Genomic DNA, 106,725 nt, shown 5'->3' on the forward strand with positions numbered 1-106,725 from the left:
CCTTGTCTGTGAAGCTTGTAGAATAAATCCTGATCTGATCTCTCACTTTTTAGGTTCCTGCCCATAAAACAATGAAATGGGAAGTTTTAAATATATATTTATATAGGAATTGTCGGAACTAGTTCCATGCAAATTTCAAGCACTTTTGAGTTCCTGTCAGCCAACTAACAATTCTTTGTAGCATGAAGTAGAATATCATGTTCCAAGTTCTCAAGAACATAACCTTATTAAAGAACAGTTTTTTTACACTGCACACATTTATGAGTAATTTAAATTTATTACCAAATACAGTTATCCCAGTGGCTAAAATATTTCAAAGGAGGAAAAGGCAAAGCTGATAGAGCTGTTAGACTGGCACAATGGCCAGTCTGGATTGACAGGGGCAGCACAGTGAAGCACTTGATATGCCACTATTAGATTTCCTTTGGAAGCATCCACATTTTAAGTGATTTAAACTGAAAGCAACTATTAAGCTCTGCATTTTCACTTTGACTGTAAGTATAAATATGCAAATAAAATAACTTTATAATCAATGATATTGTTAGTGTTCACTGCCCTGAACTGTATTAAATGACACATCAAACAAACTATCCTTCAGCATTTTGCAAAGACCGTGGTGTGCTAACTCAATCTGTTGCTTCCGTAATCAGAAATTCTGACAGTACCACTTCTGGCATTGTGAATTTGACCAGCATTACTGCACAGTGCCTCCTCACCAGAACACAAGTGTATTACCTGAGGAGGTACTGACTGTGGGTTCCAAGAATAACAGAGCACTTGTCTTACCTCTGCTTTCTGAACTACCTCACTTTCAGCTGTACACACAGTTTTCAAATGACATAAATTCTATCAATATAAAATAATAAGCTAAACTAATTGACAGGGTTTCCTTCAATGCCATTCCTTAAGAATGATTATGCACACAAAAGACACATTTAATATTTGCATGTTTATCTCCATGCTCCTTCAGTCACTGCACATACTTGTTTGTCTCCATCAGCCATCCTCCTGTGGGTTGGAAGCTTAGTCTGGCAACTTATCAGCATCAATAAAAAAAAAAATCAAGCCTGTTGCCATGTGTGACCAGTGGAACAATCCTTGCTACAGCATGCTCAAAGCCAAGTTCTGCAGGAGAGGTGGCAATCACAGACTATCCACATCTGTACAAAACAACCATCTGCAGCACAGCAACATCACTGTTTGATTCCAGAAGGACCCTATGCTGAACAAGCATGAGACTTGGACTTTTTTAGATCTAACACTGCAAGAGCTGAGCCCATAATTATTTGCCTCCAAAAGTAACTGAGCCAAGGTGGCATTTTGTGTTGTAGTAACTCAATTGTATCTACCTTCTAATGCTTTTCCTTTTTATATTTTTAAGGAGAGAGACAAACCAGTATTCATATCATTTTGGCTCCATGTCTTTGTAGGGAAAGTTAAACCAATCTTACTCAAATGAGGTTCAGCCACGTTTTCTGCAAAGTGTTAAACACTAAACCTCACAAAGCAGGTTTTTCTCTCTTCGTATTTAAAAAGCATGAAATAAAAAGCACTGTCAGTGCCTTCACTTGCTAGTAGAAAGATTCAGAGTGACTCCATTCTTTTTTGAAAGTTGAAAGCTAAGACTTCATGAGAAGTAACAGATAAATCCACACCCTCCTTTGACTTTATTACCACATAAAGGATTATGTACCTCTGGAAACACATATTTCATTTTCTGTGCTTTCAGACCATCTATTTTAAGCCACGGGTATTTAACAGAGGTGGAAGTTTTAACTTAAAACTTTATGAAAATACAACTGCAGTTTATAAAGCTATGCAAAAAAATGGTCTTTTACATACATAATTTACACTAGTATGACTGGGGAGTAAGTGTCTCAGTAGGAACAGACAGTGGGATATTATTATTTTTTGAACAATGGCAAGAAAACTACAGAAATTAAGGAAAAAGGAAATATTGAAAAGAAGCTCTTCCCTGTCTGAACTATGCAGACACCAAGAGAGACTGATCCTTTTTCTACTGCTTCCCTCAGACGTGTTTTTTGCAAAGTTCTGTGGATTTCATTAAAGCTCACAAACAATCAGCTCAAAATGTAAAGGGGACTATTAAACTTCAGCAACTGATTTAGGTACTATATACATTTTTTGAAAACTGCAATTCTCTGCCATTCAGAAATGCTTGCAAATGTAACAGCCTTTTCTTTAGGGACAAGTCATCGACTAGAGACCTATAAAAGGGAAAGCTACTGAAATGTTTCATGGCAATGGACTAGAGTGATGGATGAATGGCACACTATTACCTAGAAGGGGTTATTTCAGACCTGGAGAGTCTTTGGTTTAGAACTGAGACGTATTTTAAGCAGCAACCCACGTGACTCGGATTAGAACAGCTTGAAAATTGTATGGAAGTCAAATGGATCCACTCATTTCCCCACAAACACCTCTTTATGTAAATTTAGCAATTGTGTTGGCATATGACAGAATGTGAACATGTAGAAATGTCTATGCCATGAATTTGTGTAACACATAAGCTAACAAACTTGTTCTATTGAGACCAAAACCACTCAAAATCTGTGAAAAGTTGTTATGCACATAATAAATCCATCTGGTAGTTACTAGCAGTCTTTCCTAAGTTCTGGTAAGGTTTATGTCTATACCACTAGAGAATGAGTGGTTTTATTCTGCATTTATTATTCTGCATTTATTAATATTTGCTTTGCTGTAGCACATCTTTTTTCAAACATTACTACCTGCATAAATTCCAGGAGACAGAAACCAATTCATTTGATGTATTGATCCAACTAAGCATAAAATTAACTCTACATGGATTTCAAAGAATTACTATAGTCATAGCTTTAGCATCTCACTTCATTTAAATGTGACTAGATCTATATGATCCATATAGCAATAAATAGTGACTTTTTTTTTTCCTTAGAACTTGCATTATGGGTAAGTTCATGAGAAGCATTGCAATTACAAGCTGTGTGGTGTCTGGGGGCTGCTTACCCTTACTGTGGGTGAGTCCCTAGATAATGATCCTCATGATAGTTTCAGCTTGAGCACAACTAACACTTTACCACCATGGATGCAAGCAGTCACTCTAACCTGGTCAAAATATGGACAAAAAACATGCTCATATGATCTTCATGCAACCATGAGGTACTTTGCTTGAGATCTGAAGTCACATGGCATGCATCAGTTGGCCACTTGTTAACTTTTCCCCAAGCTCTGCTAGGTCACCACAGCTGCCAGGGAATATTCATTTACTCCATGAGTTGTTCTCACCAAGTACCATAGTTAACAGTAAATTGTTCAATTGCTGTAAACCAAGAGTGGCTTAAAGTTCAAATAGAATGTTCCAAAGGCAGGCTGTGCCCTACCTTTAGAGAAGTGGATTTTAAACCATTTTTGCTGAGAGCACATGCATGGTCAGAGCAAAATTAAAGAGTTACAATTTACCTTAACTGTCAAAACCATAAATGACTCCATATTCTCCACCTATTTCAATGATTTCTTACTTAGAGTTTATTTCATCTATGGATGTTCTGGCCAACTTTATTTACCACACCTCTACACAAGATAACTAATTCACACAGGTTTCTGTTGTTATTCTGGGACTAGTCTAGTTAATGTAGTAGCCACAAGCCTGCTCCTGCAAAGACTCCCTTCCATGGGTGGAATCTCCTACCAGAAGCCTGCTCCTGTGGGAGCTTTCCACAGCCCACAGCTTCCCTCAAAGTAGATCCACCTGCACCCTACATGGGGTCCTTCACTGGCTGCAGAGCTGATACCTGTTCCTCTGCAGTCCTCCATGGGCTAGAGGAATGAGCTGAGTTACCATGGTCTTTTCCACAGGTTGCAGGGGAATCTCTGTTCCCACATCTGGGACCTCCTGCCCCTAACCCTTTGTGTCCGCAGGGCTGTTTCTCTCACGTTTTTGTCATTCTTCTCTCACAGCTGCTACATAAGTGTTTTTCACAGTCTCTTAAATGTTCAGTCCCTTCTCACAGAGCTTCCTCCCTTTGGATAGTAAAATTAGCAAATCTGGGATCATTAAAGTTTCACCTGAAGATCAAAAGGACAGTAGAAAAGTCACATTGCCAATCATACAGCTTTTGTAAATGTGTTTTGTTTTGGCTTTGGTTTTCATTAAAAAGAAGCACTTGCTTATCTACATGCAGGAGATTTCATTTGAATGAAATATGGAAACTGAGTTTTCTATTTACTTCCCAGGTTCTCCTAACAACCATTAATCAACACTGTTTATACATTAAAAAAATTATATCACTGAGGATTTTTGCAGTTCTTGGGGTAGGTTTCTTTTTGGTGTGGGGTCTTTTTCTTGGTTGGTTTGGTTCTAACCTTTAATATAAAGACTTCTGTGTATACCCAAGAGGCCATCTGCTGAAAACTATGATTACAACTCCATTTAACTGATGTCAAAGATGCAGATCACTTGGATAGTCTGTTTTATCACAAAATATGGAAGGAATTATTGTTGTATGCAATCCCATCTACTCAGTAGTCTTACTGTATTGTTAATTCAAGAATATCCTACCCATCTGTATATTAAAAAACCCATGCCCAGTGCTGTACCTTATAAACATCTTGCTTGTAAGTAAAGCCACCTTGCTTAGGCAACACAGCATCCAGTCATCCCTTCCTCTTCAAATACACAATGACGTGAGACTCCGGACAGCTGATGCTCATAAACAGCTGTCACAGTTCATAGCACTAGTGCTTTACCTTAACCAAGGTTCAAATCTCTCTAAGCAGCACACTATTTCCTGTTTGCTGCAAAGGCCTCCGGAATCACAGGTGGAACACAACTATAGAATTAAAATACTACAGAGAAAACAATATTCAGAAGATTACACAACACATAACAATCAAACATTAACACTCCTGAACAAAGTCCAGTGTAGGTTCATACCAGGTCATTGATTGTTCATTTGTTAACTAGTCACATAATCAGATTAGTTTTGTCCTGCAGCCTACCCCTGTGCTATGAATACTAATGCCAACCCAACTTTCATTTTGCTAGCACAATTGCCTCCATTTAAATCACAATAAACTTGAAAGTAGCTCTCCTGTTACATACTTGAAAACAGATTAGGTTGAGAAAAAAGTCAAATGTTAAATGAAAAGCATATAGCAATCTATTTTTTCTGTTCCTTTCTTTAACATCTTGTAAAATTCTTTGTTCAATATGACATTATGATATTATGAAACTGAAACAATTTTGTGAAGTCATTTCATCTTTTCCTACTATGGTTTTCCTGCAGCTCGTTCATTTTATGATTTAGATAAATATCTAAATGTCAGCCCAGTTTACGACAAAACTAAGAACCAGAACACTGAAATATCCTCAAGGCAAAAATCACATTTTCCTGATCCACTGTACAAATCTAGCCCTAATGAAATTCTAGCTTTCCTGTATTTTGCAGTAAAACTCTGTATATGTTTTTTTTTCCTACTACTTGAGACTGTTAAGGAGGCTGTATATCTACTGCTGCATGTATCACAGAATTTAGTCTGTCAAAATGGCAGAGGTGTGAATTTTTGCCATCATACTGCATCTAATGATGATTAATAATGTTGTCTTGACCACCAGGTTATTATTAGCAAGATATACTGAATGCCATCAGTCTTACTCCTTGCATTCCCTAACACATTTTAGGTCTCTTTTTCTGGCAAATATCAATAAAAACCAAGTAGATGGATCCTCTGCCTCTGAAGGACCTTACTTCTCTATTATTCTTACCAAATACTGCCTTTGATACCACCAGCATGTAGAATCCACATCAAATACATACCTAGCATTCAGTAGTGAGGACTGCATTCAACTTAGCTAATATTTGATTCAGGAATGCAAGCAGTGCTTGGAGACAGTTTACAACTAAAGCACATTAAAGCACAAGTAGCAGCAGAATAACTCCTGCTGTTGTGGAAAAACTGATAAATGGCCACTGAAACACAGCTGCAGCATGTACAAGTCAAACTCCCAGCATTCTCACACAATCTCTCAGAAGAGTCTGTATATGCTGGGACTCAATGCCCAAGTTATTCTATCTCTTCATTCAGTTTCCCTCTCCAGTTTGGATTATTGCTTAAATATTCACTACATGCCAAAAAGTCACAGTGTGAGACACCCATTCTTCAAGCTCTGCTTTACATGCCATAACTTTTTATTAATCCTATCTGATTACTACTTTTTTCTCCGTGCTGTAAACAAAAAGGTTCTGCTCATCTGAAGATGATCAAAGCTGTATGAACAGACATTCTGATGAAAGAAATTTAAATCTGATATTACAGCAGGCATTGAACTGTCCACTGAACTTAAATCTCATTTTAGAAAATTACACGCAGCACAGAAGTTTAGCAGTAGTAATGTCAGAAAAGCAACCTAAAACATACAGGCAACCACCCTACAATACTTTAAGCATCAAGAAAGTTAAAGAAAAATATTTCTTACACAGCAGAATATCTAATCCAGTTATGGAGAGAGAAAACCAAAATGTGGTTCTGTGTAAAAAGTTAAATAGGCACAAGTTTTTAAGATTGATCTCAGTGCGGTTTGGGTACCATTTTTATTTGCAAGGACTATTAGTATGCCAGTACTAGCAAGTGTCAGGGCAAAACATAAATTTCTGAGTAGTCTTCTATTTTAATGATGTTTTATATTTTGCCATTCCATAAGCATTCTGAAATACAACCATTATCTAAACACCCTAAATTTTGTTTCTGTACTATTCTAACCAACAACTTTCTAGAAGAAGCTTTACTCACAAAACAACATACTGAAAAATGTTCTTTGCAAACCAGCAGTATATCATATTGATCAGATAATCTTTCCACTTTATTCAGAAAAATCAGTTAGAACAAACCTACAAGCTACAATATGTGTCTTCGGTGTTATGTACTCATATCTTTCATTATGGAAGGGAATCTATGCTGCATAATAGACCAAAGCAATAGAAATGGGCAGATAATCTGAAAATTAATGACCAATCTTCATACTGAAATGTGTATAAATATTAATAATTTCAAAATTATGCAATGTTTGAATGTTTGCAAATAGTTTCCCATATGTAACTTTAGTTTTGGAGTACTTACCGGAATCCTATAGGCAGACACTGAGCACCATGCTTGAACACCCAAAGGCTGGGGATGAGCTTTAAAGAAAATACACTCATACTAAAAGAGAAACTCCAAAAGTTTTATTAAGATTTCAACAGACATTGAAAAAAAACATTGCATAATGATTGAAAACATAACATCTTAAACAAAGTAGCAATGTGGTATCAAGTAAAAGAAAGACTGGAACAGCTGTCTATATATGCTGTACACAACATGTACCAGGAAAGGGATATGACATTTTTAAAATTCAAGGGCAAATGTGAACAGGTCACATTTTGATAGACTGACTATACACCATAGATGTTTTACAAACTGCATAGCAGTGTAAAAAAAAGTTTTATCCTAAGTATACTGTATTTCTGCATTTGGAGCAGTTTACAAGGCAGATATGTTGTTTACAACATTGATATTTTAATAGCTCTGGATTCTCATAAAAAATAAACTAATTTAACAAAAAAGCCTGTATCTACATTTGAAAATAAAAGTGCATGTATTGAGAAATAGTGTTATTTCTTAAAAAGAGTACTTTAAAAGTTCATTTTAATAGATCAACAACTGATGATACTTTAAATGCAGTTCTGCACTGTGCTACAAGCGAGGTTCTAACACCAGTTCCTCTAACTCCTCTCCAAAAGCACCAAGACATGTGCCTGCCTACTGTACTTATCAGGGCTCTGGAGAGTTACAAAGAATGCAGAGTACCAAAACCACCACATTGCTCACTAAAAAATACCAGTAACCCAAGACAGATGTTTTGAAGTAGATTTAGCCATAAATGCGAGCATTATCTCCTCAACTTTCAGGATCCTTCCAGTCACACAACTACTTTTAAACACTGGAGAGCAGCAGCAAGGAGCCATTAGAGCTGAAAGACAAGAACTGATGAAAGTCATCTCCTGCCTTGTACTGAAGAATCTGTGGGTAATGAGCATTTCAACGTATTCAAGGAACCAGGCTGGGGGTGTAAGATTCCTACCTAAAACCCAGTTGGTATAGTCAGATCTCTACTTGAATCTAGATTCTCCTTTCCAGATAACTGTGGTAACAGCTAAGAATTACTACAAATGTTGCTAACTTCTGTAGAGGGTTTACTCCTTTCTTCTCTTTACACAACAAAGAAGAGAAGTTGTGGAATGAGAACATGCAGTTTGAAGATCCAGGCAAAGCTTCTATTTGAGTTCTTATAATTTCAACTCATGGCACTGTTTTTTGGGGTTTTTTTCTGAGCACCTGTAGCACTCTGAACAGAAAAAAAGGCAGTGAATGTTTAGCTGGACTGAATCCAGAATGGGAAATGCAGAGATCCCAAAGCTGTGAACTGCAGCCAGATTAGCCATAAACAAGTGTCCGGTACAGAAATTGCAAGTAATAAATTTAGCCATTTTTGTAAACATCTCCTCCTTACTAATCTCTTTTTTTTTTCCTATAATGGAAATACACACTGTATTTCATTGTTTCGAGCTCTGGTCTGTTTCTGTTTTAGTTTTGTGGCACAGTTGCTAAGTGCAACAGGCTAGAGACACCGACAGTAATACAAACAAGTTGGAAAGTCAGTTCAAGTTATTAAAGTTTTGCTATACCAGGCCATTTTTCATAGCATGTATTCTCTGTTCACAAACACTTCGTAAGATCTTTCCTTATGGAAGACTGGAAGCAAATTGGAGTTATTGGTTTAACAAATGTGGATTAACATAACATTTCTGATATGCCTTATACAATTAACAAATTATGTCTCATCTTATGAAGATGATACATTTGCTATACATACCAGTAATTTAAAATGCTCCTTATAAAAGCAGCATTTTTATAGACAAATTAACAGAAAAGGAGACAATACATGTCACAATACCACAGAACAAGTAAAGCCCTTTCATTAGCTGCTCTATAAATTCATAACTGTTCATCACATACTTTGAGTTTCTGACTGCTCAAGCAATTTAACCCTCAGCCAACTGCAGGACAAGGAAAAATTTTCTGAACATTTGACATTGATATCATTGTAGGTGTGAGAGTAAAAACTAGTATTCCATGGTTTTAGCTCTAAAAGTTTTGCTCCCAGAAGTAAAACAACTTGTTAAGAGTTCAGAAGAAGAATAGCAATTGTTGACATGTCAAAACAAAGTTGTACTAAAAATTAAGCTGCTGTAAATCTGAGTTCACTTATATCATTCCTAAAAAAACCTTTCTTTTAAAAAAAAAGCTGATCCTAGATCACCTGTTAACTAGGAAGAGCATTAGAACACCAATTTAATGAGAAAATATGTGCTTAAAAGCTGTGTTTGAGACTTCTATTATAAAGTTTTGAATTCTTCCTTATCTTTCAAATATTTGGATTATAATTTGTTTAAAAAAAAAAAAAGACCAGACACTGAAGGTACAGGATTTGGACAGGACTTTTCTCTCACTACAATTCAGTGTTTCCTATCCAAATGTGGATACCATTTAGAGGCCATTTTTGAAATGTTATCAGTCAACAGCTACATGGGCACCAGTGAATCAGAAAACACACCTTAGCATTTTGTTCTTAAATTACATAAGTTAGATAAAACTACCCTGTCCAGCAAGTTCCGAATTTTTCAAACGTTAAGGCAACTTTCATTACTTTCCAGCTAAACAGTATTATAAAAAATAAATGTCACTTCAAACCTTATATACACAGTGACAGAGTAGATTTAGCTAGAAAGTATCTTTAGTACATTAATAAAGTGTCTCGTAATATTACCGAGGTTATATCAGGTGCTTGAGTGTATGTGCAATTGGAGTGGCTGCAGTACTTAAAGTACTGGCTTCAAAACGGAGCGCAGCGAGCGTCCCTCCTTGGTGAGCTCTCGCGTCACACACATGCATGGCAGCGGCACAGCCTCCTCTCTTCTCTCCACGGCGTTGTAGCTACACTTCTTCAAGTGGTCAGCCATGCTCACAATGTCAGCAAACTTCCACTCATTCACAGTACAAAAGGCTGTACTGAAGCGCCAGACCTAGGAAATAAGCTGCACTTAGGCTCACAGTGTTTCAAGATACCTGAACTCAGAGCAGGAAATCACATGCTTGTGCTATAGAACTTTCAGGTAACGTTAATAACTCATACTAAAAATCAACATGACAAAAATACACTATACAGAACTTAGTACTGTTTGTCCGAGGCTGATCCAGACTCCAAGACAACTCTGAACACTGGGAAGAAACAAAGGCAATATTTTTTGTGTCCACAAAAAATAGATACAATTGGAAGTTAAATTACAAGGTATTTTAAGACCAGCCACAATAGTTTGTTTCTTATCAACTTGTGCAACTCCAAATGAGTGCTGCAAATACTTTGCAGTTTAGAGTGGGGAGAATGGTAAAAACTGCATTACACAAAGGTCATCCAAAGGTTTTAAATTATTTCAATATTTAAGGCATTTGGTACCAAGGCAATAGATATGATCTCAACAGGCTTGAAAATAAAAATTGCTGTAAACACTACACAGGCAAGAAAAGCAAACTTTTGTAGGCAGCTTTCCCACTTCTATGAAATACTGATCTTAAAGCACATCATGAAGTAATCTTTCAACATCAACATTTTAAAATATTGGAAAAAACAGAAGCTAATTTACTTACATCCAGCACAAACTATACAGATGCTATTTCTATTTCTCCAAGTGTGGAAAAGACTGAGACAACCCGCAGCAATTTTCACTTTTTCTATACAACAATCTCTTTCTCAAAAGGTTATTACACCATAATGCAGTAGTAACAGATATAATATTAAGAAAAAAAAACAGAAACAGGACCAATATAATACTTTCCCTTTCACCTTCAAAATAAAAAAAATAGTAACTTACCTTTTCTTTTACCTGCCAAGAACTTCCTTCTGGGCACTTTCTCTTCTCCCAAAGCAGTATCACCATTCCACGTGCTTGAAGCAAGCTTCCACACACGTCTCTCATTAAACGTGACACTCTTGAAAGCTGACATAAACTAAAGCCATCTAGAAAACTAGCAATGTGCTGCAGCACCTCAAAAGGTAGACTACTCAGATGGTCGTTGTGTAGTCCAATTAAACAGCTTTTTGCTGGTTCTACTAATACTGTGGATATACAAGGCTGAACTCCAAATGACCTTAAATGGCGGTCATGAATAATTTTTGCCCCTTGTGTTGAAGGGCAAAACCTTCGTTGAGAATATGTGCACCCATAATATGCCAAAGGGCACCTCTGCTCCATCCAGCCATTGAGGCCAGCATGAATGTCTCCATGCACATTCTTAAAATGCGACGAAAATTCGTTCCTTCTAAACAACTGTCCACAAACAAATGTAAACATTGAACGCTGTTTTGTTTGGTATCTAGCCACATATTCCAATACCAAATCCAATCCAAGGGTCTGGAATGGACTTGGATTTGAGAGCTGTGGGTTGGCATGATCACATGCAGAAGCTGAAGCTATTTCCCCCACCATTGTATTTGTGGCCAATATAGCAGATGGGAGAGAAAACGTCTGGGTCCCAAAGTCAACGTGATACACATCGACAGCGCGACTTTCTGATATCCCCCTACCTCCGGGAGAATCTCCTAGGCAAAACAACAGAGCTGCAGTGATTAGATCAATTCCCTGAAGACCCATAGGATCTTCTGTTATCTCCAAATCTGATGTATCAACAGCTTTGTCTTCTTTGGGTGTTGACCAATAATGGTTAACAAGGAATCTGTACGATCGATGCCGTAAAAGTGAAAATGCATCTATGTTTCTCAATCTTTCTTGCTCCACTTGCCTCTCTAACATTTCTTCTTCATTAGCATTATGGGGAAGTAGCACATGATTAGCATTGCCATTAACTAAGTGATCAGCTGGTATTACTTCAACTTGTGCTGTTATAGGGCAGGAGCTGCAAGACTCTAATGCTTCATCATCATGAGATGCAGTACATTCACCATTTGCTACACTGGACGGTTTTGAGTTAGATACACCAAGATCTTCACTGTGGTCCAACACCTTTGAACATTCATTTTCTACATTTTCTACATGAAAACCATTACACAAAAGTGAGGAGTTACTGAGGTTTAGATTTAAGTCATGGTTTTGCACTACATCATAACAAATATCACAAGAACCATTTTGCTCCATTTGTGAATTTTGACTCAGGCTATCAAAGTTAATTCCCCCAACTGCTCCTACATTATCTTCATCTGGATTTTCAGAGTCAGACTTTTTATCCTGAATAATGCCACTAGAAGCTTGTTCTTTAATCTTGGGATCTTCTTTCATTTCATGTGGTGAAATGCAGAGGTTTGAACTTAACATACCAATGTCCCTTGTAGCAGTGTTCAGGATATCCAGAGCAGCAGCTAAACTTCTTGTTGTTTCTACAGTAGCTTGATAAAGTGCACCATAGGACTCTCCATCTACAGGCATCAAACAGTTGGTATGCACTGTATCGGGGGCACTTGATTTGACAGAGGTTTGCTCTCTGGATTCTGGTATTTGATCACCTGCTTTTGACATCATAGTTGCTACTTTAAGTGATTCTAATAACATGCGCTGGTCTTGAAGAGCTAAAGCCATATCTAGCTGCTCCACCTCATCGACATCTTTACTCAGGTTTTCATAAGATTTTCGGTCAGCATAACTGACTGGCCATCTATTCCACTCCATGGTACAACATACCACACTTGCAGGACAAACTTCTAGATGATCAGCAATTTTGTTTCGGGCTACTATGAAGGGACATCCAAAGCCACTATTCAAACAAGGCACTCTTTCAAGGGGACATAACATGCGGTGTTCCTCAGCTTTACATGAGTGAAAAACTGCTCCACAAACCAAGGGGCAGCCAATCAGATCACAGGAAATGCCCGGCTCTGGTCTGGTCATACAACGACGGCTGACACAGTTCACACAGTGTAAGTGCTGCTGATGTTCCTCCATGACTGTAAATCCAATTCTGAGTAAAGAGAAAGGAGACAAGAGCATATAATGTTAACTCAACATTGTTAATATTTACTAGCTACAATTTGCAGTTTTGCATGCTTGATCAGTAGACATTTTAAAAAAACAAGTATGTAACATCTTATTTCAAAGAACTAGTGCTTAAAAGTTAAGCTGAAAATTAAAAATACACATTTGTATCAGAGCCCAGAACATAGTCTATGCATTTATTTACTAAGTCTAATATATGCAGCTTCAGTAAAGATGTATAATCCTTCCCTGTGGAATAGCCCCTTTTCCCCACTCATTGCAAAAAGATCATTCCATGAAAAACAAAGCATGACCTTGGACTATATAGCCAACAACAATTATAAATGATACAATTGCACAGAGTACAGTGACAAAATAAAGGAAACCAGATTCATCATCATGTCCAATTCTCTAAATTAAACAGAGGCAACCTGTTCCCCAGGCTGCCTGTCACCTAAGCCGCGGACACCCTCTTCTTGCAGTTCTGTTTAAGGCAATCTGCAGCCTTCAGTGAGCATCTTAATTCCATGCCATGTCCCATTCTCTCCCCACTCCCTGCTTCTGACAGACTGCCGTCCTTTACAACAGCTCTTCACTCTTTTTCTTCATCTAAAGCCTATAGCCCCTCCCTTTATTTTCTAGAGTAGTTGTTGTACAAGGGTAGCAAATAATACTACATAATTACACTACATATTAAATAAGTCCTTTTATCTCTCTGCAAACATTTACATAAAACTTTAGTTGCCTACATGGTCCTATCTACATGTCCACTTCAACCCACAAAAGGTAATTTTTTAATGCATCCCATGGCCACCCTGATCACAATACCAGCAATTCAAAGTGTAAGGATAGCAACAACTCTGCATAACAAGGCCAAACAGCAATAAAAACCAAAATATATATATCTTGATGGTGCAATCTACAACAAGATATTGACACCAACAAAAAATTCAATTCTTAGTTGTGGGAAAATAAACAAAAAGAAAGAAAAAAAAAATAAGAGTAAACTTTGTGTCTTTGTATCATACTTTGAGAAAGTCTGGAACTGCTCTCCAGCTGGAGTGAAGGCCCACACAAGTTACCAAGCACTTCCCTATGCTCTTACAAACTCCCTCTCAGAAGTGATACCAGTAGGGATTAAAGTTCAGAGGTATCAGTGAATGACTTGTACAGAGCCAAATCTCAAAAATACATTGTTCATTCCATCTTTTCCTTACTCCTCTCCCTCTAACAATTTTCTTGAGAAATAAAATGCTCAAAGAATTTAAGATTAATAAAAATGGTTCCTTATTCTGCTAACAAGTACTCTCATGCATTGTCTTTAGACTAAACACTTCAGGTTTAATGCATTAAACCTTCTTAAATTAAAATTACTCTAAACTATAAAAGGAAAACTGCTTCCCTTGAAACTGAAGGCAAAAGGAAACAAAAGTGCCTTTTAGACACTCCACCTTAAATAATTTAAAGCATTTAAACAGAAATATATTTGACACCTCACTCACTTGTATTCTTTTATAATGCTTTGAAATTCATGCCAACTTTAAGTAGCAATCAGTCCTCAACCCCCCATGCTTCGTAATTTGGATAACTTAAATATTTTAGCCACCCACTCTCCTGAACACTTTTAACAAAAAGGCATATGTGCTACACTTAGCAGGCAAAACACAGCTGAATTTCCCCCACCATACCTTAGCGTTTATATAGAGTAACAGTAAGTTTCAAATAAATTGTCAAGTGTATCAGTTGCTGGACTCAGTGACTGACTTGTTCAACATTTTTGCAAACATCTCTGGTACACAATCTGCTTTTGACTTGCAAATTAAATCAGATAGCATCTACTACAAAGACATTAAACAGGTTCAGTAAAGAATGAAAAAATTATTTGACTTCTCTGAAGATAATTTTAGTTCTTCCAGCAAAGCCCGCTCTGAGTAATTTTGCCAAATACTGTAGCCTGTTGCTAGACCAAAGAAAATCTCAGAAATGTCTATCAATACTGAAACCAAACTACTTCTCCTCAAGTCAACAGGTGACCAGAGATCAAAAGGAAGCTCTCAGGTTATGTGTGTATTTTAAAGTGAATAAGACAAAATGGAAATAGCACTGAAAAAGACAATTGCTAGTTTATAATGCCAGGGCCTTTAGAGAGCCCAGCCCCTACTTCATCTATCTAAACAGAGTCCTGCTCCCACAAAGCTGGCCAGAAGTGAGCCCCTGGGAGAGCAGCCTGTGGGTGTGTTCAGGCAGGAGTACCAATGACTCTTAGGATGGGACAGTGTATTGCTAACTGGGCTCGGCTGCACAGGTCTCACCTGCCCATGAGGGCACCCGAGATGAACTCTGCCTCATTGTGGGGGTTATGGATGCTCTCACCCTATTGAGAAGCTTCACCATCCACTTGACAGTACTCCAGGCGAAAAGAGGGCACTCGTGTCATGAGCTGCCAATGCCCTTTCCCACGGGGTGGAAAAGCTGGGTACAGTCTGACAGCAGCCCAGGGGTAATGCTGTCAAGACTCACAGGACACCCACAAGAGCAGGTGTGTTCCTCCACAGCAGCAAGGGGCTGCCCTGGGTGCTGCTGCCGCATGGCTCCATGCTGGGCACATCCCGGCGTGTGGAGCAGGAGAGGACACACGTCCTTTCCAGAGCCTCATGGCTGCCTGTAGCCCATTCCATACTGACTGTGACACTTCAGTGGGAATTTCACATCAACACCATCAGATCATGTCAAGATGTGTCGCATGACAGCAATCTGGGCCATAATTTTACAAATTTTGGGCAAGGCAGATGATCCACCTTCACTCAACCCAGAAAGGGGACATATGTGAATTATGTTGGAAAAACAGCACACACTGCAAAGCCAGCACTATTCTACTGCTTCTAAGCCAAAGCTGGCCCACATGCAGCAGCTCAGAACAGTCAAACTGAGCTGGTGTTTGCCTGCACCGTTTCTGGAGACATACCCTAAATTAGTCAACCATCATTAAATAGTATCTTTAAATAGCCTGAGCTTACACAGAACATTCTATTAAGACAGAAAAACATCCTCCTCCCCAGCACACTATCTTGGTCTTTACAAGTCAGATTGTGAAACTTGAGTTGCACAATGATACTGGCTTTTCTCAGGCTCCTGAACTCCTTTCACTCATAAGCTAATATTCATCAAAACTTAACTATTTCATATAAGCAAATGACCTTTCAAAGCAAGAAGGAAACAAAATCTGGTGAAAACATCAAATATCACTAACAGACAGTGTGTGAAAGCCAAAGCTGACACTAAAATCCAAGTCCTATCAATAGCTAGATGCTAATTTGTTCTATTACAGATGCTTCAGATTAGTTTTATCAAGAAACAGTTATGCACAAAATCGATTAAATAGCTGAAGTAACTTATTCTCTCAGTTTCTATACATAAGACTTTTACTGGTCACTAGTATCAAGAAGCGTGATATTAATTGCCATTTATCTTAAAATTCAAATCCTTTGGCTCATATTCTAAACATATAATTTAAAATATCTTCAGACATCAGTAGACCATCAGCAGAACATTCACTAAAATTCTGTGTTCTGCTTACAAGCCTTAACTCCTAAGTACCTCCTGCAAAACTTCAATTTAGTCAGAATGTTGCATTTTATTTATAAGTTACTACGAAGTCTCTTTAAATATATTAAATGTCCTTTTATGCTATTATTCATTTCATCATTTTTAATTTTAATACTTGAGCTTCAAACTCAACAGCTGTTTTGGGCAGTCATGAGTTCCTGGACTGCTTGAACTACTTTAGACTTCTGATATAATTCGATTCTTAAATTGCAAATTAAGTCCAAAGGAAAAAAAAACAAATGACCCTATCAAACTGGTAAAATAAATAGATAAGACCTCAAGAATTAGCACATTGATTAATCAGCAAATGGCCATGACTCACTCTATTTTGTAAGCTAACTTTGTAAATCGCAGAACTTAGCACCTCTTTCATTCATAGATTAAGAGCATTCACATATGAATAATTTCCCATTAAAGAACCAGGACCAATATATCATTAGTACTATACTGAGAACAAGAACCACCCTCTTCCCAAATACTGCTTTGTAAAGAAAAGACCTGTTGGGTAAAGGGGAGATAAAGAAAATAAATTCTCGCTGGAGGTAACAAGTCCTTTTATTTCCTTTAATACAGCAAATTGAAAGGGCTAACAAAGAATGTCATTGCTGACATAAAGAAAAATACCTGTTGTTAAAACACCAATAATATTGACAGAGTTTATATCCCACTGTGTTCCTTGTCACAATATGGTCAGAAGACTGTCAGATCAATGACTACAGCAAGAACAAACAGCTGTCCTTTTCTGATAGTGTAGTGTCAGCAACCAGCTTCAGTTCCTTCAGTTCAGGGTGCTGAAGTACATACACTTGACTGTTACTAGCAGAGAAACCTAAAAATACATCCCGTTCCAGTGAGGTGACCACTGCTCTCAGAATTTGTGCCATCACTTGATGTTATTTTACATACTATACAGTCAGCTGACTAAATCAGCCAGAACATGCTTTGAAAATCTATCATAATTAAAAGGATTAAAATTCCAGCTGCTACAGCCACGTGATTTCCAGTTGCTGTTGTAACACAAACATTAAAATAGCATAATAAGGGTTTCAGACACGCACAATGCTTCAGCTGCAAGTGTGAGCTGTCACTTTCTTTTATACCACAAAAACTTAGTAATACTTAGTATTATCAAACCCAAAGCCTGCTTGCTCACTCACTCCTATATGAATACTTTGGGGCCAATAAGACAGGAAATCACAGCAACCATTACTGCTATTGAAGCCCTCCATTACACAGCCCCCTATTATTCATCAAACCTATAAAGCTCAACTACTTTTAGACTCTTCTATCAAATTCAACTGAATAGACCAACAGGTTCTTAAATTACTGCTTCAAGGAAGTAGAAGACTGGAGACACACAAGCTGTACTACAGGTTTAAACTCCCAGGAGCATCCAAATCCACCCACAATCAAATACATGCAAACCATACTAAAAAATTCCCTTTTGTTTTGGACACTGCAGAAGTGATGCCTTAAGTTTTAGCTTTTATATTTTTCATATCCTGTACTGCATTAGTGTATAACTCTGAACTCCACACAGAGTGTTAGTCAGTCCTCATCACAGTTTGTCCTGAGAAAACAATCCTTCCAGGCCTGAGAACCAAGGTGATCATCACAGCCTCAGGCCCATAAAGTATAAACAAAAGTAAATTGGGGGGGAGCAAGCTGGGGGAGTGTGGCTTCATTACCTGAAGCTGTAACTGGACAATTAACCCGTGATATGCAAATAGACTACACTTGTATCTGCCCAAAAAACTCATGACTGTCATCCATCTTAGGTACAGCCTCTGTGAGGCTCCTGCACGGCCCAAGGTGTATCTGTTGAAAGCCTTTAATAAATGCTCACTTTATTCTCTAACTCTATCTAGCCTCTGTTCAAGGCAGCCAGTCAAAGGCATCAGAAGAGACAGCTGTATATCTTCCATCTTTTTCCCAGGTTTCTGTTAGGAGCTTCTCTTTCAGATGCTGAACTTAAATTCTCAATCTTACACAATACTAATTACCACCCCCTACCCCTAAGTTCATCAGGACAGCCCTGATTTCTGTTACAACAAGGTAGACCAGGGAAGCTAAAACTATATTCAAAACAGTTGGATGGATGAGTGTTCATTGCATTCTCAAACATAAATTCATCCACAACAAAGACAAGAGCATCTTCCCTGGCTGGTAGTGACTGCGCATACTGAACGTACTAGAACGAGTTTACATTAATTTATTGTTAATCACTGAAAACATGAAAAGAGCTCCTATTACTAAAGCCCAAACTACTATCTAAGCAGGATGCTACTTCAACCATTACTATCATAGTCTACAGCTATTATTATGTATTACACAAAAGAGACAGAAAAAGGTTACACTAAAACATGGCTTTCTACTGCAAGAAAAAAACCCTCAGGGGGACACATACTTCTGGAAAGATTCTAGTTTTATCAGTGGTCTAACATCGAAGGAATATATACTAGCTGCTTCTTTAAGCATAAATCAAAGTTACCTATCCACCTCACAAACAAACCAGACCAAAAAAAGAGAAATCTCTAACTACAGCAGAAACAATGAGCACTAGAATTATAGGGAATTGCAACCTTTTTTATGCCAACCTTATAAAGAAGACTTTTCCCTGTCTGCCCCTGCCCCAAATATCCTCTCTTCCTAGTGGCAAACCAGCTTCCTACCATTCAGAGAATACAGAGAAGTGGACCCTCCACTGACGCCCTACCTGTCGGCTTTGTTACGTTATTTTAGAATAGAAGCTCTAATGAAATGATAGAACACTTTCTTCTATCCTTGTTAAACTCAGCTAAAAGAGTGCTAAAAATCAAAAGCAAAGCTACTAGGCTTTTCTTTAGAGTACTTTTGTGACAGATCTGCCATGCATTCTCGCTTCCTTGACAGATTTCCCTGAGAAGAAACCCAAAGACCTCAATGTGCCTTTGGGCACACATGGACACAGGACAACTGCACGAGGAACAGCTACACTTCCTGCATGGCTCAGGCACAAAAGCACTCTACCTGTTGAGATGGTGACAGGGCAGAATCACCTAGAGAGCCAGTAGATTTCATGTGTAAAGCACTTCTGAACTTGAACACAGAGTGACTCCTCGATTGCTGCAGATTCTGCAAGAAATGAGATCAGAAGTAAGGTTTCATTTCAGGTGTAGACATTACTTTATGTATGTACAATCCCCTGAAAAGGTATGCGCTTACACTGTCTGGGGCTACAAACACTTAAATTTTTTGTAGATTTTATGAGAATATAAACAAGTTTTTAATAGACTTCCCAAGTACAACCTAAGTTCTGTCATTTTAGCTTATTGCTAGCTGTTAGTCACACTGGATGGTAACCTAATTATATTTAAGGCTGTAAGAGATTATTAAAAGTTATTATTCTGAGCTACTCCACTTAATTCACTGCTCTGATCATTTCAGGAAGAAAAACCCCAAACTCATATGAAAGACTGCAACAGCTAGAGAACTAAAAGAAATAAATAAAGTTAGATTCTTTTACAAACTGCATTTTAGTCTAGTTAAAATTTGTCCATCTTCAGTCTTCATACATGGGAACTTATTGAGCAAGTTGCTTACTATTAAAAAGGTTTTTAATGTAACAAGATGCTTCTTCCATTCCTTCATTCCCAAGGATTACCACTAAAACTTGAGAGAGGTGAAACCGAGGTGATATGCCCAAAGGAACAATGATATTCTTATCCCAATACCAACTCACAAATCCTCCAGAAAAGCAGGAAAGAAAACAAGCCATTTCTCAGTAACCAGAAACAGAACTACTGGAAAAAATAATGCATTCTGTATTACAGTAGGTAGTTTTAACCATCCAAAAGAAACCAAAAATAAATCCTTCTTACGTAAGATTTTAATTCATACATGCTGCTGCCGAAGAATTCCTGACCTCTGCATACTTAGAGAAATCAGGCCAAACATCTCATTATTGTACTGTTTCAGGTCTTACTACACAAGTTTAACCAGGTCCCATAGCAAAATGAGAAAACAACTCTAAGTAAATAGACTATGAAAGCAAGTTCTCTCCAACATCCTACACTGAAGTGCAATGTCATGTATTCTGTCCATATTATGTTTTCTGTTAAAAATATACCCTTGGTTGTAGACAATGGCCTGACTAATATGTAGCAAAACAAACAGTACACAAAAAAATTTAACAGACATACTCACAAGGATACCTTATCAGATTACACTGAAGTAGAAATGATGGGAGTTTGTCTCAAAATATTTTGAAGAATTTGAAGTAAAACAAAAATATTCAATATTATAAGACAAAGTTTTAATAACTTTATTCTATTTTCGGGTATTTCTTATCAAATGAAAGACACTTTTTTCAGCAACTGTTAGGCTTTTCCTCCTTCCAAGCTGCTTGGTTTAAAAACCAACAAAACAGTAAAAAAAAAAGATAGTTTTAAATAAAACCATTGTCTAAACCAAACCTCACCTATCTCAAACAGCTGATGACAGAAAGCTGGGAATATATCTCATAGTCAGCATGTCATGCCAGCTCTTTCAATATGTTTCTAACATGAATGAAGAACTGGAAAACACAAACATCTTCACTACAAGTTCATACAGGGTTTTAGGACATCTGATTATTCATCAATTTGTTATCTCTAATATCATTTAGACCACCTTTTCCAAATGTCAACAGGCTTGATGCTATTTCTTTTTGCCCAAGGACTCCAGCTGAACGATCCTATCCAAACACATTCCTTATCTGGTGACAACAGTGACTCAGACAAAACAAGGTTTTGTAAGAGCATTAAAGCTTTGCCAATAAAGCACACTCCTATAAAGATCCTATTTGCAATGAATCTATCACACCAGCAAATTTCTCTGTCAAACAGGACTTCTGGAAAACTACAGTTTGTACTAGAGACGTTCCTAAATAGACAAATAAAAGCCTGAACTTCAACAAAACACCACCCACCTTCCAGCATCTCTGCAGCAAAGTCTGAACCAGGTATCATACTCAGCCTGAACCACTACCTAAAGTTTTACACGAACAGCTGTAATTATATCAGAAGCTTATCTCACCATGCCTCTCATTCTCAAGTCTTAAGTTTAGACCTATCATTTTTTCATTGTGATCTCACATTAAGAGCTCAGATCAATGTTAGACATTTGGTAAGAAACAGCACAATCTACTCAACTGGATGTCGCATTGACTGTAAGGGTTTGCAGGGTCCTGAAGCTTCAAACAGCATTAAAAGATTACTAAAAGATTATAGTAAGACACCAAGTGTCGCATCAGAAACTATTAAAAACAGTAGCTTGCAAAGTAAGTCAGAATCTAGAGCTCCCCTGCCATTTTAACTCTCTTGGCCTGTTTCAGACCAGTTTATATTACAAGACTCTTCAGTCTTTTTCCTTCATTCAATATTGAGACTAGACAGTGCCCTGACACTTAGGACCTTACACAGATTTCTCTGTAACTATCGATAATGTAAATATTCATTTCTTTGTGGTCTGTTCAGTAATACTTACCTCCCCTTATACAATCTAACCATCTCACCAGTAGATACATTATCTTTATTCTCATTATGCAGATAAGGAAACTGAAGGGAAATTGTCACCAGTACAATGATGACTATACGTGATTCCCTGCTCCCATCTTTATTCCACTGGATCTCATTGCCAGAGGCAAACAGCATTTGCCTCCTTTTAGACAGAGCCCACCAATGAAATAGGTCTATGGATATGAGGAAAATTTTGCTCCTTTTAGCTCAATTGGACTGAAGGCAAACCAGGGGTTTCTTACACAGCTGAAACCTGCAGCAGCCACAGGAACTCATCTGAAGACTAATAACCATATGCTTTCTTCTTCACAAAGTTGTAGACTACACCCTCTGCTGTAGACACTCCTCACGACCTAAAAACCTGGCTGTACAAAAACAAGCAGAAATCTTGTCCAGAAGCTTTCCAACCAGATATTGCTTGTTAAACACAACACTTATTTTGCCCATTAGACTTCTAACTTTGAAGTAGGAAGCAAGGGAAATATAACCCGAATTTAAGAAGTTAATTGCGTAAATGCAGAATTTAGTGCAAAAGAAAGAATATTCAGGCAGCAGAGTAAAAACACTGCTTTTGCATAGCTTTTACCCATTCTGCTGGGATTCTCCTGTTCTCTAACACCTTCCAACTTTGGAAGCAAATGAGAGAAGAGACCCCACAAAAAGTCTCAGCTTGCAATACAATCCCAATTCACTCTCTCTAATCTATTTCTTCTCTCGATGCAATTTGACCACTATGGAGAAATTCCACATAGATATTTACATGCATACAGAGTAAAGCTGCCAGTGCATTTTTCAGTATTCCAGGTACTTGACTTGCTTACCAACAAAGTCCTTCTAATATTTTCTGTACTTCTGGGAGAAGGGTGCAGGGGGGAAGGCCATAGATAACTGACATCCTCCTCAAACCGGATGCGTGCACCTTAACCCCCCAAACCACAGCACCAGTTAAGGTGTATCACATCAACGTGAAGCAGAAGGCAGCAGGTGAAGGACTTAACCATCCACACCAATTCTAGAGAAAGCAGAGGAGATATCTTGTCTTAAGTGCTAGCACAAGCAAGGTGAGGCTGTTACTTCAGGGGCACTGGGTTTGGACTAGTATGTTAACAAACACTTCTCTGGCATTATTAACAACACAATCGGCAAAAGGGAAACAAGGATTATGAAAAGCTTCTCAGCCAAATCCAGTAGAGTTTTACAGAACAAAAGAAAGCCACCTCTCAGCCCACGGGTTATTTCCCTTAAGAATTTGGAAGACCTGCTGCGAACAACAGCGACGCTAGAACTTTTGGAAGTGAGGCCACACAACCGTTCCAAGACGCGAGCCGTTCAACAAGCCGCTGTCATCTCCCTGTATGCTTCTGATGGCCGACCCGTGGGGTTACAGGAGTACAACCACATAACCCCCGTTACCTTCTTCAAGGAGGGAAACAAAGGCTCCACCGCACGTCAAAAAACTGCCATTAAAGAAAGGGATCGAGAGAAGAGAGAAAACACCACCTCTTGCACGTTCTGAGCACATCTACTCGAAATAACACACACACGGGGGATTAGACAGGGATTTCAGCAATACCTCTGGACTATTTGCTCTCTTCTCCCTCCTTTCACGCCGAAAGGCGACTCTCCGACTGCGGTCTCACAGCCCCAGGCAGACCCCGGCCCTACGCCTTCCCCACGTGCAATCGCGACACCCCGACAGCGCTGGCAGCACTGCGGGGTCAGAGGGAGCGGCCGCGGCACAGCTCGGTCCGCCGCCACCCGTGGGCCCGGCGGCAGCGGCCACTCTACACGGCCCGGCCCGGCCCGGCCGGCACAGAGCCGGCGCTCCGGGCCCCGCGGGGCAGGGGGGCGCGAGGAGGAGGCGACGCCGGCGGAGCCGCACACGGAGCCCCTCGCGGCCTCTGCCAACGGCGACCTGTCAGGGCTGGCGGTGGGGAGGCGCCCCCGGGCGCTCGGGCCCCCGCCGGGCCGCCATTTGTTTACCGCCCGGCTGCCGGGCAGCGGGCGCGGCCCCAGGCGGGCGCAGGGCCCGGCTCTCCCCGCCACTCGCGGACAGCAGCAGCAGCAGCAGCGGCTCACCCGTCCCCGTCGCTCCGCAGGCAGGCGAGCAGGCGCGGGAGCCTGCGCTGCGCCTCGCGCTTTCCCCCCGCCGGGCTCCGGCCGCCGCCGCACTCGCTCCGCTTCTCTTCTCTTCTCTTCTTGCTTCGCTTCGCTTCGCTCCGCCTCTCCCGGCCCGGCCTCGCCGCCTGCGGGGCTCCCGGCGCGGCCCCGCTCCGGCCGCGCCCCCGCCGGCCGCGCGCGCGAGTGCCAGGGACAGGGAGCGCGCGGGGCGGGGCGGGGCCGCTGGGGGCGGGGCCGAGGCCCGGGAGCGCGCGCGCCGGCGCGGCCCCGTTCGCCCTCGGAGGAGGGGGCAGGGTGCCCGGATATCGCGCGCGCGCTCTCCCCTTCCCCCCGCGCGCGTGCGCGGAGGCGGCCGCGGCCGGGAGCGGCGTGAGGGGCCGGGAGCGGCGTGAGGGATCGGGAGCGCGCCGCCGCCCCGGGGCTGTGGGTCCGGCCCGGCCTCGCCAGGAGCCCCTGCCCCGCCCTGCCCTGCCCCGCCCCTGGAGTCACTGCCCCGGCAGCTCTCCCGGGCCCTCCTGTGCAGGCGGTGGCGCAGGGTGAGGGCACGGCCAGCACGGCTGCTGCCTTGAGTCCAGACAGCCCCTCTCCGCTCTCCTGGGGCCAGATCACCAGCCTTGGTTCCAGCGTAGATCCACCACCACCACCACAATCCATCCCGTTAACCAAAGTCACCTTTTCGGGGCCTCTGCAGGCACTGGGCCTTGCTAAAGTTGTCACTTCAACAAAATCTTTCCTGGCAGCCATCAGTAACACTGCAGTATGCCTTTCAGTGTTACCGACAGTGCTTCTCTAACACCTTTCTTGGAGTGTGTTAGACTTCTGGTCCAGAACTTTATTCCCAGAAACTTGGCCATGCACCCACAGGTGCTGATTACTGAGCCTTCCTTGGCAGGTCCTGCCCTTCGGCCTATGGAAGCCAGTCCTTTAAGAGGCTGTAGCTAGGTAGGAATTATACGGAGTGTTATCCCTGTGAGGGTTCTGATTCCTCTTATGCATGCCATGTTTTAAGGGGCTGCAGTGTGTCTTAAGAGTCATGAGGAAAAAAAAAAGCAGTTTAATTTGGACCATACCCTTTTTTCAGAGGGAGAATATTAAATGTACAGCTAGATATGTGTGGCCACAGAAGATACAGAGCAAGGAGATTAGTTAATTGACAAGAAAAATATTCTGTAACTTGCAGGAAAACCTTGTTGGTCTGCACCCAGCTTTTGAAGACCTTATTTCCATGCTATTTGTGTAGATTTTTGTTGGAGAGAGGTTATATATGTTGAAGAGCTGGCCAAATAGATCCTCTCAATCTCTCAGCAGCTAACCCAGGTGTGGGGAGTAATTAAAAATGTGACTGTTTCAAGTTTGACATTTATCATCTTAGAAGAGTCTTACTTGGAGAGCACGAAGGAAAGGCTCATTTCAATAAGAAATCATTTCCACATTAGCAATGTAAGACAAAATGTAAGATGACCTTAATATTGAGGCTTCATTGCTAACACTTCCTATAATAAGTACTCTCAGGGTTGCCCCACCCTTATATGACAGCCTTGATCTTCCTTGATCCTGAGGACAGGCCCTTTTTTCCCCTCATAGGTTTGATTATAGGATCTGTATATATTAATCTAGCCAAGTGAGCTCCAGAAGATGGTAGGGATTGGCATCATGACTCAGAGAAGCCAAGCAGAATCGTTTCATCTGCTCATCAGACAATTATATAAATTGCTGGGCAGAATCCATGCAGACAGTCACTGTTTTTCCCAACTGCCTCTTGCTGGCAATGCCTGCTGTGGGACAGGTGAGGTTACTGAGCTGCTCACTCTCACCTCAGTGGAGTGTGCTCGCTGCCTGGCTGAGGTGTTCATTACACGGGCTGTGGCAGGGCTTTTGTGGCTGGCTGGCTCTGTGCTGGAGCTGAGCTTCTACCACAGGAGCAGGGCTTTTTATTTTAATTGCTTCTTTTGAGTGAGGAGAATGAATTTCTCTGGCTTGGACTTCCTTTCTCATACTTCAGCTGGGACTTGTCTGCTCATTCAGTCATTCAGGGAACAACCCGTTTCTTCTCTAATGCTTTGGTGCATATACTTGCTCATGGTCCCATAGCCCGTAGTGCCCCACCTGACAGTCATCATCATTCTCATGACCTGCTTTTAAGGTAAACGGGCGAGTTTTAATCATAAATTTTGGCTAGTACCACTGACCTACAAACCAGAGGTCTTTGAGGATTCACTGGGTGAACCACTGGAGGGGTTATTTTCTACTGGCTTAAATCCAAAATGACTGAAACTTCATTCTGGTTACTCATAAATGGAAAATGAATATCCGTGTCTGGTCCACTCTTGTTCTGTACATGACACCGTCACTGAAGTCAACAGGAGAGTGAAGAGTAAATTCTTGAGGCAGTGTGATTTGTGTCTCTCCCTTCATCTGAAGTAAAGTCTGCATCAAATGCCAGGGCACTTGCTGAGATGTGCAAACAATCTCCTGTAAGCGAGTGGCTGTATGTGAAATAAACCACATTTATTCCTAAGGTTGTGGGTAGTCCAATTTGTTTGCTGTCACTTTCTACAAAATGTGAGTTATTTAAGCACTTCTAATTTCAAATTTGAACTATCACAGTTGCTTTTCTCTGATGGGTATTAATGTCTGGAGATTCTTTCAACATGGAGATACAGAGCGGGAAAACAAATTTCAAGTGTTTCCGAAATGCATTTGCAAGTAGGTTTACTAATGCGCGAGCGTTCATATTTAGCAGTGTGTAAAAATAAACAGCTGAGATCTGCCCACAAAGCCACACATGCAATTTGCACTGCACAGCTTTGACAGCAGGATGTTTCCAAACAACAGAGACCTCAAAAGAAGTTTTTTGCAGCTCTTGAGCTTGTATTTTCAACCTAAGCCCATTAAAAGGTCTGATACTTACTTTAATGCCTTTATGGTTATACCTTTTCAAGCAAAGCCTCTCCTCTTTAACAAGGTGTTTTGTCATTAAAAAAAAAAAAGCTATTAAGTAGCCTAGAGACTTGAAGTAGCATTGTAATCATAGTAATACTTAACTTTTTTAAAGCTTTTTGAGTCGATATTTTAAAACATCTGGAACATTGGTTATAAAAGAAGCTGCCTGATAAGCTAATGAATTCTGGGATTTTCTGTTGTTTCATCCTGCTCTGTCTTTAGCATAAGAAGGGTTTTTTGGTAGGAAGATCTGTCCTGTGGGGTCAGATGTTTGAATGTCAGCATAATTGCCCACCTACCTAGTTACAACCATTAAAGCTGCAGTGGGTGGTTGCTCCAGTTGTTTTGTGGGAATTCTTGGTCCTCTGGCTCAGGTTCTGGGATATAAATACCTTCATAATCACAGAATGGTTTGGGTTGGAAGGGTCCTCTGGAGGCCATCTGGTCCAGCCCCCTGCCAAAGCAGATTCACCCAGAGTAGGTTACACCGGATTGCATCCAAGCAGGTTTTGAGTATTTCCAGAGAAGGAGGTTCCACAACCTAAAAAAGTCAATGAAATTTTAATCCTGCCAAATTGGACTCCTTTGGTTGATTGTAGACCCAGGAGGAAGAGTGTGATACTAAGCATCACAGTGGTGGTCTTCTAAACAAAAGGAACTCAGAATGATCCAGTGCCATACACATGTGCAGGATACGATTTTCTGGGATATGATGTTGCCTCTTCAACTCAGGAGTTGCTTTCATGGGGAAGAGCTGTTTTCAGCCATGTGGGTCTCTCCTGTGGTTTCACAGGGGCTTCATCCTGTATGAACCATCCTTTATGAGAGGATGAATCGGACTCCAGTCTAAAGGGACAACTGTCCATGATGTGGAGGTTACATCTTCCATTATGGATGACAGCTAGGCTATACAGGACTTTAGGACTGAATTGTTCCTAAAGTTGTCTAAGTACACATAGGCATAGGGAACCTGATGGAGCTGTATCTGATTTGGAGTAGTGGAAAGAGGGAAAGAGGGCCTCTGACATCACATTTGAGAGGAGCTGTGTGAATGGCTGAGTTTTACATAGCAGCATCAGGAGACCTCTCTGAGCTCATGGCAGGTTTGACTTGGAAGCTGCAGTGCTCAGGAGGATCACTGCATCTCCTGAACTTAATAGCCCAAAACTGGGTTTTAGCAGAACTAGAGTGCCCCATTAAACAAATAAAAAACAGTGACATAACGTCTTCACTGGACATAATTCTCTTTGGCACTAGTAAGTTCTTTGTATAGCTATACTTCAGCATTTTTTATCTGTTAGTATTTTTATTTTTTCCATATGTTTGGGAATGTTCTTTCTAGCCAACCTTGCCACACTGTGTGACCTAGTTTTAGTAATTCCAAGCTACATCATTTGTTTTGGAAGTAAAAGCAAAAAGCCGGCTAGCATTGTCGGGGTGATTAATTCAGAAGACTTAGAAAGATTCAGTCACTCACTAGTGCTTTTCATTTCTTTTCATTTTTCCCTTACAAAACTGAACTGGTGGTGTGACAAATGTCACTTCAGTTTTTATCTGAGGGGGAAAGGAGCTGAAGGTCAAGTCATGGAACCACTGAAATGTTTGAACTTGTCATGCAGGGCTGCAAGGGGAAGCAAGGGTGAAAATATCATATCCATGCTACTGCCTGCTGCACAACACCAAGGCTTATTTCTGACTTTGGCAGTATCATGATAGGTGAGAAGAAGAGTCAGGACTAACAGGAGTGCACTTAGAGCTCATTCATCAGCCAGCAAACTTGAAACCATTTGTGCCTCAAAATGTCTGGCTTTAGTTTTTACCAAAGCTTACTGCCAGGGAGGCATGGTAGCTCCCAGCCCTTCGGACTGATCAGGAAGCAGTGTGCTCATTAGTCATACAGGAACAGCTGGCTGGGCTGTGCACACATGTGCTAATCCAAAAGAGTACAGTGGCAAGGAAAGCAAGCTACATCATGATGTGTGCATGAAGATATTTCAGTTTTTTTGGATTACAGTAGACTTCAGTGTTAATCTCAAGACAGTCGTAAGAATTCCACTTCAAACCAGTGTCACATTTTTTACTTTAAAAGCATGATGATGATTTTCAGTAGGCTACATAGAATTTTCTTTTTTCTAGTGAACCACTTAGTTGGAGTTGCTTCCCTGTTGGCTGTTAGCTGCTGCTTAATAGGACCATAAGAGACTGTGTGAGTGGAAAATTAAGTTGAATTTATTATTTCTGGTCATTCTGCCATAATTAGTACAATTCTGATAAAAAATAGCAAATTATAAGGCGTGTGTATGCTTCTCTAAAATGAAAGTCAATTAATGCTCAAAACTGCTTGCTCAGGAGCAAAAGCTGAACAAGGAGAGGAAGGAACAGCTCTATCAGCTCTATGAGGCCGTGTATAGGAGCTATCTCCTTTCAAGAGAGGGCTCTGACACCTATATATACAAACCAATATGTCATGTATTCCAGAGGCACAGGACAGCTTGTCTTGCAGCCAAAGCAGGACTATCTGCTAATTAGAGGACTTGTTGTGGAACACTAACTTTTTTTGCAGACACTCATTTGAAGTCATTTGAGGTGAGCAGTGGCCTGAACCTGCACACAGACATGGAGCTACAGATGGCCCAGGGCAGCTTGTACAAGTGTGGCTGTACTGACCTCATTTTCCACCACTGCAAATTAATGCACTTCTTGCAAAAGCTGTGGGGGTTTTTTGAGGAAGTATTGTTCACAAAGATGTACTAACAGTCTCTGAGAATTGATTCCTAACCAAATATGATTTTAGTCATACAAGGGATACACCCAGCAACAAGAACAATGCAAGTAAGTCAGTGGGGCTTTATTGACTCTCCCAATTGTACTTATGGTTCAGAGCTGTTATCAGCAATGCTGTTCACATCCAGGCTAGGGAAGTTTATTTGTACATATTAGTGTGAATTACTAGGATGGTAAAGGACATACTGGAACATATGTTAGGATTTGAGCTCAGGTTGAAAGATATATTTTTACTTAGTGAGCTTGAAAGATTTCTGTTTCTTTGTCCCTAGTATTTGCCCATTCGACAAGAAGAAATACCCATATTTGCTTATATTTCTGTCTATAATATATAGAATAGTATATATTCACATAGAATACCTTTAAACATTATATTTCTATATTATATATAATTATAGGTAATTTCTATCTATTATATAAAAATTAATTATTTTCTTGCCAATAAGAAATTATTTTCCTACTCTTACATGGAACAAAATTCTGTTTATGGCAGAAAGTCTAAGTTTTGGTGACCAGATGCAAACCACTGTGGCTGTTTCAAAGAATAGCTAATACACTGTTTACCTCTTCATGACAAAACTGACAGATGTATCACAAGAAATAAATCAGAGGCATTTTTGGCATGACAATGAAAGACAGAAGGCTGTCAATGTGATCCTAAAAGGAAGAATTCTAGTAGGATTTAACCAAGAGAGCAATATTACAATGAATTCTCATATTTGGAAGTATATGAGCAAAATGATGCACAGTAGCAGTTTATTTTTATGTTATTTGTACAATATGCCTTTTACAGTAATGTCCTCGATTCCATTTTTTTTTCTAAGCAGGCTGATTCAGCTGAGACTCTCTGCACAGAGAAGATAGGTTATTCCTTCATATTAATTGCCTGTGCCTGCAATGACAGGTTAAATCTGGCATCCTGCACACTCCCTTTTTCCAAGGACAAAGCCTTCCCTCTCCCTGGGCCCTATATATAGAGATCAAGTTCTAGGGAATGATGCTGGGGAACTCCAGTGAGCAATGCTAGTGAATCTCTCAGCATCATGGTTGGAATTGCAAAGGGAATTCCCCAAGTGCTCAGTCACCCGGGGAAAGATCTTGATATGCATGTCATTGTCTTGATTCAGTTCTGCAAAAATAGTGAATTTCAAAAACAAGACTGCAAATTAAGGAAGAACTTTCACCATCCATAATAAAACAGATCGGGATTCAGAAATTCTACCCCTTTCACACCCTTGCAACATACCCAGAACTGAACATCCAGGTCAGCTGCACAGACGAAAATAAAAACTTGCTTCACTGATTGGGCTCTCAGCCCATAACTCCCTCCCATCACAGCTGTGCATAGAAGTTACTGGGGCTGTAGCTATCTCTCCTGCTTCATAAACACACGTGCAGGAGGCTTGCAATGTCCCACTTAAAGAGCTTTTGCAATACCAAAGAAAGAGGTCTGCAGAAGGATTAATTAGGCAGAATTTCAGTTTCTTGTCTAGAAGCTGGAGACTAAATCTTGTCAGGTTTATGAACCTTAGACCTCATAACAGCTAACAACTGCAAAAGGCTGAGGAAGGCCACTTGCTGTATGATAGGCTAAGAAATCATTGTCACTTTGTTCCAAAACCCGAAAAATTGCATGGCAAAGATCTACCCTATTCCACAAAGGGAAGATGAAGTCAGCTTCTGCAAATAGATGCTGATGTTATAAGGCTGCACATTTTGAAGAAGATAAAAGGTCAGCAATACATTTTTAAGGGTTTCTTATCCTCCCCCATCAGTTTTATTCATATGGATGAGTAAATGTAAAACAGCTATAGTTTATAATAGTAGACACAAAAGGAAATTCAGGTCCCTTTAAGACAACCAGTACTGGATAACCCCCTGTGATGAAATCAAAACTCACTCTCCAGCTACATTTTGAGGAGTCTGTTTCTCACATGAACAGTAATCAATGTTGAATATGGTTTGCCCCTTATGGTACCGTGATCCCCTTTTCTTCATAATTAGATGAGGCTATATTAGCTCCTCAAAGGAAAAATGAAATAAATCAGATGCAATGGTAAATTACTTATTTATGCCCTTCAAAAATATTTTATGATGACATTGGTTTGCCAAGGTTTTGAATCACAAGGTGAACTAAGGACTGGTTTAATAGAATCACATGTTCCTAAAGTTTTGGGGGTTTTGTCTTTTTAAAGGAAGTCATGCTGTTGTGTGGACAACTTACATAACAAGGTCTGAAGCAATACCTGACATTTATATCTGGAAGCAGAAGCAAACCCTAGTACTGTTTTTCTCAGACTTTGTTTGTTGAGTGCATTTACAATCTTGTGACTTTCAGACTTAGCATCTGTTTTGGAATCTGTTTCCAAATGTCACAGTGTCTTCTGCTTTGATTTCTTCACTTGTTTAATGTCAGTGTGGTGACTTTCAGATATATCTTTAAAGAGATAAACTAGTTCATAAAACCTTGTTGCCATGAAGGAGCTGCCATTAATGACTAAACCTCTACCACCAGACACCTATCAAGTAGATATTGTATTTTGTGTCATGGTATCTCATAAGCACTAGGAATATGATATAATATTTTCTCCTCTGATCTACAAGGTATTCTCCCTCTGGGCTTTGAATAATAAATCTTCTTGCTATTATCATCACTATAGGATGCCCCAGCATAAAACAATCTGTTCTTCTGGGATATTATAGTGCTCCCATTAGACAACTCCTGTTTCAGGACCCCATAATTCATCAGCTGAATGCTTGTAAATGTCACCTGGTTATAACTCCTGTAGGAGCAAGTACTGTTGTGTGCTTCTGGCACTGCATACCTTGTCTGATGAGACAGAGACAGATTCTTTGCTGCTTGTTTTCCTTTGGGACTACAAGTGTGTCATTTAAGCTATAAACTACCATCACTATGGAACTTTTCTTTTTCTGTGCACATCACTGGACAGGCTGCTCTAGAAATAATAAAAAGTATCAGTCCAAATAATGTAGACAGAACACAAATTGATTTTAATGGGATTTTTGCCTCTTTAATCATGGTTAAATAGTTTGCCATCTAGCTGTAATTGTAAAGCTAAAGTAAAAACGTGTGCTGATTGCTCCTTACTTTAATTTCTGCCAAGTCATTGCACAGGCTTGCTGCAAGAATTATTATTCTTGTAAAGGGGATGCTAAAACCCCGTGGTTGAGCACTGCTCTGGGCTATGTATCAGCTAAATTATGGCAGCTGGGATTCAGAAACTGCCATCTAAGAAACTTGGCCCAGAGATAATGTAACTTCATCTTTATCCTCACATCACACATGCAGAACTTACGGGCTTGCAAGCAGCTGCTGGGACACACCTGAATTCTGCAAAAATCTGAACAGCTGGATTGTAAACACTCCATTCTTCAGTACACACAGGGTTTTGTCTTTGGCAGCTTTTGGGTAAGTATATAACATAAAAGTTATGATGCAGTTTGATCCACTAAACTTTTAGACCATGGAATGGGTTTTATCAGACATTGAAGTGATTTAACTAAACAGCAGAATCCAGTGACTAGATTTGATATTCATGCATCCCACAAAATAACCTAACTGTGAACTGGAGGAATCAAAATCAGATTGAGAAAAGCAGTGAGAATTTGCGAAATTTCAATAATAAAGTGGTTACTTATTCAGAAGACTCTTTAGAAAAAGGTACTAACTCCATTTCCCTATTAGAAATCCCAATTTCCACTTCATTTTCAAATAAAAATTTTAAATTTTCACACTACTTTTTAAACATTTTTAATTTTTCCAGATTTGCCAGAGGATAGAAAAAGTGAAAGACTGCAGGAAAAAAAAAATTGTTCTTTTGTCTGCACTTTCTTCTGTGAGAGTCTGAGCAAAATCAAAAATCAAAAGCAAAAAATTCCTGGGGTGGAGTCAAAACATCTTTTTCTAAAACAAGGTGATGTCTAAACAAGTGTTGGCCACTGTGTTGGATGTCATATAACCCCCTCAAAAAAATTTGCCTCAATGAAGTTTTTCATGGGGTGAAATGTTCAGTGACATTTATTTTATTTATTTCAAGCCTTTACACACATAAGTTTGCACACTGTAAAATATAAAATTGTCCCTTAAAGTGAAAACTGTGATGATCATTTTATTGAAAGATTTAACTTGAAATTGCAAGACAGACTACCCTAAAATTACTGGCATGCCTGTTGTGGATTCATTCCAGAAATATTTGAGTGCTTCCACCAAAAATTGCATGAAGAGTTACATGCACCCAGCTGCAGGCCCTGAGGGAAGGGGCACACATTGTAAGGAATCCTGCTGGGGGGGCAGCTCCTACTAACTTGCCCATTTGGCTCATAGTCAGTAACCTGCCTTGCACAGTGGTCCAGATTAAAACCTGATGCTACAAGAAATACTTGCTTCCCTTGGTAAGCCAGAGCTCTCGGCTGAGCTGGTAAACCAGCAGAGATGAGGGTTTAGGGAGGAAGATGGGATGGGCAGCTGGGAGAGAGCAGTTTATTGGTGTCTTAACCTGGGTCAAGAGCAGCTGATGCTTGGTCAGACCAAAGCCCAGGTACCTGTCCCTGCAGTCTGCAGCACCAGCTATTGCTCATCTCTGGCTTGTCATTCCATTTATTACTGGCAGTTAAGCACATTAGCTTGGTGTTTCTGCTCAGATCATCATCAGCAAAAAGGTAATGTATTTAAATTATTGTCTGTCTTCATTTTAGTAATGCACAGAGATGGACTGCAAACTTGTCGCAGAAGGATGTGTTTTATGCAGGTTTACAGAGGTACCACAATGCAAATCTACATTTACTTAACAAATTTTCTTTTCCATCTACATTAGCTAGTGACTATTTTAATGCTTTCTTAAATTCTTGAGTAAAATTACATGGGAATGTGTAATTATGAAATTATGAAAATATGTAAATATGAAAATATGTATGACTTTATGGTTAGACTGTACATGTTGTTCAGCTAAAGATAATGCAATAGAATTGGTCAATATAGAGAATTTATCCTCTGTGGTAGATTTCTGCTTTGACTTTTCCTTTTGACCTGAATTGAAAGGATGACTCAATTTTTTTTGTTGTTGCCCATGAAGTAAGAATTCAATAAATTATTATTTTAAAATTTCAAGCAGCTGTTTTTCAATTATTTAATCTCATAAAGTAAAGATCTTTGTTTGGAACAGCTTCAATTTCATTCATAAACTATTACGTCCAAATGAAGCACACTGATTTTCTTCAAAGCATTGATTGTTTTCATTATTTTCCTGTAAAAGTCAATATATTCCTGTGGAAAACTATTCAATTCAAAAAAAATTTCAGTCAGCCCTAGATTCAGATTAATGTTTAATTATCATATAGGAATACAAGCCTTTCTTCTATAGAGGAGCACTGGACAGCTGAGGACAGAAAAGCTATAGGAGCACAGGGGCAGTGTTGGCAGTCCATGTCCAGGGAGGGTGGATGAGTGGACCAGAGCAAATACACAGTGAGAAAGTACCAGGTATGGACACCAGCAGAGAAAAGGTGAGGTATTCTGTGCAATCTCCTTCTCAAAAGTAGGAGAGCCAGGCAGAGAGCTCCAGAGACAAGAGAAAAGACAACCCAGAAGAAAATTAACCACAAAAGTACTAAAGGTGCTGTTTGGCCTGACTCTTCGACTGACTCATGGCAGCAAGGATGCCTGTTCCCTTGGTCAGCTACAGCAGGCTTGTCAGATGAGGCTTTGTGTTGCTCAAGCCTCCCATTCTCTGTGATCTCCTCTCTTGACCAAAAGCCATGCATTACCTACCAGCTAGGTGAGGACTCAACCTTTCTGACGGCATCCTTTGTGTGTAATACCCATGAAATGCATTTTTCTTGTGAGTTGTTTACTTTCCATCCCCATCTGACTGCCTCTGTCACTGTGGGGAAACAACAAAGGGTGCCTTTCCACCAACTCAGGATAGGAAAGTCAAAGGCTAAAAACCTGATGCAAGCCACTTCAGTCATCACTCATTATGCTAATCTAAAGCAAGGTCTAACTGCGTAATGGAACTTTCCTATGAAAAGAGAAAACTTCAGGAACCAGAATGAAGCATGAATAGAGAAGCATAAACAGGAGTGAGGAGAAGGACCTGGGGCTTATATCTTGGGGTGGTCATAGTGGTGATTGTCACTGTGACAGAAAGGGCACAGAACCCCATGGCAGAGCTTTGTGAGTCATTACCTTCTCTGCTATCTATTGCCATTTCACCACTGTGGCCTCAGAGGAAATATGGTAGTCATTGTCCTTCAAAAGTTTTTTTATTTAATTAACTCCTAATGAGAATATTTGTATTAAAACCCCCTGTGCTTAACAACTGAAATGATTCCTTTGTTACATCATTAAGCCTCTTCCCTGGATTAAATGTTGATGTTTATGAAGTGCCATGAGAGCTCTCTTCTGTTCACAGTTGGACTTGATGATCTTAAATGTCTTTTCCAACTTAAATGATTCTGTGATTCTGTGCTTGTGAAGCACAATAGTGGTAGCAGCTTTTTGGCATCAGTCTGTCTTCTAGCCTTCACCTCAGAAGTATTTAGAAAAATAAAATCACTTTGATGGATTGACCCTAGCTGACATCAGGTGCCCAACAAAACCACTCTGTTACTCCCCTACTCAGATGGACAGGAAGAGAAAATGGAGCACAAAGCTCATGGGTTGAGATAAGGACAGGCAGAGCTCACTCACTCATTACCATCACAAGCAAAACAGACTCAATGTGGGGGAAATTAATTGAATTCATTACTGATTAAAATCAGAATGGAATAGTGATAAATAAACCCAATTCTTAAAATCACCTTTCCCCGACCCCTCCATGTTCAACTTCACTTCCGATTTCTTTACTTCCTCCCCTGAGTTGTGCAGGGAGCAGTGGAATGGGGGTTTGCAGTCAGTTCATCACACATTGTCTCTGCCTCTCCTTTCTGCTCTTCTCCTACTTCATGGGACTGGGAGGTCATTCCCATGAGAGTGAGTCTTCCATGGACTTCTCCAGCCTGAGTCCTTCCCTTGGGCTGCAGTCCTTCAGAAACTGTTCCAGCATAGGTCCCACTCTGTTTCTGCACACAGCCACACAGCCAAAATCCTGTTCCAGCATGGGCTTCCCACAGGGTCACAGCCTCCTTTGGGCATCCACCTGCTCTGGCATGGGGCTGCTCCATGGGCTGTGGGTGGATCTCTGCTCCACCATGGGCCTCCATGGGCTGCAGGGACACAGCTGCTTGCCCATGGTCTGCACCACAGGCAGCAGGGGAATGTCAGCTCTGGTGCCTGGAGCACCTCCTGCCCCCACTTTCTGCACTGACTTTGGTGTCTGCAGAGCTGCTCCTCTCCATTTGCATGCCTCTCTCCAGGTGTGCTGTGCAGCAGGGCTTTTTCCGCTTTCTTAAATACGTGATTCCAGATCAGCAGAGGCACAGTGACCAATGGGCTTGGTCTTGGCTGCTGGTGGGTTTGTCCTGGAGCCAGCTGGCATTGGCTCTGTCAGACATCGAGGAAGCTTCTGGCATCTTCTCACAGAAGCCACCTCTGTGGTCCCCCACATAATCAAAAGCTTATCACACAACCAAAATAGAAGCATATAACTTACCAAACTGATTTTAACAAAAACGCTGTCCTTCAGAGTTAAAAATGCTGTAACAGTTCATATATCCTCAAATTTGCATCTATAGAGAAATTACCATCTTCTATATTTGGTGTAATTGTTCTGTGAGCTATTCAGATCAATAGTTACAGTGAAACAGTCCATGAACAGTTCATAAAAAGCACATCTGAACTGAAAAATCACTCTTGCATGCTTTACATCTGTCCATATTTTGGTGGTCTTGTTTTTATTTGCCTTCTTGCGTCTTTGAATAAATAGCCTCTTATTTTAAGAAACAAAATTACTGCTTTTGAAATAACATAAGCCAGTGTATTTTCCTAACTTTGGTGGTGCCAGACACATCGTGCTTCTGATGCCACTCTCTGCCAGATGATAGATGAAACTGAGTTCAGCAAAGCCAGAAGTTAAAACTCAAATCCTGCTCAAGTCACTAGGGCACAGGCACTGGAGCATGAGCTCAGTGCTCTGCTGAGTTGGGATCCATGGTGTGAAAGGCTACACTGAACTTTTCAGGAATGCTCAAGGTGGCCCAGAGCTGCCCATACTGTCAGATCAGCCCTTGGTCCATGGAGGAGCGTGTCCCCTCCACATTGTTGGTGCAGGGTGGTTCTGACATTAATCCAGTGTGAGCCAGAAATTCCTCACTCAAAACCACAGGACACTAGGTTCCCACAAAAAGGAGAATTGGCCAGTCCCATGAATGTTCTCCCCTCAGGGGAGAAGCTGTTTTCAGGTGTTGGTCACAACCCTTGTGGCAAACTAAGGCATTAGCTCAAGAGCTTTCTGACTCTGAGACTTTTATCTGTAGGATCCCAGTAAGTGTACTGAAAATTTGCAGGGCTCTGTGGCCTGGGGAGAGGCCACAGCTGCAGTTAGTCATTGTATGTATGTAAGTTAATAATGAGATCTTACAGTTTGAAGCAGACCAGAACCCATTCTGTCAGCCTCATTCTTTATGACAGCGACCATGTGAAAAGGCACTCTTTTAAGGTGAAGAACATTCCTAGACTTTAATTTTTCTCTTACTGCATCTTTAAACAGGACAGTTTATTAGCTTCAGTTAAAGGGAAAAATAGAATTACCTGATGTCAACAGCAGTTTTATTCTACCTGTCAGGCCATTGTGACATATAACTAATAGGATGGGTGTTGGCAAGCAAACACAATACTGATAAAAGTTCTTGTAGTTATACTGGAGATGTTGCTCTGTATTGTATTTGTGAAGACAGTATGTGCACCAGCAGAAGTCTGAAGGTTAATGAAGAAATATCAGGAGACAAGGAGGCTTGTCAGCAGCTGCTGTTGGTACAAACCTTCATAAAGGGAACATTTCCATCTTCATGCACGCACAGCTCCATTAGAAGCAATCACTGTTAAAAACAATTATGTTTATTTCATTAGCACTGAGGCATGAGATTGCTCTGCTCCAGAGTCTGCCTTTCAGAATGGGGTGGTTTGAGGGGAGCCTTAGGCACATGCTGCAGGCTTGCTTTTGCTGGCACCCTAATACTGCCCTCATATCACCCTAGTGTCTCTGAGGGGGCACTGCAGTGCATTTCAGGGAGTCCCCTGAAGCACCACACCTTCTGTTTGCCAGCATGGTCCTGGCAGCTTCTGAGCCTACAGCCCACATTCAACCACATTGGATAGAGGTGCAGTTACAGGGACAATAAAGTGCCCCATGTGTCACGTGTAAAGGAATGCCCAGGTGAGAGGGGAGACTTTGTCAGTGCTGAGAGGGAGAAGGGCCACATCCCTTCTTCCCTTTCCTGGGAAGTAAGCTGGTGGCAGCCCCACTGACCCATTGGCACAATGAACACATTGCTCACTAGCCCCAGGCTGCCTTCCACCCAGCCACAGACCACTGTGGGGTGGGTGGTGAGCACTTGGAAGTGCTGGTGAAGGCCTAAAAGGGACGTGAAGGAGAGCTAGAGGCATTAGTGTGCAAATGTCTAGGGGAAGGAACACTCCAGGCTTGGGCTCATGAGGTCCTGGATGAACACCAGCTTTCAGCAGAAGCTGGGACCACATGGTCCCTGGGTCCCTTCCAGCCCAGGGGCTCTGGAACAGATTCTTTGAATGCTTGGCAGAAAGTAGATGCTCTAGAAAACCTGAGAGGAAGCAAAACTTTGTGGTGGAGGGGTTGACAGAGGCTGGTGCCATGGCAGCGGGGTGGAGGTGGAAGGTGACATGCAAATTCATAAGGAGACAGCCTTTGTTAGCTCTCAAAGCAGAGCAGCTTAAGAGAAGAAAATGAACATTCATTAGTCTAATTTCAAACTAACAGCTGGTGCCAGACATGATTAAACTCACACTGTGTAAGGCACTGAAGCCAAAAGTACACATTCTCTGCAATAGGTGTTCAAAACCTAGAATTCAGGCAGTCTCACTCACATGTCCCCTCCTTCCACATGCAGAGTACCCTGGCTTCTGGGAAACTGTTGTTCTTCTCAATTCCCCAAACTGCACATCTATTTGTCATGATTTTTTGCACATTTTAATAATTCACTCTGCGAATTATGACTATCAAGCCAAGGAATCTAAGTGTAGAAAGCTGTTGTGCATTGCTGGATTTTTCTTCTCAAATTATAATAGATATTTAAAAAACCTTCTGGAATAGTAAATAGGAAATCCTAAGTAGTAAATAGTAAATCTTCTGAATTTGACCCTTCTTTATAGTTGTAAGATCCTTTCTTTAATCTATGTTCTGAAACTGCACACATAGCAGGTTTTTGTTCTTGTCTATCTAAAGACCTATTCCCATGGACTTTGAGCAACATCAGCTTCTTGCTTAGTGTCTGTCAGTCTTTTAAAGAAAATTTACAGTTTTGCAGAATAGGCATACTTGCTCTCATTGCCTCATGTTACTCAGATCTTACTATTGATATTAGTTATTCAAATGGTGCATTAAATTTACACAAATTCTTCATGGTCATAAAATTTTCTGGAAACATCAGGAGGCTTCACAGATGTTCAAATGAGTAAAAAGAAACTAGGACAGGTCAATAGTGTGAAGAAAAGACAGAGAAGGCATAGAACTGTGTGCCTAATACTCAAACATGTGCTATTCTGCAGTTCAAGCCCTCCCATCTGCAGCACCAGAAGAAATAAACACAACATTTAGAGAAAAATAGGTTTCTTTCTGAGAGCAGGCCATGGCACATATTGCCACTCTTCTTCCTCATTTGGCCAAATTGTTTTTAATGCTGAACATAAACATTTCCCTTTTCAAAACCATGACATTTGACATTTGTAATTCAGGTATAATCTGGATCTGGAATGAAATAATAACTTTTAGCAACTTGTTATGTATTAACATCAGGTAATTTTATGTACATATACTCTAGGCTCTGAAAGAGAAACATTTAATTTCTAAAGAATAAACAAGGAGCTATTAATTACAGCTGTGCTATACAGCAGAAAGACCATAGGTTCAAAATAGTGAAATAGGGGCTTGGGTATTTTCTTAGAATCGAGCTTTCAGCCATGGCATGGGGAACTGTGAACTGTACTCCCACAGGATGCCCAGTGGATATCTAGGAGCTACACTGATAGAGGATGCTGAGTTGAGGAGATTTATATCCTCATTTACCCAGAATTTCTTTGGTAGCTGAGTAGAGCTCCCATTTTGGCTCCATAGACAGCCCTGAAATAATGCAGACAGAAGCACTGGGCTTTTTCTTGCAGAGTTTTGCTGTTAAATTGGAAGGGGCCAATCTCCTGTGTCTGATCATCTGCCTGGACATCTGAATTGGAAGGCAGCTATTATAAAATCCTCTGAGTTTGATTTAGGGAGTTCCAGTATAAGTCTTTAGTTCCACTTTTACTGTTCCACTTTTACTGTTTGATTTTTGCTGCAAAACATTTTCTTACTGTGATGGTTTTGGCTTGGAGAGAATGAACTTTCTTCACAGTAGCTGGTGCAGGGTTTGGATTTCTGCTGTAAACGGTGTTGGTATCTCAGAGATGTTTTCATTGCTGCTGAGCAGGGCTTACACAGAGCCAAGGCCTTTTCTGCCTCTCACTCCACTTCACCAGGGGCTGGGAGTGCACATGGAGTCAGGAGGGGACACAGCTGGGACAGCTAACCCCAGCTGACCACAGGGATGTTCCAAACCATATGGGATCATGCTCAGCATATAGAGCTGGAGGAAGAAGGAGCAAGGAGGGGGCATCTGAAGTGATGGTTTTTGTTTTCTGAAGTAATCTACCCATGTGATGGAGCCCTGCTTTCCTGGGGATGGCTGAACACCTGCTTGTCCATGGGAAGCAGGGAAAGGATTCCTTGTTTTGCTTTGCTCATGCACACAGTTTTTGTTTTCCCCTTCAGCTGGGTGTATCCCAAGCCAGGAGTTTTGTCACTGTGCTGATTCTGTCCCCTGTCCCACTGAGGAGGAAGCCAGTGTGCCTGAGGCTGCGTGGCACCTGGGGTTAAACCACACACACAACAGGTGACATTTCCCAGGGCTGCAGTCTCAGCACGTTTTATGAATCAGCTGCCAAACTTAAGAAAGAAAGCAACAACAAAAAATTGTCTGGATGGAAATCAAATGGGTGTTTATCTCTGATAAAACAAGCAGACCAACAAACAGGAACATTTTGAACCAATTCAAATGTTCAGCTTTTCCCAGAGGTTAATTGCAAAATGAGAAATTATTTTAAAGCCATATAAATGTATTTCTTTCTGAAGGCATTGAAATAGTTTCTTTTCCAACATGAAACAATTAATTAAAATATCAAATATTTCAGTATTCTTATAATCCTGTCCTTTTTGGTTTAACTGGATCATATTGCCAAATTCACCTTCAAATTCTATGTTTCTGCCCCCAAACCTGCCTTCTTACCATACAAAAATTAATTTTTCAACTAGGTTTGATTAATGGTCTGAGAGAATAATAAATTGCTCAGCATCATGTAAGAAGTCAAAGCACAACAGTAAGCACCATGTAGGTGCTTCATATGCATTTCCAGCAGATGAATGCAAAGAAAAGCTGGATTCTCTTGTGTTCATGCTATTTTCCACATTATCTGTCCTTGCACACTGAAATGCAAGTCACTGTGCACCACTGACTGTAGGCAGGCAACAAATAGGAATGCAAGTCTCTCACAGCTCAGCAAAATGCATGGTAAAGTGAGAAAATAGAAGATTTTTAACCATCAACACATTTTCATTTGACTCAAATAGGACAAAAAAAGGATTTTCACATGATAAACCGAGCCAAATGTAATTTTATGTCACTTGTGATACAGGATGTAAAGACTGTCATCTGTTCATGTGAAAGTAAGAGAAAAGAGACAGATAAAACGTTCCAGGCTGGGAATTGCAAAGCAAACCTTTACTCTTGTAGAAATATTAATAGAATATTAATATGATAAGACCAAGGTTTCATTGCAAACTCTCTTGTACTTAAAGACTCCTGATATTTTTTTTACATGCTATCCATCAAAATTCACAGTGAATGAGGCAAGATTCCCAGCTACTGCTGGAGGGGACAGTGACAGAGGGCTGATGATTCCTTGTCAATGCTTCAGAAGCCCATGACTGAGTGACAGGAATAACCTCTCATCATTTCAGGAAAGAGCCTTTAGGAAAGATCTTCCTCATCTGACTTCCCTGAGGCTCTGCTGATTTATGCCTGATGGGAAACAGGACTTGTGTCATGTGAAGTCCTTGCAATGATCAGAAGAGATTTGCAGCTGGATTTACAAAAGGAATGGGATAGATGTTGTTTTGTCTTTTTTTTTTTCCTAGCATTTTGGTCTTTCACTACACTGATGGCCTGGAGTTGTCTCCTTGAGCTACTGCTACTATTTCTAATTTCCAAAAAGAAAAATTCTATTTTCTTTAATACTGAAAGAATTATGAAGAAATAAAGAGAAAATGGTTTAAAACTTCTGCTCTTTCCTCTGACACAAGGATGTCTAGTGAGTCATCTAAATTCAGATTAAAGTCTAGAGAGCCCTCTGTACTGCAGGAGCTATTTCTCCATGGCATTCAAAGTCATGGCATTCAAACATTATCTGGCTGTCCAAATTTGGTAAGTTTTACCTTATTCAGTGAGTCTGACTACAGGAATATTTAATTGTCACTGAGATGAAATGAAATTACACAGATTACAAGGGAAAAAGCCCATCAGATGAAGACATAAAAATACCCTATTTATTTCATGTGGATGAATACTTCCTAGAATTTGAGGATTCTTTTCAAAAGAAAGGTACTTGGAATCTCCACCTCATCCAGGTCCTTGGCATAGACAAGAGTTTCAATGATTTCTGTATAAACATTAAAATTAACCATTTGAGTTCATACAACTGAGGCCAGTTTGATTCTTCATCCTAATTCAGATTTACCATAACCTTCTTACCTAAAGTTCTACAAAAGATTGCTGGATTGAAATTTATGTGGAAATACAGCTGTTCTGAGGCTCAGTCACAAAAAGTACAATGAAATAAGTACAGCAAAGGCAGAAAAGTCAGAATGTCTATTTAATTAATGTCTATGTCTATTAATTTCCTATTACTTGGAGCATTTTATACATCCTGAATAGAAAATATATTCTCCATGAAATAGATTTTTGACAACGCTGATAAAAAATTCTAAAAAATTAAATATTTTGACATTTAAGAATGAATAATTCTTATTTTAAGTCAATAGGACAAAGAATTGTGAAATTCTTGCTCAAACCCTTCATGTTTCCACTCCATCCTGTAGGCTGTTTTCTTCCCTGTGACCTACCTCTTGCCACTCACTGCAGCTTTCCCATACACCCCATAGTGCAACCTTGGCCCCTGGGATATGTGAGGCATTTAGACTAGCAGTCTCAAAGGAACATGACTCAGGGAAAACTCCTACAGGAGCTGAATATTGTATTTAAGGTGTATTTTGCCTAGAAATCCCAAGTCAGCAGAGTAACCTGAGCAGAGTAACAACTTTGCACTTCACCTACTGGTATTGCCTGGTGAGCCCCTAATTACGTGTGATGCTGTCTGTAGTGCAGAGCTAGTCCAGCTCATGAACAGATCTAAGTTTTAGGAAGACATTTCTTTTCTTTGACTCGTGTTCAGATCAGTCTTTTCCCCCAAGCATGGGCTTTAATGAATGCATTGTTCTGCAGAGGCCAGAGGTAAAGTCTGTGTGTCCCTGGCTCTCAGAGCCACAGGCACCCCTGGAGGAGAGCAGCCAGCAGCTCTTAGGGACATTTCCCTAGGTCTGCTGGCCTGCCTGCTTGGCAGCCCTTTCCTTTAGGAGCTAATGCAGTGGGGATGGGCATCTCAGGAGACAAAACTTAGTCTGGAAACTCTCATCCCTGGCTGTGTGAGGGGATGACTCAGAGCCCCTTCATGAAATGTTATCATGCTCTAATCGAATTTAGCAGTTCCCTGACTCAGAGATTGCTGGAACAATATTTCAGAAAAACAGTAATTACTGCCCCACACCTTGTCACACAGGGTGGTTAATGATCACTGAAATTAGGAACCAGCCCAGCACCTTTTCCACTGGTAGCAATAGAGACTCAATAAATCTTTTATGTATGAGAGCAAACAACCTCCATCATTAAAACAATTCTGTTACTCTTTTTTCTTTTTCATAGGCCAATTCTTCAGTTGTGAAATACATTGCAATCTTGAAAAACTTCCTTTGGGAAATAATTTAAACAACTATTGGGGCCTGACACCTTCTTTTTTCTTACACAAGCCACCCACCCACAATTTCTTTAATAGAGGACAGCGCATTAATTCATAGAAATGCAAACATTTCTTATGCTAGTGTCTTCTTAAAAAGAGCAACAAGAGTCTTCTGAGTAAAAACTGAACAAGAAACCAAGCCTACCCTATGCTCCAGTATTAGTAATACCACAGGTTCCCCTTTTGGAGTTTTACCAAGGGGCCTTACAGCCACAACATAGAGTTAAGGTTGAGACCAGCAGCGGATCAAGGCATGGCTCAGTTGTCAGTGGCTCTGGAATTCCAATTTGGGAACCAGTACAGCAACCTGGAGGATGGTTAAGAGATTAGGGGAACAAAAAAAACCCAAAAAAAAACAACAAAAAAAAAACCAAAAAAACCCACCTGGATTTCATAAATGCAATCCAAGGTGTTTATTTTAAATTTCATTAGTGCTGCTAAACATAGATTCTGGAGAACTGGGGATTGGCTGGTGGAGATCCAGAATATTTATGTGTTGTGTGCAAGAACTGAAGCACCTCTTCCCTCACCTCTGTGCCTAGCACACTGTGTCTCCCGAAAAAAAGGGCAGGAATGGAAAAGAACATCCTTTATTTTTCTTCTCAGATGCTCAGACCTCAGCAATCAGTGCAAGGAACAAAGCCTAATGTGGAGTTTGTATTAGAGCATGTGTAGCTTGCTTTTCAGGTTCCTGTTTGCAATGACCCTCTTGGTGCTGCTTACACAGCAGCTTCCAAAGGCTGACCTGGGTACAATTATAGACACTGAGAGACTGGGAGGTACTGACACCTTCGGATGGGGTAGGGAAGAGTGAAATGTTTATCACAGACTGTGTACCAAGAGGCTTTCCTGCCCCTTAGTGTGAAAAGGGAATTTTGATGAGCTGCCCAGTAAGGCTGCTGGAACCAGGTGGCTTTGGAGGTGCCTACTCTGACACCAAATGATGGCTTGACAGGACTCCACACCAGTGTGCATCAGGCCTGAACATTCCCTTTTTCCATGCACAGCTCACTCTGATTTACAGCTGCACTGGCAGCAGAGCAACCACAGCTGAGTGCCAGAGGAGCTGATCTGAAAAACACCTGAAGCACCAGAGCAGTGACCCACAGACACTCCCACAGAAGACTGTAGCAATCTCCTCCTGCTGGCAGTGGAGAGGGCAGACCTCAAGCTGAAAAATGATCTGATAGAGGAAGGTCCAGATGTGTCTTCCCCTTTCTTTAGTGTATATATGAACTCTCTGGGAAAAGTAACAAGGAAATCCTGGGTATTGCAATAATAGTAGACAGGCAATATTCAGCCTCACTTTGCCATAACAGCAAACCCAGCTGGTGATGTGGAAGAGATGATCTCCTGCCACAAGAGCTGTTAATTTGAGTGACATCCTCTGGGGCTCAGCTCCTGACCAAGTGAAGCTGTGCTGGTAGAGTGGCTGAAAACAGCACCAACAAGACTGTCCCTCATTTACCTCCTGCTCTGGTAAATGGGACAGAAATTCAGCAACATCTCTGGTTCAAGGCTGGGGCTAAGATCCCAAGAAAGTGATCATGCCAGGGAGCATTTTCACAGTGAAAAAACCATGATACTTTCAATCCAACCTTTCCAAGTATTTGTACAACCTCTGGTATTTTGCCCAATGAAGAGAAGATTATTTCTTGTGTTTGCAGAGTTTGCACAGGGAGAGCTCCAGCTCTCTGTTTACCACTGGGTCACCAGCTTAGCATCAACTTGACCAATGCATGTGAAGCTGCAGCCAGTTACTTCCACCTCGGTGGCAGCAGCAGTTCCCTCTCACTGCCAGCTAACCCCTGGCACAGAGCTCTGCAAATGCTCCTCCCACACTGCAGACAGGAAGTTCCTGCTGGTTTAGGACCAGTTCTTACTGTAACTGAAGCAGCTTATGATGGTTTTTATGTACTAATTGTCATCCAAATTGCCTCAGTGGCTGTCTGTTTTAACTTTACATGCTGGAGTGGCTTGTGAGCTGCAGGATGTAGAAAAAAAGGCTAAATCAATTTCTGCTTTGAATGGATGATTTGTAGTTAAGAAGGGGTTCAACTGAGAAACAAAAATGCAACCATATGTTGTATCTAACTCAGAAAGTCTGATGCACAAGGGAAGTGCATCTAAAATACAGCTTTTCCATTCTAAATATTCATCATCTTCATCCTCAATTTTCATAGTAGTTCACTTACTGTTCTCTTGGAGCAGAGGCTGAGCCTGTAATTATCAAATGATGCATACCCTGGCTCAGGGTAGACTGAGGCTGGAACTGCCAAGGGATGGGAGGCAATTGCTCAGCACCCATTACAATTTCACTGACACTTAGAAGAATTAGTGCAATTAGAAATTGCAAGACACAGGAAATTCTCAAGCTGACTCCAGGAATCCATGTAGGCTAATTTTAATCTTCTTGAATGTAGGTTTTCCTGCAGAACAGAAAGTGGGGAGCAGATGCTGCCCTAGAGAGCTCAAATATTTTTCTTGGAAGAAACCCTATGCTCCTGTGAAATAGTTAGCAGGGGTCTGATCTGTCTCTCCTTTCTGTAAACATCCTAGTGTTTACAGCAACATCACAATGTTAAATATTACTGTACCAAATCCACATGTCCCAAGTCATGAAAAACTTCTATGAAGGCAACAGGAATTCATCTCTGGAAAAGGCAAGCTGCAGCTTGCTCTAGATGGATGTAACCAGAGCCAAAGTTTACTCTCAGTTGCACTGGCACGAGCACGACAAAACTCCATAAAGCTTCAGATTTACAGCGGACTGACTGACAGCAAGACACATCCCTAGATACTGAAACCTATCCAAAGGAACCAACCTGTTTGAACATCTCATTGGAAATGGCCAGTGGCACACCTTGCCTTCTGATCTTTCACTCCAGCTGTCACTTCTGTTTGGCTTTTAACTGTTGGAGGTCCAGATTTCCCCTTTCCCTTTTCCGTATGCATGCCTAAAAATTTTTGTCCTATTAACACACCATCTTCCTTATTCAGAATACCATGTGTGGTTAAGCACAGGAAAACTAGATGTAGCAATAATTTCTTATTGTGTGTGCTAGAAAGAAAGTTTCTCCCTCCAGGCATTACCCATGCACTCCCACTTTGCTTATTGCAGTTCTACTTCACACATCCCCATTCCCATCCTTCCTGGATGAGGAGTACAGGTCCCAGTCATCCACTCACAGTTCCTTAAGACAGGGGATCTCAGTAGGAGCTTGTGGAATTGACACAGGGACCATCCTGTGCAATATCAGCCTGGAGGGATTCAGGAGCCAGATTCAGACTCAGCCTTCAGTCATATGCCATGGGTAATAGATCCCCACCTGCCCAAAGCCAGAGAGGGTTTCCAACTCCTTCCCAGCCAAACCTCAGTATAAAATGGATGTTTTCAGGGTGATTCCACTGAAATCCCACCTTTCCTTTCTGACCCTGTACATCACATGACAGTATTTGGAGCAGAAGGGATGTCTCTCTCTCCAGCAAGGTGTAAGTACTTCATTAGTGTGAGTGCTGGTACAGGTGATGCCATAAGGAGCTCCCCCCATAACACGCTGTACTGGAAGCCTGCATCTCACCCACACCAGCTACTGAATCAACCAGACTCCACTGTGGACTTTCTGTGCAATCATCTTTTAACAACTGCACCCCAAAGAGCCTTGGTGCCTTCCTCTTACACTCTTCACACTTTGCTGTTCCAAAGTGTAACAGATGTATAAAAGCCCTGATCAAAGGCTGCAGTGGTTTTGATGGATGTACTGCCTTTTTGATAGGAAAAATTTATCACCTGCCTGTTTACACCTGAGTACTTCAGTATATCAGGTCATAATATGCTCTGGTCTGTCAATAGCTGTGGTGTTTTTCCCAAGGTCACACTTTTTTCTACATTATAGAACTGACACCTCTTGAGGAAGACTGCCTGGCTGCTCAGTGCAGGACAGCTGTCTAAAGCTGTCAGCCAAGTGTGGGGGACATGGAAGACAACCCTGCTCTGCCTGCACACAGCGCTCAGTAGCGGGGAGTGCTGAAAGGAGCCCAGCAATTCACAAGAGCCTCTGTGGAGCTGCCCCAATAGACAATAAATACCACAGTAAGAGCAGGAACAGGATCCCCTTGTGTGCCAGCAGGCACCGTGCGTGACAGCTTGTGCTGCATGGCTCCAGGAGCAGCGTGCCAGCAGCCCTGGGCATGCAGGCAGCCCAGGAGCAGCACTGTGCCAGTGCTGGCTGCCCCTGGCCCAGGTGGGCGAGCCTGCTCCCCCCATGGAATGGGGGAGGCTGTGGCTCCATCTCCACTCCGCTGCCATCTGGCTTTGGGCACGTCCCTTCACCACCCTCATGTCCTTTGCAGCTTCTGTGCAGTGTGGTGGCAGGTTGTCCCTCCTGTACAACTGCTCCACAGACCATTTAACTCCACACAAAATATCCTATCATCATTTGTACTTTGGATTAGATCCCACTTGTGCAGTGCCAGGAAAAATAAGGCCCTGCTGCAGTGCTGTCTTAGAACTCAGTTAAGATACCTTTTTCAATATAGTTTCTCATGCTTTGTCAGGAAGTTTGGTTTTATGAAATGTATCAGCTATTTTCTTCATTCTTTAGGTTCTATCTAGGTATAAGTAAGTGCACATTTTTTTATATTTTATTAAATTTTGAAAAATCTTAAAAGGAATTATAAACAGTAACACATGAACTGCAATATACCAAAGGGCCAAAGAGGTCTCCTAATTATACCACTCTCTTAAAAATAGTTTGTATATATTGGGATTGACCAGGACTGATTTACAGTTCTAGGAAGGAAAATATGATACAACTGATCCAACAGATAACTTCATCGAGGAGATGTCACAGGCTTGGTCTCCATGGAGCAGGAGACTGTAACGAAGAACTGCTGTAGGGAATAGTGAGCTGTTTCCAGAAGTCAGCAGTTTTGGAGCTGGCTTCAACCAACCACACTGGAAAGAATAATTGTGGACCCCTGTGCTTCTACACATATTGTAATTGCAGTTTTGAATAACAATTATTTACATATTTGCAGAGCATTCCTATCAACTGATATTTAACAGGTAACATCTATCAGACAACTCTAGTCACATACTGAGGAATAGGAACACAAATGATTAAGCCCTGTCTCTCAGAAGGGGCACCAGCTATTCTTCCACAAACCAGGAAGATGGAAAGAAAAGGTAATGAATGTTACATCAGTCAGTAGCAGGTTATTATTTCAGTAGCAGGTTAATTTAAGACAAATTTATGTTCAAAAAGGCTTTGAAATAGCTGCAAAGCTCAAGAGACACTATGATGCAATTTTGAGAGCAAACTCTGAGCGCAAAAGAAAGGCTATTGACGGGAACGTTAACTCAGAGGCCAAGAGAACACAAAGTTGTACATTTATCCATATCTGATAATTTTCAAATAACAATTTAGCTTTGCTACTTTCTAAATAAATAATTTCATTGAAATTACAGTAGCTGTATAAAGCAACAAAACACAGAGGTAATCAAAATACTCTTTTCTTGGCTTATCATCCAGGAATTTCACTTTTGGAACATAACTGAACACTGTTCTTTTCTCTCCTGTGGGCTGGTTTCTGAAAGTCACTAACTTGCTGCTGCAAAAGCTGATAAGTGTCCGTGTTCTGTTACTTGAGCAATTAAATTACAGGACATGAAATTGCTTGCAAATTCCTGACAAAATATCTGTTAATATGTAGTTATATGAAAGAAAACATTTTCTATCAAAACGTGTGTAATTATAGATTTAAGTCCAGGGTTGCGACTTTGGACTTTAAAACCTCTCCATAGAATCAAGGGCCCCAAAAAATGGCCAAAAGGTGTCCTGTGCCCAACAACAGGTTTCCTGAAGTGTGGAGTGAGTGGAAACTTAAATACTCTTCAGAAAACCTTTCCTCTCTATTTTAGAATCAAATCCCCCAGGACAGGGCTGGACACCCCTCTCTACCATTCCCCTACTCTCACATTTGTCCTCTGTGTTACAGCAGCAGCAACTGTGGAGTAAGCAGAGGTACAACCTCCCCCACCTCATTTGCTTTGGTGCTTCATGTCCTCTAATTCTATTCTAGAGGCTTTTAATAAGAGCTGTAAATTATTCAGGGTCACTCACCTTTGTTAAGAACAAGTAACACAAAAGAAATACACGCCCCACAGGGAAAAAAGAAAAGCCCTACCGAATAGTAGTAGCTTGTTGATGAATGAAGCTCATGTTAAGAATTCTAGAAACTTTAGAGGAAATCTATGCTTACAAGATGTTTGAAGATTACAATACACAAAAGGAGAGAATCCCCAGAAAAATCCATGTCATGTCCTTCATTTGACACAGCTGGCTCAAACCTTCAGCAAGATATCTCAGCACTTGTTTCCCTGCACAAGAGGACTGGGCTGGGCTTACTGCCTCTCGTCCCCACTGCAAACATTCTCAAGATGCAGAATTTCCCAAGTGGCAATAACAAAGTTCACTGTCTTGCCCCTTCAGAGACACTTGTTAATTTACAGCAGAAGTGATTAATTACCTTGCCTCTATTAAGCAAAACTTGCCTGTTTGGTTCAGGGAGGCTAATCTATAAAAGTATGTATTACAAGTTTGAACCACTATCCTTCACAAATCCACAGCAAACTTTTGACTAGGGAATCTTATGACTTAGGTGCAATTAAAACACATCCCAATGGCTAAAACTTTTCAGTATTAACATTTGTTCAAGCACTGCAAAGCACTTTGTGTTCAGAGCCCATGAACTTTCAGTAAGAAAGTGACTAATATCTCAAATCAGGAACATAGAAATGTGCCACTGCATTTAGATGAACATTTAGCTCCAATGAATAGGCTATACTTGCAATCTTTCACCCTTTGTTTATTCATTGCTTGTATCAGTGACTCATTCCTCCCACAGAAAAATCAGCAGAAGGGCACTCAGAGGAACATTTTACAACTATTCTCATTTTTCCCCCTCAACCTCCTCCCATCTCCTCCAACTCCATCTAGTATAGATTCCACCTCCCCTGCAGCACGTGCAACAGCAGCAAATATGAACGGATCACCTGGTCTAAGAGATACCCTCTCCATCTCTTTTCTGGTTGGTGGTGAAGTGCTCCAAGCTTTCTACCTCTGTGGCAGGAATTGTAGGATGGAATGTCTTTTAACCAGATCTGCTTACAAGATCTAACAACGGGGGCAGCAGTTACCTGGTATAATCATGTCCACAACTCCTACGTTAGCGCATTAAGATTTTGTAGGATAGAAGAGAAACAACACATTTCAATAATACTAGGTATAATAAATATAATTGAGGTTAGTCTAGAAGTCTGTAGTTTCCTGGGTCTTCCCTCATGTCCTTCTTGTAAACTGGAAGAACATTAGCTGACTTCCAGTCAGCAGGGACCTCCCCCGACCCTTGGTAGATGATCAAGAAGGGTTCTTTCATATCATATACCAGCTTCTTCAGAATGCTGGGATGAATCCCATCAGGCTCCACAGACTTGTGAACACTCAGCCAGTACAGGTAGTCCCTTACAATTTCAGCATTCCAAATAGAAAGTCAATGTTCTCACACTTGTGAGCCTCCATCTCAGGAGACTCCAAGAGTGACGAGCCAAAATTCCATCAAGGTAACAAGAAAAGGCAGTCTAGATTTTCTTCCTTAAACAAATGACATAGTCAAGAGAAAGTCTGACAAATGAAGATCATCTGTTAGCATAAAGACGTGACAACTCATAGCAACATAATATGAATCCCATTAGCTCACTTGCTCCCACAGGATAGAAGGAAAAGCAGCATAAAACTCCCCACAACTATCTAAGCCAGCCTACACCAACAATTTACATTATGAGACACCCTACAAGCAGTCAGACCTTACACTTGGTGGAATTTGGAAAGGTAGTTTCTACCCGATGTGAAGGTTACTATCAAACCAAGAGATGTTATATCATGGAAACAATGACACCTGTTCCTCAACTGATAAAATTTGGTTGGTGTCCAGTTCAATGAATGGGGCTGGGCACTTGCTTGTGTAAGCTCTATAAATACACAAAGCAAAGGAACTTGGAAGGGAGCCCTGTAAGGCTGATATCTTGTACACAGAAAAAAGCCAAAGCAGAGGTTTACAGGTATCTCACAATCCAATTGTCCAAGAATTACTGTAATATTTAGAAACCCTATATCATCTACACCTGGTGACTTAATTCCTTACCAATATTTGAAAGTTTCAACTACCTGTCCTCTTTACACTTTGTACGACTGTAGAATACAGAGTGCCTACTTAGGGCTTGAATCCAATACTACAGTGAATCAGTAGTTGCCTATTCCTTCCTCCTTCTCTAAAGAAGGGAAGTCAGTGCATTCACTGTGATTTGTGACAGTGGCTCAGGTGCACTTCATGAACTCCAAAACTAGAGACTCAGCAAGTAAAAACTAGTAAGCCCCCTATCTTACTCAGTAAGTAGATTACTGGGGTCCTTTTGTGTGCCGGTTGTACAATATAAAACCAGATATACAAAAGTTAAAAGACTAAAATTTAGTATCTGATTTTACAGTGGTGAAGAATAGGGGTGAACGAAAATATTATCAGTACAAAAAAGAATTTATACCAGGCCACTATTGCAGCATATACTGCTATTGAGATGACCACAATACAGAGAGTATCATCAGACAATTTCAGAAAGCTTCAACACATACAGAGTAACACCTTACCACTTCAGAAGCCTTCAAGCATCTGCTCATACAGAGTAACACCACATCACTTGAGAAGGCTTCAAGCATTGACCCTTCTTGTTGTTTAGCCCAAGCTTTTATACCCTCATGTTGATGCATTGCACCTGTGTGCCCTCTGTTCCCTTTGGTGGTTGGTCAGTGCCCCTGGGCACTCCAGGTCTCATTGCCTTCAATGCTGCTCACCTGCTTCTCACAGCTGGGGCCCATTGGGGATGAGGCTCTGCCACAGCCCCACTCCCAATCACCACAAACTGTGTGCCTGCAGGCTACAATCTTCTTTACCTCAGATACTTTTCCTGTGATACAGTAAGCTAGTTTGACTGTAGCTATTTTATGGATTATAACTCTTTTACTCTACTTCCACTGACCAAACACAAACATTCTTTGTAACAAACTGAGCAAGCTGGGAGTGGGTGGAGGGTGGGAGGAGATGACCAACACACTAAAAGAGAAAAACATAGGCAGAGGGAGAGACAGATGTCTTGCACCTTATTTTTTCCTCTATTAAGAAATCCATTTAATCTACATTTATAGCATATAATCTTGTAAAGATCTCACTTGTTTCAGGCAACCAAGAAAGGAAGAAAAAAGCACAGGCACAGTGTCTTTGTAGCTCGCCTTTCAGTCTAGAGAAAAGCATAGCATAAAGATTTTAAGCATTAAGTCTTTAGATTACACTTCAGAAACAGGCTTTATTTACAGCTAGACAAACCCCTAGATTTCTAGGTTTTCCTTAGAAACTCATCTGATTGCTTACCTTGGGAGAGCAATAAATTTCAAGGTTATTTTTTTCTTATACCAGTCAATGCAAGATTGACCATTAGAGACCTTTTTCCCTCCAAATTAACTGAAGCACAGTTTCAACTGAACAAATAAATCTGTGATTCCTGAAAGAGGTAATGTAGTCATAAGGACTGCAAAAATGGATGGAAAGAGGACAGCACTGTGTCAGAAGAGACAATGGTAGGGAGCTGTTAGCTGATCCCCAGCTAGAGTCCAGACAGAATTTTACAAGAGGATTTCTGTCTAATTATGAGTTTAATCAGACACAATTATTTTTTATCTCTGTAGGATCCCACTCACAGATAACTCTAATACACCTGCACACACTGGCAGATGTGTGGTTTGGACGGCCTGTCTCACAAAAAGCATCAACTCTCTCCAGTTCTAAATATGAAACTTGAATATGCAAGAGAAGACTGAGGTAAATATTCTTCTGTGGTACCTGACCTGAAATATGCTACAATGAAAATTGTCATATATCCTGGACTTTCATTAGTATGTTAAAAAGTTACTTAACAGGTTAAGATGTGAACCTATTCCTGGCACAGGCTGATTTAGAGAGCAAGGAGGAACCTTAAATTACAAATTCTCTTAAAGATCCACAGTGACATTCACAGAGCTCAATTTAACAACACAAGTTTAACACCTCAGTTTCCAAGATGATCATATTGTGTGGTTCAAGGAAGTTCACTATTTGCATCAAGATTTTACAGATACCAAAATGACAGCTCTGTTCTACAAGGCACTGAACTTTATATACAGTGAGAAAACCTGTCCCAAAATCCTCACCAACTACAATTTAAAAAACTCTTAACATTCTTTGTTATGGAAATGAAAGAGATGAAAAGTCAGCACTGAGGTCTTTGGAAACAGGTGAAGCCTCATTTTTCAAGGGACTGACTTCACCAGGTAAATAATACTGTTAACCTGGATCATATTTACATGTTTTAGCAGGAGAACACATGAGAATCTGGTACATGCCTCTGGTAGGTCCACACAAATGTTATGCAAACACTGCAGTCAGTATTTATAGGTTTGTATCTTCTCTGGAAAATCTAATTTCTATGAGTATACTGGAAGTCCTAGGAAAGGGCAGACTTTGTTCTCAGCTAAGATACTGTCTTTCAAAAGTGTTTTGATAGAAGGCAAAACCATGACAGTACCATGAAAACAAGCTTATTGTGCTTTGATAAGAGAAAAGCACTGCAGATGTACAAGCTACACCCTTAGCAGGAAAGAAAAAAAAATTCATTTCATGAGAAGTCTCTTAAGATGTCTGAAAGAAAAACCTTTGTCAAAGATACTAAATACTACAAAAAATGGAAAAAAGCATTAAATTTGGTCTCTGTATTTGATATTATGTAAAACTTGAAGAATTCATTTTACTACTGACACTGACTATATTCTCTGACGGTTCAACCCTCCAATTTCAAGAGGTTCTTTAACACGACTCATGCCAGATTTTAATGTAATATATCCAGAACTGTAGCTGCTGTTGCTCCAGGGCAGTCAGGAGAGCACCTACAACCAGATTTTATGTTTCATATAACATCCTATGCTGTTATATGAGTATAAAACAAGGTAAGCCAAGACTGAAGACTCACGCAGTGCTTGATAAGAAGCTATGCTTTTGGTTAGGAATTCAAAAGCCACATATTTATACATAAACAATGAAATCATCATATTTATATAAATAAGCCTGATGCCTTAAGATTTTAATCTTTCTATTTTTCAAATCCTGTACTGCATTAGTGCATAACTCTAAACTCCATATAAAGTGTTAACTACTGTCTTCACATTTGGTCAGACAAAGCAGTTCTTCTAGGCCTAAAACTCAAGGACAACCCACAGCCTCGGGCCTGAAAAGTATAAAGAAAAGTGAATTGGGGGTGTGTGGACTGGGGGAATATGACTTCATTACCTGAAGCTGGAATTGGAGCATTAACCTCCTGATATGCAAGTAGATCAAACTTGTATCTGTCTGGAAAATTCGTGACCATCATCCCCAGCCTTGGGGAGGCTTCTTCTACCCTTAATGTACCTGAAGGCCCTTCATTAAATATATCCACTTTTATCCTTTTAACTTTGTATGGCCTCTTTTTCTAAGTAAGCCTGAAAAAGGCATCAAGCCAAAAACATGAAGAGGCTGGGAAACCTCTCATAACTGACATTTTTCAGTTTGCTTTTCTGTCTTCACATTCACTGACAACTATTTTTCCCACATCAATTTAATTAAAATGGGAGCTATGAATGTAAACACTATGTGCTTCCATAGTTTGTAGCACAGATACAGCCTTTCTCAGAGTGAATAGCAGCTCCTTGTGCAGTCACATTGTGTCACATAATATCAAAATTATCTGAAGCTGATGAGGAAATTGGAATGTTGCTGTCCTCAGAGTTCCTGGAGTGTTTGTACAGCATGATCTCCAGTACACTGTAAAATAATTTGGGCTGGAAGGGATCCATGGAGGTCATCTGGTCCAACACACCACACATAGCAGGACCAGCTTCGAAGGTGGATCAGGTTGCTTAGGGTTATTTGAGTTCCCAGTATGTTCAAGGATGGAGATGTCACAGTTTCTGTGTAAACTGCTTGATCAATCTTATCTAAAGACCCCACCATCCATTCCATTTCTCTTGCTGCAAACTGAGGGAAGTAGCCTGTTGCTTATGCATACACATTTGCCCACTTGCTAAACACAAAATTGTGTTTAACACCAACTGCACAAATGAGCTTGCTTTTGTAATACCTTTAGAAATTAATGTTATATAAATGCACATCCATACCCAATGACAAAAGGCTTAAAATTTATCGTGCCTACCTTCAGCAGTCTGAAAGTTAGCCTAGATTTCTTTTCTGAACTATCTACTGTCAAAAAGGTGGGGTAGAGTGTTCTTGCATATCTAAAGATGAAGCTTCACAAAAGTTCCATTTCTCTCCACACTTTTTCTAACTCAGACCAGGAACCTAATAACTAGCCTGCCTACCATAATTTAATGTATTTTGTATATTAAAATTGCTGCATCTTTAAGGAGAAGAACTAGAAAAAAGATCACGGTGAGACAATGCATAGAGACACCAAATAATTACGAAGTGATCAGTAGTGTAACCAATTAAGTTTTGAAAATTCTGTAGCAAATGCTTTTCTTGTTTTTTCAAACAGAGCATTAACTTAGTCACAGCTTCAAGTGAAAAAATGTACAGCAAGTTCAAGTCTTTAACTGATCACCAGACCAACACACATACAAAAAGCATAATTTAATTATTATCTTTTTGCCGTGAGTAAGCATTAGCAATGAAATATTTAACTGTCAAAAGTCTTTATGAATATCTAAAGGCCTAATACAAATATCCAAACTATTAGTAAACATTTGTAATTTGAAATGTTAACAATAAGACATTTAATAACTCTGCATCAAATCTAACAAGTCTTTTCTAGAAGAATATTAATTTACAGTCATTCTTTCTAACAACTCTTTTTACAATAAAAAAAATTAGATTTGTATTTTTTTGCTTCCTTTTCCCACCCAACCACCTCCATAGTTTTGTTCTCAGACTGAGCTAATAGCCGATCAAGCCTGATGGTAAAAATCCTCTCAACCAAGGGTTCAAGATCTCGGTTTCAGCATCCAGCTCAAATTCTCTTTGGGAAAAAAAAAATCCATGTTTTTGTATAATGTGCAAAGTGCAACTTTTATCCAGTGCCATCAGAAGTGTATGCTGCTATGAACATCACCAAAGAAGAAATCAGTAAAAATTAAGACTTCTCAATTTCCGATTGCTCTCTTATGGACAAATGTTAGATGATGTCTACAGGAATAACAGATCAAGTGGATTTTATCCTGGTGCTCACTGGGTCAGGTACTTTCCAATTTCATTAGGTCAAACCAATGTTTTTACTCAAGTTCTTCAGTTTCCTCTGTAAAAAGGTCAGCCAAATCTGCCACTGTCAACACTGAGGCTTCTGACTGTTTCATGGAAGAGCTCGTGTGGCTGTAGGAAAAAATTGCATGTGAGCATCAGAGAAAGAATCAGTGTAAGAAATGAGCTGTGTGCACTGAAGACAGAGCACACAATTCAGAGTCAATACTGCTCAGCTTTGAAGCTCAGCAGGAAAGCACACCTTCTGTCCAGGAACACTCATCAGCTACTGCTCCTGCACATTCTAAGTAAGATAAAAAGTCCATCTACTGTCCCCAATGTGGTCAACACCAAACACTGCAAAGGCAACAGAACATGGGATAATTCACTTTGACCTCTTAACATTTAAGGGATTTGCCTGAGCTTCCAAGCATGAGGTTTAATATTACTTTCAAAAAAATTAGCCCTCATGGGATCATTCAACCACTGTACATTTATCCAAATTTTATGTGTATAAGTAGTGCTACTTCACAGATAAGGAGAATAAATCATTCTTGAAGAGCTAAAACTGAAATCTTCCATAACTACAGCCAAAGATGTGCATGTAATTTTTAGTTTCATGATCTGTAACAGGGAATATTTCCTTAAACAAAGGCCTCCTCCTAGATCTGTCATGTGCATACCATCTGGTTAAAAGGTACAAACCTCTTACACTGTCTGCATAAGGAATGTAAATAGCATTTTTGGTCCTGCTCCAATCCATCACTGCTTATAGATTTTGGAAAGATAAACCACAGTGAGAACTGATTTCTGTGTCTGCACACCAGCCTCATGTTTGACTTAGCATCTGGGCAATGTTTGCATGGACTATGAAACCAAGAAGTGTGACACAGCACCGTCAGATGAGGTTGGTAGGATTAAAAAAATAAAATAACAAAAGAAAAAACCCATGTCCTGTGTTAGAGTTTATTACATATTGTTGCTGTAGTGGCAGGCTTAGTGCTACTCCATCAACTGCAATGTTTTTATACCAATGAACATAGGTAAACTGAAAAGATAAATCATACCATAATACATAATTTATTACTTGGGCTTTTATGAAATAAAATACACAAAACATAACCAACATATTTCCCAGAGAATTAAAATACCTTAAGCTGCAAGTTGCTGGAGGCAAGTTAAAACTTTTGAAGTCTTAAAACTGTTTTGCCAATCAAAACAGTTTGAAGAACAGTTAAAATTTATACATAAGATGTACATTCCTAACCATAATAAAAGTATGGTGGAGAACCACCTTTTCATTTTCAGTGCAATAATGACAATGAAAAAAATTTCAACACATACCTTCTATCTACAGTTTTCAGCATAGTCTGCATTCTCTCTTCTATTGTTGCTTTTATCAGGAACCTATGAACAATCGTAGATCTGAATGTGTTTAAAAAAAAGAAAATGCCACTGTAAGTGAGCAGAAGTTTTACTGTTACTGCCAAAGTTTATAACTATATTTTATCTCATACTAATTCTATTAAAAGTGTTGAAAATATGCCTCTAGTTTTTAAGAAATAGATGTTAGAAGCAATTAGCAAATTCCATTGACATTTCAGAGTGCTCAGTGCTTCCCTGTAAACACACTTTCACTTTACTGATCACACACTAAATGAATGTAAGCTGTATTAGCTAAAATCCTAATGTAGATGCAGGGCAAAGTTCTGCTTTCTGTGTCCTTACTAGAAACATTCCTCCAGAGCCCAAAGGAAAAAAGAGTTTTGCCCTCTGGTTATATACAATGTTTATACTTCATTGTCACAAATTATTCCAAGAGACAAGAGCTCAATGTGATGGAAAATTAAACCTAATACCCAGAGTTTTAATAATATTATTTTTGAAGACAGCAAAACATAACAATTTTTTTTAAAGAAGTCAGTAACTGTAGTCAATAAACCCTGGTAAAATATAAAACCCAAAATGTCAATAAACACACCAAAAAATGAAAATTCCATTTATGAAATAAATTTTCATTCCATTTATGAAATAAAATTTCAAAAACGAAAGCAGTAATTTAGAAAAGTGACTGGCACCAGAAAGTGAAATGGAAAAAAGTCAGATCCAAAGACAAAAATGAAAAAGAACCCCTTGCTCCCCAGTATAAACATTTTTCAAGGTAAGAACCCTTGAAAATGCTTAGATGGTTTTCAGGTTTTAGGTTGAAACTTTGGCAGGCAACATTTCACAGAAGAATGCAGGGGAAATGCTTTTGGATTCACAGGCCAAGGTCTACCCCCAAAAAAGAGAAATAAATAACTGAACTGGTAATAGTTGCACCAGTCACACTAAATGAGAGTATTCCCTAATGCTCAGTGCACTTGGAACACAGCCCTTTTTAAAAATAAGCCTAGCTGAAATCTTAATTCTTAAAAAGTACAATGTATTCTTGGTGGTTTTATTGCAAGGTTTTTGCTGCACCTTTCGTGCCAGCATCATGTAGAATTGCAGTGTGGGCTGTTGCAATCAATCTTTCCCTCACAGTTATAATTCTATGCCCTCACAGTTAATTCAAAATCTTTACCAAAACACATAAATATCCACCTGTCATAAACATTCTTTCACATACATGCTCCTTCAGTCCTCCTCTCTCTTTGCTTTCATTTCCAGAACACAACCCCCACTATTCTACACTATTGTTATTCCAGAATTGACTGCAGCTATTTTTCTTCTTCATGTACTGGGCTTTAATTTTTTTTTTTTATAAAGTCACAAGACCTTAGGAAAAACACATACATCTAATACGTTCAGGACAAACTTTATAAAACCTCTTTCAAGTGTTTAGTACTACCTATGTCAGAGCAACCACACTGAAACAAACAAGAGACATAGAAAGTCAATAATTTCTTCAAAAAGACAGGGTGAGGGCAGAACTGTGGTTTACAAACTTATCAGTTCTAATGAGAATGTGCTATAACTTTTTTTTAGGAAAAAAAACCCAACCAAAAAAAGCCCCGGAACAAGGAAACAAAAAAGCCCCAACAATTTGGGCAGCTCCTAATCTGGAGCTGAGAATGGCCAGTTAGAAAGAACCTCTCAAGGAAACTCAGAAACACATAAAATAGGGCAGCAGCTGAACAAGGTATTTTCAGATCTATTCTGGACCATATCTAAAGCCTTGAACACAACTGTAAATCTTACTTGGTTTGGCCAATACGATGTACTCTGCCAATAGCCTGTAGCTCATGTGCTGGATTCAGAATGGGCTCCACGAGCAGAACATGAGTTGCTTCAATGATGTTCAGTCCATTGGAACCAGTGTGAAGAGGCAGCAGCAAAATATTGATGTTGGGATCATATTTAAATGCAGACAGGTTTTCCTAAAAGGCAAACATCACAGCAGTGTGACAGAAGCTCCAATGCAGTGCATGGGGGACAAGACTATATTTTCAACACTATATTTTCAACAAATTATGGCAGCTAATACAGGCTCCAGATCAACAATCTTTGCAGGTCTGTCATCCCAAAACAGATACATGACAGTCTCTGGAAGACATGAACTTCTTGCAACACTGATCAGTGTGTCACATCCTTAACTTCCATGCCAATGCATCTTTCTCAAAAGTGAATGTACTGTTTATCTCCAAATGCTTTAAACTAGGACTTTTTGAGATTATAATTTTTAGAATTAATAAACTGGAGATCAAAATTTCTGCCATACAAATTTGCTGCTTTTTTAGTTTCTGAGATGAAGCAACGAAGTAAAAAGGATCAGATTAACTTCTATGAACTATGATTTTCCCACTGAAAATAATTTAAGAAAAATATCCTTTATGTACCTGAAATTTACTAATTCCATTGATCTGAGAAAAAACCATGTTGTTGTCATACAAAGCTTTTGAAATTATATCCAACACATCTTGCCACTGTAAAAAAAAACAAAAACAAAACCACACAACACAATAAAAGTAACTCAACATTACAAACAGCAATGACAACTAAAAAATAATAATTAGCTTCCCTAACAAAGAGTAGATTTAAAAATTTTTCAAACTGCTAGGATTTGCAATTCTTTTAAAAAAAATTGGGCTAGAAACCAAATCATTCATAAAACTACGCAAGACAGGTAATTAGAAAGATAACTTGAATAAAAGAAATTGGTAGCCATTGAAAAAAGTTTTACAATGTATCAAAAACATTTAAAATTATCCAGAATTTCTACTGCTTCCATACAAACCTAAGTGTTTGCCCTTTAAAGAAACAAGCTTTCACATCTGCTGACTATGATCATTATTCTTGTTCCAGTTACGAGACTTGCCCTACAAATCCTCAAAACAATCAAGTGGTTGTACAGAGTGATTCAACATTTTGGTAGCTAAACTAGCTCCTGAAAAGATTATGAACGCTTTAAACTCAAAAGACACATGCAAAGACAAGACAGAAAATGGTGATTAATACCGTTGAGAAAACTAAGGACTTAGCCCCTGGATCTTTAAATTGAATTTTCTTCAGTGTTCGGACCACAGCTTCCACTTTGGTGGAGTGACTTCCCTTTGAAAAGTCAAAGAAGCACATTAGTAAATTAGGATAGTAAAAAACTCCTTCCACATTCATTGCTTTATTAAATGATGTTATATTAGGTCTCTTACACATCTTACACAAAGTTAACAATGATCAGCCTTGAGGAGGGGCAGGTGAAGTAGCACTGAACTTCTTTTACCTCTCCCTTATAACACACTGCATTAGGGTCAGCAGAGTGTACCAGCATGAGCAGCACATGGAGAATGAAGTGCCATGCACACACACCCTCTGGTTCTGTCTGAGGCAAAGCAGACAGCCCAGGCAGTGCAGTGGCACCAAATGTGCCCATTAGGCCTCCTGCAGTTTAACTTTGTGGCACAGTCTTTAGTGAATCTTTCAAACGCACATTAAAATTTCCCTACCTTCACACCTTTTGAAATTATTGAATGATGGTGAGCTGCAATGAAAACATCTTTCTAGTCTGCATTCAGAAGTATTTCAGTGCTTAATGAATCCAATACTTTATTCTACATCTTGTCCATTTTGATTTATGTACTCTTCCCTGTCCCCTTAGGTCAGCAAGAGGATACAATGAGATGGAATTCTTTTTCCATCTCCTTCAATATGTACTTTCTATTACAGCAATTTTACCTCATGTCTTTTTTAAAGTAGCCTTTACTTTCTTACTACACACATTGTCATTTCAAACTGTGCTAGATTCAGCAGGACAAATACTGTTTTATTTCTGTCTGCACCTGTCTTTTGAACATTGAATTAACTATGTTGGCTCACTACAATGACAGATCAAATTTACTGAAGTCATGCTGTGTGCAGAATTGGCTGGGAAGGATGTCAGCAGTCTCAGCACAAGCTGGGAACCAATGCTGGGCTCCTTGATCACTCACACATTAGGCAGCTAACATGTGAAAGACTTTCTGCAGACTGTTTTACCAAAGGCTGCAGTAAGCTGTGCTGTTTTATTGCCCAGGGTCCTCCACAGTGATTCCAACTCTATGTCACAGACAGAAACTAAGCAGCTTTCTTCCACATCATTTCTGTTGCACCTGGTAGACACTGACTGTCCATCTGACTGTTTGCAAAGTCAGATGGACAATTAAAAAATGCTTATGTTGGCAGGCCTGAAAGGATGACACATTTGCAGCCCCACAGCTACTGCCTGCTAATCATAAACACCTACAGTAAGGAGATCTGAGCCTAGCCTTTAGGACTTCCTACAGAATTCCAGGGTCATTTATGGCTTTTCCAATACTGTTCATCTCTGATTCAGTGATGACAATCCTGGCTCATATGTTCTAGCTGTCTTTTTCTCAGAAACTGTTTTGAGACCTTATCACAGATTCCTTTTTTTCCCTGCTATAACAGATAGCAGCATTAGCCTCTGTTGTTGATTTTTCCACCCTTCAGATTCCTGTGACTCAGGTGTCACAAGGGTGACTTCATACAAGATCAGTAAGGGGAACTGTGGTGCAGAAAAGAACAGCACAATGCTCAAAGTGGGCACAGTCTTTCTGCTCTATTTTTTAAACAAAATAACTGTATAAAGTTCTTCATCCCTTTGTCTACATTATGTTAAACTATATTATATTGAACTTACAAGTGACTAAAACTTTGGCTCACAGCATACACAAAGATCTCAATTTTTTCTCTATGGAGAGATGAAACTGACAGAAACACTCTTGTTTTTCAGTCTGTCTTAAAAAATGGTATCCTATTCTTTACCCCTACACCATGAGTCTGTCATTTTGTTAAATATTCAGATGACTATTTATAAAGAAATTGGCTAGATCAAAGGAATTATGGAACAGTAAACATTAGAACCAAAACTACCCTCTAACAATTTCTGTCTCAGATGACAGGCTGGCAACACCCACTGTTATACTGACCAGACACAGGAAGCTTTTACAAAACCAAAACATGCAGGGATGCCAGTAATCTCTCTCTCAGTATAAAAAGCTTCCATTTACAGTAGTCCTTTGCATCTAAGGCATTACCTTAAAATGGTTAGTATCAGTAAAATAAAGTGTTAGAAAGAAAGAGAGGTAGTGAATACTTTAAGAGGGATTGAGAAAGATCTAATTAAAATATGAACACTGAAAAAAATCACACAATTTTCATATCTATTCTGAGTGATACTGATCTTAACCTCAGTATTCTGTAGAAACCATAGTAAGCTTGTTATTCTTTGTAAATTGTCCTTTAAAGGAATATGAGGTAGAATTTTTTATTTTTAACAATGTTGCTTGTGTACATAGTAAATACAGTGAAGCTACAGTGTAAATTTTTAATTTTTCATTAACTAAGAATGAGCAAGAAAATTCACACAGAATTCATATTTTTGGTTTGTTCAAAGTTTTTGATGCAGAAATACTTCAAGAAAATACTACAACTCTTTACACAGAATAGCAGATGATATGTTCTTTCAGTGTCTTATTCATGAAATTTGGTTATTCTGGTTATTTTTTAATGTAATTTATGAAACATATTTGAAATTTTGTTAGAAATAGGGTGATGTCTCTAAACTATATATGGAATTAATATGTAAAAAGCCCTGCATGAAGTTGTGTTCTAAGAAGTAGCACTTGAAAAATACAGCCTATTTACTCCCCCTGGTGCCACATACTGTCAACTACTTTAATAATTCGAGTTAGGAATCATCTACTCATACAATGGAATTCCATTTGTCCAGGGAGGTTGAAATAACTATTGTGAATGTGGTAGCATTGTCTTCAATACAGGGTAGCAACCCTAGAAATTGTGCAAGGTTCAAGGAGACTTGCACAGGTATCATGGAAGTCTGTCAGCACAACTAGTTAGTATTTTTAACTACACTAATCAGATTAAAATAATGACAAGCATTACAATCATTTTTTAATCCAGCTGTATCATAATAATATTTTTATTAAAAGACAGCAGTACCATCTAAATCAAAGTATTATCAATGTATTTTATCTTTGCATTTTAGCCCAGAATCCTCTATTTTTTTCACAATTGCACTAAAAACAGGTTTTTGGTTTCTACAAGACAATTCTACAAGACATTCATGCAGTGCAAACATGTACCTATGCACTACATGTATGTCAGTATTGCTAAAGACTCATGAAGATGCTGTCTCTTCAACCCAATGAAAACTCTCCTTCAGTAAAAAAAGTAGATACAACAGTGCAATCAGGATTGAATTCCTACATGTTTGTGTCTAGAGGTTTTGTCATTAGGACAAACTATTTATAAAACTATATAGTACACTTGTCTGCCTAGATGTAGTATGCTACAAAACACAAGAAGTATGCACTGCTGGAAGTTTGGGCCACAGAGCTCCTGCACAAACAACTCACCTTTACAGGAATATCATCCTCCTGATTTGCAGCTTCTGCAGTGAAGACATAAGATATTTCTTTATGAGACGTGGTCTGCCTGCAAATGGCACATTTAATGGAGCTGCGGCGGGTGCCAACGCTGTACTGCTGGATGATGATTGCAATGCACTCATTACAGAAACAGTGTCCACACGTCAGCACTGCCCACTGTGCAGGAAACAAACCCAAACACAACACAGCTTCAGTTTTGGGCCAGGGAAAAGGAAAAACAGTGTACCAATCTATGATAAATTATATTTTCATAGACAAATTACGTTACTTTCATGATATTCATCAGATTAAAGAACAATTTTACAATTGTTACACTCCAGCTGCTAAAAAGCCTGAATTTTAAAGTTTTCCAGCACAGAGACATTCATGATCTAAAAGAAGTCTCTGAATTTATTGTTCATTGTTTGCATTTTCTCAGTTTTGAACTCCAGGAAAGACATTACAATCTTCCATTTCTATGAAAGATGATTCTTAATGCCTTATATGTAAACACAGATTAGGCATTTACATACTTTTTAAAAATTACGAAAATGTTTTAATTTCCCTTTTCTACAATTCTTTATCTGTGCATTCATACTAGATTGGTCTTATTTAATAAGTGATAGAAAAAATGCTTTAATTCTTCCCTACTGGTAAGTCCAAGGTAGCATCTTTGGACTTAAGAAAAAAGATTTTATGCAGTGTCTTAATCTCTTTTTTACAGAATGTATGTGAAACAGGATTGCATTGCAGAAGTGGTTCTCCCCTTATGAACCTAGAGCATCTACGTGTCAGCTGGAACCTTCCATAACAGAGAAACAATTTGTAGACCAGTAGTTTTGAAATTCAAAATAATATCTTTTGCTGTACTAGCCTGTTCTTTAGGCCATTCCAAGAGGAATAACTAGAAGTTTTCATGGGACCAAGTAGCAAAGCGATTGACTAAACCACTGATTTTAAGCAGGTCTTTTAGGCTTTGTTAGGTTTTTTCAGTTGTGCAGAAACAGAATGAGAAGTATTTTAAAAGTTCTTTGCAACATGAAAACTGCTATCACCTAAAGAAACAGTCTTGCTGTTAAGAAAAGATAAAGAAAGTTAAGAGATTATTTTCCCTTTCAGTGAGCTCTTCCAGCTGTGAGATAAAGAATAATGGCAGTTAACAGGACTAACAGCTGTTCTCTGTAAAAATCTGTAGTACCCTTGGCAGAAGAACACAGAGGGGACTTTGGAAACATGGCAGGACAGCAGTTCATGCTTACACATATCTATAATGCAAAGAGAAGCTAAACCTCCTTAAAATAGCTGCCCTAAAAGGAAAAGACAATTTGGTTTTACCATAATGAGTCCTTTTATGTTCTTCCCTAATGCATGGTAAGTCAAGTTTAAACTATGGCTTTGTACTTTATGATATAGATTAAGTCTCACTTGAATTTCAACTTCTGCACTTCAGCAGGGAAAGAAATCCACATTGCCAGTATTTATTCTGTTGGATTTTGCTAATGTTTGCGTATGTAACATCCTTTTCTTTAGAAGAAAAAAATACTACCAATAAGAACAATTACAATAAAGTACAATAGTACACAATAGAAGTTTACCTACTTCCTCTTTCTGTTAGCTTATAAATGGGAAATAAATCTTTCTGCCAGAAGTATTACTTCAGATTTATAAAACAATCATGAACTCACATTTTTGGAACACTTAAGCAGATGTCAAAAGCTAAAAGAAGGAGATGTGCTTGCATCTGAGAAAGTTGTTATTTCAGGGGAGAGGCTGGTTGGTACATTACAGAAACAGCTCATTTTCCCTGTTTCAATACAACATCCATTTAAAAACAGATCTTGACAATTTGACACACAACTGGCTCAGCTCCAGCTAAAGATGTTCTAAAAGTAAAACCTGCTGAATAAGTATCTTACCTGTCTTCCCAGCTGGCGTGCACAGATTGGACATGGTTCTGGGTTAACTCCTCCAGTAGTTTTGTCCTGAGACTATAAGTTAGAAAAAAAAAAAAAAACCCAACTTTGTGTTTTGTTATTCTATATTTAAAATAAACTTCTAGAAAAAATGAATAATGAAACCCTTAAAAGAAACCACATCAAACCAAAACATGGTCTGAGCAAATTTAAAACATATCCATGTACTCAAGTCCACCTTGAGGAGTTAAAAAACATGTAACCTATGGTAAGCAAAAGGAGCACTTTTCATTCTGCAGTCCTGATGGCATCTGCAGCTCTATAACAGCTCTGAAAAATCCTGGTAAAATACAAGTTTCAAACAAGAAACTCCACATATTTTCTATCAGCTTCACATGGCTGTAAAACCACTTAAATTTTGCTTAACTATGTTTACTTTAACATAAATGCATTTACTTAAACACTATGATTAAAATAACATATAATACATGGAGGTTGTCTATTTTGCCTTTTTTTTTTTTTTTTTTTAAATGCTCACTTAACTCCAGAAGTGATTATCCTTCTGTTTCAGGTAAGCTCTTAGTAAAATACCAAAGGTATGCAGAGACATACATAATTTTATAAGGCTTCTACTAAACATGGCCCAGTTAGTTTTAATGAAAACTTTACACATCTAAAACTAGTTTATAGTTTAATAAGTACGTAATTAAACAAGTAACTAAAATATATAATGCAATAAATAATTTTATGAGCACACAGTAACACAAAGAACAGCACACTGAATTTGAAAATGTGATCAATCCTCACAGAAAATACAATTTCTTTAAGATGGAAGTTTTAAATAAAAATAATGGTAGGTTTTTTCCCTTCCACAGGGAAAGGTAAAGACCAAGGAACCATTAATCTTACTTTTTCCAGATTAGTGAGGTACAGAAGTTGTCCTAATTTCTTTTGAAGTTGTGATTTGGCAACTGCCTTGTCGTTCAGAAGTTTCACTCGATTTTGCTCCACCTAAGAAAACAACATTAAATATGTGTTAAAAAGGGAAAAAAAAGTTAAATTTTACAATAAGGCTTAAATTAATTTTTCTGGTGAAATTCAGAATATCTATTCATTTCCTGTACCCAGTATGAACACAGCACCATGAATGGGCTGAGATGCAGAATGCACATAAAATCGCTTTTTATTGTTTTACTTACATTATTAGTTCTTTAGAGAAACAAAATTAAATTAAAATAACCCAAATTTTCAGAAGTTTCTTTTGAAGTTCCTTCAATGTATCATCTCTTTTCTTACAATTGTGTATATATATACCAGAATTAACTGCTGGTTTAAAAAACAATGTGTAAGAGACAATTATTTTCTTCATATTTCTTAGAAATGTCCAATTTTGATTTAAACTATATATACATAGACAGAAACATCAAGCTGACTTCTTTTTAGATTAATTACAGCTGATAGTGGAGAAGTTCAATACTGCAGAAGAGGCAGGCACCTGAAGGATGAAGGCCAAAGAAATGGATGTTTCTTTTATGGCTGCACATACATGTATAAATCTTAAGACTTTACCAGGCATTTGTTAAGCAAAGTGCTCCTTTTTAAAAATTGTTTTAATACAGAGATGAAATTTATTTCCTTATAGAAAGAAGCAATTTTATCTAACTCAATCTCACAGAAAAAAGCACAAAATGTGTCTATAGAAAATACACTTCTGTTGGTGCAAAAAAAAAATTAAAAGGTTAAATCAACCCAACATTTTTTCTATCATCATAAACAGAGTCAGGGCTAGCTCAGAAATTTCAAAATACTGAAAAAAAGATTTTTCTTTGATGTGCTTATTTCTGTTTTATATAGGTATTTGTGAAAAGTATCAATATGGGTAAGCAATCAGGTCAACTTAATTTTCCACCCTGCTTGGAAAGCTGGGCAACTGCAGAGAAACGAAGTTGCTGCTCCTGAAAGGGCAGCAGTCTCTTGGAAATATGCCACTCTGTCAGAAGGCTAACAAAATATATCAGAGTAACAGTTTCAAGCTTAAAATGGCCCATGTACTCAACCTAGAAAAATTCTATATTCCAGCAAGCCTGTCTGAAATGAAAACAGAGTCACATTATAGACATTATACATAGATCCAGATATAGAATTTTGTAGGAGGTAGGTTCCTTCAAAAAGAAACCATTCTTTCCTGCCCAGTACTCTACCTCATGTGGCTCTATGATGTGGAGCACTGGTGGGTTTGGTTTTGGCTCATCAGGGTGACGCACTCTCAGTCGCTCTGTCGCCATGGCCAGCTCATCAATAGCAGATACGTGATCCCTAAGCACCATCCAATACTCATGAAGTAACTGTAGGAAAACCCCAAACAAGTGAACAGCAGAACTGAATTGAGTTACACTTACATGACTCTGCCATACAATGTAAAATGAAATGTGAGAATCTTTTTGGAGGAAGAGATAATATTTCTTTACAGCATTCAGCCATAACAACAGCTGATTATAATGGAAAACAAGCAGTACAGACATCATTTTGCCTGCTCTCTTCTCCAGCCTCTCTGGATAAACAACTAGAAATAGCCGTTGCTCGTTTCTTCTACAACAACTAGTGTTACAATAATTAATGCAACTAAAAATTCAGAAACAAAATGCCTTGAAAAACAAACAAAAAAACCCCTGATGAATGAAAAAAATAGTTATTTCACAGAGTATCATTCTTGTAGCTCAGTGTATATTGGAGTAGTACAGACCACTGAATCAGTATTTCCAAGTTACAATAGACGGAATCATAACACTGTCTTCATTCTCATTGGTATATTAGGCCCATCTTTTGTTTCCTAACATACAGGCACATGAAAAAACTGTTCCATCTTCACAAGACTGAAGGTAACCTGAATTACAGAATGGACCAGTGCTGGATTTGCTGAGTCTTGTTACATTCTGATTCAAGTAAACAGATGAACACATTTAATTATATCTTTATGCTGTCTTAATAGATGCAATTACATTGCTTAGTAATTTGATTAGTAGCCAGTATAGCTTTTAGAAACTATTAGCTCACATATAAATCATTTAAAATCAAATCCTGTAATAAGCACTGTGGAAAAGGTTGGTAGGCAAACCCTAATTTCAAGAATACAACTTAGATGTGCTAATATTCAGCTGCAATTTGTTTATAATAAATTAAATGGACCTCACAACTGTTTGATCACCATGTAATTTACTGTACCTTATATTCCTTTTTCCATGCTTCAAAGAGCTCCAGGAATACGCTCCCTTCTTCAGTTACCCTAGCATCCATTCGATGAGCTTTGGCAAAGGAAAGAAGAGCTTTCAAAGCACGCTCAGTTTCACTGGTTGCCCAGAGCCCTCTGCTTGTGGTGGGCAAACGGTCATCGACAAGCCCTTCTTGGTCTTCTATCATCTCCTCGAATATTGCCATCTGGCCTTTAACACTTTAAAACAAACCAAGCACAGCACTTAGCACTGATTTGGTACTTCCACATCCATCTGTACTTATTCAGCCTTCTTATATATGATTAAAGGATAATGCAAACCAAGGAAATATAAACAGCTGTTGTATTACCTAGTCAAAAGCTTGCTTTGAACACAGTGACCTCGGTACCAATCCTCAGGCCATTCTGTCAGCCCCAAGTCATCTATAGCTTTTGTAAAGGCTTACATATCTAAACCATCTTTCAGTAGTTATTAATGTCACATTCATTAAAAACAAATAATTTCTGACTTTTTATATAAGCAAGAATTACAGTTAAACTTGGATGCAAAATTTGCTGTGTAAAGAACAGTACAGCTTCTCAGTTCTCTCCTTGACAAATAATGCTAATTTTAAAATAATCCATTCTTCCTGATTCCAGCAGTCATGAAGCAACAGAACTCCCACTGGTAAACACTTCTTAAAATGTTTTCTCAGTAACCTCAAGACTTTTCAATCCAATTTTGACATTGTGAGGGATATGAGAGAAGTCCAAAAGAAAGCATGCAGAGAGCTGTAATCTATGTCTTTCAGTACTGCCCACTATGCACACTTCTCTGACACCCTGTGCAGGTGTCACCTTTCTTTCAGCTTTATCCTGTCTGAGATCTCTCATTGTAACACTGAATGACGTTGGTATTATACCACTTGCAGCTGGACTGCAAATAAATATTTGCACAAATAGGAGTATGTGTTAAATTAGCATACTTGTATTTATACACATGCTTCCTGAACATGCCACCACTTCATTTCAGATGTATGGTCATATTGTAGTGGCTTGAGAGAAAGTGGCATGTATTCATTCCTTGGACACCATTTCTTCAAATGAAATTTACATAGAAAATGAAACCTAATAGAACTACTATCAAAGCCATCAGCAAGAAATCTCTGTCATTGGGTCATATACTTATTTCAGACAACATAAACCAATCCAACTTTCACTTTTTCTAACAGTGAGAAATTTATAAAGCTATGAACTTACCTATGCATAAAGAGCTTTGACTCATATTCTGTGAACAATTCATCAGCCTTACAAAAGACACAGCTGCAATACAGAAAATTGAAAACAGAGGCACTCAATTTCATCAGAAACCAAATTATCATAAGCCCCTATTCCAACATAAAAAACTACACTAAATTCTTTAAAAAGAGCAAAATAACAGTCATATGTACACTAATATAGCTAACACCAGAAGATTTTATAAAAATAAAACCAAAGGTCATGATGCTAACAAATAGATCTGTGATATCTGTGTGCATACAACTCCTTAGTACATAATAAAGGCTTCAGTATGTTATTTCAAATAAAGGAAAATTAAGTAATACACATCTAAAGTATATTTTCTGTTTGCAAGACCTACTTGTTAAGTGGCAGTCTAACAGGTCGCAAATGGCAGATAGTGGCAGCCTCAATAACTTGCTTAGAAGGAGGCCCTTCTAAGTTTTTCACTGCTTCTCTTACAATCTTCTGGAACTTCTTCACTTCATCCAGCTGGGTTGTGAGTAGGTATTGAAGGCCTCTGCAGTCACGGAATCTGATTTAAAGAAAAAGAGAAATTACTGTACACCAAGACACATAATCCAAACTTGACTCAGTATTTTAAAGTAGAAGAGAAGTAGCTAAATAGCAATCTAGGACAACATAAAAAGTTTTAATAAAAAAGAAGCAAATGCTTATTCCTGCTACATGCAATGCTGTCAGAAATCACTCCAGTGTATCCCCAGAGCTGATGCCTGCTATCTTTAGAAAGACTCTTTCCAAGACTTGAGAGGTGGCCAAATACTAGTAGTGAACACCAACCTGCAACATTCTGGTCCACAATGCAGATGTACTAAATAGAAACCACTGCACATACAGTCTTACTTGTGTCTGTTGGCCAACAAAATTATTTTCAATGCACCTGTGCAATTCACAACAGACACATGCACACATCACAAAAATACACTTCATTCAGCAAGTTAGCTTTAAAGTTAAATTTATTAAATAAATTTATTAAATAATAACTTATTATTATTTAATAAATTTATTTATTAAATTTATTAAATAATAAATTTATTATTTATTAAACCTAGCTACCTACAGCTAGGTAGCTAGGTTTCAGAAGAATAGTTTACTGTTATGTAAACAGTAAACTATTCTTCTGAAACCTAGCTACCTAGCTGTCTTCACTGATTGGAAGGGTGGTGCAGTAATGACCACAAACACAAGTTAAGCACTTGTCACATTGTGTTTTTCCTGAGAGCAGAAGTCTCTTGCTGAAAGAAAGTGCATCATTCCTACAAGGTCTGACATTGATGTACAAGATTTTGGCTCTACGCAATACATTCATATCCAGACTTAACAGAGTGCTGAGGTTGGAAGGGGCCTCAGGGTGTTGTCTTGCTCAAAAGCTCTCCTCAGGCAGGGTCACCTAGAGCTGGTTGCCCAAGACCATGCCCAGACAACTTTTGAGTATTTCAAGGATGGAGACCCCACAACGTCTCTGGGCTACCTGTTCCAGTGCTCAGTCACCCTCACAGAAAAAAGCATTTCCTGATGTTCAGAGGGAACATCTTGTGTATCAGTGTGCATTGCCTCTTGTGCTGAAGAAAAAAGAGGTTTTGTGTTTTTATTTAGATTATTCAATAGAATTATGTAAGTACTGAAAATAAAAGATATATTTACTTCAATCAGGAAGAAATTTCAACCTTTTGGAATCGTGATGGCAGAATAGTCAGAATGCAGGATACATCTTTACATACGGAATTAAAGTATGTGCATCTTGAGTATTTAAATTTATACAATGTTTTATAACTTGTACACAGATGTATATACATATATTTATATATTTCATAAATATAATAAAAATGTATTTGACTAAAACATGATTCAGAAAGATTGTATTTAAAAGCGTAAGTTCATGTATCTGAGAAAACTGCCCGAAGTTAGACCACCAGAGCACTGTCCTTCCTATATCTCCCTTTTCTGTGATGAACTTTCAGACTTTCATCCAGAACATACAAGAGGGGCTTAGGAGAAAAGGATCTATTCAATCCTAAAATTAAGGGGAGACCTTATTGCTTTCTGTATTTATCTAACAGGAACATACAGAGAAGACTGAGTCAAACTTTTGTCAAAGGCACCTGGCAAAAGAAAAAGAGACAATGTACACATGATGCAACACAGGAAATATTAAGTAGGTAAAACAATTTTAATGTCTTTTTATCCACCAAGTAGGCCAAATACTGGAACAGGCTTCACAGAGAGACTATTGAATCTCCCTCCTTGGAGATACTAAACAGGTCAAATCGCTGTGCAGCTTTACTGGATTGAACAAGCATGGGTCTGGATCTTAAGATGGGGGTTGATTTAAGCAACCTCTGAATGTCCCTTCTGAATTCATTACTCTGTAATTGAATGGTATACTGTTGTCTTGAACATGAAACCAACTTCAAATTCTTTGCTCAGAAAAAGAGTGATGCTATTTTATGGTGTTACACAAGGATTTTCTGATATTGTCTGTCTACTTTCCATTTAAGCAAGCCAACTTCTTTTACAGGTTACTTGATTTTAATGTAATAAACTTTGAATTCTTCTTACTCAGCAGTTTCATGAGTACAGAAGACTATAAAACCACAGTAGATAATGCAGAAGAACATTTCAAAGAATGCTTATCTAAGAGAAAACAGTTATTTTCCTGCTTTTCTTTCCAAGTCCTCTATCTAGTTGTGCTTTTTTCAGGGACTGGTTTTGAAACATAATTGCAGTCCAGATGCTCTGAAGCAAAAATGTCTGCTATCTAATTGCAACAGCTAGCACAGACTAGTAAGAAGACCTGAGTAGATTTATCTGTATTTAACAGCCTATTTCAGTTATTCTCTTACTTCTCTGCCATAGAGAGTTTACTTGTCTCCTGTTTGTAGTTGCAGGTAATTTCGTTTTGCACACGTTGAACAAGCTCCTCATCAATGGCATACTGTATTGCTGTCTGGATGACATCCAACCACCAAGGAGAACCTGAATGTATCTGTATGAAAAACAAGAGATTTATCCTTGAACGTTCAACAGAAAACCAATCTACTCATTGCAACAGAGGCATATACTGATCTTTAGTCCACAGTCAAATACAGACTGGTTAATTCCATGAAAAGTGGAGGATGAGAGTGTGATTAAAAAATATCCCGTCTTCTGTTGACATGTAAAAACATGACTAAGAAACTGTCTACATTCTCCACACCTTCATATTCCTTCAGTAGAATCAGATTCATCAAGGTTATCTATACAGAACAGTCACACAGAACTACTATGATCTCAAAGTTTCTTCCTTCTCTCTCTCTTAAAAGGAGATAGAGATCATTTAATCAGAAAAAGCAAAGTTCCCCGTGAAACTAAGAGAGCAACACTGATGTGACCATGTAATTTTAACTGGTGAAAGAAGATAAACACCTAGAGTTATGGACAAAAAGATGAAAAAAATATTCTTTAAAAATGCCAAAAGTCAGACAAAACATTTAAGAGGCACCTGCCTTTCTTTGAAGTTCCCGAATGGTTTGAAGAACTGGCTGTAAGGCCTGATGGGCTTCTGCAACTTCTGCATTGGATTTACTCATATAATGCTGTCGGAGTTGTTCTGCCTGTATGGAGTAAGAGCCTTAACTATGCACAAATCATATCTGTGAGGAATACTGCAAACATAAAAACTCCCCAACTACCATAGGACTTTCAAGTGGTTACCTTTCTATGTGCTACCCACCCTCATTTGGAAGCAATATTTAGCAATATTTTTTTTTCCTCTAGAATCCAGCATTTATTAGTAAGCCACAAAAAACATGTGAGAAGGCAAATCACTCTAAAGATGCTAACTGTGCAACTTGCTTTTGGGTAAGCCCAAACAACACAATAGGAATGCAATGTATTACAAAAGGGAACTGGAATATAGCTCAGTATTTCTACTTATCTGTGTTGAATAAGCAAACAATAAAAAGATCCCAGAACAGTCTGAGAACAGGACAATTGAACTTACTCATAAAATATAATCATAATATAAAATTTACTCATAAAATAACAAGAATGGCTTATGCATGTAGTTAACTCAAAAGCTATTTCTTTTGAAATGAATTGTTGTTTCTTTTGTTAGAGAAAATGCTGAGGGGACAAAAAATGAAAACACGCTCTACATATTTATATGAAAACAAAAGATGTTTACCTCTTCTGCAAGTCGGCTATCACGCAAAGTTGGGGGAATTCCTGGGTGCTTTGCCAATAATTCCATCAAATTATGTGTAGAATGAAGTCTCTAAATATACACAAAGTCAAGAGCAATCATGAAAAAAATCCATTGGAACATCCATGACAGGAAAGACCTAAAGAGCAATGAAAGCTTACAGCAAGAAATTAGCATGAATTTAAAATCAGTTTTGCTTTCTCTGCTAATCTGAAAGCATCGTATAAAGAAAAATTCCTTTCCACATTTCACTGAGATAGGAAATTAAATATTAAAAAGACCTTCTTTAACATCTCAAAAGCAAATCAGCAGGCAAGTGTGATACCAGGTCATCAGATCCTGTGCCATAGTCACCCTCCTAATTAAAACAGCCCTTGACTATTATGAAAAACTAATTATCTCAGGGCACTTTCTTTGGTGTCTTTTGGAATATTCTGAGTATCCATTTAGCCTATCTAAAGCAAATTAAAGTGCAAGGAAAAGACCAGATACCAAGAGCTATAATAATTTTTCATATTTTTCATTTCACTGAAATAAAAGATATTGAAAAACACATGACCTTTTGGTACACTTTTAGGGAAAACAAATTTGATTATTAATATAAGGAAACTCTGCTCCTCTTCTCTGGCTTCAACCTTTGCTCCTCAGACCAGACCAATAATATTACGCTCCCTGCACAGCTCCCACAAACTCATAGTAATAACCTCCACTATCCTAAACTTGTGCCTTTCTCACATCCTGTATTCTCTTCACCTCTGCCCTATTACTATTTCAGTCACTCAAGAGGACTGGCCAGCAGTGATTTGCCATTATCCTAAAGAGCTAATCCTACATAACTGAGAAGACTTAACAGAAGTAAAATTTTATTACACTAAGACAACATTAGTCAGCAGATATTTCAAGGGGGGAAAAAGCTTAATTGGATTGTACAATCCAGTAGAACAATTTAATAACAACGTATGTGCAGCTTAACAAGTTTAGGCTAACACATCTATGCTAGGCGCCAAAAAAGCCACCAGGAAGTCACAAAGGAAAAGGAAGAATCAAAGAAGCACAAGAGGCATCAGGTGACCACATGCAACACAATCAAATAATAATTTGCTCATAGAAGCAAGTAAAGAAACAGACAACTGATCACTTATCTATGTATCACTAACATTTAAAATCTCTTGTTATGCTGAAGAAAATTTTGGTCGATTAAGAACTGATAGTTCTTGAAGAACAATAAATATGTTACTTAGAGAATTATGACTTTTTAACCAGGAAAATATATTCATATTTTTAAATAGTATTCAAAAGACATGAAGTCAAATGCCCAAAGAGAAAAGTCACTTCATTTCTTTTCTGTTTTGATGCCCTTTTATCTTCTGCAGTGCAAATATTTTATTATTCTCTATCATTTGGCACATTAATATCACTCTCAGTGCAAACCCTGCATTGTGTAATTGCAGGATGTAATATAACACTTAACATGAGCAGTCACAGTCACATGCACCAGACTGCTGGGAATTCAGCTTGTTAACTGTACTGCAGAACAGCAGGTGGAGATCATACACTGCTTCAGGGACATCAAGAAAACTCACAAGCAGGTTTTTACAAACACAGTAGCTTTTTTTTTTTTTGTCAAAAAAAAAGGAAACATGATGGTCATGGGACAGATTCCTATCTAAAGATTGTGATCAAAGATTGATATCATTACAGCAGGCTGAAAAAGTACTTCAGCATACCACTGGGATGAAGAAAAGACTGACCTGTTAAATTAAAGTATTCTAAAGTATTCCAGTTCTTAACTACATCTTTTTACATTTCAATGCTCACTCACTTGCAAGGAATCTGTTTTGAGCTTTTCTTTGTGCTCTTCAGATGATCTTAGTACTTCTCTGTACAGCTCTGCAGCCAATACATATTCTCCTGAATAAAAAAAGAGTAGCAAAAACACAGACACATTGTGTTGGTTTTTAAATATACAAACAGCTATGACCTTACAAGTGTTACATTACTTGTAACATACTAAGATGTTCTCAGAGAGTCTCTATATTAAGTGCCTGTCTTCAAGCAATTTTTTCCTGGTCATTCCTCCCCCCAAAAAATTGGTAAAAAATAGAATATGATATTCTACAAAGACTTATACAGTTTTCAAATTAAATATCTTTTGTGACTGTAAGATCTGTAAATCTGTTAATCTTAAAATATATATTCATGGTTGCATAAATAAAAAAAAAATCTCATGTTGCACTTAAAAAAATCATTTACAACTCACTGCAGTGATGCATCGCTAAATTTGCACTGCAAATGCATTATTCACTCTCCCAGTGAAAACCATGAAAGTTGGGTCATACTTCAGAAATGTAGAAATGATTAGGTACATGCAAGAAGCATAACTACTGATGTAAGCTGCCAGCATCACAGTCATTCCTCAGAAAATAGCTTATATCAATTAAAAAGAAATACAAAATTGAAGTTGTGTATAGAAAAGCAGTGAAAAAATAAATCCATCTTTATTTGCTTTTCTCAACTGATGGAAATTCACTTAGCCAGTAATACTCTTAAAAACTCTCAAAACATGGAGAAGCACAGAGAAAAGAAATGCATAAAGACAGATAAGAGAGTAAAACAAAAAATCATCCTATCTATATGGAAGTGTAACAATTCTATGTCAACAAGATTTGCTGCTTCTTACATTGAAAGAGTTGCATTTGTAAGGGTGTAGTTCCACCATACAGGATTGCAATTACTAGAAACGGCCAAAAGTTATGGGCTGAATTTGCTAGTTGGAACCTTGTGAGGCCTCCCTTGAATTTTTCTTGCCCTGCCTGAACCTTTTACTTGGCCTAGCTGTGATAGCAATTTCTGTAATTCACTAGGTGTCTATGGCTAATTTTTTGTATATTTTTAAACTTTTGTTTATTTTTGTGTGGTACAAACACAGCTTTATATAGACAGCAGTAATGGGCAGTTATTCCATGTAGAATGAGATATTTACAACTACCACAATGATGTAGTGTAGGGAAATAGGCCTAGCAACAATAGCAGAGGCTATTGACGAGTAAAGATATAGGATGCAGTGTACAGTACAGCCATGGGATGCTAAGAGATGGTGCACAGGCTTGGCAGCGAATAAGAAAGCCATGGCTATAAACAACTCACCCACAGTCAAAGAAATGCAGACTTAGAGCTGGACAAAACTGGGTTTAGGGGCAACAAAGAGAACAAAGAAAGAGTATGTAACATTCATAAAAGGTATCATGTCCACTAAATTCAGCGTTTTCATGGAGCTGCAGACCAATGAAGAAAGAGAAAGATGCAAACATGCTAGCAAACATAAAAATGACCCTCACTGGACTCTTGTGTGAGGAAGAAACCATCAACACAAACATCTTATTCCTACTGATGAAGGCAGTGACAACTGGCAATTGCACTGCCACCACATCTACCAAACCATTGACCTCAGGGTCCAGATGAGCCTAAGTAGAAAAGTAAGCAGAAAAGCAGGACAAGTAGAAACAAATAAGAGTGATTGTTACTCTTTTCTTTGCCTGTAGCAATAAATTTGGACCAATTATAGACCTATAAGTTTTCAATTATACTAAGATTAAATTCATGGCCTCACTTTTATGTAAGGTGTGCTTCCTCCTCCCTGAAAAAGAAGACTGAGTGTAAGGGTAACACTGGGGGAGGAGTTACAGACCAGAACTTTGCCTCTTTTGTCCTGCTTTTGTTTCTCATCAGGTGAAATTTTTATCAATCTGGTTTTCAAAATAGGCCAAACATAATTTTTGCTACTAGTGCATTTTAGAAGCATTACCTCTGTATGTAACTCTTTTTAAGCACTTAACTGTATCAGAAACACTTATCTCCATACTGCAATTGTAACAAAGTATTTCAAATCCACTAACTACAGACTAAAGAATCTGAATATAGTCCTTCTGTGAGGACTATAAGAGAAAGTAAGAGAAAAGGCAGTTTGCCTGTTCTCTTTGAAGAAAGACTTGGACATGAGCTGGAAAAATTCAAACAGCCTGTCAACTTTAGAAGAACTAGGAAAAGTGGCATTTTTACACATTCATAATGAAGTAATTAATTTTTGTTTTGTGGGACACTCAAGATTCATATAATTATTTTTGTTTTTCATTCAAAACTTTTTTTGCCTTGTAATTTAGACAAAATCGACATTGACAGAGCTGTCTAGCAGCAGGAGCAGCAAAAGGAATCTTAGCAGTCAGCATAGCAGTTTGCATGGCTGGGGCACAAGGGAAGCCCAGAAAGCAGTACTGATAAAACAAAAGCAGGTTAAGTACAATTACACAAGTATGACTTCTTTTAATCTCCCAACAGAGATGAAGCATATCCTTTACTCCTGTGCTGAAAGGAGTAAAGAATATGCTATGGTCCTTTGGCCTTACCTTTAATGATATGAATACCAGCTAAGCCATTGAGAGCACACACCAACTGTCGGTGAGCTTCTTCACACTCTGTTCGACACTTCTTTTGCAGAGAGGTCAGCAGCTCCTCCATGGTCATGGTGCTGAAAAGGAGAGCAAATGGCTTGAATTTGAAACAAAATCACAGTACTGGAAAAGTAAGGGGGTCATGCTGAGCAGCATAGCAGATCATTACATGCATCCAACGGGTTTTTTTTGAGACTTCTTTACTTATTAAAAAACCTCTAGCTGTCAGATTTTCTTCCTGCTAGAGCTTTACCCTAACTTGAATGCGTCCAGAGGTTGCCATCTCCTGGAACACCAAGAAATAAGGAGCAAGAAGAAAATTTGAACTTGATAAAATAATCCTTCATGGGGCAAAATATTGTTCTCCTTCTGTTAGTGGTGAACTGCAAACAAGCAACATAGACCTCATTTTGACAAAAGCTGTTCAGATGAAAACAGCTACGACAGACTACACTTCTACCCTCTGCTACCAATCTAAACACAAAACACATGAAGTGTCAATGTAAAGAAGAAAACCTGTGAAATGAGAACAGAGAAGACTAGCAAAAATCATTCTAAACTTCCTTTTCTACATATGTCATATCTGCAGATTATGAGAGGAATTCTACTAGAAGAGAATTAGCTTCACATAAAAATACCAGAAATGAAGAGAATAGAGTGAAGAGGGAACAGAAATGAGGAGGATGCAAGAAGGAAGCTTGAAGGGTACTCTGGAGTAAAGCCACAGGTTAAAGAATCAGAGGACTGATATGAAGAGACAGGAGAGTAAACAATAGCAACAGCCTACAACAGATGACCTGAGGCTGCTTCAAATACCAATTGCTGCTGTTAGACCAGACACCACTCCCCTCCACTGAAACCCTGCTCCTCAGCCTCATTCACCTTCAGGAGAAGCATTTACTATCTGGTGTTCAGCAATGAACACCAAATAGTAAACAGAGTACTGAACTCTTGCACAGACTGGGCTCCAATTATGCTGGAAGGATGCCCTTCCCTAGGCCTTTATTTTACCTTCCTTGCAACATTATTCCAGTTGCAGAAACTGATTCTTGGTTTTATAGTACAGTGTTACACCAGAATCAGCTTTAAATCAATATAATCACTATTCATAATTACTGAATTCTGCAAAGGAAATAGTAAATACACATAACATATGCTGATACTTCCACCATTGCTACTTACCTCCATCAGGAGTTCCAACAAAAATTGTTACAGCAGAAGGATGTACATATAAAATATGCAATTAGATACACAGCCTGAGACTACCAAGTAAGGCAAACAGAAGGGGTTTTTACTCAAGTTAATTAGGAAAATCTAGAAAAATCTCTTTTGAGAGCTTTTTTTTTTCTGAGTAGATCTCATTTACTGCCTTCACTACACAGCTGGGAGAAAAAGGTCATCTATCATAGAACAGAATATACTCCAAACTCAGTTTTTTAATTCAGGCCCTTATCTATAAGCTCCAGCATCAACTTCCTTATTTCAGGAAATTTCTGTTATTCAAAGGTCCTAACAGAGAATTTCTTCATTATTCTCCTACATATAACCAAAGACAGAAACTAAATCTTCTCTCTATTCTGGAAATGTCCACTGCTGCAGTCAAGTTTGGGTCACAAAAAAAAGGTACGTAAACAGTGCTGAAAATTGACTTTTCTCTGGACACATGATTTTAAGAAAGATTTAATTTTCATTGCTGGCTTTTCCATCAGTTACTATGCAGCTGTCACTGTGCAACCATTCCACCAAAATCAACACAGTACAAAGCTGTTCCCACCATACTCTGCTCAGTTTACATATATTTAATTTATACTACACTGGCTCATTTTAATGCAAATAATCTTGTATGATGGGTGGGAATATTGATTTCTCCTACGTTTGAGTCCCTTGCTTCCACATTAGCAGACTGCCACAGTAAGTGCTACAGCACAGTGGCTAACTACTGGTCTCTGCTCAAGTAGGTGCAAAGTCAGCTTCAGCTGCTTAGGCACTGCAGGTGCCCTGTATAACAGAGCAAGGAGAAGAACACAAAACTTCTAACTACGATTGAAAGAGACTGAATAGAATGGATGGAATAGGAAACAGTATCAATAACACCGGCAGTGCTGAAAGTTGAAGTTCTTCCCTATCTGTAGTTTAAGAAAGAAACATAGACACCAGTCTGAGAGGTTGGAATTGAAACAGCCTGCTCTTTCACAATCTCCTTCTAACTGACTGAAAAGGTAGCAGCTACATTTCACAACAGGACTGGCAATATGGGTTTTTTTGGTCTAACAAAAGCTGAGACCAAACTGGTAGTTGCAGAGCACTTATGGGGGAAGATGATCTTGAAAGCATGCAAATAAAAGAGCATTTGTACAGCTTTCAAGTTTGGGTCTATATTTACAAATTCTGCAACCTCAAATTAACATTTTCTTTGAACTAAAGAATTATTCCATTCTGTTGATTCAATTCTTTCATTGTTCTCATTCATGAATGTGAGCTTTGTACAAGACAAAAAAAAAGCAGTGGGCTTATTTATATAAACAAAAAAAGAATCTGGTTTGTTTCATACTCAATCTGTTACCTGCAACACTCTAGTCATAGTAAGGTTAGAATGCCACTGGAGAATCAAATGCCTTCAGTACTATGCTCTTTAACACAAGAATTACACAAATGAACCCACTGTACCTGTTCAGCTTCTGAGGTCAGATTACCCTGGTGTGCCACAGTCACACATTTAACTCAAGAAGCTTAAATTAGGCTTATTTGAGGACTGTACAAGAACTTGCATTACTGGAGACAATCAGAGTTCTGCTTTGGATAAAGTAGGCCATTTAAGAAATGACAGAAATTCACCTTTTCTGTAGTGGCAAGAACTCTCCCCGAACAGCTTGTGGGTGACAGCAGGCCTGCCTGAGCCGTAGCAAAGGGTATAGAATAGAAGTCACAGTCCTTCTATCTAGGCTGCTAAGCTTAAGAGTCCAGTCTGAAATCTTCCTGAGTTTTGCCAATGCATCCTGGCAGCACACCTCGTGCTGGCGATGATAGAAGTGTCTCTCCACAGGAGAGAAGTGAAGCCAGTGTATATTTTCTGTCTGAGGGGGGATTTGAATCTGAAATTAAAAAGAAAAAGTAAGTAATTTGCAAATAAAACTAATGATAAATGATGTTCAGGAATTCTAAAACTCAAAACTTTGATTTACTTGGTCAAGCACATCCTTCTTTGCTGATCTCCACATGATCTTGGCAATTAGACTGTAGAGAGGCCGAGGATTTTTCCTGCAATAAGGTCGATATAGTAGCTGGTCCCACCAATGTTTGACCCAGTAAGGATCAACTCCAAGGAAAAGGACTAATCCATACAAATCTGCCAAGAAAAGAAAGTGTTTGTGTTTTAATACTTTGCAATATGTCTCAAAAAAATTTAACTGTCATACAAAGCCTATGAAGTATAAACCATCTCCATTCTGGCCTTTATATTTTGCACATGTTTTCCAGTCATTCCTTCAGCAAAATATTTAATTTGAGGCAGGGGACTGGGTGGTAGAAGGTGGGCGTTCTCTCCTTTAGCTCGTTTTTGATTTCCACACAACTTGAGAGAATTTAGCTGTTTGTGAGACACTTTCCTAATTTCAAGCTTAGCAGAAGAAAGCAAAGAGTTTAAGCCTATTCAGAGCAGAGACAAGAGGCAGAAATTACATGATTGCATATGGTTAACTGGGTTTGCCAGGTTTTTCTAAACCAATATTGCTCAGCATCATTACTCCAGAGCCTGCTGTGCACCAACTGTCTGCTGCCCACAATCCTAGAAGGGGCTGCAATTCAGAAGAATTTTCACTTCTCTACTAATGCATAAGAAATTAACAAAAGACACTTCAATTGTTTTCTTGCTAATTGAGAGAATACATCTTGCTAATTCTGCCTAATTCAGAAACCTGTCACTTTTTGGAATGAAATTTAAGGATGTACTGACTTTAAACGTCTGTCTTAATTTTACTGGAAAAACACAGAAGCACACATTTAAATGCTGCATGGGGATACTGCAGAAACAGAGATATGTGATGATATCTTGTAGTTCTTGAAAATCTGGTGGCTACATTCCTTATTCTGTTAGCTTTATCATAATTCAGTATTCAGCTGAAAACAGCAAGACATTCACCAAATACATCATAGACCAGAAGAAGAAAAATCCTGGAAATCATTTCTGAGCAAGAAGCAATTGTTTACCCAGAGCTCCTATCCCACCACATTACAGCAGCAGTGGCACAGATTGAAATGAGTCAGCAGTTTTCATCCCTGAAGTGATGAGGGCTGCCTTAGAGTCTGTCAACATGTATTATGAACTGTATGATATTTCAGATATGTATTAAATCAACACTATCACACACAGGGCCTTAAAGGAGTTTCATCATGACACTAAAATCAATCATTTCTTCCTGGAGCTTTGCTTTATTAACACTGTATTCTCGCAACTATTACATGTATTTATAAATTTAATTCAAAATTCCATTATTAATTAATCTGATATATTGATTTTTACAACTAAGTATCCGAACAACAGTCCACAAATGCTTACACTGATTTATCCACTTTTAAACACATTGCCCCAATGTGTACCATATATTCCAAAATCCATCAGAGAACACAGGGAGACAAAGCAGTTAGTCAGCTCCCTTTCTTTTATTCTATCTCTGTCTGAAGCCTGTCTACAGAAACTGAGCACCACACAAAAAAAAGACAAGATAAATGTCACCTGCTAACATACAGCTACCTACTCCACACATCGCAAGTCATTAAGTCCTTACATAAGAACTGGAGATGGTTTCATAAGGTTTAGCATGATTTTTAGAATTTAAATTCATAGCAGCAGATACCCACAGTAGTTCATACAGAGCTATGCAAAAAGCAAATACAGCTTTGCTTGCTGTATTTGACAGTTCACAGGATTCTGTAACCAGAGCAGACTATCTGCTGTAAAGAAGGTTTAATATTTTTCCACTCCACTAAGTGAAAACTGAAGAACACACTTGAGTCAGCTATTAGACACACAGCTTCTCTGGGAGACAAAAAGGTTTCAGCTCTTCGATTTGTATATTGATACATGTATTGATGGCTTTATTATTATGCTTAAAGTTTATGGCTTACAAAGTTAGAGTACCTAGTGAATTCAGAACAAAACTAGCAGACATTTTAACTGCTTCAAAGCCTCACCTAGTTATCAGCATAAGGAAAGCCCAGAGATTACACCACTACATAAAATCTCACCTTCTAATCCTCGCTGCACAGGAGTGCCACTGACACACCAGCGATTGACTCCACTCAAACGGAGTGCCATCTCAGCAGCCTAATGAAAGGACACAGAGCCAATGATAGGAAAGGAAAAACAGAGTGGAACACAGTCTGACAACACGTGGATCTTATTTTTGAGAAGTCTGAACATCTTTTCAGCATGTACCCTTAGACCTAGAAGCAGCATTGGTGCAATATATTATAAAAATATATATAATATTTTTGATCTTTTTAGAAGGTAACTGAAAGCTGACAAAAGCCAGGTCCTCTTCCAAGCAATTAAGGGCTCACAGAAGGCAAACAAATAGCAAAATAAACTGTATGTTTAAAAAATTCTGAACATTAAAGCCTGTAAGGCATTATGTAAGTATCATTTCTGTCTTCCTGTGTTGGGCTAAAAAACTGGACAAAGACTAATTAAAATAATCCCTCCTGCAGACTGTATCCCTTGAGTTTGCAGACAGACTGCTGACTATTTTAGCTTCTAGACCCAAAGGACATATCTATGCCTCTGAGACACATCACTGAACAAGGCTAGTGTCTTGTTGAAAACTATCAAACACCATATACAACATGATGACCTAGTTCTTTAAACTGTCAGTATAGATTATGCTAAGTATTTTTCAAGCTGGATATACTTCACAATCTTCCAAAATTCCAACAGGAGAACGATTCAATGGTAAGTATCTCCAACAGAAAATTCACTTCTGAAGAACAAGGGACAAGGACAAACTACATGAGTGTACTCTGAACATTAAGAGGGGGGGAAGGAGAGACTCTCTTATTTTTTCAAGTTAAATGAATGCATGACCAGGAATGTCATACCTTTGCAGTGGTGCATTCAACCATCTGTGCCTCATCGAGGCAGATCCTCCACCACTCCACTGCCACCAAGGGGCTGGGGATGGCCATGTAGCGCTTCTGGTTCCTGAAGCGGCGCCCGTCCTTGCTGTTGCTGTGGGGAATGTCCACGTAGTTCAGCTCGGAGCGCAGGACGTCGTAGGTGGTGATAACCACCTCCTGCTCCGCCAGCATGTGCGGCTGCAAAAAGCCGTGCTTCTTCACGCCTTGGTACACCTACAGGGATTCACAGGCAACAGCACAAGAGCAAAGAAGGGAGGTAGGAATGATAAAAATGCTAATATATCAGTACAGCTTAATATGTGCAAGCTTTTAGCAGTGTTGCTCATATAAAAAGAAACTATTCATAAAATGTGTAATCATCTAATAGTATGGTGGGAAATTCATCTAAGTAACCTAATAATAAATACAATAGAGTCATGGATGCAAAATTTGTCAAATTTTTATGACTTTCCAAAACATTTATTTCCTCCTTTGAAGGAGAGAGGACTTCATTATTTTCTACAACAGTTATTTGTTGTAACAGTTGTTTGAAGATTAAGTATTCTGTAATGTTGTATGGAACAACATTATACAAGTTACTGTAACATGTTCAATCTTCTCCTCTCCTTTACTGTAGATCATTACCTTTCTTCCGAAAACTTTACTCACTAAAATCTAATGGATGATTAGGCAAAGGCAGAAATATGCATCAAAATATAAAAAACCCAGAAATTACACTCTGAGTAAAGTTTTACCTACAGAGATTTAAGAGATGAAAAAATATACCCTAGGTAAAATACAGTCCCTGTGCACTAGCAGAAACCCTTCATATTGACATTTGTTCTATTATCAGAAGTACTTTTCTTATCTCCCTCATAATCTTAAGCCAAATCCCTTTAGAAACATACAAAGTTAAAATAACTGCTCTTTACCCCTTTATGATCAGCACATGATTTCACTGTTAATTTCAGTCTTAACCCTACTTTTTCTCCCAGTAATGATCTTCCTCTACCTTGGTGCATATGGCAACAGTGTTTCTGTCAACTGAAAGAAACACCTGCAGATAATTTCTTTCTATTGAGCCCCAGAGTGGGACAACAGAGTAACTCAGCTCACTGCACATGAAACAAAGGAGAGAAGGGGAGCTTGGAAGGGGAAGAAAAAAAGAAACAAATTAACCAAAAAGAGCACGCTCTCTGAAGCACCCACGAAGAAACAAACTGCCAAAGTCTAATGATTTCTTCAAGTACTTATGAATAGATTTTGTGCAGATTTATAACTTGGCCAAGTTTTGATTGTTTTCACAGCAGCAGGAAGACAATCTACCACAAAGCAAGACTTACTGATAAATTTTAATTTCTCGTTCTATTACATAAAACCATTAGAATTTCCCATGGGTTGTAAGCAGTTGAAGAGTAAAAAACACATGTCACATGCAATGCAAAAGTTGTTAACATGGGAAACTGATTCTTTGAAACATGTCCATTACTTTCATTTTACCTCAACAGGAAATAAAACACCAAATTTTCATTTTGAAGCAACACTGAAAACAAGTCTCACAGTTGGCAGTTAGAAGAAAATGAAAACAATCTTGCAGAATGGAAGATGCCACACAGTTTAAAGTACTGACAATCAATATTTAAACTATTTTGTTGTCACCATGTACATCTATTTCTGCTAATTTTCATTAAACCTGGTATTAAACGTGGACTGGGCCCTAGGAAAACCATGTGAGTTTTACACATTTGTTAATTCCTGCATTAAATCTAATTGGACTACTCACACAAATAGCACTGGAGGCCTAGAATTCATTTATATGTTGGGCAACTATGTGTAATAGTCAAAGGTACCAGATATATCTCTGAATACCAAGTTATATCATATCTGCTACTACTTTGTTCAAAATACAAGTGATTGATGGTTTTCAAAGCTCTTGATCATTACAAAGGCTCCTGACTGCTAAAAATATGAAGGAAAAAACTTGGCTGCATCGGTAATAAAAGACTTTTGAATACTGTGATATCAGTATTTTTTAAAAACCTGCATGGTGATTGTTACCCTAAGTATAATTAGATTCTAGTGGCAGGGTTATTAGAAATCAAGTAAAAGGACAATACATGGTCTCCAAATAAGCAACATCCTAATAAATTTGGTAGATGTTATCAACACAACAGTTGTACCAGTATTGTTTTCAGTAAACACCAATGCCGAAGACTTTTTCTATAAAGCCTGAGAACCAGAAATGCAAAGCTACAGGCTTTACCTACGGAAACATTTTTTATCTAGAACAAAAGGAGGAGAAACAGTCTGAGAATTGCTTAAGTGCACGTGTACAGTGAGACAACACTCAAAACACCCATAGGCCTTCTTAAGTTCCTTGGTAGTCTTTCAAACAGCCTTCCCTCTCAGAAACTACATGTTGCTGCAACCACACAGAAATTTGCTTTCAGCCGCTATACAATCTACTCCACTGGTTTATCTCCCAGTGACCAGCTAAAACAGAGAAAAAAAGGACTAATTGCAGACTGTCTCTCTGGGACAGCAATGCACCACATAATGCCAAAGCATTGGTCTAGCAGCAAGAAGCATAGAGCTCTGGCAGAGAGGACAAAGACTTCTGAACTTTGAGTGATGCAAGCCCCAAGCCTTGATAAAATAACTCTCCAGAATATGAAGCTCTATAATCTTACCAGAACTCGAAGAGATGATGATCTTACATGCCTATTGATCTCATCTACCCACTGGTGGCAAATAGAACTTGGAGAAATTATCAGAGTCGCTCTTGTAGGAACTGGTTTCATTGCCACAAGGCAATGGGGACAGTAGAAGGGCCTGCTCTTCAGGTTCTCCTCTTTGTAGTTTACGCATTCTGCATGCTGCCACAGGTAACATTTCAGGCACTGCACACGAGCTTTGTAGTCAGCCAATCCAAGCTCACCACAGATGCATTCAAAACGATATTCAGAGGTATTAAATGGAAATATGGAACTGGTATGTTGTACGTTACTGCCAGCACGTTCTTGGGAATGTGAGGACTGGACCTTTGGGACTTCCTGTTGGATAACAGCTGTAGTTTTAGAAACATCAACATCAGGATGACTGCTCATGTCACTGGAGACAAAGAGGTTGCCATGAAAATCAGGAGATTTTGGGACCACAGTTTCTTGCTTAACATTTTTCTCTTCTACAGAGTTCTCATGATCTGCTTCAGATTTCCTGTTATTTTTACTAGTTGTACAGTAATCATGTTCTTCCATGGCGATATTCTCATGTGATGCAGTTTCAAAGACATTTTCAGATGTTTCATCACTGTTTGTTGATTCTTTGGTTTGAGTTTTAGCATCAATCAATTGCTTCTTCTGAGTGTTTTCTGAAGTCCTTGCTACCTACAAAGTAAAATTAATCAAAAATGTCAGACTTTACATTCTGGCTTGTCCAGTGACATTTGTTACCGGTGCTACCTAATGTCTTCATTAATGACATAGCCAGAGGGATTGAGTGCACCCTCAGCAAATTTGCAAATGACACCAAGTTGAGCAGTACAGCTGACACACCTGAAGGACGGGATGCCGTCCAAAGGGACCTCAACAAACTTGAGGAGTGGGCCCATGGGAATCTCATGCAGTTTAACAAGAACAAGTGCAAGGTGCTGCACATGGCTTGGATGAACAGATTGAGAGCAGCCCTGCTGAGAAGGATTTGGGAGTACTGGTGGGTGAGAGGCTGGACACGATGCAGCAATGTGCACTTGCAGCCCAGAAAGACAATCGTATCCTGGACAGTATCCAAAGCAGCGTGGGCAGCAGGGCCAGGAAGGGATCCTGCCTAGCTATTCATTCTTGTGAGACCCCACCTGGAGTACTGCAATCCAGCTTTGGGACACCCAATATAAGGAGGATGTGGAACTGTTGGAGTACGTCTAGAGGAGGGCCACGAAGATGATCAGAGGGCTAGAGCACCTCCCCTGTGAGAAAAGGCTAAGAGAGTTGGAATTGTTCAGCCTGGAGAAGAGAAGGCTTCAGGCTAAATTACGGCCTTCCAGTACCGAACCAAAAGCTATGAGAAGCTTTAACGGGACTATTTACAAGAGCACATAGTGACAGGACAAGGGGGGAATAGTTTTTAATGAAAGATAATAGGTTTAGATACTAGGAAGAAATTCTTCACTGTGGGGTGGTGAGACACTGGAAGAGGTTGCCCAGAGACAATGATGCCCCAACCCTGGAAGTGTTCAAGGCCAGGTTGGATGGGGCTTTGAGAAACCTAGTCTAGTGGAAGGTGTCCCCATGGCAAGGGGGTTTGGAATTAGATGAGTTTTAAAGTCCCTTCCAACCCAAACAACTTTCTCCTCACCCTTTTTTTTTAATGACATATAAACACATCAGTACATAGATATTAAGGATTTATATTAATTTCCAGTTTGAGGATTTGGTTAATGTTTACCAGTGTTTAAAAAACAACTTCACAGTAAGAACAATACAACTTCCAGTAACACTATTTTAGAAGACTTGTGACAGATGTAGTTAATATTTTAGCCCCAAATTTTATCTACTTATGATTTCTGCTTCTTTATTTATAAGTGTCGAAGCAATTGCTGCAGTTTTCTTCATTTTTACCACTAAATCAGTGTCACTGAGCTCGTGTACATAGACAGTACAGCTGAGAGTAGCATGCAATTGGCAGAAAAAAAACCCCAGCCTTTGCAACATTCTTTGAAATAACTACAGCAGCATGTTTTACCTGCTCTTTGGCTCTTTCTCGCTTCTTCTGTTCCTTGTAATTCTTCCCCAGCTTGAAGGACCCAGCCAGACCATGCCCTTTAACTTGTTCTACCACCTGTTCTGCAATTAGTTTTTCTAGAGTTCTTTTGAGAAGCCGTCTATTTCTCTGCGTATCGTATCTATATATAGAACTGATGTACTTAAATATTGCAATTATGGATGCTCCTTTCTTCACATTAATTTCCTTTACAGCGGCTAATATCATTACTCGTAAGCCTGTATGAAGAATCAAAACAAAAACTTAAGTTACCTCACAGAATGCGTATTAAGGTAACTCTAAACATAGTGCTCATCTAAAAAATGCAGATAGGCAGCAGTTTTGACAAGCTTTTACTTGACACAGCTCTACGGATTGCTGTTTTGCAATGATTCTAAAACAATGTTGGATAGCAATAGAAATAAATCACCCAATTTTCTTACTGAGGCATAAAAAAAGACAACTTATTTCATTTAAATGCATAAACTCTTTACAAAGACCTCTAGTTGCATGGAGCTCTGTAGCAGAGTTCTGAGTTAGTAGCTTTACTTTTAACTGTGGATCATGCAATCCTACATGACAGAGCTCAGCAAAAGAATAACTTCATTCTGAAGAAGTCAAGAGTAGCCTTGAACTCATAGTCAGTGGCCAATATAACACAACGCTAAAAGCAAAACGTATTTTAAAACTCATCAGAAATACTTACTGGGATACTGTATTTTTTCCTTTAATTTAGGATCCATTTCCTTTGTTTTTTTCTTTTTATTTCCCTCTAAAGGTTGAGGTGGAACAAAGAAGTTCACAAGCTTACCCTAATGCAGACAACATTAAATAGTTATTAGCTCATGTCTCTTCACAGTCACTCTGACCTTCATTAATCTCCTCATATTTGAAAGTAAGCATGAGCTGCTACAAATATATGTTCTGATCTCACCAATTTGCTCAGATAGCTCTTTTTTAATCTACAGAGTGACACATCATTCATTTCAGTTTCTTGGCAAACAGTGTTCAGCACCCTAACTGAAACACAAAAAGCAGCTCTGAAACCCTCTTGGGTCCTCCACTGCTTTAGCATTAAGTTGCAGGAACCTATAGATGTAAGTGAGCTAGGTTCCTGATGGGGGAGGAAAATATATATTTAATATATAGCTAGAAAAACAAAAGGAAGTAAGCAATATAGAGGAAGACCCCTAGTCAGCTGTATAAAAAGTATGTTTCTCCTTTTAGGGATTACCTCCCAAAATTTTACTCTTATATATTAGCTGACATCTGTCCCAACTACTTACATCATTAAACAGTTTCAGTAACTCCAGCCCTCCAAAAGCTCTGGTTTCTACCTATTGTTATCAGTTGGTGTCCAGGCACTTTAGTGCTTTTACTCCTCTGTTTGCACTACTTGGTGCTGACCCTCTTATATATCTAAGAATCATCTTATTCTCTCCTTATATCTCTTATTCTCTCCTAATAAGAGAATTGAGTCCTTTTAACTGATAAAATGACAAGCAGGCAGGAGATCAGTATGATAAATGTGCAATGAAACTGGCTGCCATGATTTCCAAGGGGTGAAACTCACAAAGTGGTAAGAGTTTACTTAAGAATAATGGTCCTTTCCCTTCAGAAAAAATTTTTGGGTTTAGTGGATGTGCCAAATTTTCACAGTATGCATGATGAGGAAAGTGAAAAGATGGAAAACTGTTGCTAAATAAGCTCATTTATTATATGAAACAGAGGGAGAGCAGAAATCTTTACCCAGAATGTAAACTGTCCCTATTTTAGCACAGAACACTAATGGATGTTTGACACCCATCAATACAATGAAGTGAAGGAGAATGGCCTCCAACATAGTAAACTAAATTAAATTATTTATATACTCCTGAGCCTGTCCAAACTATATTAACAGTACAATTGCCTGATAAAACCATTGAACAATGGCAAAGGATCAACATGCAAACTGTTCCACCATTAATGCTGCCATGTATCATGTCCTATTAAGGGAAAAACTTTCACAGTAATAGAGCTTTGAATATGGACTTCTAAAGCAATGAAAAGTGCACTTGCATTCATTCTGAATAGCATTTTCTTAATAATAACTCTCAACCTGGTTTCCTTACCTCAGGTAATGTCAGATCATCTTGTTTAATCTCTGGTCCAGTGTGATTCAGAATAAGAGCCAACACTTCCACTGTTTTTCCAAGACCCATCTCATCTGCCAAAATACCTCCAGGCCACTGGGGTCCAGCAGTTGGATACTCACGGATAATGCTAAAATTCAAGTACATTCCCAGTGAAAGTCAGTTACTACAGAATGTTGTGACAGAGAAGGGTGCATTCAGGGACAGACAGCATAGCTTCAGCAAGGCAAAGTTTGTAAGGTGAGGCATTATCTTTTATTAGTTAAGCTGAGATAAACAAAAACTAGCAAGCTTTTTGCGTGTATGAACCAGATCAAGACAAATACACATGCCAGAATTTTTAGATTTTTTTCACCTCTTAATAGGCCTTGCCTTGCTAACCTTAGCATATCATAGCATTAGCCTCAAAAAAATTGAAATATTTTTTTATTCACATGTGGAAAAGATCTGAAAGTTACATAGGGAAAAATATAAAGCAAACTAGCAATCAAGAGGTTCTATTCTGACCAAGGTAATGATAAAAGAGAAACAGGCTTAGTAATGCAATACCGAGCATTAATAAAAAGCTTTATACTGCTGCCTTCCTTTGGACTTTGAAAACATTGAAGAAGATCAAAGCCTCCAATACTCTAAATTAAAAAAATTAATATTAAACCATTAAATTATTGTCTTTTTTTAAGAAAAGCTTTAATAATTACATCTTCAACTTGAGATCTACATATTTATCTGTGCGTTACATACTTGAGTTTGTTCTTTTTTTCAAATTAAAGATATCACTGTTCTAATTCTTTAGTTGCTAACTGAAAAACAAGTTATGGAATATCTTATATCCTGCAGGATAGAGCTGCCAACACGGTTTTCACAAAGCACAACCCTGAGATGTCCTCAGAAAGAGTAACTATAAAAACGTACCAGCCAGTAAATGGATTATAGTAGATTTTTTTTCCATCCAGAGTGATCACCTCCCGCCATAAGAAGTGCAGCACGTTTTCTATGGAGAAAGTGTTCACTTTACTATGATGAAGTTTCTCTATTAACAGCACACTCTTTAGAATTATTCAGCCTTTTTTTGACATTAAGAGGAAAAAAGCTGAAGTCCATCTCAACAGAGCTTCATGACCAACATGATACATCAATGGCTGCTCAGCAAAACCTAGCTTATTATTTAGTGTATGACCCAAACAACAGCTTTTATAAAAATACTAATGAAATAACTCACAAAACTTCTAATCAAACAGCAAGGAAACATTACTGCTGACAATGCAATTCCACTTTCCACAATTGTGCAAGTTTTTCAGATCCATATACTTGCCACTACTTGGAGTACTGGTGTGGTTCTCTCGGTGAAGCATCCAGTTCACAGCCTCACTTTGGTATGGCCTCAGAATGGGAATCAATGCAGGATGCTGCACATCCTTTCTCAGTAACTGGATATCCTGCTGATGGGTGTGCCGTACGAAGTCATAAAGCTCTTCAATATTTTGTCGCTCTAGTTCCGTGTCGGATTCTTCTTCATCTTCCTCCAGCTCGTCTGCATACACAAATAATTCAAGACATGCATCATCAATCAACTTGGGACAACATTTCAGTAAATTTTGCAGCAACATATTTAGTTTACATACATAAAAATAAGCAAAGTGTCATTTAAACATATGCCCGTGACTGCATCTGACTCAGCTAGCAGCAGTAGCAAACAATGAGCAGTTTAATAACTGAAATAAAGAAAAACATTGCAACAATGACAACAGTAATAATAATAGTAATAGCAATGAAAAGGAAAAAAGAGAGAGATTAAAAGAACCCAAGGAACAAGTGATGCACAATACAATTGCTCACCTCTCACTGATCAATTTCCAGCCCATCCCCAAGTGGCAACTGGTGGCTCCCAGCCAACTCCCACTAGTTTATAAACTGAGGATGTTGTTCTATGGTGTGGAATATCCCTTTGGCTGTCCTGGCCACGCTCCCTCCCTTCTTGTGCACCTGTAAAGCAAGGACTGAAAAGTCCTTGACTTGGGGCAAGCACCACTCAGCAAGAAGTAACAAATCATTGCATTACAAACATTATTGTCACAGTGAACCCAAACACACGGCACGCATCAGCTATTAAGAAGAAAATGAACTCTGCCCAAACTGGAACCAGGACACCCAAAAGTTAACATGCTGTAGTGAGCACAGATGTATACATAATCAGCAAAGCTCTTTCTTTAGAATATAGGTATAGAATGACCAGAACTTATTTATTTAATATAGACTTTCCACTAAAAAATTCCAGTTGTTACAGAATCACAATTATCTCATGCTTCTGATTTAAATATTAATAAATGACCTTATTGAAATTAAAAAAGTTAACCTTAAGTTAACCTATTCATCTGGTTAAGAAAATTGTAGCAGCAGGACAAAATATAACTCTCACCACTTGCATCACTGCAAAAATTCAGACAAGGCATGCTTTCAGAATTAAAAACCCACCTCAAGAGAAGTAATCACCCTTTGGGACAGAAGGCCTACCCTTCTTTTCTACCCGATAAGAAAGAAGGCCTTGTGCTTATGTATTTTTCACATAATTTGGATATATGGGCATACACAGAACTTAAACATGTAGAACAAAAATTCATGAAAACTTCAAGGGCTGGAGTTCTAGAAAACAGGTATGAGAGAATGAAAGACTTGCAGGCCAAGTTTTAACAGTGTTTTAGGCCTAAAATTAAAACATCAGTATCAAAAAAATACAGACAGGTTCTAACCTTAGCTAGCACTGGAGATAAACTCACTCTGCAGAATTTTTGTGTTAAAAACAAACAAACAAACAACAACAAAAACAACAAAAAAAGCCACCATCAAAACTGGAAGCAAGTCAAGGCTATCATTTGCAGCACAAAGTAACCTTAAAGTATATTTAACATTTTAATAAAGCAGCAAATGGCTGACACACTTAAATCAGATTTTAATTCTGATGCCTTGGGCTAACAAGGAAGAGATGCACCTGGCAGAAACCAGAAAGCTTAATCTTATCATAAGGCTCAGAAGCTGGTATTAGGATGTTCTTTCTTGAAAAGCAAAAGCTTTCCTTCATTCAAATGGATGATGAAGGTGAAGAATGATTTCCAAAACAAAAGGAGGAAATTATACGCCTATATATGGCAGCCATCAGTGCCTTCCCCTAATCCTTTTAAATCAAAGGAACAATCCCAGAGCTTGTCAAGGGAAATGAGAATACTGAAAGACATTAAGTTTCTACACATTCATGAAAACTATACATATGACTTGTAACGTAAAGAAGGCAGTCAGAGTGTACATGTGGAGTTATTAATGATCCAGCCAAATAAAAAGCACCAAGAAAGCATTCAGCTTTATATATTAGAAAGCAATCAGCATTACATATTAAAGAAACCATTCGAAGGGATCCTTTAACACATACCCCTCACTTTAGGAAAGAACAGAAAATTAGAGTATTTGCAAAGTATAACTTTGATCAAAGAATTTGATATATAATGACACCTATCATTATACATGCTAAAATAACAGTCTTCAAATCTCACATTTTTAAGCGTACTAAATTGACTTCTACAAAAACTAAGTCTATCCAGAATTGTACAGGAGAGCAAAGACTGCAATATAATTTAAAGCAAAATTTTTCTTAATGCAATTGGATTTTTTTGTACACACCTTTCTTGTTTTGTTGATTCTTCCAGAGATTTCTTTTTCAATATTAAATGGTTCTACGTACCACGGGGATTTTGAAAAGGATGCCAGGGAAGTTTATCCCTCTCAGTTACTTATTAAACAGTGACTATTTAATTATGCTTTCAACCATTTCAAAATGTAATTCAGTTACAGAGGTCTCATCTTAATCTTTTTTACATTTGGGAAACAGATGGCATTGTACTATCTAAAAATTCAGTTTCTCTGATGCTTTTCAAGTACTCTATTTAATTCCTTCAATGACTGAACTACGGTTCTGCTACTGCATCTGCAGTAGGATCTTTCCTTCTCCAGACTGCAGTATAACAATGTCTGCACTAATGAAACAGCCTAGATTAATGGAAAACTTGTTGCCTCACATATGGTAGTAAATAAACAAATACCAAAACCATATTTGTACAAAGAATTTATTCTTAAGAAAACTGAGGGTAAATGGTAAATGATGAAAAGGTAAGATGGCAGAGAACATCTGCCTGAGCAGGCAGATTTGGCTGAGACTCAGGGAAAACACAGTTTATGACCTTTGGAAGAAAGGGCTGGCAGTTCAGGACGACTACAAGGATGTTGTGAGATTACTGTATTAAATTTTGGGTCCCTCACTACATGACAAGAAAGACATGGAAGTGCTGGAGCACATCCAGAGCAGAGCAATAAAGCTGGTAATGGATCTGGAACACAACTCTTATGAGGAGCAGCTGAGGGAGTTGGGGTCATTTGGACAAAAATAGATGAGGGGGAGACCTTAGTCCTCTCTACAACTACCTGAAAGGAGGTCATAGTGAGATGGGTGCTGGTCTCTTCTCCCAAGTAACTGAACAAGAACAAATGGCCTCAAGTTGCATGAGGGGAAGGTTAGATTGGGTAACAGGGAAAAATTTCTTCCCATAGAGGGCTGTCAAGCACAAGAACGGACTGGCCAGGGAGGTGGTTGAGTCACCATCACTGGAAATATTTAAAAGACTTGTAAATGTGGCACTTAGGAACATGGTAGTGATTGACTTGGCAGTGCTGGGTTAAAACCTAAATGATTCAAGGATTCCATATTAAACATTTTATCATGTTTTTTTCAGATTATTTAATGCACCTATGGCTATGCTTGCCATAACAACACAGATGAACTTCCTGCCACAAAGTCTCAAAACCAGAAGGATATCACCAGAATGAGTGGTGATATCCTCACTGAGTACAGTGAGAAAAATATATTAAAATTAAAAGTAGCAGTAGAGAGGTCATATGCGTTATTTGTGTAAATCCTTGAGCACAACACCATCAGCATGAGAATTTGCTCATCAGTGGGGGGAACAAGAAGCTTCATCTTGGAATGTTATTGTATAGATTTCACTTTAGATGGATATTGATAAATGTTAAAATATATACTTAGGTGTAATTTTACAAAACCTCAACTAATTCTGTTTAAAAACGGGTGGAATTTAAACTAAGTTGTTAGAAACATTTAAGAGAAATGCATTTATCAGGACAGAATCAAGGCTATATTATTTTATGCCACATCAGTAAGTTCATGTTCAAAAACTGTTAGGAAATGAAACTACTTTCCCATTGCATAATCACCTGGGGTCCTCCTTCACAAATATTTTTCATTTCTGTGACATGCTTTTTCTGAATTCAGAGCAGAGCATAATGCACACTATGGACTTACATTAGTGGTTTAGTGATCATGTTTTGTTCTCTAACACTTTCAGGATAATTCTTTACTATTGATTTGGTTTCATGAACACTGAACATTAAATTGATACATTTACTGAGCTATACACCTACCTACTGAACTGCAACCCTGCTTGCAACAGTTAGCAAAGAGGCCATAATTTTTTTCTTCTGCATTGTTTTCTATTCATCTATTGAATTACTACTGAAACTCCATGGCCTAGTCTGCTTGCAAGCTTTCAGTTGTTCTTCATCTCTGTTACGCTGAATAATACATTTAAACACTGTTGATACCACTTCACCAATCATTCTTTTTCTCAAAGAGTTAGTAATACATTAAGGTGCACATGCCTTTGTAGGACTTGACTGGTGATTGGCAATCATTTATTTCTGTTCTCCGTGCCAGCTATTTTACTTCGTCACTTACACGGCATTCACTGGCATGAAATCAAGACTCCATTATTATTTTACAGCACATAAAAACGTACATGTTCAAAACCAGTCCAAATCTTTACCAGCTGGCAACACAGCTCCTTTACAAACCTGAGCTGCTTGCATGGCTCATGAAAAGTTAAGGCACAACAATCCAATTTCTCAGGACCACATTCCTGCCCCAGAAACTTTGAGGGGCATGTCTTCCCTTTCAGAAAGTACCTCTTCACCTGTAAGCTACACTGAACCAGGTAGTCCCTATAAACACATCCTTTAGTGTACTGAGGACAAAAGTCCCACGTTCCAGCAGAAAATTAGTTTGGACCTTAAAGTAAGTCACCAGTAATTTTCTTCACAATCTCTTTCCCCAACTCTTCCACAATGAGAAAATATGCAGAAAAAAACCCTGTGCTTTCTGCTATAGCATTACATTTATTTCAGCACTCTATCATATACCTTAGAGATCTCAAGTCTATGAATTCCCTGGCAACTGTTCTGCTTCTAATGTATTTATGATAATGTGTTTCTCCTAACAGATTTAAAACCACTACTATTCATTTCTAGACCTTAAAATATTTTTTCTTCAGACCTCTTCTTGGATCTGATTTGTCATGCTTTCAAACCTAAACTGGCATATTTGTGTCAGTCAGATTCAGTTTTTGGAAGGATGATTTCTTATGTGCAGTATCTTCCCCACTTAGTAAGTTATACTGGCCCATCCCTTGGTACACCTCACGTCGGTCCTCATAGCTGCACATTTGTTCTTCGCAGCAGGTAAGGATGTTCAGATTTTATTTTGTTACCTCTTCCTTTTAGCTTCTCTTTAGCCCGAGTTGCCTGATTTTTATACAACTCTGCCTCTTCTAATTAGGTGCAGTGCTATTTGGGGAGGGTGCTAGGCTTTTGCCACAACACAAACTCTGTATACTACAGTCACTGAATCAGTCTTCAGTCAAAATTTTGAATCAACTCTACACTCAGGAATGAGACAAAGGTTGGTTGGGTTATTTATTTGTTTGTTTTTTCCACAAGTTTCCTAAGACACCACAACATAAAGCCATTGTTTATCACCCTATAAATCTGTATTACTAGCAAGTGTAATCTGGCAAATATACCTTTAATTCTAAAATGATAGGGAGGCCCATGTTTCTCAGTCTGCAGTGGTATATTCTCAAAACATTTTGTAGTATTTTACATTGTAACTGCTTTACAATATAAACCAAACAGAAATCTATTGCCGCAGTTGTGTGATAGGCCCCAACCTGGGAACAAGTTTTCCAAATTTAATTCCTGGCTCTTTTACACTGTTCCTGTATGATTCGGAGAAGATACTGTAGATCTGTTCAAACTACCCCCATGGAACAGGGAAAACTGTACTTACTTCCAGAAAAGTGAGGATTCAAAACACCTCTATGATTCAGTATCTGTAGAGAAGAATTATCACCTCTGATTTCAGCATAAATGAATTAGCATATGATTAATGGGCAGATAATGGTATTGGGTGAATTACCTAATAATGCTGCCCAGAAAAGAAGAGTTGCTCTAGATGGCAGGAATAACTACTATTTTCCCTTACATTTACAACTACTACAGAAGACAAAACTGTTTCTGTTCATCAACAATCAACTTTATTGCATTACCTGGAATTAAAAAACTGTAGAACTTTTCCATGAGTTTTTGAATAATCTGATTAGCTTTTTTGGGTCTTCCACCTCCATCACTGAGAAATTCTGGTTTACTTAGCCCAAATTCAAGAAGGTAAATTCCAACCTGTGAAAAGGTTATACAGTTAACAATTTAATTAACAATTAAATTAAAATAACAATTAATTTAATTGACAAGAATATTATAAACAGAAGAGCACAAAAAATAATAACAGTGGCTTGAAAATTAGCAGGTACAGACAGATATAATAAATCTACTAAAAACACCATGTAGAGGAAACACAACTAAAATCTTCTGTGATTCCTTCAGGTAATACATTGCTAATGGTGAAAAAATAAAAATATATTTACAGGAAAAACCACACTGAAAACATTACAAAAGCATGTAGAAACAATACATTTTCAGCACATTATAAATACATAGTAGCTGCCAGACTTTGTTCAGATATTTTTATTTTATATTTCAAACAAAAAACAAAAAACCAAAAAAAACCACCAAAAAAAAAAACCTCCAAAATTCAAAACAAGTATAATGAATGCATACCTTTAAAGCCTGAGCCTCTCCAGGTCTTTGATAAAGTCCAATTATCTTTTTCTTTTGCAACCATCTCAAATCTTCCAATATTTCACCACTTAAAGTTGCTTCCACCAGAATACGTTGTTCATAAGCGCCCAGGTACTCTTTTGTTTCATTACTGTGCTCATCTTCACTTCTTTCATGAACACAGACCTGCAGCTCATCATCAGAGTCTCCTCTCATTAGAGTAAAGCTCCTGTCATGGAATTCATCAGTTAGAATTTCCTCAGAAGGCAGATGAAGAGCAAATTCTCCCAACAAAGCCTTCCAAGACCTATCTGCACGGTATGGCAAGACTATAATATTTAGCTGTACAGACACAGGAGTCAAGATGGAATAAGAGTCTTCTTCATCGTTAACTGTCAAAAACTTAACAGATTTTGAGCCACTGCCTTCTTTCTGTGCAAGATCTTCATCAGTGCTATCATCGTTTATAACGATGAAGGATGCAGAAGTGCTTGGAACTGGAATATGGTCCTCATTAGTTACTTCATCATCTAAAGCCACCATCTCATTTCTCCGGTCTTCATGCATATTCCAGCAGAGCTTTTTCTTCTTCTCCTCATCCACTTTGGATGGAGGTGCACGTTTCCGACGACTGCTCATTTTGCCGTTTTCTCAACAGTGCTTTCAGTATCTGCAAGGTGAAGTAAATCACTCAACAACAGGCATTACAAAATCAAATGGCCACACTAGAATTTCACTGTGCAAAATTCTGGGACACAAATATATGCACTATGCACTCAAACTGTTCAGAAGTATTAGCTTTAGAGGGCCTCCTATTCCTGTGCCGTCACACAAAGCTGGACATGAAGCATGGTCTCATACTAGATCTTACAAGTTTGCCAGACAGCTACAGACAAAGATCAACAAGACTGCTTCATTTCAGAACTCTTACTCAGAATCTTGTGGGATAGATATAAACCAAGAAGCAGGGGAATCCTTCAAAGATGGGGGTGGAGGAAGACAGCAAAAAAAACCAAAACAAACCTCCGCAAACAAAAGTGTAGAAGTACAGGAGATCTGGGGGCGGGAGTGGGGTAAATACACATAAAATTCCTCTTTTCTTTCAAAGCCTACAAAGAGCTGAAACTTAAACTTGACACAGGGCTAGTCTGAAGATGCTACTACATAGAATATGGTTTAGAGCCCAAGCTATGAAGTTCTGTCCTTCAAAGTCCCCAATGACCTTCCTACTAGTATTGAATAATTCTCCCAGGAAACTGTGCATCCTGGGCCCTGGATATACAAACTGCTTGCAGAAGAGCCCTTAGTTAGTTATTGTGCATTTCAGGGGGACCAATCAGCAAACTAAATGTAGAGTCTTACTGATACTGGCTAACTGCAAACCTGAGTCAAGACGGACATCCAACTCCTTAACTGACCCAGGCACAGAATAGACTTTGTGGATAAAATACAAGAAAATAATGTACAACTGCTAAATGGTATATATCAAGAAGCAAAATATAGAATATTGGATCCATCTGGGAAACTAATAACTACATAGCCAAAACCACATGCTCATAATTAAGTACTCAAGCAAGTAGGAACTTTTTTCAAAAGATTTTTTACAAGGAGCCTGAACATAGCAATAGGTCTGTGACTTTATATTACACTTTGTGAGTATAGGTATTTGTGTCAACTCAGCTTGTGCATACAACTTTTAAAGAAATGTAGGAAGAGGAAAACATTGTAAGCTACTAAATCCAGTACACCATATCCTAATGTTAAAGAGGTTTATGCTGGAACAGAACAGAATTCCTGTTACTGAATAATTTTGTAAGGGTCTCAGAAAAACCCAAAAAAACCCCCAAACGAACCCTAACTGATAATTCATGAAAGCCAAAGGAAATATCGTGGAATATACAAATTTTCCTCTGTTTGAAACTCAAACACAAAACCACAGACTCAATTAGGTTGGAAAAGACCGCTGATATCATCGAGTCCAACCTGTGACTGAACACCGCCCTGTCAACTAGACCGCAGCACACAGCGCCACATCCAATCTTGCCTTAAACACCTTCAGGGATGGTGATTCTACCACCTCCCCGGGCAGCCCATTCCAATGTCTAATCACCCTTTCTGTGAAAAAACCTTCCAAAGGTTCAATCTAAACATTCCCTGGCGCAGCCCAAGGCCATTTCTTCTCATCTTGTCACAGTTGTTCGGGAGAAGAGGCCGACTTCTACCTGGCTACAGCCTCCTTTCAGGCACTTGTACAGAATTATAGTCTCCCACAATTACACAACAGACTTCAGGGAAGGAAGGGCGAGTTTTTCAAAACAATGCTCATGCACACGGTGCGATGCTGACAGCACTCGAAGCAAATCCCGACGGCGAGCACACACCGCACTTAACCCCGAGGCAGAAGGCTCCCTGCGGCATCCCGGCCTGCACGACCACGCCAGCTTGGGCATGGCACTCTGAGGGACAAGCGGGAGGGAACCGCTCTGTGCGAGCGGGGTCGGCCCATAGCTCCAGCGGCCACAACACGCACTTGTCTACGAGGGGAAGCGGCAGCGGCGCACGGGGCAGGGGAAGCGGCCGGGGTCGTCCGCAGAGGAGCCCCGCGGACCGCGGCTCCACCGCCGCACCGAGCACCCGCCGACCTCAGGGCCAGGGCCGGGGCCGGGGCCGGGGCCTCCCGCACCGCGTTCCGCCGCAGGGACGCGGACAGCTCTCGCTCTCTCGAACGAGGAAAGCGACTGGAAGCTCGGGAAGGCGAGCCCAGCAGCGAAATACGAAACCCTCGGCAGCCGGCACTGCACCACCGCGATGCCGGCCACCGGCGGGCTCTGCGCTGCTGCGGTGACTCACCGCCGCCCCCCGGTCACCGCGCAGCGGGCCCGCGGCATCCCCCGCCACCCGCGGCCACTCGCACAGGCCTCGGGCTGCCCGGCCCCGCCGGGGGCCCGCGGCAAGGCCGCCGCGCACCTAAGGACTATCGCGGCAGGAGGAGCGGCCGCTCACGGCCGTAGCGGAGGACGGGGGCAGCCCCGGGGGCGTAGGGTGAGGGGAGCGGGGCGAGAAGCCGCGGACGTACCGGAGCGGTGACGCTGCTGCCCCCGCGGCCGCAGCTCCTCCCGGCTCGGGCGGGCCCCCGCGGCGCGGGGGCGGGTCCGGGGGGCGCGAGACCGCGCCGCCCCTGGCAGTGCCGGACAGAGCCCCCGGGCAGGGCGGGCGGAGGGGCAGGCGGGTACGGGGGACCACGAGCACCCGCGCTGTCCCGAGCGGCAGCCAATGGGCTTCGGGAACCGTGGCGTTTGCCCCGCCCCTCCCTGATGTCAGCGGAACACAGGGAAGGGAAGGCGGGCGAGTCGCGCAGGCGCAGTTACGTGCATCGCGGTCGAGGGGGCAGGGCTAAAGCGACGGTGCCCTCAGTGGGGCGTGGCTAAGGGTGGGGTGAACGCTGTGTTGTGACGTCACTCAGGTGGGCGTGCCCATACAGGGTGGTGCTGAGGGGTGGGCCTTGGGGGGGGGCGGGTGCGTGAGAACGCGGTGGGGTCCTGGGAATGCGCGGGAAGTTCCACCTGAACCGGGGAAGAATTTCACTGTGCAGGCGGCCGTGCACTGGAACAGATTGTCTGGAGAGGCTGAGGAGTCTCCCTCGCTGGAGATAGCCGAGAACCGTCTGGTCGTAATCCCGGGCCGTGCGCTCTGGGATGATCCTGCCCGAGCAGGGAGGCTGGATCAGATGGAGCCCTGTGCTCCGTTCCATTGTGACCCACTCTGTGATTTTGTGCATGAAACACTTGGCAGAAGAGAGAAGACTGTTCAGGCATCTGACAAAAGCGATGGAAAGAGCGAATTTCTGGGCTGTTAGCGCTGCGAAAAGGCAGAATCAGGCCAATTAATTTTTAACAACAGATATCATTGCAGTAAAAACTACAGAAGGAAGCTGGTGAAGTTGCTGAAGGGTCTGAAGCACAAGTCCTAGGAGGAGTGGCTGAGGGGGCTGGGAGTGTTTAGCGAGGAGAAAAGGAGGATCAGGGGGCACCTTAGCACCCTCTACAGCTC

General features: G+C 39.3%; 2 protein-coding genes across 6 annotated transcripts; both read right to left on the bottom strand.

The window, feature by feature from the left end:
- Positions 1 to 7,205: 7,205 nt before the first annotated feature.
- FBXO30 (F-box protein 30) lies at positions 7,206 to 24,571 on the bottom strand. 4 transcript variants are annotated; one of them, XM_054628909.2, is made up of 5 exons: positions 24,299 to 24,571; positions 23,041 to 23,231; positions 19,692 to 19,796; positions 10,965 to 13,062; positions 7,206 to 10,118 (listed from the first exon to the last, which is right to left on the bottom strand). In XM_054628909.2, exons 4-5 carry the CDS (start codon positions 13,044 to 13,046, stop codon positions 9,915 to 9,917), a joined length of 2,286 nt encoding a protein of 761 aa, XP_054484884.1. In that variant the 5' UTR covers positions 13,047 to 13,062; positions 19,692 to 19,796; positions 23,041 to 23,231; positions 24,299 to 24,571; the 3' UTR covers positions 7,206 to 9,914. The 4 variants fall into 4 exon arrangements, with proteins under 4 accessions (XP_054484884.1, XP_054484885.1, XP_077031633.1 ...); XM_054628910.2 differs by lacking the exon at positions 23,041 to 23,231; XM_077175518.1 differs by lacking the exon at positions 19,692 to 19,796.
- A 33,559-nt stretch (positions 24,572 to 58,130) lies between these two features.
- SHPRH (SNF2 histone linker PHD RING helicase) lies at positions 58,131 to 105,961 on the bottom strand. Of its 2 annotated transcripts, XM_054629721.2 has the most exons (30): positions 105,752 to 105,961; positions 102,676 to 103,345; positions 102,108 to 102,237; positions 95,981 to 96,199; positions 95,581 to 95,659; positions 94,648 to 94,798; positions 93,243 to 93,348; positions 92,519 to 92,775; positions 90,469 to 91,164; positions 87,761 to 88,012; positions 86,912 to 86,990; positions 84,850 to 85,013; positions 84,503 to 84,759; positions 81,623 to 81,744; positions 79,042 to 79,130; positions 77,202 to 77,291; positions 76,522 to 76,629; positions 75,880 to 76,022; positions 73,377 to 73,550; positions 72,998 to 73,060; positions 71,752 to 71,977; positions 70,731 to 70,874; positions 69,439 to 69,540; positions 68,533 to 68,604; positions 66,605 to 66,793; positions 63,189 to 63,281; positions 62,570 to 62,656; positions 61,932 to 62,110; positions 60,093 to 60,173; positions 58,131 to 58,880 (listed from the first exon to the last, which is right to left on the bottom strand). In XM_054629721.2, exons 2-30 carry the CDS (start codon positions 103,312 to 103,314, stop codon positions 58,784 to 58,786), a joined length of 5,088 nt encoding a protein of 1,695 aa, XP_054485696.2. In that variant the 5' UTR covers positions 103,315 to 103,345; positions 105,752 to 105,961; the 3' UTR covers positions 58,131 to 58,783. The 2 variants fall into 2 exon arrangements, with proteins under 2 accessions (XP_054485696.2, XP_077031634.1); XM_077175519.1 differs by lacking the exon at positions 62,570 to 62,656.
- Positions 105,962 to 106,725: the final 764 nt, after the last annotated feature.

The sequence above is a fragment of the Agelaius phoeniceus genome, chromosome 3 (genome assembly GCF_051311805.1).
Source record: "Agelaius phoeniceus isolate bAgePho1 chromosome 3, bAgePho1.hap1, whole genome shotgun sequence".
Classification (NCBI taxonomy): Eukaryota; Metazoa; Chordata; class Aves; order Passeriformes; family Icteridae; genus Agelaius; species Agelaius phoeniceus.

What these genes read in the sequence shown, in the direction of transcription:
- FBXO30 (XM_054628914.2), bottom strand. Translation starts at nt 13,046, where the DNA reads ATGGAGGAACATCAGCAGCACTTACACTGTGTGAACTGTGTCAGCCGT. An exon ending in CTTGGCAGGTAAAAGAAAAG is followed by an intron (nt 10,119 to 10,964) that starts GTAAGTTACTAT and finishes CTTATTTCCTAG; the next exon opens with GTCTGGCGCTTCAGTACAGC.
- SHPRH (XM_054629721.2), bottom strand. Translation starts at nt 103,314, where the DNA reads ATGAGCAGTCGTCGGAAACGTGCACCTCCATCCAAAGTGGATGAGGAG. An exon ending in TGTGCAGCGAGGATTAGAAG is followed by an intron (nt 85,014 to 86,911) that starts GTGAGATTTTAT and finishes TTTTCTTGGCAG; the next exon opens with ATTTGTATGGATTAGTCCTT. An exon ending in ATGGAATTAGTAAATTTCAG is followed by an intron (nt 62,111 to 62,569) that starts GTACATAAAGGA and finishes TTTGCCTTTTAG; the next exon opens with GAAAACCTGTCTGCATTTAA.